This window comes from Oryctolagus cuniculus, chromosome 2, assembly GCF_964237555.1.
Source record: "Oryctolagus cuniculus chromosome 2, mOryCun1.1, whole genome shotgun sequence".
In the NCBI taxonomy this organism is placed as follows: Eukaryota; Metazoa; Chordata; class Mammalia; order Lagomorpha; family Leporidae; genus Oryctolagus; species Oryctolagus cuniculus.
In genome coordinates this window covers 39158084-39302262 of record NC_091433.1, presented here as the reverse complement: position 1 = coordinate 39302262, position 144179 = coordinate 39158084, and the positions used below count along the sequence as shown (strand labels likewise).

Genomic DNA, 144179 nt, shown 5'->3' with positions numbered 1-144179 from the left:
CAGGAGACAGCAGATGATAGCCCAACCTGGCTTCATGACACCCATTTGGAATTCCTGACTACTGACTTCAGCCTGGTCTGGACTTTGATGCTGTGGGTATTTGGGGAGTGAACCAGCAGCTGGAAGATCTGTCTCTTGTCGCTCTCTCTTTCTGTGGCTCTGTCTGCTCCTCCCTCTTTCTCTATCACTCTTTCAAATAGTAAATGGAACTTTAAAAGAGACCCCCAAATCTCTGGAGTTTGTTCTCTTGGAAACAATATTTGGTCTGTACTAAAATTTTTAACAATGAACTATTTTTAACAATGAATATGAATATTTATGTTTCTCTGCTGAAAGTGAAATTTTTTTTTAAAGATTTTTATTTACTTATTTGAAAGGCAGAGTTACAGAGAGGCAGAGGGAGAGAGGCAGAGACAGAGAGAGAGAGAGAGAGAGAGAGGTCTTCTGTCCGCTGGATCACTCCCCAGATGGTACCAACAGCTGGAGCTGCAAAGATCTGAAGCCAGGACCCAAGAGCTTCTTCCAGGTCTCCCACATGGGTGCAGAGGCCCAAGCACTTGGGCCATCTTCCACTGCTTTCCCAGGCCATGGCAGAGAGCTGGATCTGACGTAGAGCAGCCAGGACTCTAATTGGCGCCCATATGGGGTGCCTGCAATGCAGGCAGCAGCTTTACCCAGTAGGCCACAGAAATGTAAATATTTTAACTGCTGGAATGCTGCCTAAATCTCATTGAGGATATTATAAAATACTTTACACATGCCATACTACCTCTTTCTAAATGTAAATAACACATCTAGTTTCAGGGTTTCAGAAAAAGGACCATCAATTGTATTAATTGTATACATTAACTTTTATATAAACTTCTTATTGAAGTCTTCTCTGAATCCCAAACCAGCTAAGAAATATCTCTTTTTAAAATAGCATTTGTGGGCCGGCACCACGGCTCACTAGGCTAATCCTTCGCCTTGCGGTGCCGGCACACCAGGTTCTAGTCCCGGTCGGGACACTGGATTCTGTCCGGGTTGCCCCTCTTCCAGGCCAGCTCTCTGCTGTAGCCCGGGAAGGCAGTGGAGGATGGCCCAAGTGCTTGGGCCCTGAACCCGATGAGAGACCAGGATAAGTACCTGGCTGCTGCCATCGGATCAGCGCAGCGCGTCAGCCGCGGCGGCCATTGGAGGGTGAACCAGTGGCAAAAGGAAGACCTTTCTCTCTGTCTCTCTCTCTCACTGTCCACTCTGCCTGTCAAAATAAATGAATAAATAAATAAATGAATAAATAGCATTTGTACTATCTTTTCTTTTTGAGGAATTTATTAATACATCGAATTCTCAGGGTCACAGCAAATACATGATAATTATTACAACACAGTTCTCATCAGTTATCATGCTATGTGGTGCTAACACAAATAACAAATTCCATGCAAATCATAGATATAATTCTAAGAATACATTGATTCTTTCTTTCCATTTTCCTCCCTCCCTCCCCTCCTCTCCCCTATTCTTCCTTCCTTTTCTCTTTTCTTCTTCTTTTTTAAGATCTATTTCATTTATTTGAAAGACAGAGTATATATATAATATATACACACATATTTATATGTATATATACTATATATATATATAGAGAGAGAGAGAGAGAGAGAAGAGAAAGAGAAGAAAAAGAGAGATCTTCCATCTGCTGATTCAGTCCCCAAATCACTGCAATAACCAGGGCTGAACTGATCCAAAGCCAGGAGCTAGCAGCCAAGAGCTTCATCAATATCTCTCATCTGGGTACAGGGGCCCCAGGACTTGGGCCATGCCCTGCTGCTTTCCCAGGTACATTAGCAGGGAGCTGGATCTGCAGGGAATTGGTGCCCATATGGGATGCTGGTGCTGTTGTCCCAGGCTTTAACCCACTGCCCCACAGTGCAGGTCCCTTCTTCCTTCCTTTCTTCCTTTCTCTCTTTTTTACTTTCTTTTTTAAAGACAAATATTGGGTCTTTCCCCTTATACATGGAGCTAAAATTAGAAAAGAAAAAAAAATCAGGAAATAAAAACAAAAAGGTAAGAACTACCTTTTATATGCTGTAGTTGTGCCCAAAGTTTTTATTGTAGCATTTTTTGAGCTGATACAATAGACTGTAAAGTATGTGTTCTTGGTATTCAACTTGGTGCCTTGAACCTATTAGATTCTCAGCGATGGTTTACTGCAGACTATCTGAATAAATATATTGGGACAAAGGAATAAAAGTTGTTAGCTCTATAATGAAATATCATGAGAAAACACATGAGAGCCTGAACCTATCAGATGAGTTTCACTAGTCCTAACAAATGAACAAACAAAACCAAATCATCTCCTAGTGAGGGGTAGGAGAGAGTTACCTGAGTCTGGGCCCATTGATATAGCTCCTGTAGACAAGCTAATAATTAAAATTTTCATTTCTAAGTGGTAATTCCAAAAAGAAGTGAGGTTTTTGTTGAGAAAAATAGTTTTTTTAAAAAAATTGTTAAAAAATTTATTTATTTGACAGGCAACTTTACAGAGAGAAGGAGAGACAAAGAAACAAAGATAGAGAGATCTTCCTTCTGCTATTTCACTCCCCAAGTGGCCACAATGACGAGGGCTCAGCCAGGCTGAAGCCAGGAGCCAGGAGCTTCATCCAGGTCTCCCACATGAGTGGAAGGGTCCCACATATTTTTCCATCTTCTGCTACTTTTTTAGGCCATTAGCAGGGAGCTTGATTGGAAGTAGAGCAGCCAGAGCATGAGCCAATAACCGTATGGAATGTTGGCATCACAGGTGGCGGCTTTATCTGCTGGGCTACAGAACCAATCTGAAAAATAAATTCTTAGTATACATCAATTGACTTATTCCTCTCTTTCACTGAAGATCTTTAATAACCTGAAATTTTCCCTAGCTTTGACTTGTAACTTTCCATAGTTGGGTTATTTAAATGTCGGTTTCTTTATCTGAAAATTACATTGCTTAATTTCTACTTCTTCCAAGGATGACAAGAAAAGAAAACAAAATGTTTTTTGTCCAAATAGGTAGCTTTAAAAAATGCAGGATACAGGCTGGCATTGTGGCACAGCAGTTTAACCTGCTGCCTGCAATCATCGCCATCTCATTTAGGCACCCATTCAAGTCACGGCTGCTCCACTGTAGATCCAGCTCCCTGCTCATGTGCTTGGGAAAGCAGCAGAAGATGACCCAAGCGCTTGGGCTCCTGCCACAGATGCTAGAGATCCAGACAGTTCCAGCCTCCTAATTTCAGGCTGGCCCTGTCCCTGCTGCTGTAGACATTTGGGGAATGAACCAGTGAATGAAAGATCATTCTCTCTCTCTCTCTCTCTCTCTCTCTCTCTCTCATACACATTTTGCCTTCCAAATAAATAAATAAATCATTTTAACTATGCAGGATAAATACATATCTAAGTCATATTGTCAAGACCATGGAAGATTAACATATCATTCATTGCAATCATCTGTTTAGAAATTTTATGAGATGGTATAAAATGTAACTTGCTACCTTTAAAGAGGTTAAGATTAAGATTTATTAGATCATCTTTAGTGTGAACAGCTAATCTCGTAGACATGTTTGCAAACAAGAAAATGAAAATAAGATCTCTGGAGGAATCTTCAATATTGTATGCTTTCTTAACCCCAGTCTACATTACCTCATTCAAAATACAGGCACTTTAAAATATCAACATAAAGGATTTGAATTAAATAGAGGAAAGCAATGATAAACATAGGACCCAAGTCTACATTACCTCATTCAAAATACAGGCACTTTAAAATATCAGCATAAAGGGTTTGAATTAAATAGAAGAAAGCAATGATAAACATAGGACTGACATTGAACCCTGTTGTTGCTTAGGGCTTTGGACTGCTGTTCTGGAATTACAGGTTTCTAGCTTATTACTTCAAAACCTTGCATTTAAAAAATATGGTTTGCTTTTCTAGAGTGTTTGGAAAGAATTTATTTTTTAAAGATAGTAGTGAATTTTGTTTTGCTGTTTGACTACTAGGCATAATGTTGAATTTATGATTTAAAAAGAACTACAAAAGTCAGACATTGTGTCCAGATGATACCACTAATAACCAAATGAAAACTAGTTATATTAAAGTGTAATAAGACAAACTGGACAAAGATAATTTCCTCTACTATACTTTCCATAATATTTCCATGGAATGCTTAGGCATTATTTAATATTAAAGTGAGTTTGTAAATGTAAAATTCTGAAAGGTAAGAAAGGACTTAACTTTATTGGAACAGCAAAAGAATCCTTACTTGTACGTTTGCTTCAAAGAAGTACTTGTCAAAAGAATGAGATTAAGGCCGGTGCCATGGCTCACTTAGCTAATCCTCCGCCTATGGCGCTGGAACCCCGAGTTCTAGTCCCGGTTAGAAGCACCAGGTACTAGTCCCGGTTGCTCCTCACCCAGTCCAGCTCTCTGCTGTGGTCCAGGAGGGCAGCGGAGGATGGTCCAAGTGCTTGGGTCCGTGCACCCACATGGGAGACCGGGAAGAAGCACCTGGCTCCTGGCTTCGGATTGGCGCAGCGCTGGCCGTGGCGGCCATTAGGGGAGTGAACCAATGAAAGGAAGAACTTTCTCTCTGTCTCTCTCTCACAGTTTGTAACTCTCTGTCTCTGTCTCTCTCTCACTGTTTAACTCTGCCTGGCAAAAATAATAATAAAATAAGAATGAGATTAAAATATATGAAATCAAAAACTTTGACAAATAACTTTTTAAGAATTTTTACTGAGTCAGAATGTAAGTTCCACATGGGCAGTAATTTTGTATGTGTTGTTAAACAAGGAATTCCCTCAGCCTACACGTTACCTGGACCTTTTATGTACTAAAAAAAGTTTTTGAATGCAGGAATTACCATAAAATGGAATTTCTGTTAAACAGAAGAGAGTCTATATGTTTTTAATAATTATTCTATTTAATTCTCACACTAAGTCAGTGATGTGGATATTGCTACCTTTATTTAACAGATGAGAATACTAATATAGAGATACAACACTTGTTACTAGTATGTGTATCTATTCATAACATGGTACATATGTACCTATGTTTGTCTATCTACCTATCATCTATTTGTGTATCCATCCAATCATCCATTCATCATCTCACCTTTTGTCTGTCTGGTTATTATGTCTGTACTATGTCTAAAAGGTAATAAATACTCAATCTTTGGAAATCTCTCCTCTTATTCAGTTCCATATTTACCAAGCAGATTAAACAAAATCTTTTTTAAAAAATATTTATTTATTTGAAATGCAGAGTGAAAAGAGAGGGAGGGAAGGAGGAAGAGAGAGAGAGAGAGAGAGAGAGAGGAACCCAAGTACTTGGTCCATGATCTGCTGCCTATCAGGTGCATTAGCAGGAAGTTGCATTGGAAGTGCTGAGTAGCTGAGACTTAAACAAGTCACTTGGCAAGGCGGGTAAGAAAGGCAGTGTCCTAAACAGTGACTTAAACTGCTGTGTCACAAAGCCTGCAACCTGTTCCTAAATAAAATATTTTTGTGATGAATGAATATTTAATCTTTAGAAAAATATGCCATAAGATGATTAAAAAGTCAACTTTTCCTTCTTACTCCTCCTTCTCATACAATAATAATTGATTTTTTAGCTTTGTTTCCCAATGACTTTGAAAAAAAGTTTTACATCTCAAAGGTTATGGCCACCTGATTTTTTAGAACGTCTATTTCCATTAAAAAAAAAAAAAAACTTGACATTTATCTATATTTCACACGATTACAATGTAATTTATTTTTCACATTATTTGAATTTGTATCTAGGGATGCCTAAAGTCCAAGAGCTTAAAAAACACTCGCAGTGAATTAGAGATCTAAGGATGCAAAAAATTAAAGTAATACAGTCAGTTTGATTGTGCTCACCTTTCCCCAAAGATCTTGAAGAAAATTACTTCTGGGGAGCAATTAGTGTTCGAGGCTTTAGGATGCTCAGGAAATGAGGTCAGTACATAAACATCATTAAATATCTCCAGAAAAATGATGACTAAACATTCAAGTGTACTCAGAAGAAGCATTCATCAATCATGGAATCATGTAAGTCATAGGCATCGAAATAACATCCAATTGAGAATTACTTAGTTAGACTTATTGAAATGTCTTGACATCATTTTCGGTATCTATTCTTAATAAATAATTCAACCACTCCATTATGATTTGTGCTCATTTTGAAGATATTTTGGATCATTTGTACTAAATACTTGGCCAACAAAGACAGAATCCAATTCATCTTTATTTTTCCAATGGTAAAAATATTATAGGCAAGTTCTTTAGATCAAATGTGATTCTTAGCCTGATTATACTGTTTACTCCCATACCACTATTCAGACAATGTAGAAATTAAAGGTTTTTATGTAACAAAATACATTGAAGTATTTTTATAGCAAGAAGTCACGGCAAATTGACTTCCCCACACTCATTCACAAACATTTTCCAGTTAAGTGAGATCACATATCTTGGTGGTGTTCACTAAGTCTATTGACGTATATTTATTTCTCCTTCTTCCAACTTTGGTATGGCTGTGTAACTTGCTCTGGCTAATGGAACAAGAGTGTTTTTTTCCACATAGATGATTTAAAACCCAGTGCAGGATCAATCATATTTTATTCCCCTTGCTACAGTAACCTTGAGAACATATTAAAAATTCATCTTTGTCAGCCCAGGTGTTTGAGTAATCCCAGTGAACAAAGCTACTCTGTTGATTTTTATTGTACACAGAACATATATATATATCTATATATTAATTATATATTATATAATATATAGATAGATATATATATATAATATATATATATTATATATATAATATAATTATATATTAATTATAATTATAATTATTATATAATTATCTAAAACTGGATAATTGGTATATATATATATATATATATATACACCAATTATCCAGTTTTAGTGTTTGGTCCTGCAATATAATTTATCCACTTATGATTCATTGACTATTATTTGGAAACAACATTGGTATATATAAATAGTATTTGTTATATTTAAAAACATAGAGGAAATTACCTGTTAAAATGATTGTTGGTGATTTTTATCATAAAAAGACATGATAAATAGACATGATAAATTTTCTTTTTATTTATCTATTCCCCCCCCCCCAATAAACCTTCCCACCCCTATGTACAACCCCTCTTCCTCCTCCTTCTCTTATTTAAGGAATACAGACTTCATGCATTTCATAAGTACAGCTTTAGGAATATATGATTCTTCCCACAATACCCCCCCACCCACCCTCCTACCCTTCCTCCTACTCCCTCTCCCATTACCAGTCACTTTCTCAACTAAGATCCATTTTTTTATTAACTTTATACACAAAATACCAACTGTATATGAAGTAAAGAGTTTGACAATTTCCACGGTAAAAAAAAAAAAAAAAGAAACTAAAACAAAATTGTTCCTCAACAGTCGACAAAGGCTGTTCAAAGTCATTGCATCTTGAAGTTAATTTCAATTCTTTCCATTTTTTTAAAACTTAATTAACTTTAAAGAAGTACCCAAGAATGATACATATTTTGGGAACACTTAGATATAGTTATAATACAGCTTTTTGAGGACAGAGGTCTTACATGGGAAGTTAGTGCACAGTGATTCCTGTTGTTAATTTAACAATTAACACTGATGTATGACATCAGTGATCACATGAGGCTTTTTTTTTTTTTTTTTTTTTTTTTTTTACAGGCAGAGTGGACAGTGAAAGAGAGACAGAGAGAAAGGTCTTCCTTTGCCGTTGATTCACCCTCCAATGGCCGCCACGGCCGGCGCGCTGCGGCCGGCACACCGCACTGATCCGATGGCAGGAGCCAGATACTTATCCTGGTCTCCCAGGGGTGCAGGGCCCAAGGACTTGGGCCATCCTCCACTGCACTCCCTGGCCACAGCAGAGAGCTGGCCTGGAAGAGGGGCAACCAGGACACAATCCGGCGCCCCAACCGGGACTTGAACCAGGTGTGCCGGCGCCGCAAGGTGGAGGATTAGCCTAGTGAGCCGCGGCGCCGGCCCACATGAGGCTTTTGACATGAGCTCCTAGAATATAGAAACCTATTGAAATGGGAGAGGCAGCGGGAGTTGGGAGGGTTGCGAGTGGAAGGGAAGTTATGGGGGATAAAAAGGCATTGTAATCCATAAGCTGTACTTTGGAAATTTATATTTACTAAATAAAAGTTTAGAAAATATGCAAAAAAAAAAAAAGAAGCCTATTGAATCCACAAACTCCGTCAGTATTTAGACAAGGCCTTAAGCAAAGTGGAAGTTGTCTCTTCCCTTCAGAGAAAAGTTCCTCCTTCTTTGATGACCACTTCTTTCACTAGGGTCTCACCCACTGAAATCCTTCATGTAGGACATTTTTTGCCACAGCCTCTTGGCTTTTCATGCCTGGAACGCTCTTGTAGGCTTTTCAGCCAGACCAAAATGCCTTAAGGCTTGATTCTGAGGTCAGCATGCTATTTAAAGAGATTGTCATTCTGTGAGTCTGCTGTGTGGACTGCTGCCCATGTTGGGGCATTCACTCCTTTTTAATTCTATCAATTATTATTACTAGACCCTTAATCCTATCCATATCCATATGATCACTTTAATACTTAAGATGATATTTTTACTACCCAGTTTAAGGGGATTTGGTTTCCCATAGTAAGTAAGCTTTAGAAGTAAGTCCATCAAAAGTATTCAGAACTATATAGCTTTACAGTTACAAACTTCATAAACTTAATAATTATAACTTTAGGGGCCGGCACCATGGCTCACTTGGTTAATCCTCTGCCTGTGGTACTGGTATCCCATATGGGCGCCGGGTTCTAGTCTCATTGATCCTCTTTCAGTCCAGTTCTCTGCTGTGGCCTGGGAGGGCAGTGGAAGATGGCCCGAGTGCTTGGGCCCCTGCACCCACATGGGAGACCAGGAGGAAGCACCTGGCTTCAGGCTTCAGATTGGCGCAGCACACTGGCAGCCATTTGGGGGGTGAACCAATGGAAGGAAGACCTTTCTCTCTGTCTCTCTCATTCACTGTCTAACTCTACCTGTCAAATAAAAAATATAATTACAACTTTAGGAACATGTTGATTCTTCCCACCACGCCCACCCTCCCACCCCTATGCACAACCCCTCTTCCTCCTCCTTCTCTTATTTCTACTCTTATTTTTTAAAGACCTATTTTTAATTGACTTTATACACATATGTTTAACTCTATGTTAATTAAAGAGTTCAACAAATAGTATTAAAAAAGCAAACTGTTCCTCAACAGTCAAGATAAGGGCTATTCAAATCATTGCTTCTCAACGTGTCAATTTCAGTTCTACAGATTGCCTTTTAGGTGCTCTGTTAGTTATCACAGGTCAGGGAGAACATATAGTATTTGTCCCTTTGGGACTGGCTTATTTCACAAAGTATGGTGTTTTCCGGATTCATCCATTTTGTTGTAATTGATTGGATTTCATTTTTTTTTACTGCTGTGTAGTATTCCGTGTTGTATATATCTCATAATTTTTTATTCAGTTTTCAGTTAATGGGCATTTGGGTTGATTTCATGTCTTAGCTATTATGAATTGAACTGCAATAAACATGGGAGTGCAGATAACTCTTTCATATCTGCATTACCCTCAGGTAAATTTCCAGGAGTGGGATGGCTGGGTCTTATGGTAAGTCTATACTCAGATTTCTGAGGTATCTTTATACTGTCTTCCATAGTGGCTTTACCAGTTTACATTCCCACCAACAGTGGATCAGGGTACCTTTTTCGCCACATCCTCACCAGAATTTGTTGATTGTTGATTTCTGTATGAAAGCCATTCTAAAGGGGATGAGGTAAAACCTCATTGTGGTTTTGGTTTGCATTTCCCTGATTGCTAGTGATCCTGAGCAATTTTTCATGTGTCTGTTGGCCATTTGGATTTCCTATTGTGAAAAATATCTGTTTAAGTTCTTTGCCCACTTCTTAATTGGGTTGTTTGTTGTTGTTGTTGTTGTTTTGGTGGAGTTTCTTAATCTATCGTTTGGTTGTTAATCTTTTATCAGTTTCATTGTTTGCAAATAATTTCTCCCATTTTACCCGTTGCCTCTTCATGTTCCTGAGTGATTTTAGCTCCTTTGTCACATATAAATTGGTTCTGGATGCTTGGATTGATTTCTGGTGTTTCTATTCTGTTCCACTGGTCTGTCCATCTGTTTTGTACCAGTACCAGGCTGTTTTGATTATAACTTCTCTGTAGTATGTCTTGAAATCTGGTATTGTGATGTCTCCAGCTTTGTTTTTGTTGTATAAGATTGTTTTAGCTATTCGGGGTTTCCTGTGTTTCCATATGAATTTCAACATCATTTTTTCTATATCTGAGAAGAATATCCTTGGTATTTTCATTGATATTACATTGAATCTGTAAATTGCATTTAGAAGTATGGATATTTTAATGATTTTGATTATTCCAATCCCTGTACATGGAAATTTTTCTTTTTTTTTTTTTTGGTATCTTGTTCTATTTCTTCCTTAAATATTTTGTAATTCTCATTGCAGAGATCTTTGACATCCTTGGTTAAATTTATCCCAAGCTATTTGTTTTTTTTTTTTTTTTTTTTTTTTTTTTTTTTTTTTTTTTTTTGTAACTATTGAGGACAGGATTGATCTTAGCAGTTCTTTCTCAGCCATGGAATTTTCTGAGTATACAAATGCTATTGACTTTTGTGTATTGATTTTATATTCTGCTATTTTTCCAAATGGACTTTTCTGTGTATACAAAGGCTGTTGATTTTTGAGTATTGATTTTATGTCCTGCTACTTTACCAAATTCTTTTATGAGTTTCCATGGACTCATGGTGGAATCTTTTGGATCCCCTATATTTAGAATCATGTCATCTGCAAATAGGGATAGTTTGATTTCCCCTTTCCAATTTTGCATCCCTTTGATTTCTTTTCCTTGCCTAATGGCTCTAGCTAAAACTTCCAGGACTATATTGAATAGCAATGGTGAGAATGAGCATCATTGTCTAGTTCCGGATCTCAGTGGGAATGCTTCCAACTTTTCCCCATTCAATAGGCTGCTGGCTATGGGTTTGTCATAAATTGCCTTGATTGTGTTTAGGAATGTTCCTTCTGTACCCAATTTGCTTAGCATTTTCAACATGAAAGGGTGTTATATTTTATCAAAAGCTTCCTCTGCATATGGTTTTTGTTTTTCAATATGTTAATGTGATATATCACATTGATTGATTTGTGAATGTTGAACCATCCTTGCACACACAAAATCCCATTTTGTCTGGGTGGCTGATCTTTCTGATGTGTTGTTGAATTTGACTAGCTGAAATTTTGCTGATGATTTGTGCATCTATGTTCATCAGGGAAATTGGTCTGCAATTCTCTTTCTTGTATCTTCTTCAAGTTTAGGAATTAAAGTGATGCTGACTTCATACAAGGAGTTTGGGAAGATTCCCTCCCTTTCAATTGTTTTGAATAGCTTGAGAAGAATTGGAGTTAGATTCGAGTTAGTTATTTAAATGTCTGGTAGATTTCTTCAGTGAAGCCAGCTGGTCTTGGGCTTTTTTTTTTTTTTTCCGGTTGGGGGGGTCTTTATTACTGATTCAATTTCTGTCTTGGTTATGGGGTCTGTTTAGATTTTCTATGTCTTCATGGCTCAATTTAGGTTGGTTGTATGTGTTCAGGAATCTATCCATGTCTTCTAGGTTTCCCAGTTTGTTGGCATACAGCACTTTGTAGTAATTTCTTGTGATTCTTATTATATCTGTGGTGTTTGTTTTTACATTTCCTTTTTCATCTCTAATTTTAGTAATTTGGGTCCTCTATCTTCTTTTTTGGTTTACTTAGGCCAATGGTGTGTTCATTTTATAGATTTTTCAAAAAAAAAGCTCTTCATTTTGCTGATGCTTTGAATTTTTTTGTTTCAGTTTTGCTTATTCTCTAATTTCAATTTTTTCTTTCTTCCTACTAATTTTTGGTTTTAGTTTGATTTTTTTTTAGATCCTTGAGATGCATTGATAGCTCAATTATTTGGTGTCCTTCCAATTTCTGAAACTTCCCTCTTATCATTGCTTTTGCTATATCCCATATGTTACATTGATATGTTACATTGTCCTCTTCATTTTTTTCCAATATTTTTTTCTCTTTTGATTTCTTCTATGGCCAACTGTTCATTCAGGATCATGTTGTTCAGTCTCCATGTGTTTGCATATATTCTAGAGGTTCTTGAGTTGCTGATTTCCAGCTTCATTCCATTGAGGTCTGAGAAAATACATGGTATGGTTTCAATTTTCTTTGAATTTGCAGAGACTTGCTTTATTTGGTCAGTCCTAATGAAAATTCAATGGACTGCTGAGAAGAATGTGTATTCTGCAACCATAGGATGGAAAGTTCTGTAGATATTGTTAGGTCCATTTTGTATATAGTATCGATTAACTCTGTTGTTTGCTGATTTTCTGTCTGGTTGATCTGTCCACGGCTGAAAGTGGGCTATAGAAGTCTCCCATTACTATTGCATTTGAGTCATTGTTGGGTGCGGACACAAGCTAGTACAGCTGTTGTGTATGTCCAAAAAGCCAACTGCTCTGTATAGGCTTGTTACAGGATGCTGTTGTAGGGCGATAAGGGAGAGAGGAACGTGCATCTTCACCCCCTTTTTCTCCTCTAGTTTGGCAGGTGCACTATCCCCCACAGGTTCCAAGCCAGATTTCCTCCAGGCTCTTCCCATAGCTTTATTGCCAGTGGCTTGGGCTGCTGCAGTGTGGCCTCACCTCTCTACACAGCTGGTGTGGAGGCTCTCAGCTGCTGGGGTCCTGATTTGTGCATGCCACACCCCCCCATGGAAGTATGCTGTGTCCCTCTGATTTGCATGAAGTTTTCTCTGCTGTTTTCTCTCTAACTCTTCCCTGACACTGCACTCTCTCCATTTTTTAAAAACTATCTTCTGGGCCGGCACCTTGGCTCACTTGGCTAATCCTCCCGGGTTCTAGTCCTGGTTAGAAGCGCCAGGTACTAGTCCTGGTGCTCCTCTTCCAGTCCAGCTGCCTGCTGTTGCCCAGGAGGGCAGTGGAGGATGGCCCAAGTGCTTGGGTCCTGCACCCACATAGGATACCGGGAGGAAGTACCGGGCTCCTGGCTTCAGATCAGCGCAGGAAGACCTTTCTCTCTGTCTCTCTCTCACTGTCTATAACTCTCTCTCTGTCTCTCTCTGTCTAACTCTGCCTGGCAAAAAATTAAAAAAAAAAAATCTTCTAGAGTAGAGCAGTAAGCTCCCTCCCTGCTCTGCTATCTTAATCACTGCATGGTGAATTTTCTTATCCTGCCAACAAATATATAATTAATACTTTTGTTTGATGGCTATGTTGATTTGCATTTGATCTTCAGAGCTGTTGAGAAAATGTAACCTTGGTGCTGGAGCTGTGGCATAGCAGGTTATGCCCTGGCCTGAAGTGCCGGCATCCCATATGCGCACCAGTTCGAGACCTGGCTGCTCTACTTCAGATCCAGCTCTCTGCTATGGCCTGGGAAAGCAGTAGAAGATGGCCAAAGTTCTTGGACCCCTACACCTATGTGGGAGACCCAGAAGAAGCTCCTGGCTCCTGGCTTTGGATCGGTGCAGTTCCAGCCATCGCAGCCAATTGGAGAGTGAACCAATGGATGGAAGATTCTCCTCTCTCTCTATCTCTACCTCTCCTCTCTGTGTGTAACTCTTCGAAATAAACAAATAAATCTTTAAAAAAAGTAATCTTATAATAAATATTAACTATTTAGTACACAAAAGGGGGACAGCCACTCTACAGAAATTCAATTTCTTCTCTCTTTATCTTTAAACTGATAATACTAGTTTATTTTAAGGAAGAATATAAAACGAATAAAACAAATATTAGCAATACAAAGTTAAAGGATCAAATTTATGGACTATCGCATTAATAAAAACTCAGTCTGTGCTTTCAATGTGTTACTGTTTTTAATCAAAGCATAAAGCACTAACTTATCAGTGATCTATTTCCTCAATTATGGATTAGTTTGTTCATACTGATTATTCAGAACTTAATGTAAATCATAAATCTTATTTGTGCATGTGCCATAAAATGACTGGTATGTTAGTGCTGACACATAATGTATGTCATGCTTTCTTGAAACTGCATGCTTATTCATATGCTGTTCAATACATAATCACTGAATGCTTATCAGGTGCCTGGCACTATTATCTGATACAGTTGTTAATCTTCCAGAGATGCCCTTCTTGTCTCTGACATTCTTATTTTCAGGACTCACACAAGAGGTTTCATAACAATTTTGTATGCTTCCACTTTCTTACAGATAGAAATGACAAAGAAGTAACTGAACCAGATTTAGTTTTTGCTACTTCTGTATTATAAATTTTTCTGTGACAAAAGTTGTCATTTATATCCAAGAACTATCCAAAGTAAGATAAATTTCTTCTACTTTTCCTGCTATCACCATCTTAACATTTAAAAAATATATTCGTTTATTTATTTTTACCACTGGTTCACTCTCCAGATGATCGCAACGTCAGGGCCTATGCCAGACTGAAGTCAGGAGCCCAGAATTCCATCTGGGTCTTCCATGTTGATGGCAGGGATTCAAGCACCTGGACCATTCTCTGCTGCTTTCCTATGTGCATCAGCAGGGAGCTAGCTGGACCAGAAGTGGAGCCCCTCAGATGGGACCTGAACCAGCACTTCAATATGTGATGCTGCAGTTGCATGCAGTAGCTTAATCCACTGCACCACATTTCCCTTGCCATCTTAACTTTGAGCTTTATAATTCTACACTGAGATAACCACAATATCCTTTAACTAGCTTACTGCAGCCTGTCCTACTTCCACTTATCAGTTGTGTTAGAGCAGTAGAGTAATCATCCTGTCTACTTTGTACAAATTAAACAAAATAAAACTAGTATAATAATCCCAGTAGTCAATACTCTACAACTGACTTTGATTCTCTTCTGTATTTCTGTATCCAGATACTTAGAAACCCAAATATTCTATTTCACCAAAATGGTCAGTTGCTCACCTGAGTCTCAGCGAGTACTAATCTTTCTGTATCTAAGCTAAGTTGCATATTAAGCTAGTGATCCCTTCAGTAAACTCCTAAATAACTTTGATCCCATAATCTCATTTGTATCTATTACTCATTACATGGTATTTGAATTTCTTTGTATTATATCCCATGCTACTTTTGTAAATAAATTGTAAGCTAATTCATAGTAAATGTGTTTTGAATCCACCCAAAATATCCATGGCACTTAACAAATATTTAAAATTTGACCCTAATAATTGTTGTACTTCATTTTTTCTTGGAAAAACTAACTTTGGAAATCATCACATCAGCCAAGTTTTATATGAGAAATACTGTGAAGAATAATAAGTAAAATTATCAAATGAATATGTTCTCACACTAAATAACACAGATTTAATATTTCTTAAAGCTTCTGGTAGGCTTTAAGACCACTTTTGGGGGAAAGCAATTGAAGAACAGAGTTGCTCTATCTTTTCCAATGCCTAGTCTTCAGTTTGGGCATTTATAAATCATCATCCAAGCAAGATGATTTCCATTTCAGTGTTATAATATTATTTCAAGATAGAGAAGAATAAAAAAAAGCTATTAACATATCTTACAGAAGAAAAAATGTGTTTTTTTTTTAAAAAGAGAATGTTTTTGCTTCTATCAGAGCAAGCAACAAAGATAAAATGGTGAAAGTGTATTCGTTGGTAGAAAACTGAGCCTCTGTGTTAAAGAGTGGAAGATATGACTGTAAGCTGAGACACAAAAAATAAATACTGAGAGACATCAGTTAATCCTAGGATTCAAAGGCTAGAAGCACAATTTCAAACTAAATTTTTGCCAGTGTGTGGAAAGTTAAAATTACATACTAGGGGAAAATAATGTCTTTCCCATTTTCTTGAATAACACTAGGAAGAAGAAAATTCAGAGTTAAGCATTAAAACTGCCTGCAATGCAGACTTCCCAATATGTGGCAGGCGCCAGGGGTAGGTGTAAGCTATAGTACAAGAAAAGCAACAGAAAGATGGCTCAAGTACTTGGACCTCTGTATGCATGTGGGAGACCTGAATGAAACTCCTGGCTTCTGGCTCCTTGTGGCAGTTATGGCCATTTGGAGAGTGAGTCAGTGGGTGGAAGATCTCTCTCGCGCTCTCTCTCTTGCGTGCTCTCTTTCTCTCTCTCTCTGTTTCTCTCTATCTCTATCTCTATTTGCCTCTCCCTCTCTGTAACTCTGCCTTTCAAATACATTAACAAATAAATCTTATAACAAAAGAATTATAAAATTCCAGATGTTTTATGAGCAGGTAGACACTCTATTAACTTCTCTGAGAATCCAGGAGGTCAGAATAGAGAAGAAAAATTGTCTCTCTCTCTCTCTATATATATATATATCAACAATGCAAGCGATTAAATACCAGAAATTAACAAGTGAGTTCTAGAAGTGGCCATGTCTCTTTATTTTTTCCAAATAAGCTTAAGAAAAAAATAATTTCAGACTAATACTTGTAAAGTTTGGTGCCAGTAAGAGAAAGCTGGTTTTGAGACCTTTAAAGAGGAGACAGAAAAAAAGTTGGGGTCTTAAAGAAAAAAGGATTAGAACTAAATCAACATCATAAAAATGTTTTCTGAAAGGGATATTAAGTTACAGGTATAAAGTAATTCAATCATTCCCTTTTCTGTTAACCAAGGGCAGGCTTGACTCCTAGTGAATCTTACTGATCATCAGCTAGAAGTCTTGATTCTCCTGTACCCAGGAAACAAAAAAAAACATTTCATCCACTTTGGAGACCTGTTCACTCATTTGACTGTTACACCCTTTTAGAGTTACTAGATTGTATTCCTGGTCCTCCTATTTCGAAGTCGAACTTTTGCCCTTGTCTTACCTCACCTGTCAAAGACAAACAAAACAAGAGACTAGTTAAAGTAGCAAGGTCATTTCTAAATCAGGATGACTATTGCACCAGGAGAGAGTGAAGTGAACTTAATTTTAGCTTGTACACAGCAGACTGACTATTTTAAAGGGAGAATGAGGAAGTTGGGCTGAGGGGGGCAAGTTAGAAGTTCAGAGTCACAGAAAATCCCATATGGGCGCTGGGTTCTAGTCCTGGTTGCTCCTCTTCCAGTCCAGCTCTTTGCTATGGCCCAGGAGGGCAGGCAGTGGAGGATGGCCCAAGTGCTTGGGTCCCTGCACCCGCATGGGAGACCAGGAGGAAGCACCTGGCTCCTGGCTTTGGATCGGTGCAGCGCTGGCTGTAGCGAACATTTGGGGGGCGAACTAATGGAAGGAAGACCTTTCTCTCTCTCTCTCTCTCTCTCTCTCACTGCCTATAACTCTTCCTGGCAACTGAAATAAATCTTTAAAAAAAAAGAAGAAAAGTTACAAAGAGTTTGTTGCTGTAAATAAAATTAAGCCAGCTGTACGTGCTAGCTCGTGAGTATCCAAGTTAGTATCTTAGTCTCTCATGGTGACTGGAAGAAAGAAATCCTATCCTCGGGTGTTGACAGGAAAGAAACATGCATTTCTCAGCCACTTTGAGTTTTCTTAGAAACATTGAGCAGATGGAGTCATTTTAGGGATGCGGCCTTAAGCTACTAGAAACTATATTGATGTTTGTGTTCAAATCTTTGTAGGTCAAGATTGGAAACAGGTTGGAGCAGAGGGCTCAGAGGAGCCTGGCTAGGTATGGGTTGTAGAGGGAGATTCTGTCATATCAGTACACATTAAATTTCTATCCTTTGCAGCTCACCTTTCTGTTCACCACTCCTCCATTGCCACCCCATCCACAAAACTCCTAGACTTAGATTGCTTTGTCTTACTGTTCAACCATCAATGCTCTTCATGACATGCCTCCAGTCAGTTCTCCAGTCAAGTATCAAAGCATGTCATAAAGGACTAATGAAACACTCAGTGAGTTGATTGCTCAAATAACATTTTGCACTGTAGCTGATAACAACAGTCCTTTGCTTCTTTTAAAGGAAAGAACATTGTATTATCATCAAAGATCTTCACATTTCCCACAGCCACAATTTATTTTTGATTTCAAAAAATTAAAATATAATGGTAGCCACAGTATGATTAATATTTACAATAATGTGTAAAAATTTGAAAGAAAATCTGTCTTCAAATATTTCCTGATTGCCCTAAAAACAGAGATAACCCTACCCACAGAAAATACTTGTCACTATGGCTCTGTGAGCAATCACTGGAAAAGTTTGTTAAAGTTCCTATTGTTATAAGTGGCCTATCAGCTGTTGAAAGTGTGTATGAACTGCCTGATGGTATAGAGAAGACAGCTGACACCTTGATCCACACAATTGCAGGTTGTGTACACAACTATTTGTGTTTGTGTTTGGAATTTATTCTTTGAAAATCTCTCTGCCCCTTTTTGTAAATTAGATCCTTCATGGGAAAACTTTCTTTGTTACAGAGTAAGTTTACAGAAATTAGATATATTTATAACATAAAATATTAATATTTTTATATTTTCAAAGTATGTCCTAGTTTCCAGCCTAAACACTGTATAATTTCTATGAAATTTTTTTTGTAGATAAATCTCAGGCTTTGGTCTCACTTTAGTAGTTCCCAATATGTAAATTGCTACTATCAGTTCATGTGTGCTACGTACTGAATGATTTTAGTTCATGCTTAGCAGTAGACTCTCCCATTTAGTTTCAGGTCAATTTTACATATGTTAGGCATATAGATCTGCTATATTGGTAGTACCTTGAAAAGAAAGGTTAGTAACTCTGTACCATGGCATGTTCCCATCTTGTTATTTAAACTGTATTCAGCACACAAAATATTTCCTTGGAATATGCCAGAGAGCTGAGCAGGCAGTCAGGAGGGTGAGGAAGAATAGATTGAAAGAGGGGGAAGGCATGTTAGTACAGTGAGTTAAGCCACCCCTTGTGATGTCAACATCCTATATAAGAGTACCTGTGATCTAGCTTCTTGCAAATGCATCTGGGAGGCATCAGATAGTGGCCCAAGTACTTTCATTCCTGCCACCCATGTGAGAGACCAAGATGGAGTCCCTGTCTCTTAGTTTCTACCTGTCCTAGTGCAGGATATTAAGGGCATTTGAATAGTGAACAAACAGGTGAAATCTCTTTCTCTTTGTCTTTTAACCTGCTGCACCACAACACCTTCCCCAGCAAAAATGCTTTATTCAGAGGGTGCTTCAGGTTGTAGGGACTAAGGCTTAATTTTTGTTCATTCAAATAATTTTTACTTTCCAGTATTACTCGATAGCCATCTTTACTGCTTGGTTTAGTACCCCTGATAAATTCTGTTCATCATTATAACAGTGATTATTTAATCTTGTCTTTAACTAATCCTATGATCTCTTTAATGAGAGGCTATGGTAAAAACACTTGAACACATATTTGTGAAACTGAATCCTTCATTAATAAATTCTGATGCCCTGAGTTAAATCTATAATCATAAAGTCCTGCTAATGAGTCATGCACCTAATAAATGAATTAGAAAGAAAAAGCATTGAGAGGCTGCCTTTGAATTTAGGTGGGAAATATAGTTTTAGTTATTTAAGTATGCTAGTCTCAAGTTTCCTTTATGATTAAAGAAATCGATGTCTCCTTACCATTGGTATCCAATTTGCAATTTCCTTCTTTGATGTTTTGCTAGCATCATGTTAGTTAAATGAAGCAAATGTGCTCTTAGCTTTAAGCAGCTACTTAGCTGCTTTTGAAGTACAGTGGAAAGCAGCAGGGCATTAAAGTTGGGATGGCCTGAGATTTAAATATCTGCTCTGCCATTTAGTAATTGTATAACCTTGGGCAAGTTATTTAAGTTCTCTGAGTTTCCATTACTCTATGTATAAAATAGACATTATAATATCAGGTTGGAAGATTTCTTCTAGGGATTAAATGAAGTAATAAATCTATTTAAAAGACAACACGTATCTTACTAAATAGTATTTTTCATCTAATGATAACTATCATTAATTATACATACAGACATTCTAATTTTAATAACTTAATTCGCATATACATTTTGAGTATTATATTTAATATCAACTTTTAAAATTTAGAATACTCCAGAAATTTTCAATTTTGTGCTTCAGAGATGGCTTTTCTCCTATGTCTCATACCTATCTCTCAATTGTGAGGGCTACTTCTTCATCTCCACATGGAAATATATTCACCTAGAATGTCAAATCATGAAAGCTAACCAGTGTCCAAAAGCTACTGCGTGAAGGAGACATGCAGAGATGACAGCATGGCAATTTCACTTTTTATTACAATAAAACATTTTCATAAAACATGTTCTGTAAAATTTTAACTTGTAAGATAGTCTTAGAAAACAAAATAAAGCAAATTAAACAAAAACAAATTGAAGATGGAGATTCTGTAATTAATATTGAATATCAACTACACTTCTTGGAGATTCACAAATCACAGAAGGTTTTGAGGATTCTGACAGGAAAGAAACCTAAGTCTGCTTTGTCCAGTGTTTACATATTTTTTGAAACAAATGTGGGATGACATTTTTCACATCAATAAAATCACATTGGGAAATCCTATCATAAGTCTTTGATATCAAATCCTTCTATGGAGCCTTGAAATTTGATTGAAATGGTTGGACTATACACATTTCCATAAGCAAGATACTATCCTTTTCTGTAGTCTTCATCAGATAGACCAAGTTACTTTTTTGAGTCCTTTCATATAAACTCATAGGTCCGATTTAATTCTGATGATCTTAATAATAATAAGAAAAGTTAATGAAAAATTTATTTTTGTTTTTTAATTTTTTAACTTTTAAAAATTCTATAAGCTTAGCAAATTTCATGTATTTCTTATATACAGATTTGAGAACAGAGTGCTATATGCCACCATACCCTCCCTCCAGCCCATGCTCACAATCTCCATCCTCCTTCCTTTTTTATTCCTCCCTTTAATTTTTACAATGACATGCTTTCAGTTTATTTTATGATCATAAGATTAACCCTCCACTAAGTAAAGGATTAAACAAATAGTATGAAAAAAAAACACATAATGATAAATTTAAATAAAAGGAACTGACATAACAAGATATATTTCTGACTTGAGAATTAAATGCCAAATACAGTCCAGTCAAGCATCAAGACTGAGGCTGGAATAAGGTAAAATACAGCATCCTCCCAAATCCCATACAATTCAGTCACCAAATAATAAACAGCAGTAGTGAATAGCTGGCTCTGGGGGATGAGTTAGAGCGTGTAGAAAGATGCTCACAGTGTTACAAGTATACAGAAATGATGCATGATGACGCTGAGGGGGAATAAGTACTCTGTGCCTTACTCTCAACTCTGTACACAAGAAACCAACAAGTCAGTACTAAACTAACCTGAGTATTGTACGCATTTGAAGATAACAATAGCAACAACAAAATGCAAATACAGTTCAACTACAAAGAAAACTGGCCTATTCCTTACACTAATCACAAAATGACATGTTTATTTCTAAGCATAATTATTATTCACCTCTATATTTAATATTCTTTCAACAATGCTTAATTGTGATTTAAGAAAATTCTAAGGTAAACAAAAACACAAGACAAAAATATTTAAATTTTCAAGAGATAACTCATAAGATTCAAAGATGGCCCTGATTTGTTACTATGAGACAGAGATGTTAAAATAACTATAACTAGTATGTTAAAGAAACTACTGGAAAAGGTAGACACCATATATGCATGGCAAACAGCAGAAAAAGGAAAATTAAACAAACATAATTATAAATAGTAAAATAAAAATGCTAGAAACTTTCAAATTGCTATAATAAGTGAAAAATTCCATTGATGGCTTCATAAGTAGACTATAGATACAAAAAAGGAAAGGATGACAAGGTCCCAAAACAGATAAATAATATGAAACAGTAAACAAGTATATAATTGAAGTCTAGAATATATATTTGAGTAAATAATGGCCCAGAAGCCTTTAGAACCTCAATCAGCATAGGTACAAAAGCAAAGAAAAAACAATTTACCTGGATAGAACAATCAGAACATGGAAGGAAAAAAAGAGTAAATGAAACTCTTGAATGTAAACTGAAAAAGATAAGTAATAAATATGAAGAGAAATATATGAATATCTTTGATTTATGGACAAGAACCTATGTATGCCAGAAGATGTTAGGGTTACAGCTTTAAAAAACTGGCGAAGTGTAGAGGCTAGTGCTGGGGTGGGGGTGAAGGGGTAGGGATTGGCAATCAAAGCACAATTCTATATACAAAGAAGCAATCTTAAAAAAAAAAAAAAAAAAAAAAAAAAAAAAAAAAAAAAAAAAACAAGATGAAATAAACTCTTTTCAGCAGGGACTGGCATTGTGGTGCAGCAGGTTAAACCACCTGCGTGGGATGCCAGAATACCATATCATAGGGCCTATTAATGTCCTGACTTCTCTGCTTTCCATCCAGCTTCCTGATAATGTACCTGTGAAGGAAGTGGAAGATGGCCCAAGTTCTTGGGCCACTGCAAACTGTGTGGGAGAACAGAATGGAGCTCTGGCTTCATACTGGTCCATACCTGATTTGTGACTATCCTGGGAGTGAATTAGCAGATGGAAAGATATCCTTTTCTCCCTCTGTCTCTCTTTTAAATGAATGAATGAATCAATAAAATCCTTTTAAACAAAGATTTAGTCGGGAAACAAAATTGGAGATAGTTGATTGCCAGCAAAACATGTTAAGAAAATTAAATATGATACCAGATAAAAACTTGAATCTAGGTAAAGAAAAACATGATGTGGGTAATAAACTAACAAAAAGATACCAATAAAAACTCCATACTTATTTTGTTTTTAATAATGTTAAGCATAATTGATTTCCTATTTATAAGTGGATTTTGCAATATATACAAGGGCTCTTCAAAAAAGTTCATGGAAAATGGAATTAAAAATATTTATTTTGCGCCAAAATTGTTGAAATGCATACATTTTATGTATTTTACAAAAGCTTTTAAACTCCTTTCAAATATGACTGTACCATTGAGCAATTTCCAATAGCAATATATGAAACTTTAGTCATGCTTATATGTATATAATATACAACCCAGAAATTGCTCTTCCAAGAGTCTACCCAAGAGAAAGAATGTATAAATTCACAAAAAACCTATACACAAATATTCATAGCAATACCTTGAAATTATAAATCCATCAACTGTCAAATGAATCAGTAAATCTGGTACATCCATACAATGCAATTTTGTTCAGAATTTAGGCAATAAAATATCAATTATTCTTAATGAAGAATATCAATTATACTAAACTAAATTCTTAGACAAAATATGGCATACTTTATTATTTCATTTATATAACATTCTGGAAAAGACAAAATATAGGGGGTAGAAATCAAATAAGAAATTTCTGGGCCTTGGTTGTGAGGTGGACTGACCACAAAGTAGCATGATGAAATTTACAGGATAGTGGTAATATTCTGTATCTTCACAGTGACAACGAGAACACAACTTATATAAATTTATCAAAACCCATGGACTTGTACACCTAAATAAAGTGTATCCCATTTTATAAATTTATTTTTAATTTGCTTGAGCGGCAATGTTACAGACAGAGAGGGAGAGACAGAGGGAAAGGACTTCCATCCTCTGGTTCACTCTCCAAATGGCTGCAAAGGCCAGAGCTGGACTGATCTGAATGCAGGAGCTAGAAGCTTCTTCTGGGTCTCCCACATGGGTGCAAGGGACCAAAGGACTTGGCCCATCTTTTACTCCTTTCCCAGGCCATAGCAGAGAGTTTTATCAGAAGTGGAGCAACCAAGACTAGAACCAGTGCCCAAATGGGATGCCAGCACTGCAGGTGGAGGATTAATCTACTATGACATAATGCTGGCCCGATTTTACCACTTTTAAGTTGTGAATTACAACCATCTAAATGATGTCCTCTATACCAATTCCTGTTCTATTAGATTGTAATTACATCTAGATTTTTTTAAAATTTAACCAATCATTCCTCACATAAGTAAACTTTCTCTCTTCGTTTCATGTTTTTCACTATCTTGAAAAAGATACTATTAAAACTCCCTGCAGAATAACGTTGATAGATTTAATCTTTACTCTTCTTGTTTGTTTGATTTATCAACTTTTAATTCACATAGACTATAGCAATTAAAGAGAGAGAAGCAATCTGAATTACAAGGACATCAAAACCATGACCTTCTACCATGCTATAAGCAGAAAGTTCTAGCAATGTGGCCAATTAAGCTACAAACAGCACTGATGAAATTATTCTCAGGGTAGCAATCTCTATCTTGAATTCCATTATTCCTGCAGAAAATTAATGTGGAAAATTGACACTGTTTGACTTTGTTTCTAGATCACACACTATTCTTTTTTTTCTAAGGATACATAATTTCAAGTGACTGCACTATTTCAAATTTAAATGATGGTTGAACATCTATAGACCAACATACCTGCAATTCAGTGGCTACATGAAAAAATAGGAAAGTAGTTCGGTTTAGAAAAGATTTATTTATTTATTTATTTATTTATTTATTTCTATGAAAGAGTTACAGAGAGAGGGGAGGAAGGGGAGAGAGAGAGAGAGAGAGAGAGAGAGAGAGAGAGAGAATCTTCAATTTGCTGGTTCACTCTAGATGGCCACAAAGCCAGAGCTGGGCGAGTCCAAAGCCAGGAGCCAAGAGCTTCATCCAGCTCTTCCATATGCTTGTCAGGGGCCCAAACACTTGGGCCATCTTCCACTGCTTTTCCCAGGTCATTAGTAGGGTTCTGGTTTGGATGTGGAGCAGTCAGATATGAACCAGAGCCTATATGGGATGCTAGTGTCTCAAGCAGCAGCCTTACCCACTAGGCTAGAACACCAGTCCTAGGGAATTAGTTCTGAAACTGAGGGACACTTTACAAGTAGTCAGATATTTGCTGAAAATGAGTATGAGATGGAAAACTCTTTGCAGAAAAAAAGCATGCATATTATTTGTATAAAATTAAGTTGAAGACTATAGATTATGGATCTACTCCATCTTTTCTTGTTAGGAGGCTATACCCTGACAAAAAGTTCACTAAATACAAATCATCATGCTGGCTTATAAATACACATGCTTGCTAAGTTCTAGAAAATGTTTTAGCATTCCTGACAAAGTAATAATTTTATCAGTAATTGACTCAACTATATATTAACTAACAAAAATATAGATTGCATTTTGAGTTTTTTATCAGTGGTTTCAATGAAGGCCCACATAAACTTTATGGGATAATCTGTTGATAAGCTTAACATACAGATTTTGAGATTTCATCTATTGAAACTCTGAGTCAGATTGTTTAGGGTGGTGGAATTTGTATTTTTTTTTTAAACTTTTATTTAATGCATATAATTTTCCAAAGTACGACTTATGGATTACAATGGCTTCCCCCCCATACCGTCCCTCCCACCCACAACCCTCCCCTTTCCCACTCCCTCTCCCCTTCCATTCACATCATGATTCATTTTCGATTATCTTAATATACAGAAGATCAGCTTAGTATACATTAAGTATGGATTTCAACAGTTTGCTCCCACACAGAAACATAAAGTGAAAAATAATAGATGATTTTTTTAAATGATGATGAAATCAGAGCAGACCTATTGTCATGTTTAATCCCAGTGAGAGTCAAGTTGGGAATTGATAATTTCTTTTTTTTTTTTTTTTTTTTTTTTTTTTTTTACAGAGGATCAGTTTAGTATGCATTAAGTAGGGATTTCAACATTTTGCACCCCCATAGAAACACAAAGTGAAATATATTGTTTGAGTACTCGTTATAGCATTAAATCTCAATGTACAGCACATTAAGGATAAAGATCCTACATGAGGAGTAAGTGCACAGTGACTCCTGTTGTTGGAATTTGTATTTTTTTAAAAAATGATTATTTATTTATTTGAAAGGCAGAGAGAGAGAGAGAGAGAGAGCGAGAAAGAAAGAGAGGTCTTCCATCCGATGTTTCACTCCCCAAATGGCTGCAACAGCCGGAACTGAGCCAATCCAAAGCCAGGAGCCAGGAGCTTCTTCCAGGTCTCCCATGTGGGTGCAGGAGTCCAAACATTTGGGCTGTCTTCTACTGTTTTCCCAGGTTATAGCAGAGAGCTGGATTGGAAGTGGAGCTGCTGGGACTCAAAAGGGTGCCCATATGGGATGCTGTGGCATTGCAGGTGGTGGCTTTATGTGCTCTGCCACAGTGCTGGCCCCAGAATTTCTATTTTTAAAGGATCTACTGTGTCTTTCTGCTAAATATCCAAGTTTGTAAATATGGTTCAAAAATAAATAATACCTAGGCAAAATTTTAAGTGTTTATACAGGCAAGAAATTATGTAGTATGCTCCTTAAAGTTATTTTCAGTGAAAACGTTATGCATGATAAAATTTTTCCCTAAAAACCATGAGAGATGATTTTTTCCCTTTTAAATGTATAAGCAGTTGTTTGGGGAAGAATAATGTATGGATGGCTTTAGCAATAATGAAGGAATCATCACCAAAAAAACTATTGACTTCAAAGAAATAATACTACATTTCTGAAATAAAATTCAATTCTCAGAAAAGGACAAAAACCTGTTCATAATGCATATGATAGGAGGGAAACTGAGTGGTTATAAGGATCTTTATGAATAAATACCCTTAGTAAAATGCTTATTTTAGAAAAATATTTACTATATTATGCCTATGTGTACTATAAATCTACAGATAACTTCTCTCCATTTAAATATGTAAATTATTTTAACATGAATTTCACCCTATTTGATTCTGTACTCCTCACTTATGGGTCTCATAATGTGTTGAAGATTAATTGCCCATACTCCTGTCCTTTGTCACAATCCTAAATATGTAAACAAATTTCACTGATTAACTTTCAAGTCTGTTTTGGTCAGTAACAGTACAAATATCCATTAGTTCTGAATGGCTCAACTTGCAGCAACCTTTGAATTATCTCAATTTCAAAATAGAACTTTCTCACTCTCTGCGTTATTATTTATCCCAACCTTTGCAGTCAAATTTGCTCACAAATTTCTAGCTGTTGCTAAGCTTTCATGATTTAAGCTTTTATATTCTTCCAAATAATACATAGATTTATATAAATAAAAATAGCAATAAATTCATTATTTTCATTCAACAATTTCAATGTGCTCACTATTGCTAAGAGTAAGGAACAAAAAGCCACTGGAAGTCTGTGTCAGAGTTTACCATGGCAACATATCAACTGCTTGTAAATGGATAACATGTAAGCTATGATAGAGGTACAGAAAAATTGATCTAGGTATCTTATGGTGAATACTTCACATGTGTGGGTTCCATCCATAAAGATTTAATGTAAAAATATCTCTTACACTGTGATCACATAGACTTTTCTTTAGTATTTAAATAATAATCTGTGAGACATTATAATCTAAATTTTTCTCAGAGCAGTCTGCTTTTACTTTGCTTAAAATGAGTCAGACATCTCTGGAACTCTGGTGTTGGTGGTAGGTCCAAAGTCACTCTAAGTCATCAGGGATAGAACCTGGGGAAGAGTTGTGGAACTTAATATGTTATCCCTCTTAGTATTTTTTTTTTGTTTGCTCTACTTAATACTTTTGGTTGAATACTGTAATCAATACACAATTCTTCTTAAGTGCTGAAACTTAACTGAAAAGTGATCACTGTTAAATATAAGAGTGAAAATAAGAGAGGGAGGAGATGTACAATTTGGGACATGCTCAAGCTGACTTACCTCAAATGGTAGAGTTAGAAACATACCAGGGGATTCCAATTCAATCCCATCAAGGTGGCATGTACCAGTGCCATCTCACTATTCCAGGTGATCAATTTCAGTTCACAATTGATCATAATGATAGGGCTAAGAGCCAAAGGGAGCACATAAACAAGAATAGTGTCTGCAAATACTAGCTGATAGAATAAAAAAGGGAGAGAATGATCCAACATTGGAAGTGGGATACACAGCAGACCCATAGAATGGCAGATGTCCTAAACAGCACTCTGGCTTCAGAATCAGCCCTTAAGGCATGCGGATCCGGCTGAAATGCCCATGAGAGCCATGAGAGTATTTCAGGCATGGAAAGCCAAGACACTCTGGGGGAAAAAAAAAAACCTATATGAAAGATCTCCACGAGTGAGATCCCAGTGGAAAGAATGGGTCATCAAAGAAGGAGATACCTTTCTCTGAAGGGAGGAGAGAACTTCCACTTTGACCATGGCCTTGCCTAAATATGATCAAAGTCAGTGAACTCAGGGGGCTTTCATAGCCTTGGCAGCTCATGACAAGAGCCTAGCGTGATTACTGAGGCCATAAACAAGAGTGTCAATTTGTTAAGTCAACAACAGGAGTCACTGTGCACTTACTCCTCATGTAGGATCTTTGTCCTTAGTGTGCTATACATTGAGATTTAATGCTATAACTAGTACTCAAACAGTATTTTTCACTTTATGTTTTTTTGTGGGAGCAAACTGTTGAAATCTTTACTTAATATATGCTAAACTGATCTTCTGTATATAAAGAGAATCAAAAATGAATCATGATGTGAATGGAAGGGGAGAGGGAGTGGGAAAGGGGAGGGTTGCGGGTGGGAGGGACGTTATGGGGGGGAAGCCATTGTAATCCATAAGCTGTACTTTGGAAATTTATATTCATTAAATGAAAGTTTAAAAAAATTAAAAAAAAAGAATAACGAAATAAACCTTGGGTATTTCTCACAACTTCCACCTTGGCAACTCTGGTAGTCTGCAGAAAAAAAAAAAGGCATTCTTAGAAGTTTCAAATTAATTGACTTGGCATTCCTTACAGAAAAATACCACTTTGTGAGATAAGTGTTAGTGTCTACTAATATCAGATTGGATACTCACCACATCAAATCACCCCTGGTAAGTAAAAGTCCATGTTGTGGAACCCATGCATATCATTCATCCCTGCTCCAGAGAGTACATTACAGGGCAGATTGACTGGAGAAAGAGGTTGCCTGATATTCACACAAGAGATTATATTATTTACCTACTCTGCTGAGAATACTCTTTGGTGAAAATTCACACATGGAACAGCATATATCCCTACACTCTGAGGATTCAGGGAATTCTATCTAAATTCTCTTCTGTCTTTATCACCAGTTTTCTAATTGTGTCCTTTCCAAATCTCTATCTTTTTAGCATATAGCAATATAAATACTGCCTATATTTCTCAATTCAGGAAAAACAAGCCAAAATATGTATAATACTCAGAGATCTGCTAATGAAAGATGTTTGCTTTTTTTTACTTCTTTTTTCCAGGTTACCGTAGACTGAAGCTGTCTACTTTGAGTGATTTCAACCAATTCCACAAATAATACACATTAAAACCTGTTTTTTTTCCTTCTTTCACAGTTAGGTCATCATAAGAAATTCCAATTAGATTCTACAGATTATGTTAGAGAATTGGAGGCAGTGTACGGGGAGAATGTAGCCACAGGTATCTGAGCCACTTGTTCATGTGACTTGCTCATATCTTCAGGTACCACTCAAGGCTGAGGCCATATGTATCACTTTTATTTGCTAATGGACTTCTGTCCAGATGTGCATCTGTGATATGCTGGTCAGAGAATACCATTTCATAATGGGCAGTTCACCTAGCAGGGTTATTTGGTCTCTCATGGAAGATGTTCAATATTTGAGAGACCAGGAGCAAGTCAGACACTATTTATTGTAAAGGAAAAAATAATTTGAAAATGATAACATAAGTTTGTCTAAAATCTTGAAATTTTACTTTGTGGTTCATCAGTAGAAGCCTGACTGGTAATGATACAGCACCCCTATCTGCTACAATCATTTCAAAGATAATTGAATCTGCAATGTCCTGGAGCCCAAGCTGTCAAGTAGCTTGTGCAGTAGTTTAAACCTATTAAAGAGTTGTCTTTTTTTCTGAGACCTAGTAAAAAGTAGCAAAATTCTAATAAAAACAGACTTCAAGGATACTCAGTAAATGTGTTGGAACAATAAATCCAAATAAAGTATATCCTTCCTACAAACTGCCAAGATATAGTATGTCCCTTTATTAATACTAGGAAGCGCATGATGAAATAAATTTACTTTTATCTCCACACGCATACCTCAACATGCACAGAACCTTGAGCCTGTAGAAACTTAATCAGAGTTCCTGAAGATTTTGTGGTATATTCTTTTCCAACTTCTTATTTATTTATTTATTTATTTTCTTTAAAAACTCATTTTTGTGTTCATTAGGCCCAATGAACAGGATGTTATTAATGTAATGGAATAATAGCATGACATTTGATGAGATACTGAGAAAGATGATCACGATCCCTTGAGATTAGATTTTGTCATATGGCTGTGTATTTTATTTAGCCCCCTAATAGGTCAGTGGCAGTGTTTTATTGACCCTGTCAGCTGAAATTGAACTTCTCCTAGTGGGTTTTATACTAAAATATTTGTTCTGTACTAGGTAACAGAGGGTCTATTATTGATTAACTTCAGCAATAAAACCACATCTAGGTTAGTGGTTAGAATTAGAATTATTATCTGATTACATTTTTGATAATCCAATGACATTTTCCTATATCCATCTGCCTTTGCACGTGCCAAACAGAAAATCTGAATTTGCATATGGTAAAAAGCATAACTTCTTTACTGCTCAAATCCTTGATTGGCAGACTTGTGATACGCATATTCCTTATTATGTTTGTAGGCTTTCATTTTACTTTTCTCTGCAAGCAAAAATAATACCTGCAATCTTCCAGTTTCTGAACATTTCCTTTACGTCTGTGCATATTTATAATTTGAATTTATTTTATCATGTGGTGTGTTCAAGGGTATATAGTTCAACTGTGGGATGAGCCCGAATCATAATCGCAGTTAGCACCTGGTCTCAATAGATCTCTACTCTGACTATTGGAATGCTGACATTTGGGGTCCCTGGAGATTGCTGACAGGTAGAGTCAGAGCGTTACATTCTATGAGAGGTTTTTTATTGTCCTTCTCTAATACTTACCCTGATAAATCATGGCAGGATTCCTTGGGGGAAGATTAGGAAGTAGATTTGCAGTACAAATTCTTCATGTATAGTCATGTTATTTCTCAAAGGAACTCAATCTCTGTGTCCTTGGGAGATCCTGAATCTAAGAACTATATAAATATTAGAAGAACTATATCAAGGTTGAAGGCTCTGGACCCTGTTAAAGTGATTTAAATAATATCTCTCTTTATCACATTTAGTGCTTTTCTGCCTGCGCACATCAATAAAACTCTATAGACTGATCATTTACTTCAGCACTAAGAACACCACAATTAATTAGCAACTTTTCTTATTCAGTTCACACTACTGGATTACAATACCATAGACTGATCGATTTAACAACTGACACCTATTTCTCACAGTTCTAGAGACAAAGATGTCCAGCATCTAAGGGTCAACAAATCTGGTTCTGGTGAAGGCACTCTTTTTTCATTTGCAGACAATAACCAACTAGTTGTATCCTCTCCTGACCAAGAGTGATTATTTCTCTCATGATTCTTCCAAGGCCACTAACCCAACTGATTAAGGATCCAATTTCCCAACTAATTTTAACGCCAAAGACCTATAACCTAATACTGTCAAATTGGGCTTAAGACTCTACAATATGGATCATGGGAGAAAACACACTATATAACACAAACACCAAGGATTTCTGCTGGTCAAATGATGATAATTCAGTGGGATCTGGTCCCTTACTGCAAATGTGGACACATTAACTATGGAAAGTAAGCACTGTCTCTTCGCCTATCTCTTTCAATAAATCTCATCTTGCCTGGTGAATACAGGAAATCTCTTGTGACCCATTACCCATATTGAATTTCAAAAATGCAATGTGATTGCAGTATTTCCCACTGTCATCATTGACCTACAATAATGCCATGACAAAGACTGTTGGACTTCCATTGTAAATGCTTTAAGGTAAAGGAAATGCTTTAGACAAACTCAGGGGCATACATTGAGTTTTTTTAAACAGGTCTTTTGCAGTTCCAAGGACATTTCAGTCTCATTATTTATTTATTTATTTATTTTTGACAGGCAGAGTGGACAGTGAGAGAGAGAGACAGAGAGAAAGGTTTTCCTTTTGCGTTGGTTCACCCTCCAATGGCCGCCGCAGCCAGCACGCTGCAGCCGGCGCACTGCGCTGATCCGATGGCAGGAGCCAGGTACTTATCCTGGTCTCCCATGGGGTGCAGGGCCCAAGCACTTGGGCCATCCTCCACTGCACTCCCTGGCCACAGCAGAGAGCTGGCCTGGAAGAGGGGCAACCAGGACAGAATCTGGTGCCCCGACCGGGACTTGAACCCGGTGTGCTGGCGCCGCAAGGTGGAGGATTAGCCTAGTGAGCCGCGGCGCCGGCCTCAGTCTCATTATTATAGGCTACCTTTGGGTAAAGGTTTAGTCAACTAGCAAACAGATTGTTCGAAACACTATTAATTACTTGATGTAATATATCTTCCAGAGTCTTTGCCTAGTGCATGTACCAATTTCAATACATTTTACTAATTAAACACTAGAATCCCTACAACTCAATAAAATATACTTAGAACCCTTTCCCATGTAAATTCCTCAGAATTCTGTCAATAAATACTGACGATTCTTTTAGTGTACCCGGAGTCAACTCATGGATCTGAGAAAAGACTATGGACTGTAAATGGGTTCTGTCACTTACATGTAGTTGCTATACTCATTTGTGGCCCCAAATCGACAAGGAGATAAATGTGAGAGGAAATAGGCATGTTGAAGAAGGTTCTGTCTGTCTCTGGAACCTATCACCCATAGGGAATTACATTATCCTTTAGGTCCTAGTCAAACTTGCATAAGTAGACACATTTCAGGCTATAAAGTGGATGAGTAGGGAGTTAGGTCCTGGATAAGACCCATTCAAAGATGCCCTAAGGGTTACTATTTCAATACCAGCCCTGCTAGCAAGGCATTTTTAAAATAAAATATATTAGGCTATATATGAAGTGAGTGAGTAATTGACATAATAAAGTTCCATCAAAACCTTGAGGGTTTTCATTAAATGTCAGGCTACAATAAATCTTCAAGTGCTGGACCTCTTTCCTGTAAGTGTCTCATATCTTAAACAGCACTGTACCCCTTTGAAACATGACTGCTTAAGGTTAATTCCTCAAAAATTCTTTCCCACTTTTGACATTTTTATTGCAGGGTCCTTTAAAGTGAAATATGAAAGGTTTTAACGACAATGATGCTTTGGTATGTAGTCACTGAAATAACTGTGTTGGTTAACCTCAGAGGAGAAAGGTGACCTGAAGAAATATTAATAATTTCCTTTAAGAATATCATGATTCATTGACCATCAAAGGACACTATCATGGAGAAATTCAAAACACAGGCTCTCTAGGTTCAAGTTTCTGCTCTGCCATTGCTTGCTATTTAACAAGGGGAAATTACTCAATCTCTGCTCTTCAGTTTCCTCATCTGCAAAATAGGAAATTAGTAGTAACTGATTGACAGGACTATTGTGGGACTAAGGTTTCCAAATCTTTAAGATATCCAGTGTTTAGCAGATTTTGAATACTACATACTTTTCCGTTTTTTTTATATTTTATATTTCTTTATGATATGCTCTTTACTTGCTTCCATTCTGTGTTGATCATCAAAAAGGAATAAATAAATAACTAATATTTTTCTATCATGTGATATTTCACAAAGAGTTACACTAATGTGATTTTATTTTATCTTTATATTCACCATCTCTATTTTTAATAGTAAAATCTGAAATTCAGAGAAATGTTGCGATTAGGCACAGATTCTACATTCTTTCCTTTTCCCAGTTATAAGATTTGTGATACTTATGAGTGTTTATTCTCCTGAACACTGCATCCTTACAATTTACTGTGCCTTTACTGTGTATTTAATCATATGATCTACTAATATTAACTGCAAATTTCATATTGTTATTCTATTCCTTTATTATGAAGAGACTTAGAGAAACAGAGTATAATGTTTAAAACTATCAAGAGAGCAATGTTGAGACATTGCAGTGCATTCCTTCCTTCATTTATTCTTTCAAGAAATGTCTACAATGGGGCCATACAAGATATTTGAACACAGTGTGGAAAAAGAAAGTCAAATTTTCTTGACATCAAAGAGTAACAGTCTATAATAGAGGTAATAATTAAATTAATGTTTATTAAAATGTAAGAATCAAAATATAATTTACATTATAGAAGTTTCATTAAAATGTGTATTTTGTTTCTTATGCTATTTTTATTATATCGAAAAGTGCTTGGGGCCAGCGCTGTGGCAAAGTAGGTAAGGCCACTGCCTGCGGTGCCGGCATCCCATATGGGCTTCAATTCTATGTCTGGCAGCTTCAATTCTGATCCAGCTCTCTGCTATGGCCTGGGAAAGCAGTGGAAGATGGCACAGGTCCTTGGGCCCTTACACCTGTATGGGAGACCCGGAAGAAGCTCCAAGCTCCTGGATTCAGATCAGTACAGCTCTGGGAGTTGAGGCCTGCAGGGGAGTGAATGAAAGGATGCAATCCTCTCTCTGCCTCTGCCTCTATAACTCTGCCTTTCAAATGAATAACTAAATCTTTAAAAAAAAAGAAATGCTTGAAACCCAGGTGTTGAAAGACTGTTTATTGAATTCAATGAATCAATGAATTATAAAATATAGCAAGTGTCAGGAAGAAATAGTGACTGGTGTTATTAGATGTTATAATGTGGAAGTCAATTTAAATTGGGAAATCAGTGTTTCTTGAATATATGCCAGTTTAGCAGAGACTGATAAAAAGGAAATAGCCAAATAAATGACGTAAGGCATGGTGGAGTAATCCAAGTATAAACAAATCTTCTGAAAAGCTGTAAAGATGGGGCAGGACAATGAAGAAACTAAAGTAAGAGCATTCTACAAACATGAAGCAGGACAGAACATAGAGGCTAGAAACTGGAGGAACTCAAAAGCTTCCATAACAGTATTGCATTTTGTTCTCAGTACAGTAAAACATCATTGAATGGTAAACAGAAAATATTTCAAATGCCTACTTTTTAAAAGACTATTCTGATAAGTATGTAAAGAATAAATAAATGTTAGACAAGTCTGGAAATGATTATTATAGTCATCTGAGTAAGTAATAATGATCACTTAGATTAACTGGGAGTAGAAATAGAAAGAAGGCTAATGATAATGACAATAAAAATTGAAGTTTAATTTGAACACTTACTATGTGCCTGTTATTCTGTTAACTAGCATAATTTTCATGGAAATCATATGGAAATTAAGGCACTGGAAAAATAAGAAAGCTTTCTGGGAAGAATATTTACTGCAGCAGTTAAGATGCTGTAGGGAAATCTGCATCCCATATTGGAATATGTGAATTTAACTTCTGCCTCTGCTTCCAATCCAGTTTCCTGCTAATGTACACATAGTTATGGCTAAAGTATTTAGGTCCCTACCACCACCCATGTGGGGGTTGTGGATTGAATGCCTAGCTCCCAGCTTTGACCTGGCCCAGCCCTATCTGTTGTAGGCTTTAGAGGAGTAAACTAGCAGATGGAAGATCTCCATTTGTGTGTCACTGTTTCTTTCTCTCTTTGCTCCTCTGCCTTTCAAATAAATTAATATAAATACATTTAAAAATTAAAATATAAAAAAACTTTCCATCCTTAAGCAACTATTACTTAGAGGATCTTTGCTTGGAACACATATCAACTTATTTTTGATACCTATTTAAATGGAATAGATTGGAGGTAAGATGGGGGAGTATTAAAATGAGCTGGTGATAAACTGAAAGATATGTATGTCAAGTAAACAGTGTGTGATGCATCTGGCTTGACTAATTGGTTGTGTATATGTGTCAGAAGTACACTAGAAATTCCTTGACTTGCAATACAAGTTGACAAAGTACTTTTTAAAGTTTTTACAATGGTATGTACAGATTTGTGAATAGATGAATTTGCCAAAGGTGACAATGTAAAATAGAAAGAAAAAAATCAAACTGATATTTGAGGAACTATAAAATATTGAGTCTAGGTAGAAAAAAATGTAAAGCTTAAAAAACATTTGGTGAGGATGTATGGGGAGAAATGATCAGAAGTATTTTGAGAAACATAGAATGGCCAACAGGATCAAATGTAGATGAGAGACCGTACACTCTGTGTATTGCAAATTTCTACTAGATTAAGCAACATGGAGACATTAGTGTCATGAGGACAAAAGTCACAGCAGAGAGTTTTGTGAATAAAGAAGCAGAGAAGGATAGCTGTTTTTTATATTGATTTTTTTAAATTTGAAAGAAAGATAGAAAGAGACAGAGAGAAGGAGATCTTTATCCACTAAATCACTTCCCAAATGGCCACAGTAGTCAGAGCTGGGCCAAGCTGAATCGAGGCACTTGGAACTCCATCTGGGTCTTCCATGTGGGTAACAAGGGCCCAGATACTTGTATTATTTTTCTCTTCTCTCCCAGGTGTATTATTGAAGAGTTGGATCAGAAATGGAGCAACTTGGTTTCAAACAGGCACTCTGATATGGGATGCCAGTGTCACAAGCCACAGCCCACCCTCTGTGCTACCATACTGGCCTCAATGATGGCTGTTGATGGGAATGAAACTATAGCATGAAAGAGAGAAAGGAAGCAGGATAATATAATATATATGTGCCTGTTGATTTTAAAGCTGAAAGTGCATTGTATGTTGGTATGCAAAATCAAATAAGAAAGAAAAATATGAAGGAAGCAGTAGAGGTAACCAATGACAGAAGTGCAGACTAAGATATAATGTAGAAGTAAGCCAAAAGATCGAATGGCATTATAGTTATAAGCTATAGTCCCATTGCTGATTAACTTCTGGATTCCGTCCTTTGGCTGTATTTGGAGACCAGGTACATATTAAAGAGACTGAACAGATTAGCAAATGAAAGGTATGTATCTTCAGGCTTTTAAAAATCTTGTTTTGTTTTTTTTCTTCTAACAACTGAGATCTGGAATTTGTCTACCTAGAGAAGGACACATGAGGCCTAGGTAGAGAAATAGAGATCACTTTATATTTCCAGAAATATTTTTTAAAAAAGCGTTAAAATCATTCATTTGCTTATTCTTTTGAGTACACATTGTATATCTAATCATTTTACAGATATTTATTGAATGTCAATTATTAAGTACTAGCCACTGCCTTGAACAATAACTTTACAGTTGTAAAGAACACAGATCATGTGCCCACCTTTATGAAGCTACATTCAGGGAAGAAATTCACTGCTAAATGTAACAAAATATTAAACACATGATATAATACTAAATGGGATAACCATTACCAGTCCTTAGTAAAAATTGGACTGGTGGCTTGAATAGAAAAACAAGTTTCTGAAAATGTGATATGTACTATAATATAGATATGATGCAGTTGTGTTAGGACATCTGACCTTGGACAACCATACTCAAGAGCTATCCACAATGCCTAGTGACATACAGTTAGCCCCCAAATGTATCAACTGTTAGTTATAGGACATCCCTGTAAAACAGACTAGTATGCTGTGAACAACCAATAAAGACTTCTCGAGGAAAAAAAAATGACTAATCAGAAAAATGAAGAGGGACTTGTCAGATGATGAGGAGGCTGCCAGGCTAAAAGAATAGCATGAGACAAGACAAAATGTGTGATACTATAAATAATGTTTAGGGACATTAACTTGAAGACTTGACTGCAGTATATGGGGTTTGTAATTATCAGAAAAGTAAATAAGGAAAGGTAGGATGTGAGGCAAAGGCCTCTTTGCTCTAAAGTATGACCATTAATTCCTAATTTCCTCCATCCTTCCTGTCAGACTGAGCTATTTGGAAATTAACTATTAAGAACCAATTACTGTTCTAGAGATAGAATGAATGAATTAGATTTGAAACCCATCTTCAATGAGGTAACAATAACAACTAACATTTTTCAAATAATTTATGTAAGTCAGGGATTGTTTCAAGCAATACCTATATATTAATCCATTTAATCCTCAAGATAATTCTGTAAGATAAGTGGAATTCTCCTCTTTTTTTATAGATGAAGAAAACAAGGTACAAATAACCATTATACTCACAGTGCCAGGCACAGTGCCTGACATCATAGTTTCTTAATATTTTTGAATGATAGAATTAATAGATGAATGATGCTGAAGGCCTGCTTTGCAAGGGCCAAGATTGTACACACATGATGAGGTTATTGTCTTGCTCATTGGTCGTTTTGTGAGATGACAGTAGGAAAATGTTTCTCAAACTCTGATAGATTTTCTTGCTAAGAATTCTAATTCATTGGCTTCAAATTGAAATGCATTGCGTTTTTAATATGTTCCCCAAACATTTTATTCTAAGGTGAACTTGAAAAGTTTTGAAGCCGAAAAAAGAAAATGAAACAAATTTGCAGTACACTGAATTGGTAGTCATTACAACTAAACACACAACTAGTGGATAATGATTCTTATTCTAGCTCAACCAATTAAAATTAGGAGGAGGGGGGTGTTGACTTTGTGACACAATGGGTAAAGCTGCCACTTGGAACATCAACATCAAATGTCCAAGGGCCAGTTCAATTCCTGTCTATGCAAACTGAGAGTCAACTTCCTGATAATGTGTCTGCGAAGGTGGTAAAGATTGCCCAAGAACTTGGTGAGCCCTTGCCAGCCATATGAGAGAATCAAGTTCCTTGGCTTTAGCCTGGCCCTGATCTGGCTGTTGTAGCCATTCGGGGGGTGAACCATGGAAATGAAGGATCTCTCTCTCTCTCTCTCTGTGTGTGTGTGTGTGTGTGTGTGTGTGTGTCTGCCTTTCAAATAAGTAAATAAATCATTTTTACAGAAATGAGGTGGGGAATGATGACTTCAATGAAATTATTAGTTATCATTCATTAGTTATCTTCAGCCATAACATAGGGCTTCTCTGTCTTGATGTCTTTAGCTGTATAATTCTTGGTTGTATGATGGCTTTCCTGCTGTGCATTTTAGGATATGCAGCAGAAATCTTAACCTCTATCCACCAGATCCCAGTAGCTCATTCTATCTCCCTCCCCCACGGCATTATGCCAACTAAAAACCTCTCCAGTCATTAACAAAGGTCCCATACAATAAAAATGATCTCTGATTGACAGCTACTGACATAATACAAGACAGGGAGCTTTCACCATCCGGTTCCTCACCCACAGTAACGTTATCTCTGAACCCAGAATCCTGTGAAACACCTGATCTATTTCCCTATAAATGTGTCTCTGAGAGCAATGGGGTGTGTTTGATGAGTACAATGTACCTTATTTGCATTATCCAGATTCTATAGTACATATCTTTCCCCAACTCTTGTGCCCAACATGTAGAGCTGGTTAACAAGTCAGATGGAATTGAATGTGGCGTCAAGACATGGATGATGTTCAAAACCTTCATTCTTTTTTTTTTTTCAGGTTCTGGAGGGCTCAGATCCCTTTTACATAGTGTTCAGGGAATTATAATTAACTGTGACAGCAGAATAAGATTCCCAGCAGACATATATTACAAAAAGGAATAAAAGGAATCAAAATTAGAAACATAGAAATAAAGTCAAATTAAAGTACTTGGAGAAAGGTATAAACTAAAAACATTCGGTAAAATTGGCAAAAAAATACATTTTGAAAAAAAGTGAAGTGTTCCGATATTGTAGTTATTTACCTTTCATTAAAATAAACGTGCAGCTTGTTACTACCCAAGGTATATCTTTCATTTTTCCTTTCCATTAATCTCTTTTAATGGTTCTCCAGGTCTTTCAGTTACATATGAGAAAAATAAAAGTAAAACCTTGTTAAGAATTATTGACTGCCACAGCCAGTGCTGTGGCATAGTGGGTAAAGCTGCTGTCTGAAGTGCAAGCATCCCACAAGGACACTGGTTCCAGTACCAGCTTCTCCACTTCCCATCCAGATCTCTGCTATCACCTAGAGAAGCAGTGGAAGATGGCCCAAGTGCTTGGGCCCATGAACCCGCGTGGGAGACCTGGAAGAAGCTCCTGGCTCCTGGCTTCTGATTGGCGCAGCTCCGGCTGTTGTGGCCATCTGGGGAGTGAACCAGCAGATGGAAGACCTCTCTCTCTCTATCTCTGCCTCTCTATAACTATATCTTTCAAACAAATAAATAATTTTTTTAAAAAAGAATTACTGATGGGAGAGTTATCAACTGCTATTGTATAACATTAGGTAATACCATATTTCCACTGATGTTTTAGAACTCTAATCTTACCAAAATGCAAGGGGTAGCTAGAAAAGTATTTATTATTCACAACATTCTTCTAGTGAATTAATTGCTTCTTCACTGGCTAATCAGATCAGTGAATTAGTGGGTGCAACCAATGAAACAGTTGATTAACTACCCAAAGCACAACCTTAATAGAAACACTAAAACTAAGAAAAAGAAAACCCATCAACTCAAATTTATATTGGTATTACTTTTTAACTTAAATGTACTAGCCAAAAGTCTATTACAATGAGAGTTTATTGTTATATTAATTATTTTGCATGGACTACTTTGATTAATGTGCTTTTTGGAAGAAGAAAATTATGCCTAATTAATGTGTGGTGGGGGAAGAAAAACAAGGAGAGTCAATACGTTTGTTTGGAGGAGACTGAGAGGAGAATCAATCAAAGAAAGGGAAGAAAAGCCCAGCACTGCGCTCTGCATTATTCCAGGCAAGAAAAAGAATAGAAAGCCACCTCCGACCTTGTTACCTCTGTCCGTTTTAGTGATGTGGACAGGTAGAGTAGCTACAGCTCCCTTTCTGGCGTCCCCTGTGTGCTAGAGACAAACATTCCCAAGTCATGAGGCGCTAAATTGCAGACCATCCCCGCATCTGGCCCATTCCAGGTGGCTGTGGGGTGATTAATGAGACAGACACAGACCCCTCCCCACCCCCAAGCCCGGCGGCTTCCGTGGGAAACAGGAGTTCCTGCAGGCGGAAGGCAGAAGATGGCTGGGCAGAGCGAGTCTGCTGCTGCACCACCACTGTCTTAGTTCCCGCTGCCAGAGGCTTTCTGGTTGCCATGGATACTGCTGGGCTCCGCCGCCAAGTGCAGGCGGCGCCTCTGAAGTTCGGCCCGAGCAGTGGCGCTCGGAGGCGACCCGCGAGGGAGGGGCGCGGCAGGTCCACGCTCGTACGAGGCCGACAAGGATCCCGTCAAAGCCAGACTCTCGGCTCAGTGTTTATACAGCAAGACAGTTCCTGTCTGCCGTTATTCGTCAGTGTCATCTTTCGGTGCCTGGCGGGAGACTGCACGCATCCTCTCCTTACGAAGGCTCTGAAAGGGAGTAGGACCGCGCAGAGCAATGGGCGCCTGCATGCATTCGGTTATCAATCTAGCATCCCCCGGGGGCCCCGTGCCTGCTCTGCTGGGGCTGCAGAGAAATGAGGCGCCGCCCCATCCCCACAAATTAACAGCGATGGTCAACAAAGATGAACGGAATCCGCAAGTCCAGGGAAAACCGAGTGGGCACTCTCTGCTTCCCGAGGGTCTGTCGGAATCCGAACGTGGGAACGGACACGGACGGTGGTCCCCACACTACGCCGAGGGGCGCGCAGGCTGGGAGGGGCTCCGCCTTTCCAGGGAGGGCGTCCGTCTGGGCCCCTCCAAAGCGTCCCCGCCACGGCGACGGGAAGAGGTTTGTTTTTCTTTCAGAAACCCGGAGCCCTTTTCCCTACTGGGCTCGGTTTCTAGTAGGGGAAGCTCCGCCCCTCGGAGCCGCCGATTGGCTCCGCTCTTTTCAAGATAATCTATGCCTGCATCCTCTCGCTCCGATTGGCTGCCCCGCTCCGCCGCTGCGGGAGTCGTGTCCACCTGGTGAGGAGGTGCAGCGCGGTCCAGCACTCGCCTGGCCGCCTTGGGCTGCGAGGGAAAGTCCTGGCTGCGCGGACAGAGCTCCGGCCGCTCCGAGAAAGCCATCCCGATGGGGTTCTGCAAAGCCTTCCTCTCCTCCCCGTTTCTTCTGTGGAGTCATAGTAGAGGGGTGAGGTTGATGTTCTTGCTACTGACCCTGCATTTGGGGAGCTGGTGAGTACATTCAAGGACACGAAACTATTCTTTGCTGATTACCCTCTTCCCCCGCTTTATTTCTCCTTCTTTAAAAAAAAAAAAAAAAAAAAAAAAAAAAAAAAAAGCTGTCCAAGTTCAGTAGTTCGCATTGCCCAGCAACATGTGCGTTTTGTACCGTCATTCTGTTTTCTGGTTAGATGCATTTACTCAGATAAAATGGAATTGGCTTAATATTGAAGCATCAGGATTAGTTCAGTTTTTTTTTTTTTTTATTTACTTGTAAAGGCTCAGTTACTGGAACGGGACGAGGAAGAGTAGAGATGACTTTGCTACTAAATTTAGTGAATGGATGTCATTGATGAACTTTCTGGATGGTTCTACATTCAGAAACTTGTCACACAGTGATACATAATGATGCTTTTCTGTATACTAACATGGCTTTTATCTTATTTTGTTTGCTTGGTAACTTTTTGGAAAATATATCTTATATCAAGAAAAGATATGACTTTAAAAACATGTAACATGAAATTGTGTAATATATAAATAAGAAGCATGCATGTTTTATTTGAAACAGCTTTCAATGGTTTTTACTTTGGTTGGCTATTCACAAGTAATCAAGAAGTGGGTGGTGATATGAATGTTTTATGGGAGAGAGAGAGAGAGAGAGTGAGTTATCCCAATCCTGCAATTGAGCAGGGACAGGATGTAATACCTTTCAATAAACTTTGGAATCATTTTGATACAAAAATAAATTGTTCAAGTATCATACCTGTATTGTGTGGTAGTAGGTGAAAAGAATTACAGTATGTTTATTAAGGCATATTCACAATAAAGGTTTGTTGCACACTACTCATATCATACAATATATTTTAAATGAATATATATTTTAATTATATTTTTGTATTATGTAATCCTGCTTAGAACTTGAGCAAAGCAAAATCAGTATAAAGATAAAAATATGCCTTTATAAGTACTTACATCATTGCTAAAATAAATGATTATAATTTTAGCATATAACCAGAGTGAATTTTTTTTTGCCATTACCACCAGATGGAACAAGTATATTTTCTCTCACGAAATAGAGATTGGCTTGTAATGTGCTAAGTAATTGACTAGTTAGAAAATTTTTGACATAGTGTTTTGAGGTTCTTTTTTAGTTCTACATTTAGAGTTTATATATCTTTTCCGTTGAAAATATTCTGAATGGGCACAAACATACTACTGCTGGTTGAATTATTCCACATATATGAATATATGACTCTATATGTGTGTATATATATCTGTATGTATGATATCAATGGCTTAGGCTTTGAATATATTATAATGCCTTGTAAAAGATATTTATATAGAACATCTACCTTCTTAATAGTTCAAAAGTAACAACTGATCTACCCAGTTGTTTTCTGAAATAAGCTGTATGTTCTTTTACCTTTACAAGTTTCTCTTTCAATGAAATAGGAAAAATGCATAGTAAACAGCACATTGTCTACCCAAAGATACATTTGTTTTAAATTGGAGATGTTTTATTTTTAGAGATATTTAGGTTATGACTATTGTCACTGGCTCCAGAACTCTCATCATGCTACTCAAAGTTAAAGAGCTGTATGGTACTGTAGATGGAGCCCAGGTTTAACAGTCTGGAGACGTGAGCTCATGTGTCAAGATCCTTAACTTCTCTGAATCCAGTTTCTTTACTTAAGAAATGAAAAGTTGCAGTAAATGACTTCTTGAGGTTTCATATTCAATACATCTAAGATTTGAACTGAAACATAAAATAACTCTGAGATTGGCTTCCCTGGTGTTTCTTAGTAGTTTTCACAAAGAAAATTCCATTGTGGATGCCATGTGTCTTTTTATTTACCATTCTGTGTGCATGGGTGAGATGTTATACAGTTAAAAGTGATAAATAATTCATTTTATCATGGAGATATAGATACTCTGGATTATTCTGGCCACAGAATTAATACATATTGAAAAATGCACTTGCATGAGTTGCTGTTATAATAGGTTTAGGGCCTCAGCAAAAGAGGTCATTTATTTACTTTTTAAAGTAGCTGCAGTTGCAGTGAACTTTTCATCCTTTTGATATTTATTTGAAGATAATTGATGTCAACATGTACTAGCCCTGTATAATCATATTTCCCACCCATTTTCCCTTTATAGGGACAAATGTAAACCAATAATGGCTGGTTCTGTCTGTGAGACCCTTTCTATCTTATACTTGTTTCCAAAAGAAATCTTTAAAGTTATCTCTTTTTGGTTTTACCTATTTGGAAACTATTGCTTCTTATATCTAATCAGAGGGGATGTCTTGTTTGCTTGTTAGTTTCCATCAAGAGGATGAAGAAGGAGAGACACAGTATTCATTTTTCATTACTAGACTAAGAAAACTTGTCCTGAAAGATGTAACCATGATTCCCGTGTTTCATTCTTCAGGAGACTCTACGGCATCTCCACAAGTTGGAAAAAAAATATCTTCAACTTGATTTGACTTCCTTTAATGTTGAAAAATATCTAATTATAGTTAGGCTTTTGAGACAATTGAAAAGATGATTTGACATTTTAGCTGTTTTAAAAGTAACCTACTACAAGCTTTGACTAAGAAGCTGTATTTTGAGAAATCTCAAGAAAAATAATTTTTTTCTAATTTTTAAGCAGTGATAATATAATTTAGCATTTAGTTGCTTATCTGGAAATATTCAAATACATTTCTTTTGTAACATATTTTATTTTCAAGTAATCTCAGTAATGTCTTTAGAGAGAGTAGAAGTGAATGAATGCTATTTACTCACATGTCTACGTTTTTGGCTGAATTTTTAAATAAAATGCTGCTGTTAACATGAAAACTCAAGAAAAAATAACCCTGTAATGGTGCGCCAAGATAATTACATAGACAAAGAAATGAAGAACAAAAATATTTTGAAGCTCAGGTTCAAATATCATAATTGCTAAATCCCCTATGTATAGGGTGTTTTAGTTTATGAAAACAAGAAATCTGCTTTGTCAATTCCATTCCATGTTGTACTATGCCACACATATATGGCTTAACAACAAAAGGAAATGTCTGACATATTATTCAAGTACTGAATATATTAGTCTAATGTATGTATTTATATACATGTGTGTCATACACATGTGTGTATATATATATGTGTATATATATATATATACACACACATATGAGAGTGTGTTTGCATGTATTTAAAACATGTCTAAGAATATGATAAGGAATGTGGGGGCCCAAAGGTGAGAACATAAGGAAAGGTAGGAAACTCAAGAATGACTGTGAGTTATTGAGAAAATGATTATCAACATATGATGAATGACTGGCATGAGAGAAGGGGTATATGTGGTCATAAATAGAATGAGCAGGATCCAGGGGAATAATTCACAGGGAGGGAGCCAAATGAGACTCCTGGGCTTTCCCATCAGGTCCAATTTAGTTTCAGTTCCTCCATTTCCAACTAGAGTGATATCAGGCATGTATATGTGTGTAGATACCTAATATATACATATATACATATATATATATATGGTAAAGAGGCCTCATGTTTGAAAAGTAAAGATGTCATCAACATTTCCAAATGTTTTCAAGACCAAGAAAGAAAATTTGTGCAAGTAATCTAGTACTTAATTTTTTGTCTGAAAATAAAGACAGAATGGCAGTTATTCTATGGAGTTACAATGAATGTGGTGTTATTTATCCTACTTAAAGTGGTTTTAGCTATATCAAGCTGTGTATTATTAGATTCCTTTTGCATTTGTGAGATATTATTTTTCTATTTAACAAATATTTAATGAACTTGTACTCTGTGCTACACCTTGTACAATATGCTGGGTTTACTGTGGTGAATAGATTCGATATTACTATTAGCCATATGAAGTTATACTCATTTCTAAAACATAGGTTTATGATATTAATCAAACAAAAATCTTTTTATCAGAATAAATAAATACACCTTCAGAATTTCAAGTATAAAGAGTTATCTGAATTTTTGAAGATAAAAGATACTGATGGAACATATAGTATGAAGGAAAAAGAACTAAAGAGCCAACAAAGTTTGCATTAGCAACACAAGAAAACTGTGAGGGAAAATATCAGCAAAAGTCTGATGCACAATATTCAGTCTGGGTGATTGTACATAGCCAAATTATCAATCAAGAATTCAGAGAGTGACATTTAGATACTGGTATTCTTTCCCTTTCACAGATTGAAGAAGTGGGGCACAGAAGTTTTATAGGAACTTAGTACAGGTCATGTTGTTTGTAAGAGCTAAATTCAACACTCAAATCCATGTGATCTATTCTGAGAGCCTGAATTTTTACTACCAAATCACAGACAATGAGTGCAATAACGTGAATGCAAGTAGCATGAATACAGATGAAGAAAATACAAAAGAAGAGGAGCAATGAAGGAGAACAGGAGGTAACAGGAGTAGGAAGGGAAGGGAAAGAAGAACACCTAAAAGGAAACCTGTTGAAGTGAAATGGACACTAGGGGAAACGGTGACTTGATCAGCATAGCCTTGACTGTTAATGAACAACTTAATACATTATCCCTCTTAGTAGTTTTTTTTGTCTGTTCTACTTAATATGACTGGTTTAATTCTGTAATTAATACACAGTTATTCTTAAGTGTTGAAAATTAACTGAAATGTGATCCCTGTTAAACACAAGAGTGGGAATAAGAGAGGGAAGAGATGTATAATTTGGGACATGCTCAAGCTGACTTGCCCCAAACGGTAGAGTTAGAAACATACCAGGGGATTCCAATTCAATCCCATCAAGGTGGCATGTACCAATGCCATCTCACTATTCCAAGTGATCAATTTCAGTTCACAATTGATCATAATGAAAGGACTAAGAGTCAAAGGGAGCACATAAACAAGTCTAGTACCTGCTAACACTAACCGATAGAATAAATAAAGGGGAGAGTGATCCAACATGGGAAGTGAGATACTCAGCAGACTCAGAATGGCAGATGTCCTAAATAGCACTCTGGCCTCAGAATCAGCCCTAAAGGCATTCGGATCTGGCTGAAAAGCCCATGAGAGTACTTCAGGCATGGAAAGCCAAGACACTCTGGCAAAAGATCTCTGTGAGTGAGATCCCAGTGGAAAGAACAGGTCTTCAAAGAAGGAGGTACCTTTCTCTGAAGGGAGGAGAGAACCTCCACTTTGACTATGACCTTGTCTAAAGATAAGAGTCGGAGAACTCAAGGGGCTTCCATAGCCTTAGAAACTCATGACTGGAGCATAGGGAGATTACTGATGCCATAGACAGGAGTGTCAATTGGTAAAGTCAACAACAGGAGTCACTGTGCACTTACTCCTCATGTAGGATCTCTGTCCTTAATGTGCTGTGCATTGAGATTTAATGCTATAACGAGTACTCAAACAATATATTTCACTTTGTGTTTCTATGGGGGTGCAAACTGTTGAAATCTTTACTTAATGCATACTAAACTGATCTTCTGTAAAAAAAAAAAAAAAAAAGAAAGAAAAAGAAATTATCAATTCCCAACTTGACTCTCATTGGGATTAAACATGACAATAGGTCTGATCTGATTTCATCATCATTTAAAAAAATCATCTATTATTTTTCACTTTATGTTTCTGTGTGGGAGCAAACTGTTGAAATCCTTACTTAATGTATACTAAGCTGATCTTCTGTATATTAAGATAATCGAAAATGAATCTTGATGTGAATGGAAGGGGAGAGGGAGTGGGAAAGGGGAGGGTTGCGGGTGGGAGGGACGGTATGGGGGGGAAGCCATTGTAATCCATAAGTTATACTTTTGAAATTTATATTCATTTAATAAAAGTTAAAAAAAAGAAAGAGGATGAGATAGTGGCTAATTCATAGATGTAAAGTATGCAGAAAATTCTGTACCTATTATATACTTTCTGGAATAATGTGTGCAGTTCTAGATTATTTCAGGGGAAACTTTGACCTACCACTTGATCTAGGAGCAGCCTCATAAATAAACTAAAAGCAAGAATTTTTAGTTTAGACAAGTTTTATTTATCTTTAATGATGCTACATAAAATCATGCTTTAATATATCATATATTTATGTAGCAGATAAACAATACCAAATAGTGAAAGTTACAGGAAGGCAGATTTTCTTCTATCATAAAAGTTCCTTAATGATATAATGGATTCATTATCAATAAACCTATTCAAAAAGAAGCTTCTGAGAATGATCTTGTATTCAATAGGAGATAGATGACATTAATGCATTTTTACTTTTTTTCTTCATCTTAAAATCCAAAACTCTATCGAAATAATTTATATGAATGAAATTTCATGTTTTAAGAAAGAGATTTAGCTATTTTTTTCAATTTTTTAAACTTTTATTTAATAAATATAAATTTCCAAAGTACAGTTTATGGATTACCATGGCTTTTTCCCCCATAACTTCCTCCCACCCGCAACCTCCCATCTCCCACTCCCTCTCCCATTCCATTTGCATCAAGATTCATTTTCAATTTTCTTTATATACAGAAGATCGATTTAGTATATATTAAGTAAAGATTTCATCAGTTTGCACCCACACTGAAACACAAAGTGTAAAATACTGTTTGAGTACTAGTTATACCATTAATTCACATTGTAGAACACATTAAGGACAGAGATCCTACATGAGGAGTAAGTGCACAGTGACTCCTGTTGTTAAAAAATATTTATTTATTTATTTGAAAGGCAGAGTTACAGGGAGAGGAGAGACACAAAGAGAGAGAGAACTCTTCACTTCCCCAAATGGTCACAAAGGCTGGGACTGGAACAGGCCAAAGCCAGAGCCAAGCACTTTTCCCAACTCTCCCTAGTGGGTGGCAGAGGCCCAAGTACTTGGCCATCTGCTGCTGCTTTTCTGGGTACATTAGCAGGGAGCTAGATCTGAAGTGGGCAGCCGGACTTGGCCTGGAACTTGCAGGTGGTTTATTCAAACTCTCTCTTGCTTCTCCACCTTTCCTAGCCCCTAGTGTTATAACTCTGTGATCACACTGAGTTTTTTTTTTTTTTTTTTTTTAAGTAATTTCCTTTCAAAACTCTCTCAAAATTGCCCTTGTTTGACTATCAGAATAAGCAGGATCACTGCCATGGTATAGAAAGAGTCTCTGGGGAAGCATTTCCCCAGCATTTTCCTGCTGTCACTTTGGCTTCAAAACATTCTTCTAAACATTTTATCATTCTTTGGCCTTTCAGAAGATTAACAAGTATAATAACACTTTGAACATCCCCAAAACGTGCTCTCATGAACTTGGCTTTTCACAAGTCTATGTTTGCTTTGACAGGGTCACTTTTACCTCCTGACAACCACTGGTTTGATTGTGGTTTATCTTCAGGATCTGACTGGTAAAGCCATCTTACACCTCCTGTTACGATTCTATAAAATACTTCAAGAACTTGATTTCACTTGCTGAAAACTGGTGAAATCTCTGTTGTTGCTTGCAGCTGAGGCAGGTGCAACAATTTTGGCACCCATTGAGTGTGGTATTTGCTCTACTTTAATTTTTCAAAGGGATGTAAGTTGAATTTACTGAAATGTCTAATAGTTGACTACTCTTTCTGTTGTTATTGTCAGTCTTCTTCAATGAGAGTATGAACAATAATGCACTCCTTGTCTTCAACATCTTCTTGTCTCAAAATGAGTTGCCTGTTTGTAAACTGCTGACTTCCTTAGTACATTGTCCTCATACACTTTTTAAATATAGTTTATAGATAAAATTCTAAAAACAGTGATGCTTCCTTTCTTCCCTCGTTTGCTCCTCCCTCCCTCCCTCCCTTCCTCCCTCTCTTCCTCACTCCCTTTCTCCCTTCCTCACTTCCTCCCTCCCTTTCTCCCTTCCTCACTTCCTCCCTCCCTCCCTCCCTTCCTTTCTTCCTTCATTTTCTGCTTTCTTTCCTTCCTGCTGTCTTTCTTTCTTTCTCTCTTTCTCTCTCTCTCTTTCTATCTGTCTTTAATTTTTGAGATAACATACTTGTAATTTACATTATAGTCAAAGATTTATTGCTCCAATAAATAAATAAATAAACAGTTCAATAAGGGAAAAGTTAAAATATCATGGTTCAGTAGGAATACAGACAATGACTATAAATGATGATCAAATGTAAATGTCCATTTCACTCACTTAAATTTGAAAAATAATCATAGATCATTAAAACTATAGAGTAATCATTCTTAACCATTTGTTTGACAAATATACATACAACATTTGACCAAACTATATTTGCAACAGTACTGGTACACATAGGCATGTCCTTTTTTGTTTTTGTTTATTCAATTTTTCTTTTTTAAAAATTTTAGCTTTCACATATAAGGGAGAACACATGGCATTTGTCTTGCTGTGTCCAGCTTATTTCACTCACATGATGTCCTCTGGTTGCATCCATTTTGATGCAAAAGGTAGAATTTCATTATTTTTCATAGCTGAATAATATTCCATATATATGTATATCCTGTCTTATGTACACATGTATACATATATATTGTACATTTAACTGATTATGAACACCTTGGTTGAATCCATATTTTGACTATGGTTAACAGTGCTGCTATAAACATGGTGGTGTAGTTAACTCTTTAATACACTGTGTTCATGTCTTTTGGGTATGTACCCAGTAGTGGAATCATTGGGTCAAATGGCAAGTCTATTTGTGGTTCTTCTTTTTTTTAAAGATTTTATTTATTTATTTAAGAGGTAGAGTTACAGACAGTGAGAGGGAGAGACAGAGAGAAAGGTTTTCTGTCCGTTGGTTCACACCCCAAATGGTCACAATGGCTAGAGCTGTGCCAATCTGAAGCTAGGAGCCAGGAGCTTCTTCTGGGTCTCCCATGTGGGTGTAGGGACCCAAGGACCTGGGCCATCTTCTACTGCTTTCTCAGGCCGCAATAGAGAGCTGGATTGGAAAAGGAGCGGCCAGGACTAGAACCTGCGCCCATATGGGATGCCAGCACTGCAGGAAGAGGATTCACGTACTGTGCCACGGCCCCTATTTGTGGCTTTCAAAGAAATCTCCATACTGTTTCCCACAGTGACTTCATTAATTCACATTTCCATCCATGGTATATTAGAATCCCCATTTCTCCACATTCTGGCCAGCATTTGTAAGTTTCTGTCTTTTGGATAATAACCCTCTCCACCACCCCTAAACTTTTCATAAAGCATGAAAGATTTTACCATTGCTTCAGCATCCATTTTATGTTTGTTTTTGCTTCAATTTTAACAGAATTCATGCTCTGACAGACACTCTTTAGACTGATGTCTTTTTCATAGTGCCTCAAAACAGACTCTGTTCAGGGGAAGACATTTGGTGCAGTGTTTAACACACTAGGTGGAACTCCAGCATCCCATATGAATGCTTTGTTCAAGTCCCAGCTCCTCCGCTTCTGATCCAGCTTCTTGCTACTCTGCATCTTGGGAAGCAGAAAGTGATGGCTCAAGTACCTGAATCCCAGGCACCCATTTGGGAGACTCATACTGAGTTCTTGACTTCTGAATTAAGCCTAGCCCAGTCACAGCTACTATAGGCATTTAAAGAATGATTCAGCAGGTGGAAGCTATCCGTCTGTCTTTATCTTTGTCTGGCTGCCTTTCAAACAAACTGAAGATGAGTAAATAAAAACTTAAAAAAAGAAGATCCTGTTCCAATATAACAATTTATTATGAGTTTATTTTGGTGCAAAAAATTGAAACAGCATATTTGTCATATGTGAATTTTCCATGAATTTTTGAGGATCTCTTGATTATACTGGGTGCAAAGAATAGAGGAGTTAAGAGTTCATATCCCCAGTGAAATTTAACTCTGACAGTTTGTACTGAGATGCTTCACTTATATAAATAAATAGAGATAATAAATTATTGTAATTACCAATTAGAATTCCAAGTGAAGTGGACACAGTAAGAAGGCTGCTACCAGTGTAACTATGATGAAATATTAAATACTGTCAGCTATCATAGGCATAAGTTCAGTTCAGTTTTAATGAAGGACTGAGACAGATGGGTGACATTACTGTGGCTAGATCTATGGGTTCATAACTTGATAGACCTTTCGAAATTTGCTTTACTCTGATCATCTAACAAGTGGCATTAGGATAGCAATAAACTAAAAAAAAAACCCTGATATAATTTAGTTTAATAATGAAATTCTGAAATATGTGTATCCTTTCCTCCCAGAAACAGTGAATTCAAGATGTAACATTTCTCCCTTTTTTAGACAAATACTGAATGACAGAGAAGTAATAGAAACTACATATAGAAGTAATCTTTTTTTTTTTAAGATTTATTTATTTATTTGAAAGTCAGAGTTACACAAAGAGAGGAGAGGCAGAGAGAGAGAGGGAGATCTTCCATTCCAATGGTTCACTCCCCACTTGGCCACAACAGCCGGAGCTGCGCCAATCTGAAGCCAGGAGCTTCTTCTGGGTCTCCCACATGGGTATAGGGGCCCAAGGAGTTGGACCGTCTTCTACTGCTTTCCCAGACCATATCAGAGAGGTGGATCAGAATTGGAGCAGCCAGGTCTTGAACCAGGGCCTATATGGGATGCCGGCGCTTCAGGCCAGGGCGTTAACCTGCTGTGCCACAGCGCTGGCCCCAGAAGTAATTTTAACATTCTTGGCTCTGTATCTTTTAGCTGGGATGGGAAAAACAAAAGACTGTACTTAAAAAATAGTGGGCTTAATATGAATTCTTTAAAATTGGTATGATCAGGTTTATTATTTTCCTCAGATGACTTTAGAACTGTTAGAATTAAGAATTCTGACCACTAACTTAATCTTTGAATATATATTTAGAATTATCACTCAGAGTTTGTACAAACAGGAATTTCTTAAATGTTGGCACACCATGAACCTCTTAGTCATCACAGATGACTGTAATTATCAGAATAATCTTTCAGTGTTGTTTTTAGACAACATGTGTCTTGAGAAAAGGAGCACCTTTTCCACAAAATAGCCATGTTGAACAGTGTGCTCACACACACATGCACACACACACACAAAACACAGACTGTGTTAAATTTAAGTGTAACTCAAACATCTACATTCTACAAAGTGATTTTTTACTGTCAGACTATCTTATGAGTACATATTTGTTCCTGTATTTCCTTAGTAACAATTCTTTTTGAGAAACTTCAAGCTGGCATAACTGGAATAGAGTAGAAAGAATGCTTGGTTGTTTTGTTGTCCTCATTTGTATTCTCTCCCATGTGAAGTGAGTGGTTCGAGAGAATCCTGTCAATGAAAATATTTCACTCTTATTTTAAGATTTCAAGACAGTATTTTTAAGAAAAAACTATATGCTTCTGTATTTAGAATTGATCATTTTCATTTTCTCTTCTACCTTTAAGTTCTTTTAATATGTTTTATAATTCAATAAGTTTAAATATGATGCCTCCACTTTGCCAAAATGTTTAGCAACCTTGGAGAATTTGTCTGGTGAATCAAAGCATCAAAGACTTAGTGAATGTGAATGTCATGAAGGGTTATATTGTTTCTAAATCTAATTTATGTTCTGTCAGGCTCTGTGGTTATAAACTGGAGCAACAGAGATTTTGGTGCTCATTTTAAGATGCTCTCCGCACAACAGCCATTTTCTAAGTAGAGTAAAATGAAAATTATGGTGTTTTTCCCCTCTTCCAAAAAAAAAAAATACATGAAATTAGCTCCAAAGGAACATTTATAACCTCTGGATATTCACATCTTCTGAAGACTATTCATTAGATGCATGGCTCCCAGTTTTCTAAACTTAGTTTTAAGAAGAGTATTGACCTATCAAATAAAGCAAATAACCCCAAATCAAACACTGGCAAAGTATGTGATTGCATTGGTAGAATTCTTTTTTTTTTTTTTTAAGGATCAATCAGTAAATCATAGTAATTTAAAATATTTGTTTATTTTCATCTACCTGAAAACCAACAGAGAAAGAGAAGGAGAGGTGGAGAGAGATATTCCCACTTTTGTTTTATTTTCCCAATGTCTGCATCAGTTGGATCCAGGCTTGTCTAAATCCAAGAATCTGGAACTCAATCCAGATCTCTGATACGGAGGCAGAGATCCTAGCCCTTAAGTCATCATCGGTTGCTTTCCAAGATGCATTAATAGGAAGCTGGCTCAGAAGTGGAGATGCTGGAACATGAGCTGGCAATCCCATATTGGATGTAGGCATCCCAAAAGGTTATTTACTCCACTATAGCACAACGCCTCTCTCCTACAGTAATTTCAAATCTATTATTAAATTCATTAATAAAATATTCTGCTTTACAATATTTTATTTTTATTTCTTTTGTAAAAATATGACATTATTCTTATCATTTTAAAAATCTATTGATATCACCATGTCGTCTTTCCTTAACTGAAAGAATTTGACATTCTTATATCTGATCTGGCTAGACTAACAATGTTCAGATAGGGTTGGGAACTGCCCAAACTTAATTTTGAAACCAACAATGAAGCATTCTGTGTCCAAAGCAGTGTTCATTGCCATTTATTTCCTAAGCTTAAAGTAATTTTAAATAGTTCCATACTCCCAGTCTTATTGATAAATTTATATAAAATAGATCAGAAAATATCACATTATATTTTTTCTCAGAAATCAATTTTCCAATATAGTTTCACTTTTATTTTTTTCACTAATATCTTTTTAGATTTCATTTTCCTTTACAGGTTGTTTGAAAACCTAAATTCCAACAACCTCTAAAATCTGAAATTTTGGAGTACCAATATAACATCATCACTGGAGAAATCTGTATGCAACCTCATGATCCACCCATTCTGAAAATATTGTATGAAGTTAACTTAAGGCTACATGCATAAAGTTTATGTGAAACATAACTGGATTTCATGTTTAAATTTGAATCCTGTTGGCAAGATATCTCATATATATTCAAATATTCTCGATTTTGAAAAAGTCAGAAGTCATAAACACCCTGGTCCAAAAGTTTTGTATATGGGATATTCATCCTTTTCTTGTTCCCTTAAAATCCATTTCGAGTTGCTGCTTTTGATTAAACATGTGAGAATAACCATTTTGCCTTAATGCCATAGTATTTTGATCATATAATAAAAATATTGAAAGTCTCTTTTCCATTTCACTTCTCAAAACTACTTAAAAATTCGAACTTATATTCCAGATTTTTCCACAAGTTTAGTCATGTATGATATTTGGGATTGGTGTTGGGGTGCAGCAGATTAAGCCATTCCTTGGGATGCCCACATTCTACATCAGAGGGCTTACTATTCTGAGCTTCTCATCCATCTGACTGCTAAAATACCTGGAGGTAGCAGTTAATGTAAGTACTTTGGTTCCTGTCACCCACATGGGAGACCTGAATGAAATCCAGGGTTCCTGGCTTTTACCAGGTCTAGTGCCATCTGTTGGCCATTGCGGGTGAACTAGCAGATGGGAGATTCTAGGTCCTTTTGTTGTCATTCTGTCTTTCAAATAAAGGAATCTTTTTTTTTATTAAGAAAAAAATGTGTATTTACATTTTTGTGCATGTTTTCAGTACAAATTATATCTGGCACTTGTTTTTGACACATAACAAATATTAGAGTTATCTTTCTAGATAAGTACACTACCTTATTGATAATGTGGTATTCTATATTATATAAAAGTTATAATTCATTAAATTATGATAATTTTTCTCTTATTTTGTTTGTTGTATCTTATTTTTATATATACATATACACATGCTTTTAATTTTAACATTTTAATCCATACTACTAAATTATTTACCCAGTTTTCCACCAATTGTTATAAAAATGTCATCTATGCATAGTATTCCCTATACTGGATGTAATTGGTTTTGTATTTTGCCAATGTGATGGCTCAAAATTGTTGTCATATTTGTAAATTATTTTTTGCTAAAATGTATAATTTGATGTATTTATTTTCCTTTATCCTCTCAATTCTTTTGGGGCCAGTTATGTTGTAAATATTTCACTTGATCTTTTGTCTTAACTATTCTTTAAAGCATCGTATACCATGAATGAATTCTTAATTTTTTGGTTATGTGTTACATAGAAGGGATTCTTTACCCTAAGGATTAAAAATATGCATAAAATCTTCTTTAATACATTTGTACTGTATCTATTGTTTTGATCTTGAATATATCTACCATTTACTTTGTAAGACAGGAAATAAATCTTAATTTTTTAAATTGAGTTAATCAACATTTCAATGCTGATTTCATTTCTAAATTCTGTAGTCACTTGTATCATATTCCTAGCTACTGATTTTTAAATGTTTAATTTTTTCTCTGAAATTCTACCTTATATTGCTACAATTGGTTCTTGATTACAGTAACTATTTTTTTTCTTTTTATTCTTGCAGGGAAAATTCCATCTAATAATTCTCTTTTCTTATAAACTCATATGGATTGTTTCCTTTTTTTGTCCTTATGTTTTTTAATGAACTTTTTAGTCTTCTCCTCGTAAGACCTACCTTCCCTGGTACATGTTTCCTATTAATCATCTTATAACTTGTGCTGTCATTGGGAAAAGAATCATGTTTCTTCTACTTTTACTTATGATGGATTACTATTATATCTGAAAGCTACTGTATTTTTAATCTTATTTTAGGTTAGGTACCAAAATTATATTATTAAGGTGAATACTTAAATGTTTTGGTTTTTTATTTTCTGGATTCATGGTAATTTCACAAGAATATATCATAAGGAGCACCAACGTTCTTATAATTAATTCATTTCTTCTGTGAATATTCCTTGGGATGAGGAAATTACTATATGTCAGACTTTGGGCTACGTTCCAATGATATCACATTGAACACTGTAGGTCCTGTCTTCCAGTTGCTCATATTGTAGAAAGGTTTGAGAACAAATATGTATTTTTTTTTTTTGACAGGCAGAGTGGACAGTGAGAGAGAGAAACAGAGAGAAAGGTCTTCCTTTTGCTGTTGGTTCACCCTCCAATGGCCGCCACGGCCGGCGCGCTGCAGCCTGCACACCGCGCTGATCCGATGGCCCGAGCCAGGTGCTTCTCCTGGTCTCCCATGGGGTGCAGGGACCAAGGACTTGGGCCATCCTCCACTGCACTCCCTGGCCACAGCAGAGAGCTGGCCTGGAAGAGGGGCAACAGGGACAGAATCCGGCGCCCCGACAGGGGCTAGAACCTGGTGTGCCGGCGCCACAAGGCGGAGGATTAGCCTAGTGAGCTGCGGCACCGGCCACAAATATGTATTTCAGAATGATGAACTATGATTAATATTTTTTTTAACTTTTATTTAATGAATATAAATTTCCAAAGTACGATTTATGGATTACAATGGCTTCCCCCCCATACCGTCCCTCCCACCCACAACCCTCCCCTTTCCCACACCCTCTCCCCTTCCATTCACATCAAGATTCATTTTCGATTATCTTAATATACAGAAGACCTGGAACCAACCTAAATGCCCATCAGCGGTAGACTGGATAAAGAAATTATGGGATATGTACTCTTTAGAATACTATACCACAGTAAGAAACAATGAAATCCAGTCATTTGCAACAAAATGGAGGAATCTGGAACACATCATGCTGAGTGAAATAAGCCAATCCCAAAGGGACAAATACCATATGTTCTCCCTGATCGGTGACAACTGACTGAACACCAAAAAGGAAACCTGTTGAAGTGAAATGGACACTATGGGAAATGGTGACTTGATCAGCATAGCCCTGACTGTTAATGAACAACTTAATACATTATCCCTCTTAGTAGTTTGTCTGTTCTACTTAATATGACTGGTTTAATTCTGTAATTAATACACAGTTATTCTTAAGTGTTAAAAATTAACTGAAATGTGATCCCTGTTAAACATAAGAGTGGGAATAAGAGAGGGAAGAGATGTATAATTTGGGACATGCTCAAGCTGACTTGCCCCAAATGGTAGAGTTAGAAACATACCAGGGGATTCCAATTCAATCCCATCAAGGTGGCATGTACCAATGCCATCTCACTATTCCAAGTGATCAATTTCAGTTCACAATTGATCATAATGAAAGGACTAAGAGTCAAAGGGATCACATAAACAAGTCTAGTATGATTAATATTATGATAGAATTATGCACTAGATAGACTTGGTGGGGGGGCATCATTACCGAAATCCAGGCTTGGTTCTCATCTACCTCTTCAACTTTCCAAACAATTTCTGTAGGTTAAATAATGGATCTCATTTTAGTTTTCACTCATCAAATAATCATAGAATTGAGTGGACTGTCATTTCACCTCTTTAAGACTCTGGAAGTTCAAATCTATAACTCATCTATCACAGAAGTATCTCATGGAGGTAATGTGTATTGATTTATTCAACAACTATTTGTTGAACATTTATTTATTGAACTCTTAGAATGTGATGGAACTCCTTGATCACAGAAGAGGAGTTTGACATGAGAAACTAGATTGTTAGAGCCTTTAAGGCATTCCTTCTTCTGAGTGAAACAGACAACCTTCTGAAGGGGTCTAGGCTTTTATATAGAGAGAAGATTTGATATCAACTTTGTCTCTCTGTCATATTGATTACAGATTATAACAATGAAAGGATGATAGTAGAGAATTCCAGGAGAAGACTTTTCCAGTAATTTGGGTCTTCCTGATGAGTTTTACCTGTGTCTCTTGCTACTAGTAATAATTTTGGCAAATCACTTAGACTTTTCAGAAAATTTCACATTCATGTATAAAATTAGGTCACAAAGACTGACTTTCAGAATATATGTTCATTTACTTAAATGTACAGCAAATAATAGTTAAGTGCTCATTTTGTGCCAGGCATTCTTCAGGGCATCAGCAAACAAACCAAACAAAAACACCCATACTGCCAGATAGTAGCCAGGAGTAGCACAATGTATTTAGACCTCTAGTACAAACCTTTTCTTTTAAGATCTTGGGTGGCAGGAACAAAACATTAGAGCCATCACCTCTTGCCTCTCAGGGTGTGCATTTGCAAAGAAGCTTGATTGGAAGTGATGCTGGGACTCAACTCAGGCACTCTACTACGGGATTAAAGTATTCCAAGTGAAATTTTAACTGTTGTGCCAAAATTCACACTTAAAATTATTATTATTTATTTTTTTACAGGCAGAGTGGACAGTGAGAGAGAGAGAGACAGAGAGAAAGGTCTTCCTTTTTGCCGTTGGTTCACCCTCCAATGGCCGCCGCGGCCAGCATGCTGCGGCCAGCGCACCGTGCTGATCCGATGGCAGGAGCCAGGTACTTATCTTGGTCTCCCATGGGGTGCAGGGCCCAAGTACTTGGGCCATCCTCCACTGCACTCCCTGGCCACAGCAGAGAGCTGGCCTGGAAGAGGGGCAACCGGGACAGAATCTTGTGCCCCGACACACTTAAAATTATTTGAAAACAAAATAAACTCACTCCTTTACCAGGTGGATTCAACTCTGGTCTCCTGGTTTTGGCCTGGTCCAATTCTTGGTGTGGTGTGCATTTGGGGAGTGAGCAAGCAGATGAAAGATCTCTTATCTCATGTCTCTTTCTGCGTTTCTCTCTCTCCTTTCCTCTTCCTTTGGCTCTTTCTCCCTGCCTTCCAAATAAATAAGTAAATAAATAAAATTTTAAATAAAAGAAGTAAATAAAAAAAAAAAAACACCTTGAGAGCAGAAATTACCCTTTTAGCTTGTAATTGATGCCTGTTTGGACCTTGTTATGTGAAGTGACCATAAGAAAGAATTGAACAAAATTGTTTTCCACTCAGGTAACTGAGCAAATCATCACTACTCATGAAGAGTTTTATTAATACTTAATTTGAATATATATGACAAAATCTTACCGCATTTACAGAACAGAAACGAAGAAATTGACATCGTGGCAAGCTCAGGGTGCTAATTTCCCAGCTTAAGAAATGCATATGAAAATATAAAATTTACTTCCCCCTGTGATCTAAAGATTTCCCTTTATTTTTATTCTTGCTTTTTACTATTTTCCTCAACTATTTCCAGCAACTGAAAGAATCTTTGTCTTCCTAATACTACTTCTGATACATGTTTAAATATTTGATAAATACTCAGAATATGCAGGAAATCTTTTGATATGCCCTTCCAGCTTTCTAAGACTTGTATCCCTTACAGCATAGATATTTATCATATTTCAAAAACATTCTACCAAGTATAAAATTAAATATTTTCTTATTGATATCACCTATTACAATTGAGTTATATCACTACTTGTAGAATATATATTTTATAATAGACAGAGAATAATTAATGAATGGAAAAAGAAAATATAGTTTGTATATTTAATGGATTATTATTCAGCCATAAATGGAAAGAAATTCTTTTATTTGCAGCAAAATGAATGAAATTTGAGGTCATTATGTTAAGTGAAATAAGCCAAAGATAATACAATTGCATGTTCTTCTTCATAGTGGAGATTTAAAAAATTTGATGTGAATTTAGAATAGTGATTACTAGAGGCTGGGAAGGGAGAGATGAAGGAGAGTTTGGTTGTGGGTACTAAAACAGTATGATACAAATAAGTTCTAGTGTTCCACAATGTAGTGGGGTAACTGTAGTACACATTAAAAAATTATATTTTATATGAGGACTGGAAGAGAGGCAGGATAGGCTGCAAGCATAAAGAGACAGTAAGGAAATAGAAATGTCAATTGTCTGATTTGTTCAGTTTACACTATATGAATATATCAAAATATTGCATTGTATCCCTTAAAATGTACAAAATTTCATGTAAATTGAATGATAATAAAAATAAAAATATGATCTGTCAATATTGTAGAAAATTTTCAGGTCAAATCTTTTTAGTAGATATATTGTTCAATCATAAGAATTGTAGTACATAAGATTCTTATGCTGTAATGCAGCTTATTAATAATATATCTAGAGAATATACATTAAAATATGACAGGATTTCTGGTCTCTCAAGAGATAATGTCAAGGGGCTTGCCATTTCCATTTAATGACCTTAAACTTCATAATTCTGCATGAAAGCAGCTGTGTGACCCTAATGAAATCATTTGTATTTTTAGAATTCTAGGGTTCTAATTTATTGTGTCAGGAGTAGACTGTGAAGCCTCTAAAATGCACTTCTTTCAAATATCCGGTGTTGCTCAAAATGCTTAGGTTGAGGATGGATCATATAAAGAATGTAGAGCCCTTGGAGATATTATATATATAGCAAATCATGGAAATAAAGAAACATCATAAATTTCATTCTTATTTATTTATTTATTTATTTGAGAAACAGATAGAAATATACAGACAGAGTCCAGTCCCGCCTACTTGTTCACTCCTCATATGCCTGCAGAGGCTGGGTTAATCTGTAGCTCAATACAAGTCTCCCACTGGGGTGGCAGGAACTTAATTACTTGAGTTACCACCTCTGTCTCCCAGTGTGTACACCAGCAGGAAGCTGTCGTCAGGAGCTGGAGCTGGGAGTCGAGTCCAGGCATTCTGAAGTGGAGTGTCAGTGTATTAACTACTAGGCTGAAACCTACTCCTTGACTCATAAGTAAAATTATGTAAAATACAAATTTTGAAGCTTTTTGTTCCATTATACACATTGCTTTTTTCTCAAATAAGTACATGATTCTTATGGAGATATGAAAGCAGTTCAGCCAAATGTATTCAATATTAAAATTATAAGAATATAAAATACCTCAATTAACAAAATAACAAGAATAAGGATAAAAAATATAGTCATGATTTCCAAACATGATTATTTATTTATTTTCTAAATGTAAAAGGCAAGAATTCAGATTCCTTGATCAAATATAGCTACATATTATTTGGTGTTTTGAATTGATTAATTGATTCACTTATATAAATTTTTGTAAGCAGTACTTATTTTTAAAGAGAAAGCTATGATGTCTCAAGTGATAAAAATAAGGCTAATTAAATTTGATATTTACTTTTTAAGAAACAACATGGAAATCTGTGAGGATATAATAATTAAGTAACTAGTCTAAATGTGGAAGTGGAAGTAGTAGTCAAAAACTATATATTATATTCATTACTCAATTATATATATATATATATATTCAGTGCAAGTAGCAACAATTGTGCTTTTTGTCTCCTATGAAGCATATAAATGACTTTCCCAGTGCATTCTGCAATTAAAATATTTTTTTAATTATGAGAAAAACATTTATCAGTATCAATATCAATATTAGTATCAGCATCAGCATTCCTCAAGCAACTCATTATTATGTCCTGGGTTTTATCTGCTTTCTGAACAGATTAATGGAATAGATTCCTTCATGTGTCAGAACCAGGGCATTTAAAGCCATCTTTATGTGAACTATATACAGGGTGACTATGTAATTTATCGTTCAAAGTAGGACATTTTGTAAGTGAGGATTCTAACAAAAGTTGTTCCAGGACAACAGGTGTACAGGAGGACTGTCCTAGGTAAATCTTTTATTTGTTTGTTTATTTATTTATTTGACAGAGTTAGACAGTGAGAGAGAGAGAGTAAGAGAGAAAGGTCTTCCTTTTTCTGTTGGTTCACCCCCCCAAGTGACCACCACGGCTGGCACGCTGCACCAATCAGAAGCCAGGAGCCAGGTGCTTCCTCCTGATCTCCCATGCGGGTGCAGGACCCAAGCACTTGGGCCATCTTCCACTGCCCTCCCAGGCCACAGCAGAGAGCTGGACTGGAAGAGGAGCAACCAGGACTAGAACCCGGTGCCCATATGGGATGCTGGTGCCACAGGCAGAGGATTAACCAAGTGAGCCATGGCGCCGGCCCCAAGTCCTAGGCAAATCTTAATGAATATTTACCCTATAAAAAACAGTTAACATTAATTGAGCTGCTATAGGCATTTTTTGCTCTAGTAATAAAGATGATTCATAGCATAGCAAACTTTGTCTTTATTTAAATTATCTCTTAGTTATTGCTTTAAAAGCTTCATTTTTATAAGGTTTATTTGTTTATTTTAAAGGGAGAGTTACAGAGAGAGAGGGATCTTGCATCTACTGGTATACTCCCCAAATGGCTGCAATAGCAGGACTGGGCTAGGCTGAAACCAGGAGCCAGGAGCTTCACCTTAGTCTCCTAAGGGATGAAGCGCTTGGGCCATCTTCTGCTGGATCAGAAGTGGAGCAGATGGGACTAGACCTGGTGCCCATATAGTATGCCATAGTCACAGGTAATGGCCTATTCCACTGTGCCACAATATAGGCCCTAAACTCTCATTATTCAAAAGAATAATAAGCAATTAAAGTACGTTTTCACATACCATAATTTCTAAAGATTTATTTGTTTGAAAGGCAGAGTTACACACACACACACACACACACACACACAGAGTGAGACACAGAGAGACAGAGAGAGAGAGAGCGCAAGAGAGAGAGATCTTCCATCTGCTGGTTCACTTCCCAAATGGCTACAACAGCTGGGGCTGAGGCAGGCCAAAGCTAGGAACTGGGAGCTTCATCCAGGCCTCCCATGTGGGTGCAGGGGCAAAGCTCTTATGTTAGCATCTGATGCTTTCCTAGCATCAGCAGGGAGCCAGATTGGAACTGGAGCAGGTGGGATTCAACACAGCGCCCATATGGGACTTGAAATGGTACCCCTATGGCATGCTGGTGCCACAAGTGGGAGCCTAGCATTCTGCACCACTGTTCCAGCCCCCACAAAAATTTTCTTAATGATGTATAATGCTCTTCCTCCCCTCATAAAAGATCCCATTTTATTTAGTTTTTATGATTAGAAATTTATTTCAGAGCACTACCAAGTACATAAGAAAAGGTAGCTCAATTTTAGGTAGTCATTCCTGTCAAGTTAACTCCTTTTCATGTATTTATATTACAAAATTCATACAGGAAGACTGTAGGACACTATTAATATAAAGAAGAAATAAATTCTCAGTAGCCTTGCTGGTGTAAAATATTCATTGTGTACATTATGTTGTTTCTCTATCAAATCCTTTAAGCTTTTTATATATAAAGGTTGATGGAAGTAAATTGTTAAATGCTATTTTTCATATACTATTAAATTCTGAACATAATTTTGTGATTTTATAGAATTCAAAACCATCAGTAGACTGGATATAAACATCTAATTATGTGAATATATCATTTTTATAAGTTACCCTTTGTTTAAAATTATGTTCTCATAGATAATATTATGATAAACAATTTATGTATGAGGTTTTTTTTCGCATCATCCACTTAGTTTTGTCCTTTATAATAAAATAAAAACATTTAGATCAGGAATATACTTTGCATTTCTAGGACTTAATGCATTTCAGGACATACTGAGTATCCGTTATAAATAAATTTAAAACATCTTTTGGAGACTAAGAAACCATTAGAAACCCTTCTTCACCAAAGAATGTGTGGTATCCTGAAATTGTCATCAAACATTGTGATGATGGCAAGGTTATAACTAAGCTTCCTGGTCATGCACAAGCCAAATATTCTTCCTCATTACAAACCATGAGTATTGTTACGTCCCAACAAAGCAAGCAATTCAAAATTCAACCATCCTGGATTATTCATTAAAGACAAAATGAGGTGGTACTAGGGAAACTACAAAGGAAAGAACAAATATGTCTTCTAATTAAATCTGTTTTGTTTTCAATACAGGCTTTGTTACTTAATAGTTGTGTATCCTTGAAATTCTACATTTTTCTTAACTATAAAATAAGTATGTTAGTTTTTATTGCATGTGACTGTGGATAAATGATAACAACATGGGAATGGAATCTAACACATGGTCTTGATACTTGGTAGGCATTTTTGATGAATTACATGTATTCAGTCCCTAAAGATGAGAAGGAAATCATCAATCATTATAATAAACAATTAACAGCATTTATAATCAAGGCTTTAACTATATTTCCACAAAGGTTAGAATGATACTTACTTGAATTATATAAAAAAAGTTTTTGAGCATGAATGTATACATTTTTGAAGTATTATTTAAGAAAAATTATCCCTGGTTCCCAAAATGAATAGTAACCCCTGAACTGTAAAAGTTACAAAAATCCGTTACATTTCTAAAAGACATGAGGATGGCAGGTGCACTGTTAATCCTATGTTTTAAAATGATAAGTATTTTGAATCACCAAATGTTACCAATATTTAAGTACTTAATGAATATTCTTAAGGCAATTCAGATAGCTTAGAGGTAAAATGTAGACAAATTAACTGTAATGAAATTTCCTTTCTGTTAGGCAAAAATGAGGAAAGATATCATTGTAATATTACTGAAGCTGATTTTTATATTACTTCTGTGCTACTGGGAAAAGGAAGTAACATTCATGATGAACATGTGGTTTCGGATTACCAAAATGTTGCTACCAGAAAAGGATGGAAAGAAAAGCTTTTATTTTTTCTGGGAACTTTCATTTCAGTGTAGTCATATCTCAAGGAAAGATCAACTGCTTGTGTGTACCAGTTGACTTCTCATACATCATCTCCCCCTGTGTAACAATGAAGGAGCATGGGCTCCAGAGGCTGAGTTACCCTCTGTCTGTTCTAGAGGAATTTGTTGATGTTGTGAGACAACCACGTTGTATTTATTCAACGTATGCCTTCATTTGAAGAGGCTAAAATTGTTTAGGCATTTATTAAGACCTATGTTTAATTGGGGTGACAGTCGTGGAAGGAACGGATGACATTTTGGAGTAGTGGAACTACAGTAGGTGTTATTTAACATCTCTCAATTTGTTGTTGAACACTAAATGAAAATGTGGTAAAAACTGAACAGAGGCTGTCAGTTGGGATACATTAGATTATGGTGTGATAAAAAACTACTCCTGGGGCCAGCGCTCTGGTGCAATGGGTTAACACTCTGGCCTGAAGCGCCGGCATCCCATATGGTTGCCAGTTCTACTCCTGGCTGCTCCACTTTCGATCTAGCTCTCTGCTATGTCCTGGGAAAGCAGTAGAAGATGGTCCAAGCCCTTGGGCCCCTGCAACCATGTGGGAGACCTGGAAGAAGCTCCTGGCTCCTGGCTTTGGATCAGTGCAACTCTGGCTGTTGTGGACAATTGGGGAGTGAACCAGCAGATGGAAGACCTCTCTCTCTCTTTCTCTCTCTCTCTCTCTGCCTCTCCTCTCTCTGTGTAACTCTGACTTTCAAATAAATAAATAAATTTTTTTAAAAAAAACTACTCCTAATTCTTAGTGGCTTACAATCCAGAATATTTATTTCTTGCCCATTGTATCCAAGCTGTGGCTCTGCCCATGTCACTTTCACTTCAGGACTGAAGAAATTGAATAGCCTTGGTTTGAGAATGGCTGATCTTCTGGTGGAAGGATAAGAGACATGGTAAACTTTATTGATACTAAACCTTTGCTCGGTAGTGACACAACTAAATTTCTCAAAAGCAATCACAGGACCATGACGGAGGTCAACAGGACAGGGCTGTATAATTTTCAGGCAGGAAGGAGTTGCAGGTCACATGACCGAGTTAGACATTAATGGAGTGAGAAGCAACAGAAAGGAGGGAAAACTTTAAAATAACGTTAAAATAGCAATGAAGTCATTATCTGTGAATAATACAACTACCAATAGGACTTTGTGAAGATGGAGTGAGACAGTATATTCTTTAAAAGTACAATGGTAATGTCCACTGCCAAGATGTTTAGATCCAAAGCAAAAGATATCTAAATGGATAGTTTACAAAGATCAAGTAAAAAGCTATTTACTCCAGGAAAGAGCACATCTCTGATATATATATATATATATATATATATATATATATATATATTAGTATACTACACGTTTATTTGTTTTTCCTCAATGTTAATGCTCACTCTTTGGAAACATTTTTTCACTGGAAACAGAGATTTACTAAACTAGCTAGGATATGTTGCGCAGAGTAGAATGCTCTTACTCAAATGAAGATGGGGTTACTCATGGCTAATAATGAGAACTTTGTTATTTTGATGAATTGTAGATGGGCATCTGTATTTCTCCATGTTTCTAAGATAGTTTGGTCTGATTTTTTGTGCTTGTTAAGCACATGGATGCAGAAAACAGCTAGAAAGCCAGAAGTCAACGTTAATTTTGCTGATAAACAGGCTTGCGCTTTGGCTATTTACCTATGGCCTTCTCAGTTAAAAAAAAAAATAAAGGCAAGGGATATTTGATCAATAAAATCTCATTTCTTGTTGAAAATTTGATACTTCTGCTCTTGCTGCTCCTCCCAGCAATAAATGGATCAGTGAATCACCCATTCATGTTTTGATGAATCACACAATCTTTCTTAAAATGTTCTTAAAATAATATGCCTGGGTTCTTTGAACTCAAAAAGAATGAGCACAGGAGTATACAATACTTTCTCCTTTTTTATTCAAATCTTTCCTCACTTGTCTTTTCTTAGCTATTCTCTACACATGCATTTTCATACATTTTTATAAGATTGTTGCAATTTTCCAGTAATTATTGACCTTTTAATTTTTATTTTTGGACTTTGTGATGTAGGATCATCATAGATGGTTGTATAGATTGTGTGCAAACCTAAGAGGCAATATCCAAAAAATTTTTAAATAGGTAAATAATTTAATGATACAACACTCAAATTTCTTTAAACACATTTCTTTAACAATATTTTTTCTTTGGAGTACAGATCTAAAATGTTACAAATTGAGTCATGAATTAAAAAATAGAGAATGAAAAAAATCCTCCTGGCTGAGGTTTCCAGTCCTTACTTCCACAGCCTCAGACAGTTTCTGTTGAGGATATTTAGGTAAGCCTTTAATGGACAATTTGCAAAGACCCCAAACCAGAATGGCTGCTCTGTTGAGCTCCTGGGGTGGGAGATGCTGAAGCAATCTACTTCCTACAGGAAACCCGTCCCATTTGCTGTTTTGTTTCCATCCAGGCCCATGCATAGGAAGCACCACTAGGTAGCTACTGACTAGTAAAGAATGGAGAGAAAAGTCATGTTGAAAAACGGTTTTCTCTTAAACAGCAAGTAGAAAACAGCTCCCAGTCCCGCTCCTGGCCCTGTGCCAGCACCTTCTTGCTTCTAAAGCTGGGGCTAAGAGCTTACGGTGAGGCCTCAGAGATAGCAAAAAACTTAAGGAAACCAGAGTTGCTGCAACGTTTCCATTCTTCCAGGAAGGAGAAACAGACAACGACTGCTACTGCTGTGTTAGCCTCTGGCTTCCAGCATCCCACCTGCCTAAGAACACTTTTTATTGTGAGACTTTGCTGGTCCTGGAGCAGCATGCTCCAGTGGTGATGAGAATGACCCTCCTACACACATGCCAAAGGGTAGCCGCCCATCCGCAAACCTGCGGGGGGTCAGACTAACGGGGTTGGGCGGTGGTTTTGGTTGATATAAACATGCAGTTGGCAGAGATTAATAAGGTGCTTCTATGTCCTATTGCTTTATAAAGTCACTCTCCACGTACAGTCATCATTACAAGTCACGGAGGACCTGTACCAAACGTAGGCGGCTCCTTGCTGGGGACTAGTGGCAGGGAGTTACAGACCCAAAGGTAAGCTGCTGGCAAGTCAGCCTGTGGACAGAAGCCTGGGGTTCTTTCTAGTTCTGTCCCTCAGTCACCAGCCAGCAAACAACGACTTCTCTCGGCTTTGGCACTCTGTTCCCTGGAAGGGTTTCCCATCAGTGGAGAAAGAGAGGACAGTGGGTGGTTTAAAGACTATGCTTTCCTTTTCTTTTCTCTTTTAAAGATTTATTTATTTTTTTGAAAGTCAGAGTTACACACAGAGAGAAGGAGAGACAGAGGGAGAGAGGACTTCCATCCTCTGGTTCACTCCCCAATTGACTGCAATGGCCGGAGCTGCGCCAATCCGGAACCAGGAGCCAGGAGCTTCCTCTGGGTCTCCAACATGGGTGCAGAAGCCCAAGGACTTGGATCATCTTCTGTTGTTTTCCCAGGCCATAACAGAGAGCTTGATCGGAAGTGGAGCAGCCAGGACTGGAACCGGCACCCATATGGGATGCTGGCACTGCAAGCGGTGGCTTTACCCACTACGCCACAGCACCAGCCCCACACATTTTCAATCTATAACTTATATGGATTTTAATCTGTATGAGTTGTGGGGATAGTAAATATTTATTTTAGTCTCTAATGTTTTCTCTTGTAATGCTTGAAGCTAATATTTAAGTTTTGGGCATTATACTATTAGGAAAGTTCATATGATATGCTGAAAACATTGTCTTACTGAAGGTAACATTTCTGGAATGCTTTATTTCCATTTCCACAACTCTTTTTGCCATTATAATAAACTATTTGTAATATATATATATATATATATATATATATATAGTTCAGCTTTCAGTCATCCAAATTTTTCTTTTAATTATTTAGTGTTGATAAAGCAGATGATGAAGATGATGAGGATTTAACAGTGAACAAAACTTGGGTCTTGGCACCAAAAATCCATGAAGGAGATATTACACAAATTCTCAACTCATTGCTTCAAGGCTATGACAACAAACTGCGTCCAGATATAGGAGGTAAGTTTGACTTATTGTGAAATTTTGCTTACTATGAAAAATATCTTCACTAATGCTCTTTTAATCATTCATTTCATATTATTTTAGTATCTGAAGTAAGTGAGAGACCTTTCTGGTCTTGAGGATTATTAGTATGAATTGGCATTGTATTTGAGAAATTCATAATCTGAGGTGAGAAAAAGCAACATCTAAGCATATTTAATATACTTATTTTATAAATGCTACGATAAGAGGTGCAGCAAGAGAATTTTGTTAAATTGTCTAAAATGTTGGGAATTATGATATAATACTTGAAATGTAAATAGGACTTCTAGTTGTGTTCCAATTGTGCACTGTTTATAATCTCGATAGTACAATTCATGTAGAAAATCAACTTTGTTCTTCAATTACTCTCCGTTCCTTTGCATTTAGGTATAAATTTTATAAAATAGTAAATTTTCTGTATGACTCTTTAAAACAAGCAAACATAAAAGAGCATAAATTTTCATTGACATTACTTATACATCTATCTAGAGTCAATATATGGAGATTGATATGTTTGCCATGTTGAATTTTTACAACAATAAAATCATGAACATCATATATTCCTATTAAAATGCTAAAATTTTATGAAGATTTTTCATAAAGAAAAATTTTAAATGTGTTTTAGATTTACTTCTGTAGAATTGAATTATCTGATATAAGAGTAGATGAATTTTTTTAAGTTCTATTCCAATTTAGAAGGAATGGATAAGATCTGGTGTTCTATAGCACTGTAGGGTAACTATAGTTCACAATAACATATTATATATTTTATGAAGTAATAGAAGAATAGTGGTCAAAGGCGACAAACATAATGGTAAGGAGATAAAAATATTAAGTAAGTACTCTGATTTGATTTGTACATATTGTATAAATATATTGAAATATCACATTGACATTATAAAATAATTCAATACTAGAAAAATTGACAAATACAACAGAATAGAAAGTCTGAATTTACTTATATTTGATTATAAGTACTATAATTTCCCATCAAAAAGCAAACTCTAAATAAACAAGACTGAATTTTTAATTTTAATTATTTTAAATAAGGAAAAAGTAGCATATATCTTAACTCAGAAATGCGAAGAGAGGGAAAACATAATTTATTGGTATATGTTAGCATACTATTGATTCCAAAAACTGAAAAAGTCATTACAGAAAATAAAATAAACAGTCAATATCTCTCAAGGACATATCTATTCTAAATATGTAAAATAACTACTACCAAATTAGACACAGTGGTATTTTTAGGGGTTACTGTATTAGAATCAAGTGGCATTTGTGAAACAGAAGTTTAGTTTAAATTGTAAAAGTTACTCAATGTTATTTGTAAAATATTAAGCAGAATAAAGACCCAAATATAATCTATATGATAACAATCATTTAGGATCACAGTTTTTTCTCCTGTTGTCATTCCTGTTATTAGTAATACATTGCTTCACTTATAAATCAATCTTAAAGGGATTTTCCAATTTTATTTATACTGTCTTGGAGTCGAATTTTCACTTTGTCAGTTTTCTGCATTGAATAGTTTATCTTAAATTTCATTGTTTTATAATATTTGGTGTATTGTCTGAATCAATTTTCCTTAGGTTTCATTTCTTATTTTCATACTTGTTTTAAGCATTGAATTTCAAAATAAATTTTAGGCTTAGTAATATAAGATCTGTACATGGAATTCTCACGAACCCTTACATCTTGCAAAGCTACTACTGATGCAATACTATTAATTAATCCCCAAGCCTTTTTTTATTAGTGACTCATTAATGTCCTTCTATTTCTGATTTAAAACTCCAACCAAGAACACACATTCCGTTTTGTCTCCATGTCTCCTCCAGTCTGCTATAGTTTCTTAAGTTTTTGTTTCTTTCATCATCTTAAAATTTAAAGAGTGTTTGACATTTCAATGACTTTTCAATTTGAGCTTTTCTGATGTTTGTACTAATATGTTGAGGTTATACATTTTTACTGAGAATACCACAGGGCTGATATTGTGTCTTTTCAGTGTATTAGAGCACAAGGTAACATGTTATTGCTTATTTATTTCCTGTGATTTTAACTTTGATCATGTGACTAACCAGAATTTCTTCTAATTTTTTCCTCCATAAGGTTATTAGTTTTCCATTTTCAAATAATGGCTATGTCGTGAGGAGATGTTGAGACTATGCATATATTTGTCACCACACATTCTCTAGTATCCATCAAAGCTCCTTAACTCTGACAGTTATTACCCTTCTGCTTGTCAGATGATGACTCGGTATTACCATAATTCATTTGATAGATATTAATTGAAATTCTAGCGTAAGGAGTAGCTGTAGGAGGGTATTGCAGAAGCTTTTGTAGAATAGAATTAAAGTATATTCATTTTGGTGCAAAATATTTTTGAAATCCATGCATAGTTTTTATATAATACTAATTTCTCATGAAATTTTTGAAGACTGATCATATTATCCCAATTCTTCAAGTCTCCACTTATTTTAGCAATTTACTATGTATCTACCTATCATATATATATGCCTATGAAAGCAAAATTAACAAGTGATATATTCATTTTTTTTGTCTTTTGCTTTACTGTATGTGATCAAAATATTGTTCCCCAAATTTACTGAAGTTAGATCTTATCCACCCCCTTCTCTCCAGGGTAATTTTTCTTTATTTTTGATTCAGTGTATTTCAGGTATTTCTGGTTATGTTCTAACTTGAGCTCAATCCATTTTCTGGTTATTTTTGATAATTTATTTTTGTAACTATTAGATTATTGAAAGCAAACATGTAGTCAGTGGAATGTTTCTTTTCTAACTTGCCTCTACTTTGTTCACATTCTTGTGATAAACTAAAGTTGTTGGCTTCTGCTTAATTCTTGTGCATTTACTTGCACAATTGAGAAGATATTTTTTCTTATATACTCTTTAACTTATATGAAACATAGTCTACTTTAAATATTATTTTATGTTTTGCTATTTTTCACTTAGATCTTTTATATTCTTTTTTAGTATATGCATCATAAACCACTGTGAAATTATGTCATAATTTAGTCAGCCAACCCTATATGTATGGTTGTTTCCAGTACTTTGCAAATACCAACAATGAAGCAATGCATAGTTGTGAGCATATATATATATATATAAACATATAATATTTGTGTTATTGCATGTTTAAATTCACAGTAAATTTCTACACATTAAATTGTTGAATCAAAACATATGTGCATATGTAGTTTGCTCAACATTGATTGATAAAATTCCACTCCAGGATGGGTATGCAATTTTAATTCCTTACAATAACATATGGAATTCTAACTTCTCTATAGTCTGAATAATGGGATATAGTCTCGTGACTTTTAGTTTTGTCCATCCTGATAGCTCAGAAATATTGTATCATTACTATATTAATTTTTGTTTAATTATAAGTGCTTCAGAATGTCATGAGTTTGAGGGCCAATTTAATATCATTTTTGAGAATTTTCTGTTCATGTTTATCTCTCATTTACTAGATGATATTAAAATCTTGATCCCTCTATTTTAAAACTTTTGGAGCATTTATTTGAGAAGCTGTGAAACAGAGGTGAGGGGCGCAGAGAGGTCCCATCCACTGGTTCATATCAAATGTCTGCAGCAGCAAGGACTGAGTCCACTGAAGCCAGGAGTTGAAACTCCACCATGGGAGGCAGAAGCTCAGTTCTTTGAGCCATCGTGTCTTCTTCCCAGGGTCTGTACCAGCCGGAACCTGGAGTCAGGAGCTCGAGCCAGGCATCAAATCCAGGCACTCAGATATGAGATATAAGATGCTGTTATTTTAACTCCTAGGCTAAGCACCTGTCATGAGAGAATTTTATATACAAAAGATTGTAGAGCGCTCAATAGTACCCTCCAAAAATACATGCCCATGTTCTCATCCCAGAATCTCTGCATGTGACCGTATTTGGAAAGATGGTCATGCTGGAATTTCTCTGTGATCCTAAATCCAATGGTAAGGATTTTCATAGAAGAGAAGGAAGAGATGGACAGAGACAAACAGAATGAGAAGAAATAGATGATAAATGATGAAAGATAAAGGCGGCCCCTTAAGGTGAGGGATACTGGTAGCCACCAGCAGCTGGAATAGACAAGAAAAGATTCTCCTCTGGAGCCTCCTAGGAGTTTAGCCTGTTGACACTTTGATTTTGGATTTCTAGCAGCCAGAACTGAGAGAGAATAAACTGATGCTCTTTGAAACCAAATTGATGGTAATTTTCTTGTCCCATGAATGTTTACTTCTGGTACTTGTGTGATTTTAGTTTTTGTGTTTGGGTCCCTGACCCATTTAGAAATTTTCCCTGTGCGTGGAGTAAAGTGTAGATCTAATTTTACCTTTTCAAATATTTATTATGTAGACTCAGTATCATTTTTTAAAATGTCAATATTTCCCTCTGCTGTTTGAGACATCAACTTTGTCGTACTTTACAATTTTGTGTATTTTAGTTATTTCTGGCGTTTCTGTTTCATTATCTGGCCTATTTCTCTATTTATGTGCCACTACATTATATTAATGGTAGTGGTTCAGTAATATATTGAGACAATAGCATTTATGCTAATGTCTTATAAAGTTAATCTCATCCCATAGCTTGATTTGTTTTTTATTCTTTTCCTTGTTTTTGTTGTCATTCTTGTGTTTTTATATTACTATATGGTCTTTATTTTCAGCAAGTTTAGCCTAATGAACAAAGCTATTCTAGTACAGTGCTGATGAACAAAGTGGTCTAGTCTACTATTGAATAGTAGAGGCGATAGTGGGCAACGCCCCCATTGTGAGTCTTCGAGGAAGTGGCTTTAGTGTTTTCTTCATATGTGTACTCACCTCAAAAAATTATTCCCCAATCTTCCTAATATTTTTTAAATAAGGAAATGGTGTTGGAACAAACTCATTGGTATTTATCCTAGAATTATGTGAAATACACAAATTAACTTGGGGAGAACTAAGAGTGAAAAGTCTAACACAAGAACAGGAACTGTACTTCCATTTTTCAAATTAATTACGTGTCTTTCTGAGTATTTTTAAGATTATTCATATGCAATTTTATGTTTATTATGTTTAATACTAAATATTAGATATGGTTTCTTGAGCATAGTGTTGATAAATTATGTTCACTTTAAATTTTGTTATATTACTGAATGTTATAGTTACTTTTTAGTCATTAGAATTAAATGACCAAAAGTAGTTTCAATGATGACTTTCCCTTTTGTTATTTCTTATTTTATATTCTATATTACAAAATCACTGCTCTTTTTTTTAAAAAAATCAAATAAAACAAGCAGAATGACCTCTATTTTTTATTTGTATTAAAAATGATTTTATTTTATTGTAAAGGCAGCGAGAGGGAGGGAGGGAGGGAGGGAGAGAGAGAGAGAGAGAGAAAGAGTGAGCTCTTTTGTCTGCAGGTTCACTTCCCCAAAATGTCCATGACAGCCAGGGCTGGGCCATGCAGGAGCCACGAGCCTGTAACTGCACCTTGCTTTCCCACACAGTGGCAGGAATCTAAGTCCTTTAGCCATCTCAGGTTGTGAATTTACAAGAAGCTGGATCTGAAACGGAGCTGTACTCCAACCAGGATCTCCACGTGGGAAATGGGCTTCCAAAACAAGGTCTTGACTGCTGCACCAACCACCTCAGCCCACTTTTCTAAGTTTTTGATAGTCTTCCACTCCCAGATCATCTTGCTTTTCAATTTCAGTTATTGATGATGTCTACTATTTTCCCATCCCTACCTCATAGATTTCTTTCTTGTCTTTCTTTTAACCTTCATTATATTGTGTTTTGCTTTCCTGTTTTCCTTGGCTGAGAACTTAGTGATTTCTTCCACTCTTTAATTTTCAGTGTTACTTGCCGTATCTCCCTTCTACCCTTGTAAATTTTGCCCCCGAGGTAACTGCATAGTTATTTGGCATGTGGATATTTTAAACATTATGTTTTCGGAATTGTGACAGAGCACTGGACATGAGATTTTATTTGTCACATTTAAGACTTTCTGCTTGAATTGTTTTTCGTTTGTTATCAAGATTGCTGCTCCTGCCTTCATACTGTTTCTGTTTGCCTGGTATCCCTTTATCTACCCAGTTAATTTCTGTCTTTGTGAATTTATGTCTCTCATATGTAGCATATTAATGGATATTGTCTTATAAGACAAAATGAAAACAATCTTTTCATGCATAAATTAATCCCATTGTTATTATCCATCAGATTTACAGGCCTATTCTCCACTCTGTCAGGAATTTCCCGCCGGCAGAGGTCGCTAGGCACAAGTACTTGGGGAATCACCCACTGCCCACCCAGACTTATTAGCAGGAAGCTGGATTGGAATTGGAATAGCCTGAGCACAATGTGGCCCTCTGATCTGGATTGCTGGTATTGCAATTAGCAGCTTAGCTGCCTGCACCACAATGCCAACTTCGGCACAGCTTTCTCCATGACATTCTGACTTTTCTTCATCTCATTTATATTCTCTTAACTTTCCCCTTGTAACTTATTAACATTTTGGTATATTGATTGTTGGTTATCTTGTAGTTTTTACTTTTTATTTCAGTTCTGTCCTGAGTTTATTCAATCATCTATCCATTTTTTCTTGTTTGTGTAGAAGGGAGAGGGTCTTAGGGTGGGTGCAAATCTCTTTTAGTTTCTGAATTTCTGAATAAACATAATTTTTCTTATTTCTAAATGTTTATTAGAATATATTTAGCTGATTGGAGTATTTTCTTAACTTTGTTTCTTCTACTTAATGTTTTTCTTTGTGGGAATTTTCCACCTTTGATTTGTAGGATCTTGATTTCTTATTTCTTCAGTAATTCTTTTGTCTTATTTATTTTGTGGTTTCTGAGCATTTTACAAGCTAATTAGTTCATTGATAACCTTGTATATCATGATAGCAAAGCCCAGATTCATTGAACAGATTTATGGGCAGCAATGGTTTATATCTGTTTTGTGGTGAGAGAAGAATTGTATGATATCCAACTTATTGGTTACATTGTAATTAGAGGAACATACCATTGCCCCCTTTACTTCTTTTTGCCTTTTACTAATCAAATTTCCAAAGTACATTTTTTTTCTCCTTATGGACGTTTTCTTCGACCAAGAATGTCTAGTTTTAAATACTGCTTTTTCACATGATATAGCCTGGTAGATCCTTCTTTTCTCACATCTTCTGCTCCAGGGATACATTTTTAAATATTTGCCAATTGATGGCACACTTATTCTTGATAGAGCTACCTTTAGGTCACAATTAGCCCATCAGTGAGTCTGTCCTCTCTGCCGCACAGTGTATCTCACTCCGCTGTGTTCATCAAACACTCATGCTGTAGAGCAGAGGTGACACAGTGCTTAAGAGATTTCTTACCAGCATGTGGTGTTTTGTGGGAGCTTATTTTGTTTTACATCTTTACTACTATTTTGAAGCCACTGGACCGTTCTCTGTATTCAAGTTATACTGAAGACATGATTTTTGAACACTTCTATTTTTACTTTTTTTTTTATTGTTGCATGCATTTTGGAGGGATAGTAAAAGGTGGGGATATAGGAAAAAGAAATAGTTTTTTTTTAAACTTTTATTTAATGAATATAAATTTCCAAAGTACAGCTTATGGATTACAATGGCTTCCCTCCCCAATAACTTCCCTCTCACCCGCAACCCTCCCCTTTCCCTCTCCCGCCCCCCTTCCATTCACATCAAGATTCATTTTCAATTCTCTTTATATACAGAAGATCAGTTTAGCATACATTAAGTAAAGATTTCAACAGTTTGCACCCACATAGAAACACAAAGAGAAAAATACTGTTTGAGTACTAGCTATAGCATTAAATCACAAGGTATAGCACATTAAGGACAGAGATCCTACATGAGGAGTAAGTGCACAGTGACTCCTGTTGTTAACTTAACAAATTGACACTCTTGTTTATGGCTTCAGCAATCACCCTAGGCTCTTGTCATGAGTTGCCAAGGCTATGGAAGCCTTTTGAGTTCACCAACTCTGATCATATTTAGACAAGGTCATAGTCAAAGTGGAAGTTCTCTCCTCCATTCAGAGAAAGGTACCTCCTTCTTTGATGACCCGTTCTTTCCACTGGGATCTCACTCGCGGAGATCTTTCATTTAGGTGTTTTTTTTTTTTTTTTTTTTTTTTTTTTTTTTTGCCAGAGTTTCTTGGCTTTCTATGCCTGTAATACTCTCATGGGCTTTTCAGCCAGATCTGCATGCCTTTAGGGCTGATTCTGAGGCCAGAGTGCTGTTTAGGACATCTGCCATTCTATGGGTCTGCTGTGTATCTCGCTTCCCATGTTTCTTAAGCGTAGCTGTAGCCATTCACAATTCATTCCTTTGTCATTAATTTTTATAATTTTTGTAATTTTGTAATTAATTTTTGTAGTTAAATGAACATTATTTTTTTTAAAATGGACTGTATGCTAGATACACATTTGTTGTTGACACCTAGTCTACTTCCATTCTCCTGAGAGCACACACACCCCATTGTCGTGAAGGAGCAAACACTGTAGGACTTCCCCTCTCCTAAGGCACTTTCCCTTCTCCATTGGAGATGTGACACTTTCTCCTTGGTGGTCCAGACGTTCCCTGAATAGCTGAAATCTGTCTGTGAAAATTTAGTTGCATAGCAACTGTTTGTATTCAGTTTGTCCCCATAACCACACACATGTGCACAATTTAGGAATTAGCAAATGCCTTGCGGGTAAATTGCATGCAGAATATCCTCTCGTATCTTTTATTCTAAAAAAGCCTTAGCTGTCATGACAGTCATTAAGTGCAATTTTGTCTCTGCAGCCCAATGAGACAGTTGCAAGCTGTGATAACATTCTTCAGCTTTCCTTCATGGGTGATGTTTAAATTTTAAGTCAATCTATTAGATAAATATAGCCTTTATGTTAATAAGATCAAGATTCCATTTAAATTATTTTCTCAATTTTATTAACTTGTAACTTTATTTTCGTTCTTGCTTATTTTGAAAAATATTATAAAATCTTCATGATTTCTTTCTGATCCACAGATTATTTTTAATGCCATTATCTAATTTGTAAATATTTTAGGATTATTCAAGATATCTTTAATTGTTATTGATTTATATTTTAACATGGTTGTGGTCATAGAATATTCATATACATTTCAATCTTACATAAGCATGAAACAACCATAAAAATTGGAACATGATATTGATGTATTAATACAATGGAATTTTCAGCCCCAAGTTTCTGTTGTCCCAAGAATATATTTAAATGATTAGACTCAAAAATACTCATCATTTTTTTTAGTTTATTTGAAAGACAGGGTTACAGAGAGAGAGAGGGAGAGACAGAGAGAGATATATCTTCCATCCACTGGTTCACTCCACAAGTGGCTGCAACAAGCAGGAATAGGCCAGGCGGAAGCCAGGATCCAGGAGCTTCTTCTGGGTCTCCCACATGGGTACAGAGGCCCCAAAACATGAGCCAGCAATGCTGCCTTCCTAGGCTTATTGGCAGAGAACTGAATCGGAAGTGGAACAGCCAGTATTCAAACCAGAGCTCATATGTGATGCTCGTGCTGCGGGTGTGGCCTAAACTGCTGCACCACAGCCTTGGTCCCTTATCATGTATTTTTTTCAGAAACAATCATCAGACCTTTTTTCTACATGGACAAACTCTACAAAATACATAAAATAAAAATGTAAACCTACAAAATCTCTTTCAGAAAATAGAGAAGGATAGATTCTCAACTTTTTTTACTATCCTAGCATAATGTTAAAAACTGTATACTCTGGGACATTATCAGAAATAAAATTATTGACTCATGTCTCTCCTAAAAGTATCAGTTAAATGCCAGAATTGATGCCCCAGAGGAATCAGCAGACAGGACAGGATTCCTTAAGGGAACTTTCAGAAAAGTTTCATAGAGCTTTGAGCACAGTTTTGTTGTTAATATTATTGAAAGGCAAACAGACAGGAAGAGAGATAAACAGAGAGGAAGATTTCATACCCACTGCCTCACTCCCCAGATGTTGGCAATGGCCATGGTTGGCAAGGCTGAATCCAGGGGCCCAGAATTCATTCAAATTCTCCCACGTGGGAGGCAGGTACCCAAGAACTTAAGCCATCACATACTCCTTCCCAGGGTGCATGTTAACAGGAAGTTGGAATGTGCAGTGGAACCAGGACCTGAAGCTGAATACTCCAAAGAGGATGTGAGCATCCCGAGTACAGCTTTATAAAAATAAATCTGTATGTGGGCAAGGACTAGAAGAGAAGCAAATCAGTCGGTATATAGAACTCCTCAGGCTGTGTAATTGCTTTCTTTCTTGGATTGTACCTATATCCTTTACAATGATATACTTGGTTTCATAAGATGTTTTGATTGACATAAAATTCACATAATGAAATATAAAGTAAAACAAAGGCTGTGTGTGGAAACTACAGTATCCAGATCAAAGAGACTTTTTCTCTTTCTTGTTCTTTTCTTAAAAATTCCTATTCTGGAAAAATAAGAGCCTTTAAAGCTTACTTCTTGGAACTAAAATTATTAATTTCTCTGAATTAATTTTAGTATGCAAAATGACCAAAAAACTACATAATATGATGCATATTTCTTAGAACAGACTATTCAAGGAAGCATGGTCATGATCGATTATGAAAAAAATTAAAATCAATTTTTCTTTATCTTTTCTGATTCAGGATTTAATTACCTACCGGTGGAGCTGGCTTCCCTCAGTTTTTGCGTTTGCCACCTGGAAACTGAAAGTGGAAGCCTTCATTGATTTCATTGCTTTATTCTTTCAGCATTTGTCCTTCATCTTTGCTGGTTGTTCTTGAAGTTGCCCTGAACCTCTTTTTTCTATAAACTCACCCCCACACTGGGAGTGTATGTACTTGTATTCTGGGGAGCAACTTAGACCAAATTGAATTACAGCACAAAATGAGTTCTTGCAAAAATAATACAGTGTCATCTTTGCTTGCCTTCCATATCTAAGAAATGTAATTTGCTGTGGCAGTACATGGTTTTCTCATCCATTGTTACACTATTGCAGAGGAAGGGATCCTTGATCTCTGTGTGTATTGGTGAATTAAACATAGTCTGTGCCCACTTTCAAGACATCATTTAATAAGCCTCAAATGACAATTCCATTTTAGTTTAATTTTTCTGGCTTTGAATTGAAATATTCTTTTTTCCTTTTTGAACATCAATATTATCCTTGAAGTGAACAAACTTTGGACTCCAAAAATCACTGTGCTGTAAAAGAGTACTTAATTCTATGAAGCCTGTTTTTTAAGTAATTTTCCATATGTATTGAAAATAGCATGAATCAATTAGAGGCAATGAGTCATTATTAAGGAACAGTTGTCAATCTGTTGTTTTCCTCATAACTATACATGCATACAAGCACTAGCTGTAGTTTCAAAATATGAACTGTTTCGGTTTACTTTCAGGTTTAGTCTCTCTTGTGTTCTTGGGCTTTAGATGAAAGGACAAGGTCAAACATTCACATCCCAGAGTTATTGAATGGGATACAAAATAAGTCAGAGATTTATAATTTGCAAATACATATTTTACAATTATTTAGTGTCTTCTTTATCCAAGGCACTATACTACATTGGACTTACTGATAGAGTTCTTCTTTGTTTCATCCGAGGCACACTTCCTGTATGTTGATCAGAAACACCTGAGTGCTTCAATGCCATGTAACTTGTAACCTACTGCCACAGCTACAGCTTTAACATTTTTTAATTCATCTCATAATTGACTAAAAATGTTGATATCAGTTAATTATGATAGGTTAATCATATCTAAAATTTCCTACATTGTCAAAGTGAAAAGAGTGGCTATAAATAACGAAGTCCAATGTCCAGCACCATGTATCATGCAACATAAGCAGGCATTTGGTATTTGTTTAATTGCTAGTTTAAATGAAAAAAAAAAATGACTAATCACCCAAGAGTGGCACATACCTTATACCTACTATAATTGCTTATAACTTGTAATAGTATACCAACAAATTGACTAATAAACTTATTATCTCATTGTTAATTGACTTTCAAAAAGATTTTTTAAGTCTAGCCATGATTAGTTTTATCATATGCTAGTTATTAGCTAAGATTCATAGCTAGGCAGAAATAAACAGAAAGCAGTTAAAGTGAATCATCTCAGAGGTCAGGAGCTTATGTTAAATTGCAAAACCTTGTATGTATCATAAGACCTACTTAAGATACTGAATTGTTGGCTAGTATCTCAAATTAGCTTTTCACATTTGATATGGATCTACAAACTTAACAGTTTTGCATACTGAAAATATTTTAAGACATTTCTTTTATTTTTCTGCTTTAGAAAACACGTATACCATATTGTAAAAGTTGTTCTTGATGAAAAACAAATTCTGTAAATATTATGCATTTTCCTAAGCGTATGATTTTTAATTGCAAGAGTGAAAATAAACATTGTTTTAAACATTGTATAGGTACTCTTGAAAAATGCTTAAAGTATTCTGTTGAAGTGTGGTAGCCTGGGGTATCTGCCAGGCTAGAAAATGCCAGGAAAGGGAGGCTGGCTGGAGAGATATTCAACCAGGAAGACATGGCCACCATGTGTGAGGAAGAGGGAAACCGAACTGGGTCAGTCACTTCTGAATGTCAGGAGTGATAAGCACTAGACCTGAAAGGAGAGTTAGATTAAGTTTACAGAGAATTGAAAAATTGTGATGAAAAATATCCTACAGTACCAGAAAATTTACAACCCACATGGTGATTTTTCTGCTTTATATCATTTGTTTTGTTTCTATATTATTTCCTCTTAAGTTTATTTCAGAAAAAGCAAGGGGTGGGGAGAGATAGAGAGAGACAGAGAGAGAGCGAGAATGAGTCTTCCATCTCTGGTTTATTCTTCAAATGCTGAAAAAGCCAAGACTTGGGCATGCTAAACTAAGGAGCCAAGAACTCCATCTAGGTCTCCCACATGGACATTAGGGACTCAAGTACTTGGCCATTACTCACTGCCTTCTCAGGCACAATGGTAAGAAGTTGGATTAGAAGCTGATCAGCTGGGATTCCAACCAGCCCTCTGATAGTAGCTTAATCTATTGTACCACAATGCTGGCCCCACTATATAATTTCTTGTGAGAGACATGACCAATTTTCTTACTCATTTTTTATCCTCCTTGCATAACTTGGAAACCCTTTACTCTGTGCCTGTTCCTCAGTATTTTCTCACAAACACACACACACACACACACACACACTTACACATACACATATGTGAATATTTTACATCTTAATTGATGGGAGGATGGGGTGGATAGGAGAAAGTATTTGAAAATGTGCTTATAGAAAACAGAAAGCTATACATTATGTGATTTAATTTTCATACTACTTCAAGTTATAGTGTGTGCCGGAACTGGATCATACTTACTTACAATCGCCATTATGATATATTGTCCCACCTTTGCTTTTAGTGATTTCACTTAGTTATCTTTAAATCAGCCCTTGTGGGAGTATTTATAACGTGAAATTAACAAAAGCTGCAGGTCAGGACTTCTTCCCACTTGTCTGAGAGCAGACTTGTTAAATATTTATTAGCACACTACTGGTTAGCAGTAAATTTATTATATATTATTTAGGATCTGAAATCAATTCCACTCCTAAAATTCTGTAACTATTTCTGAACCAACCATCTAGCATATTTTTAATGAATAAACGACCTTAATCTTAATGGATAATTTTAATACTCATAGGTTGTGTTGGAAGTTTTTTGTTAAAATGTTAATGTTTTCTTATTGACTAATTTATAAACTGAAAAGCTCTTTGTGGTTTTACAATAAATCATGTTTCTGCACTTCACAATGGGAAAGGCTTTATGATTGAAATGACAAAATAGTATGTGTCATTAAGATTTATTTAAAATTAAAATTTACTCAAAACTATCTCTGATCTAATTCTTGACCATTCTTTGTGTTGGTATTTTACAGTGAGGCCCACAGTAATTGAAACCGATGTTTATGTAAATAGCATTGGACCAGTTGATCCCATAAACATGGTGAGTAAGGAATATTAAAATATGCAGATCGCAAACATACGCTTTCAGAATGAAATGAATATGACAGTACTTGCTGATAGCTAATTTTTAAAGAATTCAGATCTCAACATGGGAAATTATTATGTGCCAGGTACTAGCAATGGGGGATAAAATATTCCTTATCATCTAAGACTTTTTAGCTCATTTTTACGATGTTTGGAAGCACTATGTCAAAGAATTTTTAAAAAAATTGCCACCCAATCCATTAAGAGTAAGTCCCTGAAAATATCTTGGAAAAGGATATGCACAGGTCTGATAGGGAAAGAGTCAGCGAAGGAAAGGAGCTTTCTGGCAGAGAAAGCGGCATGAACAAAAACACAGAGCAATGGAGCAATCTGACACGACTGGGACAACTTCAGCAAATTCATATCACTGGTGTAAAGTGCAGGCTCAGGAATTGAGGCCAAAGGTGTCCTTAAGGGCCTTTTAAGGCAAGTCTTGTAAACAACTATAATAGGAAGCATAAATGTTGTTTAATGAATTGTATCCTTTTGAATAAGAGAAATAACTGGAAGCTTGTCATTAAGAGAGTCTCATAGATGAGTTTATATCTTCAATACATCACTCTGAACAGTATAGAAGATGAATGCAAGAGGCCAAGTTCAGGGCTAGGGAAATCAGTTAAGTTGGTGCGTTAGTCTGGGCAGTAGGTATCTAAGGTTTTATACAGTGTAGTAGCAATTGGGCTGGAGAAGACACTAGCACATTTTAAATTTTTTTTTAGAATTTGGTGGCTCATTAATTGTACATTGGATGACCTTGAGATATAAAAAAATGTTTTCAGGAAGGATGATCTGATAAAGATAGAGAATACGGGCATGTGTGTCCCCAGTGCTAATGGTGCTCTCGGAAGGAGCTGTTCTGCAGCACTTCGTCTTATTTGCCTACTTTTCAGGTATGAGGCTAGGACTGGGTAACAGATTACTATTAGAAGAGTGACATAATCTCTTTACCACAATAATTCACTTCCTTAAACCTAGAAGCCATCATATCATATGTAACAGTTGCTTGTGTCTGCTTATTCTTATGGTATTGCTTTAGACCCAACTTTTCTCTTACTCAATGTGCTGTTTTTATGACTGTCATTAACTTTCACAGCTGTCTGCACTGATTAATGTAGTGAAAGCATTTTAGCTGTACCAGAACTGACATCTCTTTTACCTTAATGCAAATGGATATAAACTGGCTTTGGATAAATTAAATGTGAGAGGATGGGGGATGTCTTGATGGACTGGCTCGAAGTCAGTCTTAAATGAGAGGCTTGGGGAGGTCTGGGTTAAAGCCATTTTTTTTTTTTTGTCAGGAATTAGCTAAATTCTTTGCAACTAGAAAACAAAGGTATAAAAAAAGCCTTAAAGTGATGAAAGGAGAAATAAAGAATGAATATCAAACATGTACATTTAAGGACTTGAATGAGGAAGTTGAGTTAGTAAATGAAACAGCAAATTTGCCAAGAAATAGGAAGATAAAATAGTGTCATAAAAACAAAAGGAAAAGAAAATTTCAATGAAATTTCAGTATTAGTTGTGTCGAAAACAAATTCCTACAGCAACAACTGGAGTTTGTAAAGAGAAAGCATTTTATATACTTGTGAGCAAAAATGTCAAATTTTAGTATGCAAATAGGAGATCTCATATATTAATACATCACTAAAATGTTAATTTTTCTCTTCAGGAAACTCTTATAATCTTCAGATTTTTTTAAATGGGAACAGGAGTGGGAGGGGGATTAGAGATTCAAACAAAGATTTATTTATTTATTTATTTATGACTCAGAAAGCAAGCTTCCATCCACTGGTTCATTTCCCAAATGCCCATATGGCTTGTGCTAGGATAGCAAGAGACAAAGGCTGGGAACTCTATGTCAGTCTGCAAATTGGTGCCAGGAACCCATTTGCTGTCTCCAAGGATCTGTATTAGTAGAAAGCTGCACTTAGGAATCAAATCAAGGAATCGAATCCAGGTACTTCTGTGTGGAATATTTTAGTTTTAATTGCTAAGATATATATGTACTTTAATTTTTAAGTAACTAATGCCTACAGGAGAGAAGTCTGTTTGAAAATATGGAAAAGTCTCTGTTTTCTGAAAATCCTGTATTTTTGTTTGGGGCTTTGTTTCCAGTTTGCATGAAGTCATTAGATGCAAAATATGGTCATTGAAATAACGAGAAGGGGAATTCAACCCTGTATTAGTATCTAGAAACACAGTGACATGTTGGCTACCAAGAAATTTCTGTGATAATCTTCGAATTAAAAGATTCATAGTATTAAAGATTTAGTTTTCCCCATGGAGTAAATTACACACTGGTAACCTTGGACAGTGATAGTTGTAAAAAACTCTAATTAAATGAAATTGCTATTGATAATAATGACATTAAAACACTCTGTGGAACACATGGTATCATTTATTAAAGGGAAGCATTGTCAAACTAGGGATTAATGAGAAGCAGATTATGTAGAAGACTTTAAACAATGAATGAAAATTAGAATTCCCTTTTCATAAAATGTGCAAAATTGCTTGGACTGTGAGTTTAATCAAGCAAGCAAACTTTGGTGTAATTAAGCAAGCAAGAGCATAACTTCTTCCTCTACTTAAGTACTAACACAATCTAAGTGACTGGAAGGAAGACAATTAAATACAGTGGTTTCACTTTTCTTTTTAAGTTAGCTAAAATTTGCTTTGCCAAAAAGTGAATGTTTCTTTTTAAACTTGGCTATATAAAATACCACTTCTAAGAGCCGGCGCTGCGGCTCACTAGGCTAATCCTCCACCTTGCAGCGCCAGCACACCAGGTTCTAGTCCCCGTTGGGTCGCCAGATTCCGTCCCGGTTGCCCTTCTTCCAGGCCAGCTCTCTGCTGTGGCCCGAAGTGCAGTGGAGGATGGCCCAAGTGCTTGGGCCCTGCACCCCATGGGAGACCAGGATAAGCACCTGGCTCCTGCCATCGGATCAGCGTGGTGTGCTGGCCACAGCTCGCTGGCCGCGGCGGCCATTGGAGGGTGAACCAACGGCAAAAGGAAGACCTTTCTCTCTGTCTCTCTCTCTCTCACTGTCCACTCTGCCTGTCAAAAATAAAATACCACTTCTATAGATTAATGATAACCTCTGAAACAACATCATTCTACATTGAGATACGTCTTTATTATTTTCAGGATTAGGCTCAAGATTTCAATCTTGTGTATCAAAAAAATGGAGTATTTGATAATTTGATAAATAAATACATTGGTCAATAAATAGAACATTTCCATAGTTTCCATTTCTAGAATTCACAGATATGCTAATAATGTCTGGAATAAAGTACAGGAAGTGGGAGAGAGACTGCTCAATTTTATGAGTGCTCTGATTAAAATGATCTTAATTGCAAGTAGAATAAACATATGCAATCAGAATTAAAGGCAAGGTATCATTGATATATGTTATTAGGTGAGAATTAAAGTACTTTCTTAAATTTTAAATCTTAATCTCTTAAATTTTCTGGTTTGAGGAAGCTTTTGTGTGTGTGTGTGTGTGTGTATTTTAAGGACATGTCTCATGGTAGTGTCTGACCCACTAAATATTCAAATGTCATATCAAATTTTTGAATTAAGTCAGTCTCAGTAAGACCTATAGGAAATCCAAGATCATACTGTGGATGTCTAACAGGAGCCCACAACACAAGATTATTAAACCCATTATTATTAACTTCAGGTATAATTTAGATCTAGATTTACTTGTAAGGACTGGTCCACCCTTATTTGGTCTAATACTAAGACATTAAAAATAAAGAACTTTAAAAGTAAAGGACAAGAAAATCGACTTATAAAAACCACTCCAGAATAAAACTTCAGTACACATTTGCCTAGCAATTTATAGAATTCTAGTAGTGAAAGAAGTACATCACATAGTTCTAAAAAAAAAGGTTCTTAAGCTAGAAATATTCTTCCTGCTTACCATTGTGATTGGTCTTGGTAATGGAGACAGGGCTGAGAAACATGGGCACTAACCAATACAGGGACAATTTAAAAAGAGGTGGAGAGCCAGCTGAGTTGTGCTTCAAGTTAACTGCCTGCTTCAGTGAACTGCAAGTGGTGAGTGGCGCACAAAGAGATGAAGTAAATTTAGTAAGGGGCTTCATGCATTCTTTCTAGGGAGCACAGAAATATTTAACAAAACTTCCCCATTTCAGACACCTTTGAATAGAAAGGAAAAATCCCATTGCCCCTTACAAAGGAAAAAGAAACCATTTTAAACAAAATAGTTATGAACTACAAAAGCAATAAGCATTTTTTTTTTTTGAAAGACAGAGTGGACAGCGAGAGAGAGAGACAGAGAGAAAGGTCTTCCTTTGCCGTTGGTTCACCCTCCAATGGCCGCCGCGGCCGGTGCGCTGTGGCCAGCGCATCACGCTGATCGGATGGCAGGAGCCAGGTACTTATCCTGGTCTCCCATGGGGTGCAGGGACCAAGGACTTGGGCCATCCTCCACTGCACTCCCTGGCCACAGCAGAGAGCTGGCCTGGAAGAGGGGCAACCGGGACAGAATCTGGCACCCTGACCGGGACTAGAACCCAGTGTGCCAGCGCTACAAGGTGGAGGATTAGCCTAGTGAGCCGCGGCGCCGGCTATCTCCATAGTTTTTATTTTCTTGCTTCTGCATGAGAATTAAAAACTTTTTTGGTCATAAGATACTATAAAATCATGTTTTCACAAATCTTAAAACAATATAAGCCTGTTATTTTTGATTTAACACTAGCAAAGATACAATTAAAAAGTAGGAATGGATGCAATATTTCTTATTCTCTGTGTTCTTGGGTCCAGGGTATTCATATTGATCCATAAAAGAGTTCAAATTTTTAGCATTAGAATGTTAAATTAACCTCCAAATCTCTAAAAGTATTAAAACAATCTTATTTCTTGATTTAAATAAGCCCATTTTTGTGTTTACAATGGTGACCCTAATACAATTTTTTAAAAATATTCCATAGTTTTTTTTTTTTCTAGTTAAAAATGAACACAGTTCAGTATGAGAAATTCAGAAATTTAATTTAGGCTGTAAAAAGTAAAATGTCTTAGAGGAGTGGGTGTATGACACAATAGTTAAACTCCTAGGAAACTGCCTCCAATATACAAGTGCCTAGTTTGTAGTCCCTTCATTCCAGCTTCCTGCTAATATGCCCTCTGGGAGGGTTCAAGCAATTTGATAGCTGTCACCCATGTAGGAGACCTATACTGAGCTCCCAGCGTTTTTCTTCAGCCTGATTTGGTAAGCATTTAGGGAGTGAACCAATGGATAGGAGCTCTGTCGATTTATGTCTGTCCTTCTTTCTGACTTTCAAATAAATAAATGAATTTTTAAAAATGAGCATACCAGGGGATTCCAATTCAATCCCATCGAGGTGGCATGTACCAATGCCATCTCACTGTTCCAGGTGATCAGTTTCAGTTCACAGTTGGTCATGGTGAAGGGACTGGGAGTCAAAGGGAGCACATAGACAAGTCTAGTACCTGCTAACGCTAACTGATGGAGTAAATAAAGGGGAGAGTGATCCAACATGGGAAGTGAGATACTCAGCAGACTCATAGAATGGCAGACGTCCTAAATAGCACTCTGGCCTCAGAATCAGCCCTAAAGGCATTCAGAGCTGGCTGAAAAGCTCATGAGAGTATTTCAGGCATGGAAAGCCAAGACACTCTGGCAAAAGATCTCTGCGAGTGAGATCCCAGTGGAAAGAACAGGTCATCAAAGAAGGAGGTACCTTTCTCTGAAGGGAGGAGAGAACCTCCACTTTGACTATGACCTTGTCTAAACAAGATAAGAGTCGGAGAACTCAGAGGGCTTCCATAGCCTTGGAAACTCATGACTGGAGCATAGGGAGATTACTGATGCCATAGACAGGAGTGTCAATTGGTAAAGTCAACAACAGGAGTCACTGTGCACTTACTCCTCATGTAGGATCTCTATCCTTAATGTGCTGTACATTGAGATTTAATGCTATAACGAGTACTTAAACAATATATTTCACTTTGTGTTTCTATGGGGGTGCAAACTGTTGAAATCCTTACTTAATGCATACTAAACTGATCCTCTGTAAAAAAAAAAAAAAAAAAAAAGAAATTATCAATTCCCAACTTGACTCTCACTGGGATTAAACATGACAATAGGTCTGCTCTGATTTCATCATCATTTAAAAAAAATCATCTATTATTTTTCACTTTATGTTTCTGTGTGGGAGCAAACTGTTGAAATCCATACTTAATGTATACTAAGCTGATCTTCTGTATATTAAGAGAATCGAAAATGAATCTTGATGTGAATGGAAGGGGAGAGGGAGTGGGAAAGGGGAGGGTTGTGGGTGGGAGGGACGGTATGGGGGGGAAGCCATTGTAATCCATAAGTCGTACTTTGGAAAATTATATGCATTAAATAAAAGTTTAAAAAAAAATTAAAATAAAATATTAGAATATAATTATCGATTACTATTGTTACTACAATTTTCATAACTTTTTTTGAAGATTTATTTATTTATTTGAAAGTCTGAGTTACACAGAGAGAGGAGAGGCAAAGAGAGAGAAAGAGAGAGGTCTTCCATCTGATGGTTCACTCCCCAATTGGCCCCAATGGCCAGAGCTGCACCCATCCGAAGCCGGGAGCCAGGAGCCTCTTCTGGGTCTCCCATGCGGGTGCAGGGACCCAAGCACTTGGGCCATCTTCTACTGCTTTCCAAGGCCATAGCAGAGAGCTGGATAGGAAGTGGTGCATTTGGGACTAGAACGTCCATATGGGAAGCCAGCGCTTCAGGCCTGGGACTTAACTCACTGCACCACAGCGCCAGCCCCTCCATTATTTTATATATGTAATTTTATGATATTCTGTATTATTACACATACCCTTTTATATCACTGCATCTTTCCACTTGTTATATCAATAATGCTATTTTCTTTAACTACAATTAAATATCATCAAATGCTGCATAATATTAAGAGTTGATTAGTATCATAATATATTTAATAATCCATTAAATAGGGTGTTTCCTATTTACTGTGATAAAGAAAAATGTTATCGTCATATCCTTTCAGCTACCTAATTATTTCTGTATTATATGGGTTCACACATGAGAAATCTCTACTTGATCTCTATCAGATTTTAAATATAGTTGTGTTTATTTTGAATTTTTTTCTAATAAGATGACTGAGAGCTTTATGGATTAATATATATAGAATTAGTACAATTAAATATTTGCCAATGAGAACATGTAGATGACTCAGTCAGCACCATCTTCTAATAAGTTACAGAATTAGAACTGTTTGATGACTTCCTCTCTTGAATTCAACCCGTGTTCAATGCAGTACATGTAACTTCTCAAATGTCTCATGATGTAGAGATTTGATATACTCAGCATGTTCTGGAATGTATTTAAAATTATGTATATAATTAAAAGACAAAATCTTATTCCTTATTTAATTTTTTATTTCTTTCTTTATTTTTAAGATTTTTTTTTATTTATTTGAAAGTTACAGAGAGAGGTAGAGACAGAGAGAGAGGTCTTCCATCAGTGGATTCACTCCCCAGATGGCCGCAACGGCCAAAACTGCGCTGATCCGAAGCCAGGAGCCAGGAGCTTCTTCCAGGTCTCTCACGTGGGTGCAGGGGCCCAAGCACTTGGGCCATCTTCCACTGCTTTCCCAAGCCATAGCAGGGAGCTGGATGGGAAGAGGAGCAGCCGGGATTAGAACCGGTGGCCATATGGGATGCCAGCGCTTTGGGCCAGGGCTAATTAACTAGCTTTAGGAGTCTTTACTTTTGACATTTTGTTATAACAAAAATTCTGACAAATTGCTATATTGGAAATTGTGCAAATTGGTTAATAAATCTTAGATTTTCTGGTGGAGTCCCCAGCTCTGTTTTGTACAAAATATGTTCCAAACTACTGAGATAAGAAAGTAATTCTGAACTTGATGTAAACAAATGTCCACCCACAAACAAATCTCCACCTACAAAAAATTCTTTATTTTGTGCATTAGTAGTATTGATAAGAATCCATAAACTTGTATTAATATAAATAATCCTAAGCATTAGCTATACAAATTCTTTCTAAATATATTATTTCCAAATATAGTGGCCTGTCTTGCTTAGATAGACAGCATAATTCAGACAGCAAGATATACATTTTTAATTGTACACTGAAATTACTATTGCAGAAATACTTTCCCACTCAACCTTAGAACAATTAATCCAACTATCTAACATTGAACCAATATATGCCAAATGTTGCACATTATGTTGGAAAACATGATTGCCTGTTAGTGTTCACTAGGAAGCTGAGCCCTCACTTGAATATCAATTATCCAATGTACAGAAGTAGTTACCATGATTTTAATTGAGTGTGAAACATAATGTGAGAGTATAATTGAAATATATGTATATGTTTGCTCTCATTCTGTGCTTCTGGCTGAAGAAGCATGTTCTAAACAGGCTTCATTCATTCATTCATTCATTCAGGTATCCCACAGTGATAACAAGGATATACATGCCATTAAAACAGAACACGATGATAAAAGCAGAAAGGAAATAAGTGACACAAGCTAGTAACTGAAATTTTCTCTACTGTATATGGGTGAAATGGCCATTTTTCTATTCAGTTATTGTTTATAGCTATTGTTTGCATTCCCATTAAACTAGGGTTTTCTTAATTATAATTTCATGTTTCATATGAATGAACTGTGCTATAGGGAAGAGGTTAAACTTTAGGGTATATGTTCAAAATCTGGTCCATGTTACGTGATCCTGGAAAGTTTGCTTCCTTGTACTTGAATTATAATGGTGGAAATGAGGATTGGATAAGAAGATAAAGTTTGAAAATCTAAAAATAATTATTGAACAAAAACAATTTGATGCACTCTCGAAAGCAAATAAGAATGTTTTAAGGGGATTATCTTTATTTATTCTCTGCTTAAAAGAGACTACTAAGGGCCGGCGCCGCAGCTCACTAGGCTAATCCTCTGCCTTGCAGCGCCGGCACACCGGGTTCTAGTCCCGGTTGGGGCGCCGGATTCTGTCCCGGTTGCCCCTCTTCCAGGCCAGCTCTCTGCTGTGGCCAGGGAGTGCAGTGGAGGATGGCCCAAGTCCTTGGTCCCTGCACCCCATGGGAGACCAGGATAAGTACCTGGCTCCTGCCATCGGATCAGCGCGGTGCACGGGCCACAGCCATTGGAGGGTGAACCAATGGCAAAAAGGAAGACCTTTCTCTCTGTCTCTCCCTCTCACTGTCCACTCTGCCTGTTAAAAAAAAAAATACTAAGTGTAGGTGTTGTGATGCAGTTGGTTAAACTGCCACCCAGAACACCCACATCCTCTGTCAGAATACTTGGACTTTAATCCTGCTCCTCTTTGCATCCAGATTCCTGTTAATGTATATCCCAGGAGGCATGAGATAATGGCTCAAGTTACATCCTTGACACCTAAATGGGAAACCCAGTTGGAGTTCCAGCCTCCTAGATATGACCTGATCCATTTACTGATGTCTCTGGCATTTGGGGGGTAAACCTGTGGAAGGAAGATTCTCTCTCTTTCTCCAAAATAAATAAATTGGGACCAGCATTAGGGCCAAGCTTGTAAAACCGTGGCCTATGATGCCAGTATCCTATAACTGATGTCTTGGTTGCTCCACTTCCAAACCAGCTTCCTTCTAATGGCCTGGGAAAAGTAGAAGATGCCCAAATGCTTGGGCCTCTGCCACTCATGTGGGAGCTGAAAGAAGCTATTAGCTCTTGACTTTGGCATGGCACCCCCTTGACCTTGCATCCAACTGGGGACTGAAACAGCAGATAGAAAATCTTCCTCCTCCCGAGTCTCTGCCTGTTTCTCTGCAACTCTTTCAAATAAATAAATAGATGTTTAAAAATAAATAAATAACCATTAAAGAATGAATGTTCACCGTGTGTGTGTGTGTGTGAGTGTGTGTATGAATATATGATTTATTTTATTCACTTGAAAGGCAGAGTTGGGGGGCAGGCAGGGAGAAGACAGACACCGAGAGAGAGAGAGAGAGAGAGAGAGACAGAAACAGAGAGAGAGAGACAGAGAGAGCATCTTCCATTGACTGGTTCACTCCTCAAATTACTGCAATGGCCAGGGTTGGACCAGATTAAAGCCAAGAGCTTCATCCAGGTCTCCCACCTGAGTGCAGGGGGCCAAGCACTTGGACCATCTTCTGTTGCTTTTCCAAGAGCATTCGCAGGGAACTGGACCAGAATGGAGCGTCCGGTACTCAAACTGGTACCCTTAGGGGATGCCGGCATTGCAGGTAGTGGCTTTACCTGTTAGACAATGATACCAGCCCCTGAATATAAATTTGAATTTCCTTAAGTAAGGATCTATTAAAATATTTTTAATTTAGTATTAGAGGTAGGCTCAGAGTAAATTTCACATGATTTTGGATAAATGCTTCTGAAATATTTCATGGATATATGCTATTCTTAATATAAACTAGTGTAGTAAAATACATGTGTCTGGTTGCTAGATATTAAATAAAAATACATTATCTTAATTATATAAAAATTTTCAAATATTAGCTTTTTTCCTAAAAGTTGCTTCAAGTCAATATTAAGCTGTAGCGAATTGGTAGTAAGTTTAAAATAAGTTTAAAATGTAAGATCAACACACATATCTCATTTAGTGACTCATCACACATCCAAAAACTGGTATATTGATATATATTGATGTGCTCATTTTTTTTCATTATTTACTTTTTTGAAACTTTTCTTAATACCTCTATATCTTCAGTGAAGATTGCTTCTTTTCAGATTTCATGCTTATTCAGATCAATTCAGAGTTCAGGGAAACAGAAAGAGAGAAGAACCAATCAATAGTGAAATTTTAATTTATTACATGCATTCCATTGAAAAACAGGGAGCAAACTTCACTAAATTACAGTCAGGTAGAGGAAAGTGAAAAGAGTGTAGAGTCACAGAAAGCATGAGGGAATAAGATATATTTTTTGTAACATAATAATTATCTCCCCCATTTTCTTGTCTGTAAAAGAAACACATGGATAACTTTTGTTAAAGTTTATGACTCCATAATTGCATTCCTATTATTATCATTCTGTGATGGTTAATTTTGTGTGGCAAGTCGACTATGCTATAACATTACCTAGATATTTTCCCAGGCACAAGTCCACATGTTGCTGTGGAAGTATTTTTCGGATATGATTAACATCTATATCAGTAGATTTTGAATAAAGCAAATTGTTCTTATCCCATGAAGTGAAAACACAGAAGATTGAGATTACTTGAGGGAGAAAGGGTTCTGTCTATGCTACCTGGTAACTCAACATCAGCTCTTTCCTGGATCTCCAGTTACCAATCTGCTGCACATATTTTTCCCTTTCTAGACCCAATACTGCCACAAATCAATTCCCCAAAATAATTTTATAATCCACCTGCCATCATCATCATCATCAGTGTATCATCTGTCATCAATTCCTGCATCCATTTTACTCCTTATGTTTCTCTAGAGAACCCTAACTAACCCATGTTCATAAAGGCAGCTCCCACAACAGATCTCAGCTTACTTCTGTATAAACAAGGAAGCTGACCTTATCCTTTTTATTGATTGGCATTGTAACCTCCTTAAAGATTGTAATTCACTTTTTTCTTGGTATTTTTTCTAGAATCAGGATACAGTGTGATTATACTATTTGATGTTTTACTCTTAAAATTGTATATAGAATATTACAGAATATATATCTGGTAAGAATTGCACAGATAAGCATGATGCAGAAAATTAACAAATGAAGTTTTAGGATTTCAGTTTATCTTCCGTAGTATTTTCTAGCTGAAAATAATCTCTATTATTTCTATTTCACTTGATTTATACTTCTCATAAGTCTTATTAATTTCCAGCTTTCATTCATCCATATATTAAACGTCCATTTAAATTTTTGTAAACACAGTATAATAAAAAAGCAACAGTAACAATGGAAAATATTTGCTACAAAAATTAACCAGTGAATACACACAATGTTATGTGCCTTTGCCCATATGCTTCCATAGACATAAAAATAAGATAGAGTCCAAAGTATTTGAAGCTGAATCAGGATTATTCGATATTTTTCAAACCACTTTTAGTATACTGCTAGATGACTTGAATAATTTAAAAAGCTGACATAACCTATTTGTTCCTTATTTTTTTCCACTTGAAAAATAGAATAACAACACTTTTTAACTTACTATTGTGATAGAATCAAGAAGCTGATGCTCTTACAATGATGGAGAAAAATGGATGATATCCATTAACTTTTACCAGTAAAGCTATTTGTGCTGTGGGTTAGCTAGATGTGTATCTATTCTGTGCATGTCATAGCTCTGGAACCTGAGTGATTTTCAACCATGATTCGGGTCACCATACTATTTTGGCCATGATTAGATTATTTAGGAGATTAAAGCCAAGCATTTCAGGATCAACCAAACGTCATGATAATATTATATGTTTGCATTTATTTCTTATACAGGCCTTGTGTTTTGTGTGAAGTTCCTCATATTACCAGAATGATAGTAATATTGAGCTAACCAGTGATTTAAAAATGTAATAAAATCATTAATATTGATTTATCTAGTACTTTAACATTGGATGCAATACATATTTGTAAATTTGTTATTGTAATAGTGAGGCCATTCTACAGACTTTCATTAATATGGTTTCACGAGTTAAGTTAGAAATCAGGATGGGATGACATTTATTTATTATGATATTTGATCAGCTAATTTGCAAGGATGTACGGTAAATCTAATTAGGTAGATTGGATCTCAATTGTTAATGGTCTATTTGCTATTTCAACATGTTAATCTTAGAATCTAAAGTACTTCTTGTTCTGAGTGAAGGGATGTTCCATTTCATATTTTCTTTGCTTATGTAATATTCAGATACTTATAACCTCTAAATAGGAACATCAAGTACAGAGCACTTTTGGTCATTTTCTGGAAATGAAACTAATACAAATGAGTGAATGAAATTTGATTTTTCAATTAATATTAAATAACACAGATTTAATGAACTTCTTATCTTAGTGAGGCATTTTTAAGGGTCAGCAACATAGAAGGGCTTGAGAGAATTAGACACAACAATGAGTTTGGGAAGGACAGATTTTCAAATCTTGTATTCTATATCTTTTTATATCTAAGAATGAGAAGACAATTGCATTAGATATCCAAAGTAAACCCTTCTGTCTCTAAGAAGCATCAACAGCTGGTTGCAACACGCCTCACTTAGACAAAGCAGTTCTCAATTACCACCAATGATGCCCTGTTAGGAATACTGGAGCAAAGTATACCCTTATAATTGTTGAATTTTAGCCAGCCACTACCTGGCTGGTATTTTAAGTAGATTTTGCTGCCAATCCCACAAAAAAAGTGCATAATCATGGCAAAAAAATTGATCAAACACTCTTTCTAGGCTATACCAAAAAATGAGGAATGGACCTCATTTGTATTTACATTTATTAACCAAAATTAGAAAACATGTCATTAGTTTAGGTTGTACTGTTGGACTCTAAAAGTTTAATCATTTATGTGAGGTGAAAAGGCTTCTTGGATATGATAATATATCATAATTAATTCAAAATATAAGTTATCTGGTCTGAGAAGTAAGATTAAATAAAGATTAAAGATATATTCAAGGAAATTGCCCAAGAATTTTTCACATGGCTTAAGGAGGAGATTCACTCATAATGTTATATGTAAGTCTATTTGTTCTCCTAAATACATTCCATGTTGTGTACCGATCAATAAATATTATACCATAAGATTACCAAGCAGCCACAGTGTAAGTATGCTTAGTTATTATGCATTAGGTATTGTGATTTGTATTATTCCTTAGCTTTCATTATAAACAAAGTACATCAGCAAGATTATGGCTATCATATGAGGCTGCAAATGTACTTTCTCCCTATATCCCACTTTCTGCCCATAACTTGCCTTTCCATATTAAGTTACAAAAATTACAATTTTAATCTTCTGTCTCTACACTTGTAACTCTGGAGAGGCAACAAAAACTTTGCTAAGAGTCACAATGTATTTTTGCACAAAAGTACTTCATATTTTCAAACATGAATTCATGCAAAACAATGACTGACATGCAATAGATATTAAATATACAGGTAGATTATTGCATGATCATATATTACATTACTATATGGAAAATCATCTATTATCTATCTTTCATCTGTCTCTCTGAATCCCTTTATATTCAATTACATAATATTTGGTTTGTTGCTGGATTTTAATTAATCAATTCTAAATTTGCAACAGTGTTCATTTGAAATAATTAAAATTTCCCTTTCAATTTTCTTCTATATCCCCTTAACAAATTATAAGTATTCCACCTACTAACCAGGATTTTTGTTCCAACTTACCCTTTAATAAGTTAATTCCTGGTGTGTTTACTTATTAGTCCTCATGGTATTGTTTTCAGTTTCCAATTATACTTCTATTTCTTTTTTAATTAAGATTTTATTTAATGAATGCAAATTTCATAGGTAGAGCTTTAGGAATATAGCTGTTCTTCCACCCATACCCGCCCTCCCACCCCCATTCCTGTCCCACCTCCTACTCCCTCTCCCATTCTTCATTATTCTTCATTAAGATTCATTTTTAATTATCTTTATGTACAGAAGACCAACTCTATACTAAGTAAAGATTTCAACATTTTGCACACACATAGACACACAAAATGTAAAGTACTGTTTGAAGACAACTTTTACAGCTAATTCTCATAGTGCAACTCATTAAGGACAGAGGTCCTACATGGGGAGCAATGCACAGTGACACCTGTTGTTGATTTAACAATTGGCACTCTTATTTATGACATCAGTAATCACCCGAGGCTCATGTCAGGAGCTGCCAAGGCTATGGAAGCCTTTTTAGTCCACAAACTCCATCAGTATTAGGCTGGGGCATAAGCAAAGTAGAAGTTCTCTCCTTCCTTCAGAGAAGAGTACATGATTCTTTGATGGCCCCTTCTTTCCACTGGGATCTCACTCACTGAGATCCTTCATGTAGCCCATTTTTTTGTGACAGTGTCTTGGCTTTCCATGCCTGAAATACTCTCATGGGCTTTTCATCCAGATCCAAATGCTTTAAGGGCCGATTCTGAGATCAGAGTGCTGTTTAGGATATCTGTCATTATAGGAGTTTGGTTTTTCCTTAAGGTAAATTGGCTAATTGCTAATAAAAGCAAGCAGTGACTGTTTCCCTTCAAAAAATTTACATAACACCTTGTATTTTTCAATTTATTTCCTCCTTCAACATCGAAGTTATGGATATGCACACACACACACACACACACACACACGCATGTTTTCATTTCCCTTCCTATAAGGTACTGATTATTACTGCATTCTTACTCATTTACTTTATCAAATAAATTTGACATTTCTATGGAAGACATTTTTTAGGATCCAAAGTTAGCTCACACTTGATTACCTCTTTCACAATTATACAACTTCCCATTTAAAGTATTTGATCACAGACAAGTTCTGAGCTTGGAATCCATTGGGTCTCATTATGACTACCAGTCTGTGTGTTAGTTCTGGATATGGGCTTAGAATCTATCTTCCTGTGGCTTGGCTCAGCTTTCCTAACAGCTGGATCATTAGCTCTGTGATATGGGACAGGGATTATTTGACCTCTTTATTACTCCATTCATGTTACTGAAAATCATAATTATAGTTGTATATATTTCATAGGGTTATAATATGAATTTAGTTACATGATATAGTAAACCATTTAATGCAATGTTTGGCATGACTTAATTTCTCAATAGGTTTGTATATGATTGCTTTAAAAATTTAAGAACAGTGAGCTTAATAATTACAACTGCTTTTTCAGGAAAAGGACAATGGCTGTTAGATAATTTGGGAGGTATTGTATCTTGACTCAGCACTTGTGATATTTTGTAATTTAAGCACTGCATAAGTATCACAAATTTTAAAATAATTGCTTTGTTAATATTAAAATAGTTTACTTTTGTATTTAATTTACATTTGCTGCCTATGTATATAATAAAGCCTTGAATAAAATTAAAAAAGAAAGTCACAATGATAGGCAACAATTATTTGACATCATGGATTTTATTTTCTGTATTTATGTAAATATTTAAAAACAGTGGTTAAAATAATGGCATTTCCTCCCTCACAAAGACTGTGTTTAAATGATATTTACTTGCAGGAACTTCACAATATAAATATTTTAACTTCTGAGGAAAGCAACTAAAAGAGTGGCTTCACTAATATATTATTACCCTTTTTATATTTTAGGAGTACACAATTGATATAATATTTGCCCAAACATGGTTTGACAGTCGCTTAAAGTTCAATAGTACCATGAAAGTGCTTATGCTTAATAGTAATATGGTTGGAAAAATTTGGATTCCTGACACGTTCTTCAGAAATTCTAGAAAATCTGATGCTCACTGGATAACAACTCCTAATCGTCTGCTTAGAATTTGGAATGATGGTCGAGTTCTATATACATTAAGGTAAACTTTTTTATTTTATTTTTTATTTTTTTGAAAGATAGAGTTACAGAGATAGGTAGAGACACAGAGAGAGGTAGGTCTTCTATCCGCTGGTTCATTCTCCAGATGGTCACAATGGCTGGGGCCGTGCCAATTCAAAGCCAGGAGCCAAGAGCCTCCTCTGGGTCTCCCACAAAGGTGCAAGGGCCCAAGCACCTAGGCCATCCTCCACCGCTATCCCAGGCCGTGGCAGAGAGCCAGATGGGAAGAGGAGCAGCCGAGACTAGAACCGGTGCCTACATGGGATGTGGCGCTTCAGGCCAGGACGTTAACCCATTGCAGCACAGTGCCAGCCCCAGTTATTTATTTTTTAATTTGTAGTTCTCTAATTTACTTTTTTTTTTTTTTTGACAGGCAGAGTGGACAGTGAGAGAGAGAGAGAGACAGAGAGAAAGGTCTTCCTTTGCCATTGGTTCACCCTCCAATAGCCGCCGCGGTTGGTGGGTTGCGGCCAGAGCACCACGCTGATCCGATGGCAGGAGCCAGGTACTTATCCTGGTCTCCCATGGGGTGCAGGGCTCAAGCACTTGGGCCATCCTCCACTGCACTCCCGGGCCACAGCAGAGAGCTGGCCTGGAAGAGGGGCAACTGGGACAGAATCCGGCGCCCCGACTGGGACTAGAACCCGGTGTGCCGGCGCCGCAAGGTGGAGGATTAGCCTATTGAGCCACGGCGCTGGCCTCTGATTTACTTTCAGTACTAACATTTGATCAGCTCATAAATTTTCCTTTTTCTTTTTTTAAATTTTATTTAATTTATGCAAGTTTTTTTCTTTTTTTTAACTTTTATTTAATAGATATAAATTTCCAGAGTACAACTTTTGGAATATAGTGTTTTTTTTTACCCCCATAACCACCCTCCCACCCACAACCATCCCATCTCCCACTTCCTCTCCCATCCCATTCTTCATCAAGATTCATTTTCAATTATCATTATATACAGAAGATCAATTTGGTATATAATAAGTAAAGATTTCAACAGTTTGCACCCACACAGATACACAAAGTATAAAGTACTGTTTGAGTACTAGTTATATTGTTAATTCACATAGTACAACACAGTAAGGACAGAGATCCTACATTGGGAGTAAGTGCACAGTGACTCCTGTTGTTGATTTAACAATTGACACTCTTGTTTATGGCATCAGTAATTACCCTAGGCTCTTGTCATGGGTTTCCAAGGCTATGGAAGCCTTTTGAGTTTGCCAACTCTGATGTTAGTTAGACGAGGTCATAGTCAAAGTGGAAGTTCTCTCCTCTCTTCAGAGAAAGGTACCTCCTTCTTTGATGGCCTGTTCTTTCCACTGGGATCTCACTCGCAGAGATATTTCATTTAGGTTTTTGTTTTGTTTTGTTTTGTTTTTGCCAGAGTGTCATGGCTTTCCATGCCTGAAATACTCTCATGGGCTTTTTAGCCTGATCCGAATGCCTTAAGGGCTGATTCTGAGGCCAGAGTGCTGTTTAGGACATTTGCCATTCTATGAGTCTGCTGTGTATCCTGCTTCTCATGATGGAACATTCTCTCCTTTTTAATTCTATCAGTTAGTATTAGAAGAAACTGGTCTTGTTTATGTGATCCCTTTGACACTTATTCCTATCATTATGATCAATTATGAACTGAAACGGATCACTTTGAATAGTGAGATGGCATTGGTACATGCCACCTTGATGGGATTGAATTAGAGTCCCCTGGCACGTTTCTAACTCTCCCATTATGGGTAAGTCCAATTGAGCATGTGCCAAACTGGACATCTCCTCCCTCTCTTATTCCCACTCTTATATTTAACAGGGATCACTTTTCAATTAAATTTAAACACCTAAGAATAATTGTGTGTTAATTAAAAAGTTCAAGCAATGGTATTAAGTAGAACAAAAAAAATACTTAAAGGAATAAAGTAGTAAGTTGTTCCTCAACAGTCAGGACAAGGGCTGATCAAGTCATTGTTTCTCATAGCATCCATTTTACTTCAACAGGTTTCCTTTTTGGTGCACAGTTATTTGCACTGATCAGGGAGAACATACGATATTTGTCCCTTTGGGACTGGCTTATTTCACTCAGCATGATGTTTTCCAGATTCCTCCATCTTGTTGCAAATGACCGGATTTCATTCTTGTGTGTTTTATTTTTACTGCTCTATAGTATTCTATACAGTACATATCCCATAATTTCTTTACCAAGTCTACTGTTGATGGGCATTTAGATTGATTCCAGGTCTTAGCTATTGTGAATTGAGCTGCAATAAACATATAGGTGAAGACAGCTCTTTTATTTGCACATTTAATTTCCTTTGGGTAAATTCCAAGGAGTGGGATGGCTGGGTTGTATTCAGGTTTTTGAGGACTCTCTAAACTGACTTCCATAGTGGCTTTACCAGTTTGCATTCCCACCAACAGTGGGTTAGTGTCCCTTTTTCCCCACATCCTCTCCAGCATCTATTGTTGGTAGATTTCTGTATGTAAGCCACTAACTGGGGTGAGGTGAAACCTCATTGTGGTTTTGATTTGCATTTCCCTGATGGCTAGTGATCCTGAACATTTTTTCCTGTGTCTGTTGGCCATTTGGATTTCCTCTTTTGCAAAATGTCTATTGAGGTCCTTGGCCCAACTCTTAAGTAGGTTGTTTGTTTTGTTGTGGATTTTCTTGATCTCTTTGTAGATTCTGGTTTTTAATCCTTTATTGGTTGCATAGTTCGCAAATATTTTTTCCATTGCAAGTTTTCATATATATAGATTTAGGAACATAGAGGCACTTCCTACCCAACCCTTCCTCCCACCTAGGCTCCCTCCCTCTCGCTTTCTTACTCTAAGTTTTTACAACAATCTTTTTTCAGTCTACTTAAGAATTGTATAGTTAACAATACTCTTAAGTAAAAACTTTCAATACTGTTCCTCATCAAAAGATAAAAGGGTTATAAACAATCATCAATCTCAAAATGTCTATTTCAATCCAATACATTACATTTCAGGTACTGTATTAGTTACATTGGATCAGGGAAAAGATATGATATCTGTCTTTTGGAAACTGGCTTATTTCACTAGGTATAATGGTTTCTAGTTGTGTCCTTATTGTTTCAAAAGACAGGATTTCATTTCCTTTTTATAGCTGAGTAGTATTCCATAATGCATATACCATAATTTCTTTGTCCAGTCAACAGCTGATGAACATCTGGTTTGATTCCACAATGTAGCTGTTGTGAATTGTGAAGCAATGTACATGGGGGTACAGATAACCCTTTCACATGCTGATATCTTTTGATTTGGTTAAATTCCCAGGAGTAGGATGGCTAGATCATATATCTATATTCAGGTTTCTGAGGTATCTCCAATACTGTTTTCCACAGTGACTACACGAGTACATTCCTACCAACACACAGTGGACCAGAGTAACTTTATCCCCACATCCTCTCCAGCATCTGTCACTTGTTGATTTCTGTATCAGAGCCATTCTAACTGGAGTGAGGTGAAACCTCATTGTGCTTTTGATTAGATTTGCGTTTTCCTTATGGCTAGTGATTTTGAGCATTTTCTCCAGTGTCTGTTAGCCATTTGAATTTCCTCTCTTAAAAAATGCCTGTTCAGATCCTTTGCCCATTTCTTCATCAGATTGTTTGTTTTGTTGTTGATGAATTTCTTGAGCTCTTTATAGATTCTGGATGCTAACCCTTTATCAGTTGCATAGTTTGCATATATTTTCTCCTATTCTGCCAGTTGCCAGGTTTTCTGTATGAATCCATCTGGTTATATTTTATAATGCTTGGATTTTCAAAAGTGATGTGAAACATTTCCATGAAAGTATAAATGCCCATGGTTAACTTTATTAACTAATTTCCTTGGACATACCTGCTTTTTAAGAATCATTCATAATGGAAAGATGTATAAGGATAAGAAAAAATAACCATACTTGACCATCCATACATTGTTAATCTTGTATGTGTGCTCATGTGTGCATGTATAAGTTTGCTGAGATCCTGAAGTATGAGCTTAAAATGCAAATGTAGGGGGTGAATGTTTAGTGCAGCACTTTCATAGCACTCAGGATGCCTGCATCCCAGAATCTAGCTTCCTTTTAATGTGCACCCCAGGAGGCAGCAGGTGATGGATCAAGTACCTAGGTTCCTGCCACTCATGTGGAAGATACAAATTGAGTTTCTGGATATTGGAGCATTTTGAAGGGTGATCCAGTGGATAGAAGATCTCTCCTTTTCCATTCATCTCTCTGTCTTTATATCTGACTTTCAAATCAATAAATTAATTAGTTAATAATTTCCATGTAAGTATAGGGTTATTATGGAACTGTATACAAAGCAACTTAAATTGCTGGTGAAGAAAAATTAGAATTTTCTTCCTCATTTATGACTATTATAATAGTATCATTTCAGACCTTGAGACTTTAGGAGTATTACCATATTCTAATATTATATATTAGTCCTTTATTATAGAACAAAATCACATTTCCAAACTAAATAAGAAGGTTGGGCATTGTGACACAGTGCGTTATACCCCTGGTTGGGATGACCATATCACACATATCATTGTGTCTTATTAGAGAATCAGCTATTGCGTACTTCCAAATTAACTTCCTGCTAATATGCCTGAAAAGGCAACAAATGATGGTGCAAGTATTTGTGTTCCTGCCATCCTCATGAGAGTCCTGGATAGACTTCCTGGATAAAAACCTTGATCTGATCTACTCCTGGCTATTGCAGGCATTTAGGTTTTAAACCAGTTGTGGATTAAAGATCTCTCTCTCTTTCTCTCTCTCTCTATGTCCCCCCCTTGTTTTATGTCACTCGGGCTTTCAAATAAATAAATAAAACCCTTTAAATAAATTAGACAAAAATATTTTAATGCTTAAAATCTTTATCTTTAATACTTATTTGTTTTTCTAACTAGGTTGACAATTAATGCAGAATGTTACCTTCAGCTTCATAACTTTCCTATGGATGAACATTCCTGTCCACTTGAATTTTCAAGCTGTAAGTGATAAATAATTCATAATTTCATAGAATTTTAGCTTCCAATTATCTTTATTTTAAATAGAAAATAAGATAGAATACAGTTTTCAAAACTGTAGATTGTATTCAACTGTCTCAGATAAAAGGATAAAGTAATTACAAATAATGAATTTGCTTCTTACTTTTAGAAGTGGCAATACATATGGTGTGAATACATGTTTTATTAAATAATTCTGCATAAGTTTTGTCTTTTTCAAATGTTCTGTTGTTTTTGAATAAGTAGACTACTGAAGAAAAAATTATAGTCAAATGCTTTTACATAAGCAAGAATAAAAAGTTGATTCAAATAATATCCATTTTTCTAAAAGTATGATTTAACTTCATTACATTGGATTATAAAATGTTTCAAATATTTATTGAGTGGAAACTATTTACTACATGAATATCACATATTTGAGAAGACTTAACGAGTCAGAAAAGGCAAGGTAGAAATAAGTTTATTTAATTATAAAAAGCAACAAAAGAAAAGTGGTTAGAGCTAAACAGTTTGAGTACAAACCCAAATGCTTTCTTTCAAGGAAAGAGTTATAGTCTTTTTGTAGTAGTATTAATTACATTTTATCTTTATTAATACATTAGTCCTCATATATTTTTGTAAAATATTTTTCTATAAACCTAATTAAGAAAGTCTTACAAACATATAAAATGATATTTAAATTTTTCCTTATATTTGCAAATTATCTACTGCTGTTTTACTCTCAAAATTCTACTTTATCATAGAGTCCATTCTTAATTACTTATTTGTAATTTACCATAGTTCTTCACTTGCTAAATTCCCATATATTTGTGATTTCAATTTATTAATTATTTTATTGAATTTTCTTAATGATTTTTCTCATTAAAACATCCTTTATTTGTGTATTTATTTGAAAGTCAGAGTTACAGAGGGAAAGGGAGACACACACACACAGAGGTCTTCCATCCACTGCTTCACTCCCCAAATGGTGGTAAGGACCAGAGATGGACCAGACCGGAGCCAAGAGCCAGAAGCTTGTCTTGATCTACAGTGTGGGTGCCAGAGGCCCAAGGACCTGGCCCATCCTCCACTGTTTTTCCCAGGAGACCAGCAGGGAGTTGGATGGGGAGTGAAACAGCTGGAACTCAAACCCATTCCCATATGGGTTTCTGGCATTGCAGGGATAGCTTTAGACACAATGACACAACACCAGCACTAAAATATTCTTTTATATTAATATCTCATATATCACTGTGTTAGGAGTTTTAAAATTAACATATCAAAGAATAAAACAAATTACAAAAATTAATTAATAGGAAACCAGGAAGAATAGTTGATATGAAAATAGGATAAAGTAGCAGTTATTATACTTCTGACTGCCACTCTTAATTCTTGTGACATTGTTATAATCTGCTTTGTGAGTACATTTGAGTACCTGCGACAATCATTGTTCATTTTTCTGGTATTCTAAGAGTACGGTAGAGAATTAAGCCTGTTTCACAAAATATGTATGCAAGATTTTGTTGCACTCTCAAGTTTATAAGTCAGTATCATGAGATTCACAATGGCTACATATATAACTAGCTGTGTTTGTTGTTCTGACTCTCCTATAAATGATGACTACAGCCTCTGTAGTTGCAAGGAATAAGAACTAGGTGGGTAGAGATCTAGAGAGTAAAAGAAAAAAGATGGAGAAAAAAGAGAGGGAAATAGATTCTTAAATGGGTCAACACAGATAACTAACTAGTTCTGTTGCAGAAAAGAGATCTTAGTTCAACTTGATACATTGTTTTGGAAATTTCTAAAGTTGACTAGTGAGCTCAGCTTCCATAATATGATAGAGCAATCTTTATGCTTTGCTACTAAAATACTCTCAGAGAAAGATAAATGATCACAAACAAGAAGGAATTTTCAACCACAAAATTTCACATAAAAAGTTAAAAGCCTGTGAATCAGATTTGCAGCCGATTATGACCTCAGAATATTTGCAAAATGGTAACTTTAACTTGTGGCTTTGACAGCCTTGTGGGGTAGAAGCCTAATAGAACATAATCTGGGCCGGTGCCGCAGTTCACTAGGCTAATCCTCCGCCTTGCGGCGCCGGCACACCGGGTTCTAGTCCTGGTCAGGGCGCCGGATTCTGTCCTGGTTGCCCCTCTTCCAGGCCAGCTCTCTGCTGTGGCCAGGGAGTGCAGTGGAGGATGGCCCAAGTCCTTGGGTCCTGCACCCCATGGGAGACCAGGATAAGTACCTGGCTCCTGCCTTCGGATCAGTGCAGTGTGCTGGCCGCAGCGCGCTGGCTGCAGCGGCCATTGGAGGGTGAACCAATGGCAAAGGAAGACCTTTCTCTCTGTCTCTCTTACTGTCCACTCTGCCTGTCAACAACAACAACAACAACAAAAAACAAAAAAACATAATCTGTACATGATGCTGGGTTACAAAAGACTAGACATTTGGGGTCACATGAAGTAGTGTCCTCTACCCTCAATACACATACAGTCACTATATGCTAAAATAAAGTTGCCTCTGAAATCAGCCTATCAAGGTAAAATAACTGTGATATGACTATGCTTTATATTATGGATATATAGTTTATGCAGGGCCTTCTATATTTTTGTGCCTTATAATGAAACTTTCTAGCTAGACACTTTTTATTTTAATTTCTTCTCTAGATGGATATCCTAAAAATGAAATTGAATATAAGTGGAAAAAACCCTCTGTGGAAGTGGCTGATCCTAAATACTGGCGATTATATCAATTTGCATTTGTAGGGTTACGGAACTCAACTGAAATCTCACACACAATCTCTGGTAAGACAAAACAAGGAAGCAATGAATGATACTAGCATATGTTTTTGTATATTTTATAACCAGAATAAAACATATGTTTTTTCTTCCAGGGGATTATGTTATCATGACAATTTTTTTTGACCTGAGCAGGCGGATGGGATATTTCACTATTCAGACCTACATTCCATGCATTCTGACAGTTGTTCTTTCTTGGGTGTCTTTTTGGATCAATAAAGATGCAGTGCCTGCAAGAACATCACTGGGTATGATATGCAATGCTATGCTATAGTATTAAAGGATATTTAAATGCATTTTACTGTGATCAAAGTTTGTAGTCACCCTTATTAGAGTTATTTCCCTAGGCTGCAATCAGATAAAAATGGATAGGAACTTTAGTACAATACCATTTTGAAATGAATATATATATATATAAAAGAGTGAGAAATATAGAATTACAAAGAAATTGACATTTTAGAAAATTCCTTATTTCTCCTGCTAACACAGATCAAGGGAAGCATAGGTGCACAGTGAAAATTAATACGTTAAAATCAACATAGTCCCTGAATTGTATTTGGATCAATATTTTCTTTTTCTTTGTTTGAGATTTATTTTATTATTCATTTATCAGGCAGGGTTATGGAGGTTGGGGGGAGATGTGAAGAGGAGACAGACAGCAAAAGATTTTCCATCTGCTGGTTCACTCTCCAAATGGCCATGAAAATGAAGGCTGGGACAGGCTGAAGCCAGGTGCCAGGAACTCCAGCTGTGTCTCCCCTTTGAGTAGTAGGCACTCAAGTATTTGGACCATCTTCTGCTGCCTTCCCAGGTGCATTAACAGGGAACTGGATCAGAAGCAGAGCAGCTGGGTTTGGCACTGGCACTCATACGGATGCCAGTATGGCAGGTGGCAGCTTAACCTGCTATGACACAAAGCTGGTCCCCAAATTTTCAATATCTTTTAATCAGTATTTTACTTTAGCTAAATCACTCATAATCAGCATTAGTTTACTAGTGTCTGGTTGCATGGCTTTGCAATCCTGACTCATAACTGCAAATGAACAGTCAACTTTTCTAAAGGACTGATAATTGCAAAGAATAAGAAGCTCCATGGGATTTCATTTTTAAAGATTTGTTTTATTTATTTGAAATGCAGAGTTACATAGAGGCAGAGAGAGAGAGAGAGAGAGAGAGAGAGATCTTCCATCCACTGGTTCATTCCCCAAATGGTTGCAATGGCCGGAGTTGGGCTGATCCGAAGCCATAACGCAGGAGTTTCTTCCAGGTCTCCCACGTGGGTTCAGGGGCCCAAGGACTTGGATCATCTTTTGCTGCTTTCCCAGGAACATAATCAGGGAACAAGATAGGAAGTGGAGCAGCTGTGACTTGAACCAGTGCCCATATGGGATGCCAGCACTGCAGGTGGCAACTTTACCCACCACACCACAGCACCAGCCCTATTCCATAGGTTTTGTTATCTATAAAATATATAATTGGCCTGTGAATATTTGAGAATTGCTTGTACAATCCTATTGATTAAAAGGTTAATTTATAATTCATGTTTGATATAATAGATTTTTGCTCTCTTTCTCTAGTGATCTATTGCAGTAATCAAATGATATAAGAAAATAACTGGCTAATTAATGCACATTTGTTTAACAAATTATAATCTTCATTCTTATGTTGATATACAAAGAAAACTTGCTAATCAATTGATTCATCCTTAAAATCAATGTAAGACACAGGTCACACTGCTGATAATTGCATCTTATAAAAATAAAGGAAGCTGAGATCATTTCTATTTTCAACCACAAGGAGGTTTTTATGTAGTTTCTGTGATAGATGGTAAATAATTCCATTTAATAAATGTAATAAAATCCATATCACATAATAACAAAGATCAAACATGAAGTATGTAACTCTATACTTGGAAATATAGTTTTTTTGGGAGACTAAATGGACATATTAATATAACTCATGCACAAAGTCTACTAATACTTCAGAATTTTTTTTGAAAATATTTTAAATTATTTTATGTTCAAGGCACATGAATTACTTTGGGCTGTAGGTTTGCTGCTGTGAGTATACCTTAAATATTTTATTTATTCTTATTTTCACTTGCATATTTTTCCCCAAAGAAAATTTGAATGGATTATTTCTGTTATTGGGTTTGTAGAAAGCTATTTGCTGTAGTGTCATAAAATTGTGAAATTGTTTTTTTGCTTGAATTTATCTTTTTTCAATATTAGCATATACCAATTGCAAAGATAAGCACAGCAAGATTTTACTGTAAGATTCCCTCTCTCTCTCTTTCTCTCTCTCTCACAGGAACTGCTTTTCAAATAAGTAAATAAACTTTGAGAAAAACCGTGGAAGATATCTTACAATCTCAGATACTACATAGTTAGACAATCAAGAATTTTAAAGTATATTTTGTATATTTTAACAAACATTTGTCAGACATTTTCTATAGAACAAGCACTGTTCTTGGTGCTGCAGGGTTAACAAGTGAACCAACATTAAGAAATGTTCATGGTGTTAAAATTTGTTTAGTGGGGAAATCATGAGATGTGCAAATATTAAGCAGCTACTAAAATTTTAGTCTGATAAAGGCAATGAAGAGGAAATGGTACGAGTGGTTAGAGGAGAGTAGGTAGATGTTTATGGTGTTTGTTACTTCATATGCATAGATCTCTCCAAAGAGACGACTTTTGAGCAGTGATCTTAAGTATCTAAAGAGCTGGTGGATATTTTGTAGAAAGGTACACCAAACAGGGAGAACCACAGGTTCTTAATATCTGCTAGACTATCCCTGATGTTAAGATAATGTTGTGGTTAAGCTGATTAAAAAAATTAGAAAAGAGATTGAATAAGTGGCCAGTTGTCAGATCATATCACTCTTACTGAGTCATTTTAAGGACATTGAATTTTATTCCAAAAGTGTTGGGAGTCTATTGTAGGATTTTAAGCAGGAGAAACGATAGAGAAAAGAATTATGCTTTTTGAGATGTTTTGTGATTCTCTAAACATCCCAAATGTTTTCCTGTTATTGTGGACCTAGAGATATTTTCATGAAATTGACTCTGCTCTTCTCAAACTAATCAATGACAATAACTACTAACTTGAAAAGGTAACCAAAAACCAAGTTCTACTGTAGTTTTTGTTTCCACATAAAACAGAAACATAATAGCATGTTACTAACATAAAATTTAACACAATTATTAATAACAAAATAAAACCACATATTTGTTTCAAGATTTTCAAAGTAATAATGGAATATAATTGTGGAAGGAATATCTTTGGAAATATATTTTTGTATAACTGTGGAAATACTATAATTTAATTTTTTAAAAAAGTGTGCAGACTGAGAAAATTTAGAGAGACATGCATTCAATAAAATTATTCATTATTTACGAAATATGAAGCCTTTAATTTATTATATATATATATACTTATTTTAAAATAATTGAAACAGTGATAATGGGAGAAGTATCAAGCCTGCAACCATAATTGAGGATTTTAATACTCCTTCTTCTTTTATTGTTAAAACTGCATAACAATCATTTAAAAATGTAGAAAAGCTTATGAAATGACCAACTTATTGACTTATATGATGACTATAGAACTCTACACCTAACTTGAGAATACAAAATATTTGTACCTTCATGGAGAGTATTAACCAAGATCTCAATAAAATCAAAATTAACCAAGATCTCAATAAATCAAAAGACTAAGATTTTTCAGAGTGTATTTCTAGGAAAAACTGAAATCCATTAAAAGTTAATAAAAGTGACAACTAATAATGACAAATTTGGAAATTAAGAAAAAGACCTTTCAGATAACCCTTGGGTCAAAAAAAATTATAGGGATTTTAAACAATATTTCAAATTGAATTTTGATAAGAACATACATAAGATAACATAGGAGGGTTTGTGAAAAAGTAGAATTAAAATATAAGCTTATTTTAATGCAGTTTTTTTGGAAATGCATGCATAGTTTTTCATAATACTTATTTTCTATCAACTTTTTAAAAGACCCCTCTTACAAATATCTGTATACTGTAGCTAAGTGCTACTTACAGGAAAAATATAGCTTTAAAATGTTAGCATCAATAACCTAAGTATCCACATTAAGAACAAATAAGTAAATTAAATGCCTTTTGTATCTGTTCATCACAGGAATCAAGCAAGATATTCCTATGTCAGTTGTTTAATGACAGGCAGAGAGGAGTTAAGAAAGTTCTATAAGATGACAAAGCTGGAGGTGGTAGAGTCAGAGACTTTGCTTCTACAATCCCAAATCCATCACATCCATGTCATCTTTAACTTTTGTCAGTGCTGAGGTGAGGGAGTATGAGAGGAATGGTTAGAGAAGATTTCAGTGGAGACCTGGTGGAAAGAGGTGGCTAGTGCTTCACCATACCACAGAGACCCTGTTGCTGCAGGGCTTTTTTATTCATATTATTGTTCATAATAGGTGTTGATGTACAGATTTTAGAAAAAATTTGAAAGCATTTTGCATTGTATTTAGTACTTTTTTGAGAATAAACAATTCTACTCATGTGGCCATTATAGTGGTAAAACAAATGGGAACTGAGTCCATTGAGGTTAGAAGAAATGCAGCATGTACAACTAGGACTCACTCTACCTAAGAACACTGCTAAGAATCACAAGAAGGTCACTGGTAAAGACAGGCAGACATGTCCAAGGATACAAAGAGATACGGCTCTGGGGCATGTCCTGAATACAGATGCTGAATTCTTAAAAATATAGATTTCTATTCTACTATGCCTGTAGTCTTTACTCGCGCTTTGAGTTAAAAAACATAGATCAAGACATCAGATATGAATTTATTAATTTTCGTTAATGAACTGTGTATGACAGAAAACATCAAACCACTATTGCTTTGGTTGGAGGAACAATATTCATTTCCCCAGTTGAAGTCTGGAGATTGGTAGTCCGACTGGATACGGAAAAATGCAGTACGAAGGATTCAGTCTTCTATCTTTCTGCTCTCATGTGGGTGATTTTGATTCCAAGGATTGTCTAATGGTCTAAGATGGTGGTTAGTGTTCTGGCCATTGGATTCTAGCAGGAAGTAATGAGGAGGAGGGAAAGAAGGCCACCACCTCTCTTTAATGGCGTCTGTTCGCCATTGCTTATGTTCTTAGTTCCCCTTGTGTGTCTGCGTATGGGCACAGACACCTGCAGGGAAGGCAACAAACAAAAGTATTTCTTCCACACAACTATTCGTCAGCTAAAATTGATTATGTTATTACTGTGAAGGAAGGGAAGGGTTGATATTGGAAATCAATTTGCAATCCACAGAATTGAAAATAATTAAAATTCTCACAGATATAAAGAACACGTTCAGCATAATGCAGCTGTAGTAACTGGTGATTCTTTCTTATGGGTCTAGAAACCGTATCACTTTGCTTCAATTGTTTACATATGCTCACAATAATGCTTAATCTGCTGGAAGAACAAGAGTAGTGTATTTGTTTTTTTCTCTCTCTCTTCTTAGGTATCACTACAGTTCTGACCATGACAACCCTGAGTACAATCGCCAGGAAATCTTTACCAAAGGTTTCTTATGTGACTGCGATGGATCTCTTTGTTTCCGTTTGTTTCATTTTTGTTTTTGCAGCTTTGATGGAATATGGAACCTTGCATTATTTTACCAGCAACAGAAAAGCAAAGACTACTAGAGAAAAAAAGCTAAAAAACAAGGCCTCGGTATGTTAAAATATCACTAGTATTTCTTAAAGCAATTTACTTAGAAGTACTCTTTTGAATATTCATGCTGTATTTGCTTAGAATAATAGAAATGCTTGAGGCAACGTGACTAATGATGAATACAATTACAGAGAAAGTGGAGAACCTAGCATTGACTAACAGGGACAGTGTATTTGTATTTCCCAAATTTCCTGTATTGGATGTTTCTTGCAAAGAGTGGTTCTTGTGCTCTGAAAATTTTCACAAGTAATAGATTCTTAGTACCTAAAATATTAAGATTTTATTTAATTCTATTTTGTGTTTGCATTTGTAACTATTTGTGTGGATTTGTAACCACTTGTGGCCCTCAAAATTAACTACTTTTAGAGACATATGTCCCTCTTTAATGTTAGAATTCAACTGTGTTTGGACTTCAAAGCTATAAAATTCTTTTTTAGACTTTATGTTTGCATCTTACCCTACTGTCTTTTCCAGGTTGTACAGGTATCTACCTTAATTTATATCACATCAAGTTTATATAATAACATGTATTCCACTGATCGTAGTACACTTAATATTGAATGATTGCTGATTCTTTTTATAATATCAGTTATAACAAACTGAAGTAGCATTTAAGACTTACTGAATGATCCAGTGTTCTTATGAGTGTTTTACAAGCACGATTTCATTTAAGTTCAGAGCAATTGTGAATATACAAGTTCAGTAATTTTCACAGGAACAGACTTTGTAAGTGAAGGATCTAGGACTTAAACATGTGTCAGTTTTCGTGCAGTAAAGTGGGCATTTATCCTCCAAAATAAACACCAAAAATCTTTGTAATGCTATTTCCTATCAATGTTTTCAGAGCAAATTTGTTCCAAAAGTTCATATAAATGAGACATGTATAAAACATCTTTGTACGGGTAGATAGCTTATAAGCCTACTGTACTGTATTTATAATGAGTGTGGAGTTTTCCACATTAACCAACTTTATAAATTATATGACAGAGTGCTCTTCCCTCCTCCTCTTTTTTTGTGCTTTTTGAGCTTTCAGTACTAATGATACTTTGTGAAAAATCTCGACCAGTAATCACACCTGATTTTTCATTAGTTTATTCATAGAACATTGCCATCCTTTTAAATTATATTTAACTTTTCATGCTATGTTCCAAATAATAAATACTAGCATATTTTGCTTTCATATTCCCACAATATTTAAAGGAAGCAGATCACATTGCTTGAGTACAAACTTGAGTACAAATTTGAAAACTTGCATTGTATAATCTGTCTGTAACTCTCAACTCTTCATCCTTTTAGCTTATCCATAGAACATAGCACAAACCCTGAATGGACAAGGAATCAGAGGGCAATGATGTCAACTGTGTTTTTTAAAGATTTTATTTCTTTATTGGAGAAGTAGAGCTACAGAGAGTGAGTGAGAAAGAGAGAGAGAGAGAGAGAGAGAGAGAGAGATCTTCCATCTGCTAGTTCACTCTCCAAATGGCCACAATAGCTGGAGCCAGGAAAATTCAAAGCCAGGGAGACAGGGGCTTCTGCATCTCCCACACAGGTGAAGGTGCCCAAGCACTTGGGCCATCTTCCACTGCTTTCCCAGGCCATACAGAGAGCTGGATTGGAAGTGGAGCAGCTGGGACATGAACCGGCGCCTATATGGGATGCTGGCACCACAGGCGGAGGCTTAGCCTACTACGCCACAGCTCCAGCTGCAATGATGTCAACTTTAGTATTCATCGCTTAATTTTTAAAGTGAAAAATGAAGGATTTCTGCTATTTTCCCTTAGTCAAAGCCAAGCATCCAGTCTGGATTTTCCATTTCATCATTTCCCATATTCACCCATGTATAATCTCTCCCTATAAAACAATACTTACAGAAATTCTGATTGGAAATTTTTATAATAAGAATAGTTAACATTAACAGCCAGGCGATATACAATCTCACATAGATTCCCTAATTTCATTGTAAGAATATATCATGTATATTTCATAGTTATATTATCTAAGGACCAAAAAGTAGCTAGTGTAGACCTTCAGCTGATCTTTGGATTCAGGATCAGGCACTCTCAAGCACGTTTCCAATGGCAAACGTATTCAGGGGAGCTGAGACTCAGGAGTGGCAGATTTAAATTTGCCTGGTACTCAATCATTCATTCTCCAAATACTCACTGTGGACTTTCCCATCAAGAGACTCTTACAGTAAACTTAGGAAACTTAAAGAATATATTTGTCAAGGTTTTATTTATTTTAAGGTTTAATTATGTATTTGAAAAGCAGAGCATTGGTGGGGGAGGGCGGTTGGGTAGGAAGAATGCTTAGGTTTTAAAATTTAGCATCAAGCCCAGGATGAAAAATACTAAAGATGAAAAAAATAAGAAATAAAAATTAAATGAAAGCTTTGAACTACTACATGAAATAAGCAGCAGTTCAATTCAGGTATTATAATTGACAATCCCAGTGCCAAATATATATATTTTTGCAATTATCTGAAGTTCCATAGTATTTTTTCTTTGTTCAACTATGTGCTTTTTGAGTTTTCAATACTAATGACACTTTGTGTGGAAAATCTCGATCAGCAATCACATCTCATTTCATACCTGGCTCAGTGTTCTGGCATACGGTTCTATATTGAGGTAAATCAGAATACACTTTTGTGAAGAATAGACCGCTCTGCTTGGTGTTGGCTCATATCTCCTACATAAGTGTTTTGTGGAATCTGCATTTTCCTTTTGTGCCAGTCAGGACAAGCATATGTGCAACTTGAACCCAGAGATGGGCAGCATGTTGCCATTACACCTGCTTTGTTTTGTTGTGATTATTATCCCTCCCCACTCACACCTCCCCTCCTCTCTGCATGTTTCTCCCTTCTTCCTTCTCCACACTTTCTGTAATAGCCTCACAAGTCTGAGTAGCTTTATATATAAATTTCTTTTCTTTTCTTCTCTGAATTGTGTATGGCAACAATCAGGATGGTGTTGTGCCTGAGTGAGTGCTGACAGAGGAGAACCACACACCAATAAACTTTGGAGTCCTTTATTGCCAGCGATAGGCAGTGGAGAGTGGGCTCTTATCCCAAAGAACTCTGGACCTGAAGCTCAAAACAACAGAGTTTATAAAGGCAAAAACCACAAGGAGTGGAGGGGGAATACATAGTTCCTGGTATGGGGGGAATACATGGTTACTAGCATCAAATTAACATAAGGCCTGTGCAAAACTAATGTTGTTTTTTACAATCTTGACGATACAATCTTGACATTAGTTCATGTTTCAACCGAAGTTAGATGTGGGACATAGACAAATTACAATCTTAATATTAATCCAGGTGGAGCCTATCTATTTTAAGCTTGAGCGATCATGCTAGGAAGTTTCTACATTCTGCCAGAAGGGATGTGGTTTGCTGTTATTGTCTAAGTTTTAAATCAGAGTTAGTTTCGGCCCATAGTCTCATGGTGGGCTGTGCTTCCTAGAGTGTCAGGTTTTCTCTCTCTCTCCTTCCCTCTCTCCTTTCTTGCTTTTACTCCTTTCAGGCTTTTTCCCTTGTTTTGTTCACCCATGCTCCCTCCCCACTGCTTTGCTTCCCTTCTTCCCTTCTCCCCATGTATCCATATTCTTTCTTCTTTCTTTCTTATGTGAATCTCAATGACATTTTGATTTTGTTCATATTTTCATCCAGTATATTTTTTAAAATTATCACCAAGTAAGAATACGATTCAATTATATTTATGTCAACTATTTTCATAAATATCTAAGATCCTTTATGAAAATGGTAAAACATACCAAAGAAGGCCTACAGTAATACACCAGCCATTGGTAACTGAAAGGTAGTTCAAGTTGAAACTTGGATACTCAGTTATATGCTATTAGAAATCTCAGGAATGTCTGTGATATTTACATCAAGAGTCTGATATATCCGCTGGAGAAATAGAGCTTATTGATTTTAGGCTTTCAATGAAGTAAAATGTAAAATGAATGAAATATATTGTATCCACTTTGAACAAGGTATTTTGGGAGTAAAATGAGAATTATCTTCTCTGTATTCAGGTATCATTTAATGCAGTTGTGGAAAAGTGCATTAGATACACAAACAAAAGATAATAAAATACAATATAAATAACAATCCAAAATTAAAACAAACAAGGAGGCTCTGAAGGAACTAACAATCACATAGGTAGTTTCTGATACTTTTTCAAAAGTAGAATATTTTTCTACAATTAACATAAATGAAATATAAAATACTCTATATGGTATGAAATCATAAAATATATATTTAAATGCTGTATTCTTGTTGAAACACAGCCTTGCCTATTTGGCCTATCCCTAGTATCTGAGACAGTCTTGAGCTACCATGTAATATGGTCTGGAAACATTAGCTTAACCGCACATGGTGTTGAAATGAAGCTTGTGTCAAGGTGTGTCACAGTAGACTGAGGGACTTACATTCATTTCAAGTGTATATAATTCATTCAAAGATTAATCAAGACTCTTTCAGTTGGAATAGTCTATGGAGCTTTCAGTAGAAGGGAAAGCCTGGGGTGTGCTATCTGGAAGCCACAGAGCTATATTGGTGGTGGTGTCTTTACACCTTCAGAGGAGCATCTCAAAGCCATTGTCACAATTGATATGAAATGATTATGCTATCTGTTGAAAGCATCCTGTTATCCACAGAATCTTTACAATTATTTAAATAACCTTCTTTCTGAACTTCATATTTCACCAGTATCTTATAATCCCTCCTGGGAACTTTACCAAATACCATTACAGGAAAAAATCTTTCTAATTTGTGAAATGCTGGATTGATGCAGGTTTTCATTATTCTAGCATTCCGCAAGGCAGATAAATGTTTATTCATATAGATATACACTGCCTGAAAAGAGATATTTTCTTCACAGAGAAGAGGCTGCGGTGTGAACATTGGATTAAAAAAAAAAAATCTTCCCACATATTATTTCCACCTCAGTACCTGGGTTCCAACTCTCAGTAATATATTACTTCATGAGGCATTTTTATAAGGATTCATTTATTTATTTGAAAGGCAGAGTGGCAGAGAGAGAGACAGCGGGAGAGAAAGAGAGACAGAGACAGAGACAGCCAGAGACAGAGAGACAGAGAGATCTTGATCCATTGGTTTACCAAAGCGGTAGCAATAGCCAGAATTCTGGGCCAGGTCAAAGCTAAGAGTCAGGAATTCCATCTGGATTTCCCACTTCAGTAGCAGGGAACAAGTACCTGAGCCATCATCCACTGCTTTCCCAAGCACATTTTCTAGTAGCTGGATCAGAAACGGAACAGCCTGAACTTGAACTGGCACTCTGATATGGGAGGCTGGTGTTATAATTGGTGGATTAACGGCTGCACCACAATGCTGGTGTCTTCTCCCTCCTTCTTCTCCTTTTCCTCCTCCTTCTCCTTCTTGGATTCATCTATTCATTTGAAAGTCAGAATTCCACAAAAACAAGGAGAGACAGGCAGAAAGAGGGATAGAGAGAGAGAGAGAGAGAGAGAGAGAATCTTCTATGTGCTGATGCTGTCCCCAAATGGCTACAACTGCCAGATCTGGGACACAGCAGTTTTAGGAATGAACAACCTGTCAGCTTCTTTCTTCCCAATGCACAGTGTTTAAGTTGCAGTTGAAAGAATTGCAGTTGATCTGGAGTAGACATTTAATTAATGCCATTGTACATTTTCTTTATCATTATCAATCTTTGTAACTAACAGAGGAAAGCATCTCCAGAGCTTTACTTTTTAAAATTTATTTGTTTGAAAAACAGAGTCATAGAATAAGATACACACACGCACACACACACACACACACACACAGAGAGAGAGAGAGAGGGAAGGAGGGAGGGAGGGAGGGAGGGAGAAACTTCCATCTACTGGCTCACTCTCCAAATAATCACAACAACCAAAGATGGGCCAGACCAAAGCCAGAAGCCAGAGCCAGAAGCCAGGAGCTTCTTCTGGGTCTCCCACATGGGTACAGGGACCCAGGCCCTTGGACCATCTTCCACTGCTTTCCCAGGTGCATTTGCAGGGAGCTGGATTGGAAGTGGAACAGCCAGTCTTGAACAGGCACCAGCACGAGATGCTAGCATCACAGGCCATGGTTTTACCCCCTACAACATAATGCTGGCCCCATTTCTAGAGCTTTAATGGAAAAAACAGCTTCCACATTCAAGTTCCCATTTCCTGAGCCTTTCTGAGACCCAATTTCCATGTGTATACTTTATCCATTTGCCTATCTTCATCTATTCTTTGACTTTCAGGAATTCTTCAGAAATTATGACAAGCTGACTGAAGTTTCCTCTTTACCAAGGTCCACCATGTGTCTGTACTTTAACACTGATGAAGAATGTTTCCTAACATCTATCAGGGACAATTGATTCCTTCTCACAAACACACCATATTTCCACTTATGGCAGTATTTAGAGATAAGTGAGTTGTGTTTTCTGCCATACAACCTTAAAATTGCAACTAAAACATATTTTAATCATGATCAATCTAATTATTATATGAGCATATACTATTAAAATACTAAATGACAGGGAGATGGATGCCAATTAGTGTCATTTTTTAACATAATTTCAATGTTCCACTAACATTTCAGTACCTCTTGAAGTATCGCCAGGTATCCTCAAAAGATCTGTCCTTAACATTTAATAATAGATTGCCTTTTCTTTTTATGATACATCCAGACAGCTGTAGTTGTGAATTTGTTTTATGCATCACTCCTTATTTTCTAATTTTGTATGGATATTGTGTCCAGAATGATATTTTTATCTTTGTAAAATATCAGTATATGCGATTGACTCTTTTTTTATATCTACTGAACTTTTAATATTTAATAGCTTAGATACTACCATTCCTTTTGGAACAAAAATAAGCTCCAAATTTCAAGAAATTTTTTGTGTATTGTTTTTATATTTTCTTTCTTTTAAGATTTATTTATTTATTTGAAAGGCAGAGTTACAAAGAGGCGGAGGGAGACAGAGAGAGAGAGAAAGAGAGAGAGAGAGAGAAATCTTCCATTCTCTGGTTCACTCCCCAAATGGCTACAACAGCCAGAGCTGTGCCAATCTGAAGACAGGAGCCAGGAGCTTCTTTTGAGTCTCCTATGGAGGTGTAGGGGCCCAAGCACCTGGGACATCTTCTTTTGCTTTCCCAGGCCATTGCAGAGAGCTGGATGGAAAAAGGAGCAGCTGGGACTAGAACTGGCGCCCTTATGGCATGCTGGCAACACAGGCATAGATTTAACCCACTGTGCCACAGTGCTGCCCTGTTTTTATATTTTTAAGAAAACATTTAATCTTCATGGTTTTCATACTTACTTTTTCCAAAATTTAGGGTGAAAAATTAATAAAAATTTACAGTAGAATGAATTTAAGACCAGATTAAAATTATAGTTAGCTTTTCGATAATAAGACCGCCAATTATAATGTTACAACAGTTACATGTTTAGATGGCCCTTGAAAATTGTAAAAGTTTTGAAGAAAAAAAGATGATCAAAACTGTAATTCTCATTCATATTCTACTTGACATTTCATTTAGATTCTTTTTTTTTATTATTTTTATTTGTAAAGCAGAGTTACAGAGAGAGAGGGAGAGACAGAGAGAGGTCTTCCATCTGCTGATTCACTCTCCAAATGGCCACAATGGCTGGAGCTGTGACAATCCAAAGCCAGGGGCCTGGAGCTTCTTCTGTGTCTCCCACGCGTGTGCAGGAACCCAAGCACTTGAGCCATCTTCCAATGCTTTCCAAGTCTGTAGCAGAGACCTGGATTGGAAGTGGAACAGCTAGGACTCAAACCAGTGCCCAAATGGGATGCTGGCTCTGCAGGCAGCAGCTTTAACCTCTATGCCACAGTGCTGGCCCCCAGATTAATTAATTTTTTGAATATTTATTTTATGTATTTGAAAGGTAGAGTCGCAGAGAGAAGGAAAGACAGAGGTCTTCCATCTGCTGGTCCACTCCCAAAATGGCTACAACACCTGTGACGGGGCTACACCAAGCCAGGAGCTAGAAACTTCTTTGGGTTTCTCACATGGGTAGCAGAGGCCCAATAACTTGGGCCATCCTCTGCTGCTTTCCCAAGCTGATTAACAGGGACCTGGATTGGAAGTGGAGCACCTGGGACATAAACCTGTGCCCATATGGGATACTAGTGCAGCAGACAGTGGCTTAACCTGCTATGCAACAATGCCGGCCCATAGATTCATTAATTTTTGGCAGCAGTTTGATGAGATGCAGATGTGTGTATGCGGTTATTGTTTAGTTTGTTGGTCTCTTCGTTTTAGCATGTCTTTTATAATTAATTGTGATAGATCCTAGTCAGGACTCATCAGTAATGGTGACAATAACAATATCAGTGATAATAAATATTGCCCATTGGCAGGTGAATATGTAATATTTATCAGATATTTTACTTAGTGCACTATGCGCATCATCTAGTTTAGTCATTGAATGAATCTACAGTGCTGTTATTGTGACTTTTGTAATCAGAAGACACAAAGGCAAAAGAGCAGTCATATTTCCTGTTCAAGCTAACACAACTCTTCTGGGCAAATCTACAAATACACCCCAAGCTTGTCTGACTCTGAAGTGCTTGCTTTAATGTTCTGTAGTATGCTAACCTGGAATAATTTATAATACTTTTGAAAATTCTATTATTTAAGTATTATGCAGAACCTGGTATCACAAAAAGTTAATTTAATATGTGTCCCAAATAATCCTGATAATATTAACTTATTATTACCATGCAGTATGGGACACTATAATTTTTTTAATGAGTTTTTCATTTTTTTTTTCATTTTTTTTTGACAGGCAGAGTGGACAGTAAGAGAGAGAGACAGAGAGAAAGGTCTTCCTTTGCCATTGGTTCACCCTCCAATGGCCGCCACAGCCGGCGCGCTGCGGCCAGCGCACCACACTGAGCCAGGTACTTATCCTGGTCTCCCATGGGGTGCAGGGCCCAAGCACTTGGGCCATCCTCCACTGCACTCCCGGGCCACAGCAGAGAGCTGGCCTGGAAGAGGGGCAACCGGGACAGAATCTGGTGCCCCGACCGGGACTAGAACCTGGTGTGCTGGTGCCGCAAGGCGGAGGATTAGCCTAGTGAGCTGCGGCGCCGGCCGGGACACTATAATTTTACATTGTTATAATAAAATTTACTCATCACAGTTGCCACAAAAAAGGTGCTAACTGGAATCCAGCTCTGAGAAGAGTTAAATTGGTAGGGTGAGCATAATTTTGAACACCAGTTGTTCTCAAATATGAGGCTGTAACTCCTATAATGCCTCTCTCTCAAATATGATGCCTTTCACTTATCCACTACTCCAGACACCATGTTGTTCTTGTCTACTCACAGTTTCTCAAAATTTGCATTATCAAAGTGTCTTCTTTTCTATGTTTTTTAAAGATTTTATTCATTTTATTTGAGAGTTAGAGTTATAGGCAGTGAGTGGGAGAGACAGAGAGAAAGGTCTTCCTTCCGTTGGTTCAGTCCCCAAATGGCTGCACCATCTGGAGCTGTGTCAATCTGAAGCCAGGGGCCAGGAGCTTCTTCCTGGTCTCCCATGTGGTTGCAGAGGCCCAAGGACTTGGGCCATCTTCTACTGCTTTCCCGGGCCATAGCAGAGAGCTGGATTGGAAGTGGAGGAGCTGAAATTTGAACCGGAGCCCATATGGGATGCCAGTGCCTCAGGCGGAGGATTAACTTACTGCGCCACAGCGCCTGCCCACTCTATGTATTCTTATTACTACCAAGACACATAAATAATACAACATAGTGAATGTATTTACAACAAATTTACAACAAATGTATTACAACAAATGAATGTATTTATAATGTTGTAAATGTTTTCATATTAAGTATCATAGGAATATGAGTACTTCAAAAGGTTTATGGAAAATGGAATTAAAGGATAAGCTATTTTTTTGCCAAAATTTTTGATACTTGTGCATGGTTTCTTCAAAATCCACATTTCCCATGAACTTTCTAAAGACTGCAGATAAAATTTATTTCCATTTTAGGGCTAGATCGTGGCTGACAAAATTTTGATGGGCCAGCTTTCTAAAGGTATAAAGTATATTTTATTTTTCAGAAACATTTATTTTCTACATCATCTTTGGTACAAAAAAAGTGTTATCTGTTACAAAGTAAATTATGATCTAAAAACATGTTAGAATTGAAAATACTTGATTTTTGGAAATCAATATTATTTTATTACTTGATAGTTTCTTAGAGTTTGCCTTGAAGAGGAAAACTGATCTTTCTTTACGGAAACTATGTAAGTTCTAAACCTCTCATTATTTTGCTCAGGTGTCCCCTGGGCTCCACCCTGGATCCACTCTGATTCCAATGAGCAGTATTTCTCTGCCTCAAGGAGAGGATGAGTACGGATATCAGTGTTTGGAGGGCAAAGATTGTGCCAGCTTCTTCTGCTGCTTCGAAGACTGCAGAACAGGGTCGTGGCGGGAAGGCAGAATACACATACGAATTGCCAAAATTGACTCCTATTCGCGAATATTTTTCCCAACAGCTTTCGCCCTGTTCAATCTGGTTTATTGGGTTGGTTATCTTTACTTATGAGTTCCAATTAATAGGCAAAATCATATGCCTGAATAGAATCTGTTATAATCTCTAGCACTTCAATGAAAGGAAGTTTGAATTTAAAATATAGGGAAACCATTGGGAAAAGTTTGAGTAGTATTGTAACTGTTTTACAGCATTAATTGGTAATTAAAATAGTAGCTTTTAGATGAATTAAAATTATGTGAATCAGATCAGTTGTACAATTCTTTACATTAAAATACTACTACATATTACCATAATTTTACTTATTTCTTATTAGAGTTTTGAATTTATAAGTTTTGTCATTCATATTCTAATGATGAGATGGTTTTAATATGTATTTTATTTAAATATGATTTGGTACTGTTTTTAAGGGGAAACTAATGCCTAATATTTACATAATAATTTTTGTCACAGAAATGATTGCTAATTTGATTTTTCTGGCTTTTTACTTTTTCTACTGTTTGGAACATGGTTAGTTAAAAACTTAAAGCCGTGATTTCCTTGGATTTATTTCCAAGATGATTTCTTCCCATGAGAAATTATTTTTAAGTTCTGAATTTAGTGTTTTTTTTTTGTAATTTGTAATCATGTTAACTTATGGAGTACAAAGTAATATGATTTCTGAATACAATGTAGAATAATCACATCAAGCCTGTTAAGAATTATAAAAGACAAATGAAATAGCCAAGTTTTATCTTCTACTTTGGTCCATTTCCTGATATCCAATTAGACATATCTCTAGATACATCTAGTCTTATGGTTTTTTTTTCAAACTACACAGAAATTAATCAAGTCATTTCTTTTCAATGCAAAATGAAAAAATCAGAAAAATATTACATTTGACCATTTTATTTTGTATCTCAGCATTTATGAAGGATAAAGAGGTTAACATGTAAATATTGCAGTCTACCAACTCTGAGATTAAATGTGGAGGTAAATTATCAATTTCTCTTTATGCTCCACAAGATTGTTACAGCCCTTAGCAAAAACATAAAGAAACAGTCTTTTTATTTACTCACTATGGTTAAAGAATTATGTGGTAAATTCAGTAGCAATTCTTATTGAGTATATGGACTTAAATATTTACTATTAACATTTTTCAGGCCAAAAATATTTAGGAAACAATTTTAGTTCTGTGTTACATTTTCCTCTTCCAACTTCTAAGTGCTGGTTTGAGACAGGTGTAAAACAGTGTTATAAATTTTTATGATATTTTCTTTTCTAAAAAATTGGGAACAGTCCCCAAAATCATGATTACAGTAATTTTTTATCAGAGTCATCTTGCTTGTTGGGGATGGGAAAGGAGAGTTCTCCAAATTCCTAGACAGGAACAGATAAAGTAGAGATCAAGTCTCACTACAGGTACAGTTTATCAGTTAATACTTCGAGTTTCTAGAATGTCTGTTTTGTTAGAAGGAGATTTAAATTTAGACTGCAACCATCACATTTCTGTAAGTTTTTTGATCTATCTCTTGTTCAGAGGAACTCCATAATCATTCATCATCACTTAATCTTGTGGAAAAGCACTAAAAATGTTATCTATAGATAACCTTTAAAAATTGCTTCCACAGCCAAGAGCAATTATGATCAGGGATTTATGATTAATCTTAAGGTTTCAGGAGACTATGCATTTGACATTCCAGTTTTTAATGTGATATCCCATATGATTAGTGAACATCAGACTGAGGATTTAGAATGGTTATTCTGATATTTGGGGGATGTGAAAGTTTTTTTTTTCTGTATATTATAAATAAGTTTCACTATACATTCCTAGCTAAATATGAATTTTTCACTTTGCTTATAAAACTTAAAAAAATAAGTAGGAATTGAATAATAGTGCCCATATCCACCAAAATGTCTTTTGGATGGAGAGCCAAATTAAACTTTGGTTATGTACATAGGCACTTAAAGATTATTCATGAATTGATTTTTATTACATAGAGTATCTATGTGATACTCATATGATGAACATGCATATAGGTATTAATGGAAAATGAAATACCTATGAAGAATAAAATACTTCAATAAAATATATTACAGTTATTTCTGTGTTTTAAGCTATAACTTGCTCGTTGTCACAGGGCAGTTTTGTTTGGGGCTCTTTCAATTGTTTCCAAACATGACTATATTCTAAAATACTGGGAGATGCTTGAAATAGTCTTGACTTTTTCTCACTAGTGTTTCATTAGTTAGCTTGGCTTTTGAGTGTTGACAACGTTTATGAGTGGCAGCAAAGCTGATAAAAACATGAAAGATTATTTTCTATATATTGATACATATATTCCTTGTAAATACCATAAAGACAACATTTTGTCATCAAAGCCAAGGATGTTTTGAACAATCCAGTATGCAGATCAGAAAGGGAAGTGTACAAATTTTGTTTCTAAAAATAATAATGAAATGATAAAAATGCATTGACCTTTTTTAAACAAATAAGATAAAATTTATTGTCGTAGGAATTGCAGTCCAATTACTATTTGCTTCTTTATTCAAATATTAGTTTTGCCATTTTGAAGAAGGTTTTTTAACCCTCCTTTTTTTCCAACTCAGTTATTTCCTAATTTATTGGATTCACTGAGGCTTCTGTTTCCTCGGTGTTTTAAATGTTTTTAACACTAAAAAGATGGGTATAAAGGCTAGGAAGGCTAACTGAAGCATAAGAATTTAGCATCATTTGCAAAAATGTTACATTCTTATACATCCATCCCCTAAATATATGGCCAGGATGTAGAAGTTCTGAGAATGTGAAATGTCATGTCATGGACATGATTTTATTCTTTTGGATTAGCAATGACATGGTAGTATTTTACTCATTCTCGAATTTTATGGACAATATTTGACTTATTGAAGATTCCTATAATGCTAAATATTGTCTTTAAAAAGAAGGTACTTGCAATTATCTGAAATTCAGTATGGAAATGGAAATATCCCCCCAGGAAAGGTAACCAAATACAAAGTGTTGATATAAATAGGGTTCAATTAATTGGATACTTTTTACTTTAGGCTAAAAACAAATGTCATTTAGGAGTTTTTAAAACTGGTCAATTTTAGGTCCACACAGTTTATGTATATAAATATCGAGGACTATATCAGGGTTTCTTTTTCTTTCTTCAGTGTGTTCCCTTTGTCTGACATCAATGTATAGCCATAAAATAGACTTTATTTTTCCTAAAGCACAAAATTGAGGGTCTCTTTCTTACCAAAAACTCAGCATCAAAAAGAATGGCTTATAGTACTGTCATCTTAAGGTGATCATATTTGTAAACGTGAAATTGTATTTTGAGTCTATATATTGTGACAAAATGCATCTTGTAGTTTGATTATACAAAAATAGAACTTTAGTCCTAAGAATTGTTTGACTGACATTGCAATTAACAATCAGAAGTTGAACATACACAATCTATGAAAAAACATACATCAAATTATCAAAGTTGTATACCAGTGCCTATTTTTGGTGTTCACAGAATTTCTTCTAGAAAGATAGCACATTTGCATTTATTTCATCTGTTTTAACACTGGATTGGAACTGACACAACAGATACTCAGTGATTAAAATCTATCTCACTAGAAACATTTTTTAAATAGTTGCTAACCAAGCTATTCCTTGCCATCATGAAATTTTGTCCAGCTTGTTAGTTTTCTCTAACTCCATTCAAATATAGAGATCAGATGTACTTTGTATTACTTTCCTATTTGTCATCTTTTGTTTTTGTTTTGTTTGTTTTACTGCTCTAGAAACCTTTAACAGGCCTCTGTAAAGTTCCAAACCAATTATAAAGTCTTTATCAAAGACAGCCCAAAAAGTAAATTTTGTGTTTGCATTTTAGAAGTGGAGTGACCTAATTCAAATAGTTACATAAACCTTCTTTGTAGACAGTTCTGTTCTAAATACAATAGAGTCTATAAAGATGAATTCTCAAGGAACATATGATATAGTAATAGAGATGAATAGGCTTGGTTTTACAATTAAGTGAAGAGGATGACTCCAGGAAGGTTTCCTTACATGTGGGAGCTTGAGAATTCAATGCATTGAAGTTGAGTGAAAAGATCAAAATTTCCAGGATGGGGGTCAACAGCCTGCTTAAAGAAAAGAAAGCTTGTGTTCTGTTTCAATTGGAGGTTAAGATTCATGTAGAGACAATGAGAGGTGAACCTAGAAAGACAGACAGAGCCCTTTGATAGAGTGGCAGGAATATGAATTTCAGAGGGCAGGGTGGTATCAGGAACTCCTGAAGACTTCACAGATACACTTGAGGACAAAGGAGCCATTATTAAAATTGCAGTTTCCTCTCTTGTGTGTGTGATCTCTGGCTTAAGAAAAGCTATCTGGGAAGCTACTATAAACAGGAGGCTAGGGTGGCTGAGGATCGTTACTCTGATGGCCCATGTCTGCAGTGAAGCCGGAGGAAAAGTAGACCTGAACAAGAAAGAAAAGGGGCAGGTATTCAGCCGTGATCCACAAGCAACACTGAGTGGTGTGATTGGTGTCAGTCAGCGGAATGGGAACTGTATTGAATAAGACCTGTGTGTGAATAGACCGTAAAATACTACCAGACAATTCCGGATATTTTGTAATCTTGCTTGACATTGAATTTTAATCAAATGTTTATTTTCTCTATTGATCTATATTTTGCCATATTATTTAGAATAACCCCCCAAAGTGATATTCATAATGTGAACTTATAATTCTTTTCCAAAAATTTGTTCCTCATTGAAAGACCTTCCTCTGCAAATAGCCTCTGCTATCTTTCTAACACAGAAACAAGCATTTGTATATATATTTATTGAAAAGGAGAAGAGAGTACAATTTTGAATATAAATAGGCACTGTGGGACCAGATAAATAAAGAAGTTAATATTTGATCATAGACAATTTCTGAAATACCTGTCTCAGAATAAATTTTTAAAAGGCCTGTTGGACAATAAAATATACCTGAACTCTTTGTATCTTTGAATAGTAAAGACTGTAATATCTGGTTTGTAGTAAAGCAGAAAGATATAATTAGCAGACTTAAGACATAGTTTACCTAACTGAAAATAGTTTGGGTCTCCATAAATCACTGTTATGGCACTTATTTGCACCCATTCAGTATATGTAATCATTTTGTTTAAAAAGTTTTATGGCTTGTGATTATAATGGCTCTTGTTATGTTTCTGATTCATCATCTTGAGAAACATTTGTAAATGTGTGGCAAAAGTATCTCAATTTTCAAAGTATTCTGTGCTGTTATTATCCTGAGTACAAAATAAACGAATAACATGTTACAAAATAAAGGTTACATTCTCTTAAAATGTATGTTTTTGTTACTTTTTTTATAGGTAACTCATTTTATTGTTTGTATGGGATCATGATAGGGCTATGATGTTTCCAATTTATATAAGTTTGGGGATTAAAAATTAATTTATCAGTTTCTCCTCTATGTAGAGGGAGATTTTAAAGTGAATGAAACTGTGAAAGGTTAGGAAAAGATCATTACTATTTATGCATGATCTTTTACTGCAAAAACAATGACTGTATTGATTAGCCTTAAAAGGAATCTCGCCAAACTTTGCCAGGAGACCTCGGCTCAAACTGTTGCCAATTGCTCTTCTCAGGATGAGAATAGCACCTAAAACCGCCTGAAAGCTTAGCCCCTCCATGGAAGGCCTTTTCTCATCTCTGACATCCTCTTTGATTCAGAGGTGCAAGATCAAATAAAGTACATTATCAACTTAGGCCAGATACAAAAGGCTCTGGTAAAGTATGGCAACAAGGTCCTTCCAGCGCCAGACCCTGAGGCCCATGAGCAGCCTGTCTCCCCAGGGGACTGGTCTTATTAAAGACCTGGAAGGAAGGGTCTCCCTCAGACCAGTTAGAGCCCCAGTGGAAGGGGCCCTATCGGGTACTGCCGAGCACGCCTACATCAGTAAAATTACAGGGAGTTCCAAGCTGGGTACATTTGTCAAGGATTAAACCTCTACCACTTGAGTCTCCACAGGTGGATCCAACAGATACATCACCTTATTCCTGTGAGCCAGTTGAAGATCTAAAATACCTCTTCAAAAGGCAGAAAGATAAGTAGAACTCTTGTCCTAGCAATTCAGTGCCCACCTGATATACATACCTCTCTTGGTCCTTTCTGGGTGCTATTATTGGCAGAAGGACCCCTTGGTGGGTTCCTCAGCGGTAAAGGGTGACAGCCCAGAGGAGTTTTATGAAACCGACTTTAAGAACCTGACCTTAGCTATGGGTTATCTGGCCTACACTTCAGGACAGCTTCTGCAGCAGGCTCTGATTTCAGTAGACTCCCTGTCCAGGGTAGTTATGGACAACAGACAGACCTTAGAGTTCATGTTAATAGAACAAGGGGGCATGTGTGCAGTGTTCAGCGGGATCTGTCACCTTTACTCAAATAATAGTATGTTCGTAGAAGAGGACATCAAAGCCCTCTATGATCAAGCTAAATGGTTTTATAGTCTGCATAGGGGAATTCTCCCACCACCTACTGTCTGGGAGATGGCTAGACATGTTTTTTCTATTTTAAGGGGCACACCAGTTGCACTTGGGGCTATTCCAATCTTGCTCATGGTGATTGACAAACTTACATTTTTCAGAACCCAGCAGCTTCTGAGAATAATGATGACCATGCAGGGACATGGAGGATGGCAGTGACTGAAAGAACCCCAGCTCGTGAAGCAAACTCATTAGAGGAGATAGGCAGAGACATTCAGACCGAGAACAGGTAGGGTCTGTGACCCTAATAAGCAGAAAGCAGCTACAGAAGATGGTGACTTGACACCCATCAACATCCCTTTAAAATTAAGGTCCGAAGTCTCTGAGTGGGGAATGAAGTAGGCAGGCATACAGGCGAAAATTGATTAGATTTGTGAGCTGGAAGAACATGCCTTCGCCATGCCCCTGTGTGACCTTACACCCTACCTGATACCCTCATCATGCCCCCATGTGACATCAGGCTCTACCTGACCATACCTGAGCACCCACCTGCCCACAAGCCAATCCCCTGTGGAAAATATTTAAAAAGGCAGGGAGTATCACAAAACGCTCTCTGCCTCTGCTTTGCTGCTGGTGATAAGCGGTGGATAGCAGCTCACGGCACTTGCTGTACATGGCTTTTGGCCTGCTCTCTGTTTGGTATGGACACTACCCCAGTTTCCAGACTTTCCCCTCTCTCCAACCTGAACTAAAGTCCTCACTTTCCTAGCTACCTCTCGCACTAAATAAAAACCTAAAATATACCATGCTGCCTCATTTATCTGTGCCGGTATTTAGAATTCTTCTCTAAATATTAGGCAAGAACCCTCTTGGGCTTACTAACATTGGGGATTTATTAGTAAACATATGGTGAAATCATATGGAGCCCCAAATTTCGATAGCACATGTGGCATCCCAGATAGCAATTCTGGGGAACTTTAAGGGGCCACATTTTTGTGTAAATTTTAGGGAGTCATGTCAGATTTCATAATGATTAGAGATTCCATGCCAATCAGAATTGCTAGATATTCATCTGCAGTTGAAATCAATATATAATGGTCAGAGTTGATACCCAGACTGTTCCAAATATTTCATGTTATGAAAACATCTTCTTTCACTTGAGGAAATAGTTACCAAAATCAGAAAACAAGGTATTTTCCTCGCTCACTCTTTCCTCTATCTGCCATCATAATATGATACTATATATTAAGGCAGCTAGTGTGTAATAGGGGCCAAAGACAATGAGAGGTTTTAAAGCAAATTATGTGCAATGGAATGAGGAAACAACCTTCAAAGTGGAACTCAGCCTCTTGTCTGTGACCCCCTGCCCAATGGATCCTCGCTTGTCTTTTATCAAAAGGAATCTCTGAATGGAGGGAGTGATACAGGTGGCCCTACTAGACTGAAGGAGTCATTTCCTTCTCCAGTATATAAGAATCCTAATGATTCTTGTCAGGAGGGGTTGAAAAATTATGACAAAAGCAGTAGTTCCTAAGGGAAAAGCCATATGCATTTATTTGTGTTGTCCATGTCTGCTTTTTGATTTAAAGAGAGTTGAGTAGCTGCAACAGAAACTAAGTGGCCTGGAAACCCTAGAAACTGACTGCCTGACATTTTACAGAAAACAGTTGGACAATTCATGTTTCAGAATAAATTAACTCAGCTAATTAACAATCACATTTTAAAAAAGCTTTTGCTTAATTTTAAAAAGTTAGTTTAAATAGACTGATATTCCAATTGAGAAAGATTTTTTGTGCAGGTAATGTTCATTTCTCTGCAGTGTACTTCATAATCTTAACTTTTTCCAAAGAGAAACTAATTAAAACTATGCCTCTTATTTTAAATCTGTAAAAAAATTATTTTGAGTCTGTTTAATTAATGAAAATACATGCGTCTTCATAATTATTTCAATGTTATTTGAAGTGTATAAAGCAGGTTAATCTACAGAGAAGTTGCTGTTACCACTAAAATTGACACAGGGTGTTTTAAATAATAGTGAAGTGGTAAATGCAAATATTAAAGTAATTTTAATAACTTTTCCCTTGAGACATAAAGAAATATGTTTCTTCATTAAAACTGTGTCAATATAGAGTCTTGCTTTTAACAACATTTTTCACAGCACTAAAATCTAAGCAGCACTTTATGAATAATTTCATCAGAATAAATGTTTAATTCACCTTGCACATTACTCATGTCCTTTACTCTGTACTTCAGTATGTGCATTTCAATTATTAAAATTTGCATTTCAAGTAGAAACAAAGAGTATTTTGTTAAACATTGCATGCTTAATAAATAAAATAGGTCTTCTTTAAAATAATTCTGTAGAATATGAAATCTTAGTGACAATATAGCCTAATCATACCTTATGTCATATATCTGAACATTGATTGAAGTCTCTACTACATTTTTCATATATTCACAGTAAGACTTGAAGTTTAATTTTCAATTAATGTTTACCTTTCAAGTCATTGTGCTAAATTGTCTATTTCTGACTTCTTTATTTAAAAGATTACTATCATAATAAAATTTGAAACTTTGCATTAGTATTTAATAAATAATGTCTGTTATTTTCCTATACGAACATCTTATATTAATGATCTCTGGTGACCATTAACAAAGCACATGGACTATAAGGGAGGGGGCTGTTATTAAGCACTTCATTTGATGAAAAAGAAAATAGTGAGCCAGAGAGCTTGGGTGAGCTATACACCATTCCAAAATGCCACCCTCAAGCCTTGCTTATAAAATCTAAGTTTGCTACATACACCCCAAGCTTTAAGGCTTACGATACAAGTATTCAACCATTTATATTGTGTGCATGGTCTCTCCTGTCTTCCCTGACTCTGTCTTCTCAAGGTTGGGAAAGCAAGGTCTCTCACTCCAAGGTGTTCTTTACTGCCTTTCAGTCACAGTCTAGAGGAAGAACAATGGTATGAACAAAACATAACAAAGGGTTAGAAAAGCCCTCCAAGGATCTTTCAGAATCCTGCAAATGATTACAAAAGGAGATGCGGATAAAGGATGAGCAAGGAGGAAGAAGTCCCAGGAAGCTATGAAAAAATGGCAAAAGGACCCCTGACAGCAACTGTGTTCTTCATCCGCCAAAGGAGATACAGCAGCAGGCAGCGTGGGGCCGCCCTGCTGGAGGCAAGCTGTGGAACAAACACCACAGTGCCTTCACTGCTCTCTTGCTGCTCTTCCAAACCCTCTTTGCCACTTCCTCTCTCTGTTCTGCTTCTGCTCCCCGTGGTGGAAAGGAAGGCAGTCATTGAACTAGTTCAGACAGGTCACTTTTCTTAGACACAGAGCAGAGGGAAGAGGGTAGAGACATGATTTGCAGAGGAAAATGGGAATACCTGGAGAGAAATTCAAGAACACTTTGGGGTTCAAAGTTGACTGAAATGAGGGGGCCAGCGCTGTGGCATAGTAGGCTAAGCTTCTGCCTATGGTGCTGGCATCCCATATCGGTGCCGGTTCCTGTTCTGCCTGCTCCTCTTCAGACCCAGCTCTCTGCTATGACCTGGGAAAGCGGTGGAAAACGGCCCAAGTGCTTGTGTCCCTGCACCAACGTGGGAGACCCAGAGGAAGCTCCTGGCATCGGCCCAACTCCAGTCACAAGTGAACCAGCAGATGGAAGACCTTTTTCTATGCCTCTCTGTCTGTAACCTCTCTCAAATAAATAAATAAATTCTTCTTAAAAATTGACTAAAGTGTGCGCACTTTATGGTACATACTTACTTTGTTCCTACTTAAAACAAAACAGAAACAAAAAATTGAGAACACCCTGCCTCATGTTGCAGGGTCAATAAGCACAGCTGGGCCTGGACACAATATGGAACGTGACCTGTGCACCCAAGGAGCTTTGTCTCTGTCTCTGAAGCTCTGTTTTCAACGACACTGTCAAGAATACTTTTTGGCAAATTGGGTGAAGTAAGCTTCTACACATAGATTTGTTCTAAGGAAAGAAAGCTAATTTACTAGATTTCTTAAGCTGACATTTGTTGTGAAAATTCCAGTTGGGATAAGTGTTTTTTTTTTTCCATTGTACACCACTTTTTCTAGACAATTTGATTAGAGGGAGACAAGGTGAACTGACAAGTGCAAGGTCTTCCCGGATCCCTCTTTCTTTCTAAGATTATAGCTATAACATATGTGGTTTAGAATTCAATGAAAAATAATAATCAGAAAAATATGACAATCTAATCCATGCCATATTGAGGAAACATATTAATACATAGGGAAATTAATTCAGGCTTACCTGATGAGAAAGTAAATTGAGACATAAAATATTGTTAGGGTCAGAAATTTGCAGGCATCAGCATATAACGTGGTGGGCTGGGCCACTGCCTGCAGCATCAGGATCCCATATGGGTGCCAGTTCATGCCCTGGCTGTGCCTCTTCTGATCCAACTCCCTGCTATGACCTGGAAAAGCAGCAGAAGATGGCCCAAGTGCTTGGGCTCCTACACCCATGTGGGAGACCCAGAAGAAGTTCCTGGCTCCTGGCTTTGGATCAGCTCAGCTCCGACCATTGCAGCCATCTGGGGAGTAAACTGGTGGATGGAAGACCTTTCTCTTTGTCTCTTCTTCTGTCTGTAACTCTGCCTATCAAATCAATCAATCAATATATATATATATAGTATATATATTATATATTGTATATTTTATTTATATACATATATAATTTTCAAAGCAGTTAAGACACCATGTGGGGCACCAGCTTGCCATATTGCAATGCTTAGGTTCAAGTCCTGACTCTGCTGTCATTCCAGATTCCTGGGAGGAATCATGTAATGGCTTAAATACTTGGATCACTGCCACCACATGGGAGACCTGGACTGAGTTAAACCTAGGCCCTGCTGCTGTAGGCATTTGGAAGAATGAACCAGCAGATGGAAAATCTCTTTCTGCTCTTTACCTTCCAGTAAATACGAATTAATAATTAATTTAAAAAAGGATTATTATGAATTGGCTATATAAGAGATGGTTGTAGAAAGTAAGAGAATAGAGTATAAAAAGTTGAAGATTATCTTATTTTAGTACTCTTTTCTCCTCTTAGTTCAGTGTCTTAAAAATCAGACTTCATTACTTTGGAATGTGTGTCTGAACAATCTACAATATTTTCTATGGAAAGCTACTTTAAAGTTGTATTTTTCCTTAGCAAAAGATTCTGACAATATGTTGCATAGTTGTCTTGAACTCTTGACAGTATCCATAACCCACAATCACTTCACCACTACACACACTCAGACTTTCTGAATGCTGCTTGACTGAGGCTTCACCAGGGAGCACTTAGCAAACTACACACATTGTATTTCACTTTCTTAAAAAGAAATAAGGACTTATTGCAGTTTTTCAATAGTCTTGGACTATATATAAAAGAAAATCCTAATGAAAGCAACTAATTTCACTTAAAATTACAACAATTATTTGAAATTATATTACTTATCTAGTAGTTACTTTTTTTGTGTTTATATAATCAAACACTGAAGACAAAGTCTTCTTTTTAAGTTAATTAATTTGAAAGGCAGATTAACACACACACACAGAGAGAGACAGAAACAGAAAGAGAGAGAGAGAGAGAGAGAGAGAGAGAGATGGAGAAATCTTCCACTCACTGGTTCACTCTCCAAGTGGCTGCAACAGCAGGATCTGAATCAGGCCTAAGCCAGGTGCCAGGAACTCCATGCTGGTCTTCCACAAGCACTTGGGTAATATTTTGCTGCTTTCCCAGGTGTATCTGTAGGAAGTTGGATAGAAAGAAGAGTGGTTGGAACTTAAACTGGGGCTCCAATATGGGATGTGGTGTCAAAGTTGGCAGTTGCCCCATAGCACTGTTCCCTAAATTATTTCTTGAAAGATCAACTTTTCCTTTCATCAAATCATTGCCTGATGGATACTGTTTTAAGCTTAATATATCTTGGAAGATAATTGTACAATCTTACAGTTTTTACACACCACTTGACACTAAAACAGAAACTGGCACATTTGATAGGACAGTTTATGGGTGGTTTTAGAATTATTCACATGACTATGAGTTTTTCTTCAAGAATTGATGAAATGTAGGGCTGGCATTGTGGAGTAGTGGTTTAAGCCACTGCCTAAAACACTGGCATCCTATATGGTTGCTTTGTGTCCTTGCCCTACTTCCAATCTGGCTCCCTGCTAATGGTCTGGTAAACCAGCAGAAGATGGTCCAAGTACTTGAGCCCTGCCATCCATGTGGGAAACCTCGATGAAGCTCCTGGCTCCTTGACTTCTGTAAGCCCCATCCTCAGCAATTGTGAACATTTGGGGAGTGAATGAGCAGATGGAAGATATCTCCCCAACTCCGTGTGTCTTTCAAATAAATAAATGTAAAATATTTTCATAATTTTTTTTTAAATTTAATTAATCATAAACTTTTTGATGCAACTCACTTCTTATTCTAAGGTATATTTGTTCAGTTTTTCCTATGGAGGCACACACAAACACACACAAATGGGAGAAGAATCATTGATTCTTATAATTACTACATATTAAAACCACCCTCTCTCTCTGCCTCTCCTTCTCTCTCTGTGTAATTCTGACTTTCAAATAAATAAATAAATCTTAAAAAAAAAGAATTCATACATGCATATTGTAAGAATTTCCAGAGACTTTAACAAAATTTTTTTCTTGTATGGATTTCACTGTTGCATTAAAAAATTGAATGTGCATCTGGTATAAACTATTTTGATGAAGTTTAAAATATGTTGGGGGGAGTAGAATGTGTTTACCATATGCTCCAGCCTTAGTTCATTGATTGGTTTATTGAACCATGCTGACTTCCTAGTATGAAGCTGATTCATTTCGTGATTCATCCTAAGATAAGCTAATAGGAAGTAAAAATGATTTTTCTGCTGCTCTGAGAATGTATGTCTCCTAATGATCTTTAAATGGCATGGTTTTCAACCATGACCTGCACTGCCTAAATCTATCAAGATGAAAATTAAAATAGCATTTAAAAAAATGATAAGTTCAATGAAGTAAAGATGTCCCTGCTCTTTGAAAGATACATGAATCCTATTATAATTGTAGAGTTCCATTAATTTACCTAACTAGATGCATGGTAGATAATGTTTTCCATAAACGGTTTCAACAGTTTTTTCAATTCATATGTTCTTAAAATGTCGATGTACAACTTAATACTTTATCCTTTTTAGTATTTTTTTTGTTCTACTTAGTACTATTGGTTGAACTCTGTAATTAACACACAATTATTGTCAGGTGTTTAAATTTAACTAAAAAGTGATCCTCGTTAAATATAAGAGAGGGAGGAGATTTACAGTTTGGCACATGCTCAATCGGACTCACCCCTAATGGTAGAGTTAGAAACGTGCCAGGGGATTCCAATACAATCCCATCAAGGTGGCATGTACCAATGCCATCTCACTAGTGCAAGTGATCAATTTCAGTTCACAGTTGATCATACTGATAGGTCTAAGAGTCAAAGGGATCACATAAACAAGACTAGTGTCTGCTAATACTAACTGATAGAATAAAAAAGGGAGAGAACGATCCAACATGGGAAGCGAGATACACAGCAGACTCATAGAATGGCGGATGTCCCAAACAGCATTCTGGCCTCTGGCCTCAGAATCAGCCCTTAAGGCATTTGGATCTGGCTAAAAAGCCCATGAAAGTATTTCAGGCATGGAAAGCCAAGACACTCTGGCAAAAAAAAAAAAAAAAAAAAAAAAAAAAAAAAAAAAAAAAAAAAAAAAAAAAACACTAAATGAAAGATCTTTGCAAGTGAGATCCCAGTAGAAAGAATGGGCCATCAAAGAAGGAGGTACCTTTCTCTGAGGGGAGGAGAGAACTTCCACTTTGACTATGACCTTGTCTAAATAAGATCAGAGTTGGTGAACTCAAGTGGCTTCCATAGCCTTGGCAACACATGACAAGAGCCTAGGGAGATTACTAACACCATAAATAAGAGTGTCAATTTTTAAGTCAACAACAGGAGTCACTGTGCACTTACTCCTCATGTAGGATCTCTGTCCTTAATGTGTTGTTCAATGTGAATTAATGCTATAACTAGTACTGAAACAGTATTTTATACTTTATGTTCCAGTGTGGATGCAAACTGTTGAAATCTTTATTTAGTATATACTAAATTGATCTTCTTTATATAAAGACAATTGAAAATGAATCTTGATGTGAATGGAATGAGAGAGGGGGTGGCAGATGGGAGGGTTGCAGGTCAGAGGGAAGTATGGGGGGAGGGAAATCCATTGTAACCATAAGCTGTACTTTGGAAATTTATATTTGCTAAATAAAAGTTAAAAAAGTCACATTAACTTTCCTCCCATTAAAGGATCAAGAATTAGTTATTTATTTATAATTCAGATAGGATTGGGAGTCCAGTGAAAGTAATGTTATGAGCCCTCCAAAGTTAGAACATCAAAGGTAACACCCTGCTCCCTGATTTTCTTGTGACATTTGGTCCTGTGACCTTGCCAGTATACTTTGAGGAAGCCCAACACAATCCATGTAGAAAAAAATCACATGGATACATAATGTGTAGATATGTTTAGTTATTAGAATAGCTAAGGCCCCGGTTGACGTCTGTAATCAGCTACTCAACATGTAAGTGAACATTCTTCCAGAAAATTCCTACTCTCAGGCATTGAAATGTCCCTGGCCTTCCGACAGTTCCTGGTAAGGGCCCAGACATGATGGAAGCAAGACAAACCATCCCCATTGTGCCTTTGTCAAATTCTTGATTTAAATAAACAGCCTATTAATGGTATTGTCTGAAGCAATAAGTTTTGGGTAACTTTTTAAACAGAAACAGTGACTTCCATAGTTTTTCTTCTTTTTTTTAACTTTTATTTAATGAATATAAATTTCCAAAGTACAATTTATGGATTACAATGGCTTCCCCCCCATACCGTCCCTCCCACCCACAACCCTCCCCTTTCCCACTCCCTCTCCCCTTCCATTCACATCAAGATTCATTTTCAATTATCTTAATATACAGAAGATCAGCTTAGTATACATTAAGTAAGGATTTCAACAGTTTGCTCCCACATAGAAACATAAAGTGAAAAATAATAGATGATTTTTTTAAATGATGATGAAATCAGATCAGACCTATTGTCATGTTTAATCCCAGTGAGAGTCAAGTTTGGAGTTGATAATTTTTTTTTTTTTACAGAGGATCAGTTTAGTATGCATTAAGTAAAGATTTCAACAGTTTGCACCCCCATAGAAACACAAAGTGAAATATATTGTTTGAGTACTCGTTATAGCATTAAATCTCAATGTACAGCACATTAAGGACAGAGATCCTACATGAGGAGTAAGTGCACAGTGACTCCTGTTGTTGACTTTACCAATTGACACTCCTGTCTATGGCATCAGTAATCTCCCTATGCTCCAGTCATGAGTTTCCAAGGCTATGGAAGCCCTCTGAGTTCTCCGACTCTTATCTTGTTTAGACAAGGTCATAGTCAAAGTGGAGGTTCTCTCCTCCCTTCAGAGAAAGGTACCTCCTTCTTTGAAGACCTGTTCTTTCCACTAGGATCTCACTCACAGAGATCTTTTGCCAGAGTGTCTTGGCTTTCCATGCCTGAAATACTCTCATGAGCTTTTCAGCCAGATCCGAATGCCTTTAGGGCTGATTCTGAGGCCAGAGTGCTATTTAGGATATCTGCCATTCTATGAGTCTGCTGAGTATCTCACTTCCCATGTTGGATCACTCTCCCTTTTATTTATTCTATCGGTTAGTGTTAGCAGGTACTAGACTTGTTTATGTGCTCCCTTTGACTCTTAGTCCTTTCATTATGATCAATTGTGAACTGAAATTGATCACTTGGAATAGTGAGATGGCATTGGTACATGCCACCTTGATGGGATTGAATTGGAATCCCCTGGTATGTTTCTAACTCTACCATTTGGGGCGGTCTGCAGCCTAATGTTTATTGCAGCTCAATTCACAGTAGCTAAGACCTGGAACCAACCTAAATGCCCATCAACGGTAGACTGGATAAAGAAATTATGGGATATGTACTCTTTAGAATACTATACCGCAGTAAGAAAAAATGAAATCCAGTCATTTGCAACAAGATGGAGGAATCTGGAACACATCATGCTGAGTGAATTAAGCCAGTCCCAAAGGGACAAATACCATATGTTCTCCCTGATCGGTGACAACTGAGTGAACACCAAAAAGGAAACCTGTTGAAGTGAAATGGACACTATGGGAAATGGTGACTTGATCAGCATAGCCCTGACTGTTAATGAACAACTTAATACATTATCCCTCTTAGTAGTTTTTTGTCTGTTCTACTTAATATGACTGGTTTAATTCTGTAATTAATACACAGTTATTCTTAAGTGTTGAAAATTAACTGAAATGTGATCCCTGTTAAACATAAGAGTGGGAATAAGAGAGGGAAGAGATGTATAATTTGGGACATAGTTTTTCTTCTTTAGAAGTTAAGAGCTCTGGGTGATAAAACCCAGGATTCCTCATTTAATGCCATAGGCTATACATGTATACTACGCTTCTCATTATGCTGACTAAATACAAGCTTCATGGAAGTTCCCTTAGTTCAGTGAGTTGTAGCAGATTAATGGGAACTCAAGTAACAGGTAATAGGATCCCTGATGAACAACTGATAGATCAAAAGTGTAGGTGACAGCCTACTCTCTGCAAATGGTCTCTGAAGTGTGTGTGTGTGTATGTGGGGGGGTGTTCTCATGGGTCTGAGTCTTTAACCTGTTGCATGTAACCAGACAGATAGAATCAGAATTGGAATAAAGTAGAATACAGGAGGCTGGTGTCTGCACCAAATGAGAAGAGACATCTGAGAATGCTTTGTAATATTACACAATAGAAACAAGACAATATGAAGTATTCCAGATTCATATGAAACCATTTTCTAAAGCAAACAAAAAAATCAGGGGAAAAAGACATGAGACTTGAGGAAATTCATCAATGAGTTATTTAAATATATTTAAAGGAACTGAATAGAAATAAATTCTGAAAGCATGAAAAGCAGAACTAAGGAAGCTATAGCCCTGCTGCATTAGTGTGTGTAGACAATATCTTCTTTTTTTTTAATTTATTTGACAAGTAGAGTTATAGACAGAGAGAGAGAGACAGAGAGAAAGGTCTTCCTTCCGTTGGTTCACTCTCCAAATGGCCGCCACTGTGCAGATCTGAAACCATGAGCCAGGTGCTTCTTCCTGGTCTACCAAGCGGGTGCAGTGGCCCAAGCACCTGGGCCATCTTCCACTGCCTTCCCGGGCCACAGCAGAGAGCAGGACTGGAAGAGGAGCAACTGGGACTAGAACCCGGCACCCATATAGGATGCCAGCGTCGCAGGCGGAGGATTAACCAAGTAAGCCACAGCGCTGGCCCCGACAATATATTCTTACATAAAATAATAGCAAATATAATTCAGCAAACATACTTCCATACTTGACAGAAAATACTATTCACTGCATATCACCATAATCTTCTGAAGTGGTCAGCCAAGAACGTTGTGGTCAGCAATAGTACCTAACAGACATTAAAAAATGTACATTCGAAGAGCATTTTCTTGAGACTAGATTTCCATTTCCATTCGCTGAGTATTTACTATGATATCTCATACGTGTAATAATTTGAAACAAGATTATCAGCAAAATTACTTAGAAAATATTAGGGTAATAAGTATGCTCATATATAAACAAGCTTTTCATAGTTTAAGGAGTGCCTGGCGCTGTGGCATAAATGGTAGTCACTCACCGCCTGCAGTGCTGACATCCCATATGCATACCAATTGGAGTCCCAGTTGCTCAGCTTCCGATCCAGCTCTCTGCTATGGCCTGCACAAGCAGTAGAGGATGGCTCAAGTCCTTGGGCCCCTGCACCCATGTGGGAGACCCGGAAGAAGCTCTTGGCTTCTGGCTTTGGATTGGCCCAGCTCCGGCTGTTGCAGCCATTTGGTGAGTGAACCAGCAGATTGAAGACCACTTTCTCTCTCTTTCTGCCTCTGCCTGTCTCTAACTCTGCCTTTCATATAAAATAAATAAATCCTTACTAAAAATAATTCAAGGAAAATAAAGTTCAAAAATTAAATATTCCTTTCAGGTAATTTTTATCATTAATGAAGAAATTTCAAATCCAGTCATGCAAGAAAGAGCATTACTAAACTTACATTAATGTCCTCTTTAATATTCTTTCCCATAAGAAAATTTCATGCAGCAATTTTTTTCAGTCAGCTTGAAAAGTATATGAATTGTTTTCATGAACAATTAATTCAATTATGTAAAATAATCCTGGTGGGGGGAGAAAGTAGAAAATGGAATTATGTCACTGAAGAAAATTTCTTGTCAGTATATGCTTAAATTGTGTAATACTTGGTTCTTTATGTCATTTACTTCTAACAGTCTGTCTGTGAAATAGGTATTTTATTTTTTATATATTTTCATTTTTAAAAGCTTTTATTTGCTTTTTTGAGAGGTAGAGTTACATGCAGAAAGAAGGAGAGATAGAAAAAGGTCTTTTCACCTGGTTAACGCCCCAAATGGCCACAATGACTGGAGCTGCACCGATTTGAATCCAGGAGCCGGGAGTTTCTTCCATATCTCCCACGTGAATGCAGGGGCCCAAGCACTTGGGCCATCCTCTGCTGTTTTCCCAGGCCATAGCAGAGAACTGGGCTGGGACTAGAAATGGCATCCATATGGGATGCCAGCACTGCAGGTGGAGGCTTAGTCCACTATGCCATACTCTGGTCCCTATGAAATAGGTATTTTAAAATTAGGTAATCAAAGCTAGCTACTCCAGTCGTGTTGTTGGTGAATTACAGTAAGATTTAAATTTGGATTAACCTGGTGACAAAATTCATACCATGTTGTTGTTCTATATTAGACAATTTTCGATTATAGTCACCTCAAATCAAATCCATCTGTGTGTGTGTGTGTGTGTGTAAAAATATTGTTATTCAGGTGTATGGGTACAGGCTTCCTCATAGAATCTGATACAGGGAATGATAAAAGAAGTCTAGTTTCTTCTAGAAGCAAAATAAAATGATGAATGAGTCACAATAACATTGAAAATGGTGACTCTCAATTTGAAATAGTAATATAAAGTATTATTTTTCTAAATAATGTGGTTTAGAATGATTGTTACTTTCAAATGATTGAACTATCATAGCTATAAACATTTTATCATTTCAAAAGTACATTTACAAAGTAATCAATTAAAGTCTAATCAGCATCAGGATTGATGAGGACAGCCATTAAAAAGTCAACAAACATTTGGAACAAAATTCAAATTTTCTAGTAAACTATGAAAAGCAGGCATAAAACATTATTCATATAATCCTTATATGTTTATTATGCAATTTATGCTATGAAATGGTTGCATTCTAGAATTTATAATGTATCCCTATATAGCTTTGTCAATTTTGAATCCTGACAAAATCTAGGTTCCTCAAGGGCAGGCACCATGTATGAATTACTACTCTGTGTTTTCCATATGACAGTTTTAAAAATGTGGTATTATATATTACTGCCTAAATTAATGAATTTGGATCTTGTAAAATGGGAGGTC

The 144179-nt window shown here is 36.4% G+C and overlaps 1 protein-coding gene across 1 annotated transcript; it reads left to right on the top strand.

Moving 5' to 3' along the window:
* The first annotated feature begins 41800 nt into the window (after positions 1 to 41800).
* GABRG1 (gamma-aminobutyric acid type A receptor subunit gamma1) lies at positions 41801 to 126178 on the top strand. Its single transcript, XM_051831322.2, has 9 exons — positions 41801 to 42038; positions 69287 to 69435; positions 83424 to 83491; positions 99820 to 100040; positions 104972 to 105054; positions 107722 to 107859; positions 107949 to 108101; positions 113359 to 113570; positions 123881 to 126178. The coding sequence occupies exons 1-9, from the start codon at positions 41935 to 41937 to the stop codon at positions 124148 to 124150; spliced, it is 1398 nt and encodes a 465-aa protein (XP_051687282.1). The 5' UTR covers positions 41801 to 41934; the 3' UTR covers positions 124151 to 126178.
* The last annotated feature ends 18001 nt before the right edge of the window (positions 126179 to 144179 follow it).

Excerpts from the sequence above, each read along its gene's own strand:
- GABRG1 (XM_051831322.2), top strand. The coding sequence starts at position 41,935 with ATGGGGTTCTGCAAAGCCTTCCTCTCCTCCCCGTTTCTTCTGTGGAGT. Across the intron at positions 83,492-99,819 it reads CAGTTGATCCCATAAACATG|GAGTACACAATTGATATAAT; the intron begins GTGAGTAAGGAA and ends TTTATATTTTAG. Across the intron at positions 108,102-113,358 it reads GCCTGCAAGAACATCACTGG|GTATCACTACAGTTCTGACC; the intron begins GTATGATATGCA and ends CTCTCTTCTTAG.